The sequence below is a fragment of the Aethina tumida genome, chromosome 6 (genome assembly GCF_024364675.1).
Source record: "Aethina tumida isolate Nest 87 chromosome 6, icAetTumi1.1, whole genome shotgun sequence".
NCBI lineage: Eukaryota > Metazoa > Arthropoda > Insecta > Coleoptera > Nitidulidae > Aethina > Aethina tumida.
The window spans coordinates 9,516,225-9,660,403 of record NC_065440.1 but is presented as its reverse complement, the minus strand read 5'-3'; the positions used below and the strand labels follow the sequence as shown (position 1 = coordinate 9,660,403).

General features: G+C 29.9%; 2 protein-coding genes and 10 long non-coding RNA genes across 26 annotated transcripts in view; 6 read left to right on the top strand and 6 right to left on the bottom strand.

The window, feature by feature from the left end:
• The window catches only part of LOC109607565 (uncharacterized), a 7,759-nt gene extending 4,535 nt beyond the window's left edge, over positions 1 to 3,224 (top strand). For 3 of the 4 annotated variants that reach the window (XR_007548431.1, XR_007548429.1, XR_007548428.1), the window contains one exon: positions 44 to 2,123. This is a non-coding gene — a long non-coding RNA (uncharacterized LOC109607565). Of the gene's footprint in view, positions 1 to 43; positions 2,124 to 2,759 lie in introns of those variants that run through there. The other variant, XR_007548430.1, reaches the window with a different exon arrangement.
• A 4,967-nt stretch (positions 3,225 to 8,191) lies between these two features.
• LOC126265952 (uncharacterized) lies at positions 8,192 to 8,404 on the bottom strand. Its single transcript, XR_007548434.1, has 3 exons — positions 8,391 to 8,404; positions 8,270 to 8,334; positions 8,192 to 8,213 (listed from the first exon to the last, which is right to left on the bottom strand). It is a non-coding gene; the product is annotated as an uncharacterized LOC126265952 (long non-coding RNA).
• A 21,449-nt stretch (positions 8,405 to 29,853) lies between these two features.
• On the top strand, positions 29,854 to 32,459 carry LOC126265985 (uncharacterized). The gene has a single exon (XM_049969092.1). The coding sequence runs from the start codon at positions 29,854 to 29,856 to the stop codon at positions 31,534 to 31,536; it is 1,683 nt and encodes a 560-aa protein (XP_049825049.1). The 3' UTR covers positions 31,537 to 32,459.
• A 17,437-nt stretch (positions 32,460 to 49,896) lies between these two features.
• On the bottom strand, positions 49,897 to 54,457 carry LOC109607525 (uncharacterized). The gene is made up of 4 exons (XR_007548432.1): positions 53,817 to 54,457; positions 53,444 to 53,610; positions 52,414 to 52,518; positions 49,897 to 50,633 (listed from the first exon to the last, which is right to left on the bottom strand). It is a non-coding gene; the product is annotated as an uncharacterized LOC109607525 (long non-coding RNA).
• Positions 54,458 to 57,813: 3,356 nt separating this feature from the next.
• On the bottom strand, positions 57,814 to 64,129 carry LOC109607526 (uncharacterized). The gene is made up of 2 exons (XM_020024003.2): positions 63,650 to 64,129; positions 57,814 to 58,779 (listed from the first exon to the last, which is right to left on the bottom strand). The coding sequence occupies exons 1-2, from the start codon at positions 63,893 to 63,895 to the stop codon at positions 58,327 to 58,329; spliced, it is 699 nt and encodes a 232-aa protein (XP_019879562.2). The 5' UTR covers positions 63,896 to 64,129; the 3' UTR covers positions 57,814 to 58,326.
• Positions 64,130 to 64,396: 267 nt separating this feature from the next.
• Positions 64,397 to 78,960, top strand: LOC126265849 (uncharacterized). Of its 4 annotated transcripts, none has more exons than XR_007548303.1 (9): positions 64,397 to 64,650; positions 64,856 to 64,953; positions 65,155 to 65,560; positions 66,623 to 66,712; positions 68,122 to 68,206; positions 69,991 to 70,081; positions 71,439 to 73,524; positions 75,254 to 75,678; positions 77,801 to 77,984. It is a non-coding gene; the product is annotated as an uncharacterized LOC126265849 (long non-coding RNA). The 4 variants fall into 4 exon arrangements; XR_007548304.1 differs by lacking the exon at positions 75,254 to 75,678 and adding an exon at positions 73,981 to 74,404; XR_007548305.1 differs by having other exon boundaries at positions 68,092 to 68,206.
• LOC126265850 (uncharacterized) lies at positions 68,040 to 68,765 on the bottom strand. The gene is made up of 2 exons (XR_007548307.1): positions 68,625 to 68,765; positions 68,040 to 68,186 (listed from the first exon to the last, which is right to left on the bottom strand). It is a non-coding gene; the product is annotated as an uncharacterized LOC126265850 (long non-coding RNA).
• Positions 78,961 to 97,626: 18,666 nt separating the features above from the next.
• Positions 97,627 to 99,574, bottom strand: LOC126265948 (uncharacterized). Its single transcript, XR_007548424.1, has 3 exons — positions 99,431 to 99,574; positions 98,948 to 99,200; positions 97,627 to 98,742 (listed from the first exon to the last, which is right to left on the bottom strand). It is a non-coding gene; the product is annotated as an uncharacterized LOC126265948 (long non-coding RNA).
• Positions 99,575 to 99,862: 288 nt separating this feature from the next.
• LOC126265949 (uncharacterized) lies at positions 99,863 to 101,501 on the top strand. Of its 2 annotated transcripts, none has more exons than XR_007548426.1 (3): positions 99,863 to 100,010; positions 100,956 to 101,135; positions 101,191 to 101,501. It is a non-coding gene; the product is annotated as an uncharacterized LOC126265949 (long non-coding RNA). The 2 variants fall into 2 exon arrangements; XR_007548425.1 differs by having other exon boundaries at positions 99,863 to 100,521.
• A 3,426-nt stretch (positions 101,502 to 104,927) lies between these two features.
• On the bottom strand, positions 104,928 to 110,995 carry LOC109605997 (uncharacterized). The gene is made up of 3 exons (XR_002192030.2): positions 110,887 to 110,995; positions 110,603 to 110,820; positions 104,928 to 104,963 (listed from the first exon to the last, which is right to left on the bottom strand). It is a non-coding gene; the product is annotated as an uncharacterized LOC109605997 (long non-coding RNA).
• A 1,646-nt stretch (positions 110,996 to 112,641) lies between these two features.
• LOC109605995 (uncharacterized) lies at positions 112,642 to 118,119 on the top strand. The gene is made up of 5 exons (XR_002192028.2): positions 112,642 to 112,770; positions 112,822 to 112,949; positions 113,908 to 114,022; positions 116,447 to 116,643; positions 116,948 to 118,119. It is a non-coding gene; the product is annotated as an uncharacterized LOC109605995 (long non-coding RNA).
• An 8,664-nt stretch (positions 118,120 to 126,783) lies between these two features.
• LOC109605996 (uncharacterized) lies at positions 126,784 to 141,214 on the top strand. 8 transcript variants are annotated; one of them, XR_007548325.1, is made up of 6 exons: positions 126,784 to 126,936; positions 126,991 to 127,119; positions 127,164 to 127,286; positions 129,185 to 129,284; positions 139,619 to 139,718; positions 140,864 to 141,214. It is a non-coding gene; the product is annotated as an uncharacterized LOC109605996 (long non-coding RNA). The 8 variants fall into 8 exon arrangements; XR_007548324.1 differs by having other exon boundaries at positions 126,786 to 126,936; positions 127,180 to 127,286; XR_002192029.2 differs by having other exon boundaries at positions 126,789 to 126,936; positions 126,991 to 127,107; positions 127,180 to 127,286.
• Positions 141,215 to 144,179: the final 2,965 nt, after the last annotated feature.

The following is a 144,179-nucleotide window of genomic DNA, read 5'->3' as shown; positions in this document are numbered from 1 at the left end:
TGACTTGATTTTTCAATTTAATTATTATTTAATTTTGTTTCAGGTATTATGGCAAGTGGTCAGACATCCAACATGAAAAGTATATATTGATACCACAAAACGTTCCATATTGATTAGTATTCAAGTGGATATGACACAAAAATGCTTCGGTGGCTATTGAGATCCATAAACACAGAAATAATATCAATAGAAAAGGTGGAACCTAAAAACAAGATCAAATTTGGACACCAGTTCTTAAAAACATACAAATTTGCTAAGCAGATTAGAACTGCCACTGAGCAGATCAAAATTTATCGAACATCAGATGTGAGATGACAAAAAACACAAATTAAATCGGACTTCTGAACGTCAGTAAATAATTCTGTTGAAATTAGGAAAAGCGTTTGACCCGTCTGAATTTAGGGGGAGACATCATGCACGACAGACAGTAGAAGTCTGTTCCATAGTGGAGGACATACTCTCTTTATGTACATATCTCTTTCAGGATTTAGATGAATCAAACTCTTCTTGTATTGTATGTGTACATTACAGTTGTAATTTCTTGAGGCAGTCGGTAACTTAACAAAAGAACATTGGATGCTGGAATGCATATTCTGATGTTTAAAATTGTATAATAATTTCTGCCAGGATCGTTATGATTTCAATGTGTGTATATGTAAATTTTGTTTTTTAAACCATGAATCGTAAAATGTGCATCTGTTAATTTAAGGTTTATAACCTGCTGCTCCATAAACATTGGAGTATGTTATTACTGGGTGCATTAATATACGAACAATGGTTTTTGATTTCAGTTTATTCAGTCACCAAATGAATTGATCCTTTGTGTTGTTTGTTGAGCACCATCACTAATTGGATTAGAAGGTGGACTCTTCTTAATCGTTTTGTGCTTCATATTGGAAAGTGAGACTTGATATTTTTGATTTGTCACTTCTTCAGTATCACCACCACTGGTAACTGACAATATTCTTATGTTCATAATATATTTCCAAATTTAATTGTGGTTTTTAAATTATTTTTGAGTATTTAATGGTTGTTGTAGATGACATTATTGTTGAAGGAGGCCTCAACGTCATTGTTCTTGGCAATCTCATTATTCTTGCCGATTTTGATAAGATATATTATAAATCAAAATGACTATTCAGGTTTTATATTACCGAAGATTTGAATATCGTTATGTCTTCTTGTAAAATGTGTGCTGTGTCCAAATTATTGCCATGCATGTTTGTACATCTAACGATATAAATGTCGTTTAGGCCTTCTGGTAAATTATGTACTTGGGGTCTTGAAGTGAGTCCTAATTTATATGACTTGTCACAAACTCTACAGTGACAGACAGGATGTAGTTTGTGCTGAAGTAACACAAAAGGCTATAGAGGCTGTTGTTGAATGTTTATTTCGAAATAGTGTGGCATGTGTCTCCACACAGATGTAATAGCGTCTTCCCTTGAAGATCCAGGAGTGTCTTCCCTTTCGGGGCCAAGTACTGCATTCCTTTCATCTTCTGACAAACCTAAGTATCACAAAAAGCTATAGAGGCTGTTGTTGAATGTGTTTATTTCAAAATGGTGTGGCATGTCTTTCGTATAAACTAGTCACAATTATATAAGTATTGCATCAAAAAATGTTTGTAATTTTTTACTTTTTTTGTCTATCATGATTGATAGCTTTTCCATAGTTATCGTTTGTGGTCAATATCGATTGAACATGGGTGCCGTTAGAAGTCATGTGGTTTTAACAAAGTCATGGAGTACAGCAGTTCCAGTTAAACCTTTCATTTGGGTCAAAAGTTGGTCTCCCAACTCGATGTCAGACCACAGTTTTTTCGTCTTTTTTTTCTAGATACTCACTGAAAACAGATATTAGTTTTTCTTTTATGTTTTTGTACTACATATTTAGCGGTGGATTGATGATTTCATCAGTTAGTTACTGTAGGATATCAATGTCGATTGCTCTCAACATATGGTGATGTTTGGTCGAGTCAGTGGTAATTTCAGCTAGGGCAAATTGTGACTCAATTTTCAGTTCAGTTTTAGCTTCACAAACCATTCTTATGAGTATTCCATATTTTTTAATTGTAGGTGCATTATAAATTTTCAATGATATACAACCTCTCCATGGTGTAATGCTTTCATCCAATGATAACTTCCTCTCTGGCTTGTACCTGGAATTTAGGTAAGAAGTAACCTATGATCTGACTGATCTTTTTAAGGCGATCTCTGTCATCATTATTGGAGAAATGTCACGTATTCCATATTTGTTTAAATCTATCCCTGCTCATTATTTCAGCAAAAATTGGAGTTTGGATAGTTTTATCTGTAGACCAATATTCGTCTCTTGTGTTCTTACGAACTCGTCCCATTAAGAGAAGTAATCTGAGCATTTTTTTTAATTCCACCAAAGCCGCATCTTTCCACTTTACAAATTTTGCTATATCTCTAAATGAATCTGGGTTTTGTGCGGAATACCGATTGGATTTCGTCACCATATATTCAAATAAGTCATAAATCAATAAATTACTGTACCACATCTCTACTACACTCTCCGAATTATTCGGTATTGTAAAAATCTCACTTCGTTCTTAAAATTGTTCAATAATTCGCAGGTCATTAGTTTCTGACCAGTCAAGCTCTTCATCATCACTGTCCTCAGAATCGCTGTATTATAGGTAATATTCTATTTCTTCTTGGTCGAAATAATTGATACCACAAAACGTTCCATATTGATTAATATTCAAGTGGATATGACACAAAAATGCTTAGGTGGCAATTGAGATCCATAAACACAGAAATAATTTCAATAGAAAAGGTGGAACCTAAAAACAAGATAAAATTTGGACACCAGTTCTTAAAAACATACAAATTTGCTAAGCAGATTAGAACTAACTAACAAACTAAATCGGACTTCTGAACGTCAGTAAATAATTCTGTTGAACGTACATTAGGAAAAGCGTTTGACCCGTCTGAATTTAGGGGGAGACATCATGCACGACAGACAGTAGAAGTCTGTTCCCATATTGGGGGACATACCTTGAATCCTGAAAGAGATATGTACCTCTTTCAGGATTCAGATGAATTAAACTCTTTTTGTATTGCATGAATCGCTGTATTATAGGTAATATTCTATTTCTTCTTGGTCGAAATAATTCCTCGTCACTATCAGTGTCTAATTCAGTAAAATGTAAAATGTAAAATGTAAAATGTAAAATGTAAAATGTAAAATGTAAAATGTAAAATGTAAAATGTGAAATGTAAAATGTAAAATTTAACATTTAAAATATCAAAATAATTAAAATATAAAATATGAAATATGAAATATGAAATATAAAATATAAAATATAAAATATAAAATATAAAATATAAAATATAAAATATAAAATATACAATGTAAAATCTAAAAGTAAAATTTAAAATATAAAATATTAAAATATAAAAATATAAAATATAAAATATAAAATTTAAAATGTAAAATGTAAAATGTAAAATTTAAAATATAAAATACAAAATATACAATATACAATATAAAATGTAAAATATAAAATATTAGAGACGATAAATATACCGAATCAGCCCCAGAAAGAGATCGGGCTCCTAATTTCAGGGAATCTTAGTACTAATAAAATACTTTGATAGTGCGAGTTTCCGGTCATTATCTATAACCGTTTCTGAGTAAATCGAAAAATACTGAGAATAAGGAAAAATTAATTTTCTCAGCGCTGTGCGAATCGATTGATCTAGATGCCGGATATGTTTTGGGGGACGATGGTCGGGAAAAAAAAAATGAGAGCTATATCGGTTCAAAAAAATGAGTTTGTTTTCTTAATTTCAATTTTTAATCATCTTACGATTACGACACTATTTTTTTCGAATTCCTCGTTCAATTTCCCATAAATATATGAGCTTTTGGAATTTTTAAAAACGGTACGCCATATTGAAATAAAATAAAATCCATTTTTTTTGCTCAAAAATCGGGTTTATTAATAATTTTACTCTTCACTGTCTTCATCAATATAATCTTTATTGAATAAAGTATTGAGTATTGCCGCTGGTCTCGGGATTTTAGACAAATATCGTCCGTAAGTTAAATAGAAAATTATTGCAGTAACGTGCGAACAACAACCGATTGTCCTTAATCCATTAGCACATTCACAGCAATATCTGGATATTCCACTCCATCCAATTGTATATGGTTTATATTCAATGAAATATCTGTAAACTTTTTTAGCAGTATGACGAGATTGCACTTGAGCCTTTAAAATATTGGTTTTATCTCTGACAAACGAATGGTCATATTATCCAATTCGTCTCTGCGAGGTATGGTACTGCTTGTTTATATTGATAAGAACCCGTAAATAGAAGTTTCAAGTCTTTCTCTGTCATTTCTGGAAAATCGATCAAATCAGAGGACTGAATTGTTTCAAAAGGAAGTTTTTTTCCGCTGCCAGCCATTTTTATCGACTTCATTAGCCAATGTATTATCAGTATAATTTCGAGATTGAATCCTTTCAACAATTTCATCTGAATACTCTTCATCAGAAGTAAGGCGTTTGTTGTACTGATTGGGAAGAAATGATGCAATTCTATAAAAATTACCGACTCTGGGTAAAATTTTATTATCGAATTTTTGGTCTAGTAAATGATATTTTTGTTTCAGCATTCCGTTTAGTTTAGCCAACAACAAATCATATTGAACTTTGTCGTTGTAGAGGTCTTAAGCCTTTTTAAAGACTTCCTGTCATCTACTTCTGATGTTTTCTTCCCTTATTCTTTTAGTGACACCCTTCGTTCTGCTTCGGTCGGTCCTATTTGTGTTCCGGGATCGCCGATTCAGCTTCCAGATCCTCATGAAGCTGGCAAGGATTGATTCGCCCCATCTGACAATGCTTTTAACACAGCTAGCTTTAAATTAATGTGTAAGCTGGAGTGTGTCTTCAGGAGCCCCCGATGATAAGGACTCCATCCCAGGCCATATTAGCTTGACGGCTTCGATGAACTTGGGATTGTGGTAGACGGATCTGTTTCTTTCAAAAGACACCCTCATGCTGTCCCCTTTCTCCCATGACACCCGGGCATACGACACGACGGTTTTGCCGTTGGTCAGGTGGATCACGAGGTCGTGCTTGAAGACGGCCCCATCCCGGTGACGCACGTGTGGCTCCACTTCGGTCTGCCAGCTGCGCTGGCCTGGAATATGTGCGACAGCGACTCGATGCGGTTGCAGCCCCTTCGGCATCTCTGCTTGTCGGCGGAGTTTGATGGTATCCCTACGGTTGGCAGGCCGTTGGCCCTAAGGTGTATGGCCCTGACGTAGTCGCGTTCAGTCCTTACGTTCGGTTTATATGTGAAACAGTAACTGCTGAAGGTTTTGCACCCTGTTCAGAAGTTGCTGGAGGATTGCTGTCCGTAACTGCATGACACCCAGTCCCCCGTCCCTGATGTTCGCATGAAGAACTGCATCAGGCGTGTGGTTGATGGTCCTATCCGCATCTTTCAGCAGGGTGCCGGTGGTTCTGGTGTTCTGGAGACCATACATCACTTTGGGATTCATAATGTCCCTCATCAGCGTGATCTTCTGGTTTGGTTTCAGAGAGACTCTCTGTAATGCAGTGCACCAGAAGTGCAGGTTGCAGACGGAGAGTTTATTGATGCCCGTCGGACCAAAATGGTGCCCTTCTCGGCAGGAAGCGGTCTTTTATTTCCGTGGGCCGGGAGCGCCGATATGGACGTCGACCTCGCATATCTTATCTGGTTCCTCTCTGTCCTGGCTGTCCTCCAACAAAACATACGGACATACGGAACATCATCCATATATCTCATCTCTGATGTTCCGTATGTCGATTCCATACCATATTAATATTTTGTGAAAAAAGACATGATAAAGAGTTTACATGCCTATCCTCCTATTTAGACGTCTGTCGCGTGGCTTTGCGTTCTCTATGTTTAAGGGATGAGTGACAAATACCCAAATGTTAGGATGTTTCCTCCCAATCATCTTAACTGGAGAATTGTGAAATATTTCCACAGAATTATTCGTTCTCATCTCTTCGCCAAATACCGCTCTATTGGCGTCTTAGGTACGTAACAAATGCGGTAATCATTTGCTCTTGTCCTTGGACGCCATTCCTCATTCATGCCTCCATTTCCTCAGTGCCAGCCACAAAATTTTGTTGAGGGAGAAGGGGTAGTATCATTGGCTTACGTACCCTTTGTCCAATGTTGTTCTGTACAATGAGGTGCCGAACAAATCCCCTTTTGCCGACCTTTCAAGTATACTGCCTTGGCATAGTGGAACTATTTCTCCTTCTAATACCTCCTGCTTGAGGTATCTTGGTAAGATATTCTACAATAACTACCTTACGGTTGGAGGTCTTTTGAAGTTGTCCCTGTGCTAGAATTGTATAATGGAGGAGAACAAGGGCTAAAATTTATATTCAGATTAGATTTTCCAATAAACTTTTTAAATATATTAATTACCTTACGGTTCGAGGTCTTTTGAAAGTGTCTCAATGCCAGAATTCTATATTGGAGGAGAACAGGAGCTAAAATGTATATTCAGATTAGATTTTCCAACAAACTTTAAATATATTAATTACTTTACGGTTGGAGGTCTTTTGAAGTTGTCGCCGTGCCAGAATTCTATATTGGAGGAGAACAGGGGCTATAATGTATATTCAGATTAGATTTTCCAACAAACTTTTTAAATATATTAATTACTTTACGGTTGGATGTCTTGAAGTTATAGCAATGCCAGAATGGTATGTTGGAGGAGAACACGGGCTATATATACATTCAGATTAGATTTTCCAACAAACTTTTTAAATATATTGATTACTTTACGGTTCGAGGTCTTTTGAAATTGTCTCAATGCCAGAATTTTTTATTGGAGGAGAACAGAGGCTAAAATGTATATTCAGATTAGATTTTCCAACAAACTTTTTAAATATATTAATTACCATACGGTTGGAGGAATTTTCAAGTTGAAGTGCCAGAATTCTATGTTGGAGGAGAACGGGGGCTAAAATTTATATTCAGATTAGGTTTTCCAACAAATTTTTTAAATATATTAATTACCATAAGGTTGGAGGTTTTTTGAAGTTGTTGCAGTGTCAAAATTATATATTGGAGGAGAACAGGGACTAAAATGTATATTCAGATTAGATTTTCCAACAAACTTTTTAAATATATTAATTACCATACGGTTGGAGCTCTTTTGAAGTTGTCGCAGAGCCAGAATTCTATAATGGACGAGAACAGGGGCTAAAATATATATTCAGATTAGATTTTCCAACAAACTTTTTAAATATATTAATTACCTTACGGTTGGAGGTCTTTTGAAGTTGTCGCAGTGCCGAAATGGTATGTTGGAGGAGAACACGGGCTAAATATATATTCAGATTAGATTTTCCAACAAACTTTTTAAATATATTAATTACCTTACGGTTGGAGGTCTTTTGAAGTTGTCGCAGTGCCGAAATGGTATGTTGGAGGAGAACACGGGCTAAATATATATTCAGATTAGATTTTCCAACAAACTTTTTAAATATAATAATTACCTTACGGTTCGAGGTCTTTTGAAAGTGTCTCAATGCCAGAATTCTATATTGGAGGAGAACAGGAGCTAAAATGTATATTCAGATTAGATTTTCCAACAAACTTTTTAAATATATTAATTACTTTACGGTTGGAGGTCTTTTGAAGTTGTCGCCGTGCCAGAATTCTATATTGGAGGAGAACAGGGGCTATAATGTATATTCAGATTAGATTTTCCAACAAACTTTTTAAATATATTAATTACTTTACGGTTGGATGTCTTGAAGTTGTAGCAATGCCAGAATGGTATGTTGGAGGAGAACACGGGCTATATATATATTCAGATTAGATTTTCCAACAAACTTTTTAAATATATTAATTACTTTACGGTTCGAGGTCTTTTGAAATTGTCTCAATGCCAGAATTCTTTATTGGAGGAGAACAGGGGCTAAAATGTATATTCAGATTAGATTTTCCAACAAACTTTTTAAATATATTAATTACCATACGGTTGGAGGAATTTTGAAGTTTTAGTGCCAGAATTCTATGTTGGAGGAGAACGGGGGCTAAAATTTATATTCAGATTAGGTTTCCCAACAAATTTTTTAAATATATTAATTACCATACGGTTGGAGGTCTTTTGAAGTTGTCGCCGTGCCAGAATTATATATTGGAGGAGAATAGGGACTAAAATGTATATTCAGATTAGATTTTCCAACAAACTTTTTAAATATATTAATTACCATACGGTTGGAGCTCTTTTGAAGTTGTCTCAGAGCCAGAATTCTATAATGGACGAGAACAGGGGCTAAAATATATATTCAGATTAGATTTTCCAACAAACTTTTTAAATATATTAATTACCTTATGGTTGGAGGTCTTGAAGTTGTCGCAATGCCAGAATTGTATGTTGGAGGAGAACTGGGGCTGAAATATATATTCAGATTAGATTTAGGTTATGGTAAGGGCTGAAATACATTTTAGTTTAGGAACTTTCAGATTCCTTATGTATGTAACAAGATAAATTACCGTACGGTGGAGGAGATTCTCTGTACTGCAAAATAGTGACGAGGTGGTGGTTCCAGCTGTAAAACCATCGGTGCCACTTCAGGGGCACATGCAACAGCCAATGCGGGTGAAAAATTATCCAACGGTGGTGGTCTGACGGACGCAAAATAGTGAAGAAGTGTTGGTTCCAGTTGCAAAACCATCAGTGCCACCTCAGGGACACGTGCATAAGACACTGCGGCTGCCTCTCATTCACCTTTTTCTCTGGTCTTACGGCTGCCATTTGCGGTATTGCAGGAGGAACAGGCGCCTCAATATTGGGTACGATGTTTCCATCATCAAATACCGCAATAACCGGGTTTACAACTAACTCCAGGTCATCGATAAGATGGCTTAGACGATGAAGGAATAAACCTATGTCCGTTCTTCCTGTAGTAGTCTGTGCGTTTTCTGCAAAAAATATCATATTAATATTTTGTGATAAAAGAGATGAGAGTTTACATACATACCTATCCTCCTATTCAGAGGTGTGTAGCGCCCCCCAGGGTTATTTGGCTCTTGGAGGCCTCCCGTCATTCGCACCAAGTCGCTTGGCTTTGCGTTCTCTATGTTTAAGAGATGAGTAACAAATACCTAAATGTTAGGATGTTTTCTCCCAATCATCTTAACAAATTGTGAAATGTTTGCACAGAATTATTCGTTTTCATCTCTTCACCAAATACCGAAACATTTGTCCAGCTTCTCATTCATGCCTCCATTTCCTCAATGGCAGCCACAAAATTGTGTTGAGGGAGAAGGGGTAGTATCATTGGCATACGTACCCTTTGTCCAATGTTGTTCTGTACAATGAGGTGCTGAACAAGTCCCAATTGCCGACCTTTAAAGTATACTGCCTTGGCATAGTGGAACTATTTCTCCTTCTAATACCTCCTGCTTGAGCTATCTTAGTAAGATATTCTATAATCTATAATATCCTGTAGCGCCTCCCCATTATAACATACAATATCGGGAATATCGTCCGCCTGTACCTCAGGTGAATGGTAAATAGTTGGTGAGCCTCGCCAATACGTGGGACAACACTAAAAGTGCCGTCCATGTGCAGGTTGACTTCTTCCAAACGTCGAGTTTCGTCGACAACACTGGGAGGGCAAAATACCACCATGGACGTCCCTGACTGTCCCAGCAGCCCTCGAAATTCTGGCCTCCTTTGTGACGGTTATTATTTTGAATTACACTTCTGCTTAAATAAGTTATGAAATAAAAAAAATAAAATAGTTGGCAAAAAATTATTATTATATTAATATTAGGATACATATTTTATTAATATATATATTTACAATAAGATATGAATATATTGAATATGAAAAAAAAATATTCCATACAAAAAATTATTTAATGTGGATAACTTACCGTTCATTCGCAAAAACTCTGCAAGTTGTTCTAAGGACCTAGGAATTGGTGGAACTGTGGCATTCCGTGCCCGAATCATGATTAAATGGATCGCACTCGCATATCCCCCTAGACGGCTCACAATTTCAACATTCCTTGCGACGTGATTATGGCCATTATTAAGAATCAAATCATTTCTAATAACACCCCTAGCACCGCGCGACTCTCTTCAACAGTAAAAATACACTATATTGCCGGGAAGAACCTGATGGTAATATGTGTGGCCCGTTTCTCTATGAAAGTGGAGGGTAGAGTTTCTTCTACTCTCAATGACTTCCATAGTTCATTCTATTTCGGAATAGAAAATTTAAATAGGGAACACAACCATATACAACGATTTTTTTGCGAAGAAGTAACCAAATATTCTACGAATGCGGTAATTAAATCAAACCAAACTAATAAATTTTTTGTAAATACTATGTTAGTTTGATTATTTATATATGACACATTCGAGTTCAAGATAAAAGTGCGAGTGACTATTTCGATTCATTCGGCTTAAACTAAATAATGTAAATATATATTTTAAAGTGGACGATTTGCTTTTCGATTGCTTTAGAAAAAATCAAGCCGTGCTCTTTTCCTTTCATCCGAAATAAATTTTTACTTCAAATCATCACCGACGTATTAACGGAAGACAGTGAGGAGATGTTAGAAAATAGAATCTGGCATTTAGTCATTTCTAACGAAAAATGACTGTACAAACTTTCCATTGTGGTATTTGTTACGTCAAGTTTTAATACTGCCAACGGTTCTGTTCGAACATTCATCGTCTCTTCATCAACAAATCGTGTTTGAAATGTCGTCCATTTTTGTCGTTGAACCGGCTCCGTTAACTCATCAATATGTAAACCAAATTTGCAGTCACGCAATTTTTGAACACATATCTATTTATAAGGTCCATTGATCTTTTTGTAAAGATTGAATTTCTTCCGATAGATAAATTTCACTGTCTCGTAACCACAAGGCTCGTCCAACTTTAACGTAGACTTCTTTTTGGAAATAAAAGAGGACGTTGTTCCAGTATCGTCTTGTAAGATAGTTAGTCCAAAATATCCGTCGATTTGGTCGCCTGTTACGTCGGAGGAACCCTGCTTTTGAACATCTGCATTTATGATCGCTGTAGATGCAGTCGTGGATGCAGTGGCAGTGGTCTCTGTGCCACGCAATGATTTAAACATTTACCTGTTATCGGATTTGAAGACTGTTTCTAATGCGTTTAAAGCACTCTCCTCTAGTTGCAAAGTACAATATATAATTACGTGTATACATCTTCGTTTTATAGTTGGTTAAATTTAATGAACAGGAGCTAAAATATATATTCAGATTAGATTTTCCAACAAACTTTTTAAATTTATTAATTAACTTACGATTGGAGGTCTTTTGAAGTTGTAGCAATGGCAGAATGAAATGTTGAAGGAAACCACGGGCTAAATATATATTCAGATTAGATTTTCCAACAAACTTTTTAAATATATTAATTACCATTCGGTTGAATGTCTTTTGAAGTTGAAGCAATGGCAGTATGGAATGTTGAAGGAAAACAGGGGCTAAATATATATTCAGATTAGATTTTCGAACAAACTTTTTAAATATATTAATTACCATACGGTTGGAGGTGTTTTGAAGTTGAGGGGCTGGTCTCAGTGGCATACGTACTCTTTGTCCAATGTTCTGTACAATGAGGTGCCGAACAAGTCCCAATTGCCGACCTCTCAAGTATACTGGCTTGGCACAGTGGAACTATTTCTCCTTCTAATACCTCCTGCTTGAGGTATCTTAGTAAGATATTCTATAATCTATAATATCCTGTCGCGCCTCCCCATTATAACATACAGTTTTGGGAATGTCGCAGTGCCAGAATTCTAGATTGAAGGAGAACAGGGCTAAAATGTATATTCAGATTAGATTTTCCAACAAACTTTTTAAATATATTAATTACCATACGGTTGGAGGTGTTTTGAAGTTGAGGGGCTGGTCTCAGTGGCATACGTACTCTTTGTCCAATGTTCTGTACAATGAGGTGCCGAACAAGTCCCAATTGCCGACCTTTCAAGTATACTGCCTTGGCACAGTGAAACCATTTCTCCTTATAATACCTCATGCTTGAGGTATCTTAGTAAGATATTCTATAATCTACAATATTCTATCGCGCCTCTCCATTATAACATAAAGTTTCGTGAATGTCGCAGTGCCAGAATTCTATATTGGAGGAGTAAATGGCTAAAATGTATATTCAGATTAGATTTTCCAACAAACTTTTTAAATTTATTAATTAACTTACGATTGGAGGTCTTTTGAAGTTGTAGCAATGGCAGAATGGAATGTTGAAGGAAACCACGGGCTAAATATATATTCAGATTAGATTTTCCAACAAACTTTTTAAATATATTAATTACCATTCGGTTGAATGTCTTTTGAAGTTGAAGCAATGGCAGTATGGAATGTTGAAGGAAAACAGGGGCTAAATATATATTCAGATTAGATTTTCGAACAAACTTTTTAAATATATTAATTACCTTACGGTTGGAGGTCTTTTGAAGTTGAAGGGCTGGTCTCAGTGGCATACGTACTCTTTGTCCAATTTTCTGTACAATGAGGTGCCGAACAAGTCCCAATTGCCGACCTCTCAAGTATACTGGCTTGGCACAGTGGAACTATTTCTCCTTCTAATACCTCCTGCTTGAGGTATCTTAGTAAGATATTCTATAATCTATAATATCCTGTCGCGCCTCCCCATTATAACATACAGTTTTAGGAATGTCGCAGTGCCAGAATTCTAGATTGAAGGAGAACAGGGCTAAAATGTATATTCAGATTAGATTTTCCAACAAACTTTTTATATATATTAATTACCATACGGTTGGAGGTCTTTTGGAGTTGAAGGGCTGGTCTCAGTGGCATACGTAGTGTTTGACCAATGTTCTGTACAATGAGGTGCCGAACAAGTCCCAATTGCTGACCTTTCAAGTATACTGGCTTGTCACAGTGAATCTATTTCTCCTTTTAATACCTCCTGCATGAGGTATCTCTTAGTAAGATATTCTATAATCTATAATATCCTGTCGCACCTCCCCCATTATAACATACAGTTTCGGGAATGTCGCAGTGCCAGAATTCTATATTGGAGGAGAACAGGGCTAAAATGTATATTCAGATTAGATTTTCCAACAAACTTTTTATATATATTAATTACCATACGGTTGGAGGTCTTTTTGAGTTGAAGGGCTGGTCTCAGTGGCATACGTAGTGTTTGACCAATGTTCTGTACAATGAGGTGCCGAACAAGTCCCAATTGCTGACCTTTCAAGTATACTGGCTTGGCACAGTGAATCTATTTTTCCTTCTAATACCTCCTGCTTGAGGTATCTTAATAAGATATTCGATAATCTATAATATCCTGTCGCGCCTCCCCATTATAACATACAATTTCGGGAATGTCGCAGTGCCAGAATTCTATATTGGAAGAGAACAGGGCTAAAATGTATAATCAGATTAGATTTTCCAACAAACTTTTTAAATATATTAATTACTATACGGTTGGAGGTCTTTTGGAGTTGAAGGGCTGGTCTCAGTGGCATACGTAGTGTTTGACCAATGTTCTGTACAATGAGGTGCCGAACAAGTCCCAATTGCTGACCTTTCAAGTATACTGGCTTGGCACAGTGAATCTATTTCTCCTTTTAATACCTCCTGCATGAGGTATCTCTTAGTAAGATATTCTATAATCTATAATATCCTGTCGCACCTCCCCCATTATAACATACAGTTTCGGGAATGTCGCAGTGCCAGAATTCTATATATTCGGTTGAATGTCTTTTGAAGTTGAAGCAATGGCAGTATGGAATGTTGAAGGAAAACAGGGGCTAAATATATATACAGATTAGATTTTCGAACAAACTTTTTAAATATATTAATTACCTTACGGTTGGAGGTCTTTTGAAGTTGAAGGACTGGTCTAAGTGGCATACGTACTCTTTGTCAAATGTTCTGTACAATGTGGTGCCGAACAAGTCCCAATTGCCGACCTTCCAAGTATACTGCCTTGGCACAGTGGAACTATTTCTCTTTCTAATACCTTCTGCTTGAGGCATCTTAGTAAGATATTCTATAATCTATAATATCCTGTCGCGCCTCCCCATTATAACATACAGTTTTGGGAATGTCGCAGTACCAGAATTCTATATTGAAGGAGAACAGGGCTAAAATGTATATCCAGATTAGATTTTCCAACAAACTTTTTAAATATATTAATTACCATACGGTTGGAGGTCTTTTGGAGTTGAAGGGCTGGTCTCAGTGGCATACGTAGTGTTTGACCAATGTTCTGTACAATGAGGTGCCGAACAAGTCCCAATTGCTGACCTTTCAAGTATACTGGCTTGTCACAGTGAATCTATTTCTCCTTTTAATACCTCCTGCATGAGGTATCTCTTAGTAAGATATTCTATAATCTATAATATCCTGTCGCACCTCCCCCATTATAACATACAGTTTCGGGAATGTCGCAGTGCCAGAATTCTATATTGGAGGAGAACAGGGCTAAAATGTATATTCAGATTAGATTTTCCAACAAACTTTTTATATATATTAATTACCATACGGTTGGAGGTCTTTTTGAGTTGAAGGGCTGGTCTCAGTGGCATACGTAGTGTTTGACCAATGTTCTGTACAATGAGGTGCCGAACAAGTCCCAATTGCTGACCTTTCAAGTATACTGGCTTGGCACAGTGAATCTATTTTTCCTTCTAATACCTCCTGCTTGAGGTATCTTAGTAAGATATTCGATAATCTATAATATCCTGTCGCGCCTCCCCATTATAACATACAATTTCGGGAATGTCGCAGTGCCAGAATTCTATATTGGAAGAGAACAGGGCTAAAATGTATAATCAGATTAGATTTTCCAACAAACTTTTTAAATATATTAATTACTATACGGTTGGAGGTCTTTTGGAGTTGAAGGGCTGGTCTCAGTGGCATACGTAGTGTTTGACCAATGTTCTGTACAATGAGGTGCCGAACAAGTCCCAATTGCTGACCTTTCAAGTATACTGGCTTGGCACAGTGAATCTATTTCTCCTTTTAATACCTCCTGCATGAGGTATCTCTTAGTAAGATATTCTATAATCTATAATATCCTGTCGCACCTCCCCCATTATAACATACAGTTTCGGGAATGTCGCAGTGCCAGAATTCTATATATTCGGTTGAATGTCTTTTGAAGTTGAAGCAATGGCAGTATGGAATGTTGAAGGAAAACAGGGGCTAAATATATATACAGATTAGATTTTCGAACAAACTTTTTAAATATATTAATTACCTTACGGTTGGAGGTCTTTTGAAGTTGAAGGACTGGTCTAAGTGGCATACGTACTCTTTGTCAAATGTTCTGTACAATGTGGTGCCGAACAAGTCCCAATTGCCGACCTTCCAAGTATACTGCCTTGGCACAGTGGAACTATTTCTCTTTCTAATACCTTCTGCTTGAGGCATCTTAGTAAGATATTCTATAATCTATAATATCCTGTCGCGCCTCCCCATTATAACATACAGTTTTGGGAATGTCGCAGTACCAGAATTCTATATTGAAGGAGAACAGGGCTAAAATGTATATTCAGATTAGATTTTCCAACAAACTTTTTAAATATATTAATTACCATACCGTTGGAGGTCTTTTGAAGTTGAAGGGCTGGTCTCAGTGGCATACGTAGTTTTTGTCCAATGTTCTGTACAATGAGGTGCCGAACAAGTCCCAATTGCCGACCTTTCAAGTATACTGCCTTGGCACAGTGAAACTATTTTTCCTTCTAATACCTCCTGCTTGAGGTATCTTAGTAAGATATTCGATAATCTATAATATCCTGTCGCGCCTCCCCATTATAACATACAATTTCGGGAATGTCGCAGTGCCAGAAGTCTATATTGGAAGAGAACAGGGTTAAAATGTATAATCAGATTAGATTTTCCAACAAACTTTTTAAATATATTAATTATTATACGGTTGGAGGTCTTTTGGAGTTGAAGGGCTGGTCTCAGTGGCATACGTAGTGTTTGACCAATGTTCTGTACAATGAGGTGCCGAACAAGTCCCAATTGCTGACCTTTCAAGTATACTGGCTTGGCACAGTGAATATATTTCTCCTTTTAATACCTCCTGCATGAGGTATCTCTTAGTAAGATATTCTATAATATCCATTCGCACCTCCCCATTATAACATACAGTTTCGGGAATGTCGCAGAGCCAGAATTCTATATTGAAGGAGAACAGGGCTAAAGTGTATATTCAGATTAGATTTTCCAACAAACTTTTTAAATATAATAATTACCATACGGTTGGAGGTGTTTTGAAGTTGAAGGGCTGGTCTCAGTGGCATACGTACTGTTTGTCCAATGTTCTGTACAATGAGGTGCCGAACAAGTCCCAATTGCCGACCTTTCAAGTATACTTACTGCCTTGGCATGGTGAAACTATTTCTCCTTCTAATACCTCCTGCTTGAGGTATCTTAGTAAGATATTCTATAATCTATAATATCCTGTCGCGCCTCCTCATTATAACATACAGTTTCGGGAATGTCGCAGTGCCAGAATTCTATATTGAAGGAGAACAGGGCTAAAATGTATATTCAGATTAGATTTTCCAACAAACTTTTTAAATATATTAATTGCCTTACGTAAGGGCTGAAATAATTTTAAGTTTATGGACCATCATATTCCTTATGTATGTAAGAAAATAAATTACCTTACAGTGGAAGGTACTGTCTCTGTGCTGCAAAATAGTGACAAGGTGGTGGTTCCAGTTGCAAAACCATCGGAGCCACCTCAGGGGCACATGCAACAGCCACTGCATGTGAAAAATTATCCAACGGTGGTGGTCTGACAGGCGCAAAATAGTGAGAACAAGCATCGGGGCCACCTCAGGGACACGTGCATCAGCTACTGCGGCTGCCTCTCATTTACCTCTTCCTTCTGGTCTTACGGCTGCCATTTGCGGTATTGCAGGAGGAACAGGCGCCTCAATATTGGGTACGATGTTTCCATCATCAAATACCGCAATATCCGGGTTTACAACTAACTCCAGGTCATCGATAAGATGGCTTAGACGGTGAAGGAATAAACCTATGTCCGCTCTTCCTGTAGTAGTCTTTGTGCGTTTTCTGTAAAAAATATCATATTAATATTTTGTGATAAAAGAGTTGAGAGTTTACATACCTATCCTCCTTTTCAGACGTGTGTAGCACTCCCTGTGGATATTTGGCTTTTGGAGGGCCCGTGTCATCCAAGTCGCTTGGATTTTCGTTCTCTATGTTTAAGAGATGAGTAACAAATACCCAAATGTTAGGATGTTTCCTCCCAATCATCTTAAGTGGAGAATTGTGAAATATTTCCACAGAATTATTCGTTCTCATCTCTTCGCCAAATACCGAAACATTTATTCTTGTCGTTGGACGCCATTCCTCATTCATGCCTCCATTTCCTCAATGGCAGCCACAAAATTGTGTTGACGGAGAAGGGGTAGTATCATTGTCATACGTACCCCTTCTCCAATTAGATGCCGAACAAGTCCCAATTGCCGACCTATACTGCCTTGGCATAGTGGAATTATTTCTCCTTCTAATACCTCCTGCTTGAGCTATCTTAGTAAGATATTCTATAATCTATAATATCCTGTCGCGCCTCCCCAATATAACATACAATATCGGGAATATCGTCCGCCTGTACCTCAGGTGAATGTTAAATAGTTGGTGAGCCTCGCCAATACGTGGGACAACACTAAAAGTGCCGTCCATGTGCAGGTTGACTTCTCCCAATCGTCGAGTTTCGTCGACAACACTGGGAGGGCAAAATACAACCATGGACGTCTCTGACTGTTCCAGTAGTCCTCGAAATTCTGGTCTCCTTTATGATGGTTATTATTTTGAATTAGACTTCTGCTAAAATAAGTTATGAAATAAAAAAATGACGTAATAGTAAAAAATTATTATTTTATTAATATTAGGATATATATTTTATTAATATATATATTTACAATAAGATATGAATATATTGAATATGAAAAGAAAATGTTCCATACAAAAAATTATTTGATATAGATAACTTACTGTTCCATTCGCGAAAACTCCGCAAGTTGTTCTATGGAATTGATATAACTGTGGCATTCCGTGCCCGAATCATGATTAAATGATTGGCCCTCGCATATCTCCCTAGATGGCTCACAACTTTCCTTGCCTCCTCCTCCACATATAAAATTTGCTTAAATTTTCAATCACTTCCAAATTAACGACGTGATTATGGCCATTATTAAGAATCAAATCATTCCTAATAACACCCCTGGTACTGCACGTCTCCCGCCAACAGTAAAAATACACTAGACTGTCGGGAAGAACCTGACGGTAATATGCGTGGCCCGTTTCTCTATGAAAGTAGAACAATTTTCTCTGAAGAAGTAACCAAATATTCTAGGAATGCAGTATTTAAATCAAACCAAACTAATACATTTTTTGTAAATTCTACGTTAGTTCAAATTTTCCATCTCTTTGTACAGGAATGGCCAGTAAATTACTTCTTTTGTACTAAGAATTGTGTTTTCTATTCCCATGTGATGTAGCAATCTTCTTAGCATTTCAGATCTTCAAGTTATTGTTATTACTGTTCTATTCGCTTTATAGATTACTCCTTTGACTTGAACTATCCCTTCTCTGTAATTCCAATATTTTCTGACATTCTCTTGTACTTTATTGCTGTGGTTTGGTCATCCGTCTTGAATATACTTGTTTAAAAGCTGTAGCTCTTCATCTTTCTTAGTTTGTTCAACTATTTTTTTTTTTTTTTAATTTTTTCGGGATCACTGTGTTTTCTAAATGGATAAGATTAATGTGGGCTTCTATCTCTTCCGAAACTTCAAAATTGTTGTCATCATAGCTAGTTCTGTAGAAAGCGTCAGCTAAAGACAATTGATTGCCGAGTTTGTATCTAACCTCGAAATGATAGACTTCTAATATGACTCTCATTCTTTGAAGTCTTAACCGACATTTATTGACAAGTTTTGCGCTTGTGTCAGTATCTTCGAAGCATATGCAACTGGTCCCTGGTTTTGTAGAGTGACTGTGCTCCCATTCTATCTTTCGAACTATCCACAGAAAGTGGAATTGGCACTTTTACATCAAAATATTTTAAAATTGGAGCTTTTGTCATTAACTCTTTTACTTTGTCAAACTGCTTCTGTTGAAGACTAGATTCTACCTACATCCTACCGACTGCGCCATATTATGGTTTTATTTCGTATCCGTGTTAATTAATAATCAAGATGTTTGAAGTTAATGTTTATTGAGATTTACAGCTAGTAGAGTAGACTATTTTAATTAATTTAAAATTAATTTTTCTCTAAGATATTCCGAGATGAGCAGATAATATACATTATAAATAAATAAAATACTCCATTTCGTTAAAAATATATTGTTTTCTAAGACAAACTAAAACTGAAGTAAAAAATTCATATTTCGCCACATAAATTCGTGGAGGTGGGAAACAAACAAGGCTTCTGATGTTCCAAATTGACGCCGTAACTTTCTTTTTGCCCTTGTCCACATATTTTCGATGTTCTGAGTAAGGATGGTGGCATCATCGGGATTCACAAAATTCCTCTCGTAAATTATTATATCATGAGTGTAGATCCCATCCCTAATTGCATCTACCCCAATGTATGCCCTCCACCCATGGGATATGGGATCCAGGTAAAATATACCTATTAAATCATGACACTTTTAATTATAAAAAGGAAACTATAAATAAAAAGAACTCAAAAGTTATTCTGTAAAATAATAATAAAACATAATTGTTAAAATCTTAATACTATTAACGTGTTATCTGTCATCCTCCTGGCTTGGCATTTTGCATATATTTGTTTAAAACATGTCTTACCATACATTTTTTTGTTTTGTCTAAAAATAGTAACTACAGTGCAATTTTCCTTATAAATCGAGAAATCTCCATTCCATCTCAATCATCATTCATCAATTTTAAGCTATCAAATATTTTACAAAGCCCTAATCAGAAATACATTCAAACCTCTGAATCATTTCATGGAGGGTTGCAGATGTCCTATCTGGAACTTCAACAAGGAAGCATTTTCCTGTCCCTCTTTCGTTTCCTTCAAATACCCATTTTCCCTCAGTCCACCGACTTCTATTGTATTTGCGGTGGAAAAACTTAGATTCATCAATCTGCACCGTTTTGGCCTCATCAAAACCTGCAATAACATCAGGATTGTTCATGAGGGTCCTGCTCACAAATTTACCGACAAAAAGAAGACCAGTCCACTATCGTGTGGGTGGAATTTGATCCAACAATAAATGACAATCATCGATTGCAGCAAACTAAGTTTGCTGTTGGCAAAAAAAGACCCATACCTAAATAAAAATTAGTAATAATTTACATTTCAGTTTGTGTATGATCTTCAATTTTTATTTCCTCAATAGTGAGGACTTCGTCAACAATTTCTGTTGGCGCCATTATTATTCAAATCCTTAAAAAAAACAACAATTTCGTGCCAAAATTATTATTATTATTCATAGCTGCTGATATTATAATTAACATAAGAATATGAATACCTAAAAATACTAAACTAAAGCTGTAACACAATCTGAAATGGTTGAAATAAGATTAATAATATGATATACAAATAAATTAATGTTTTACTTACCAAATCAAACACAATAAAAATTGTTTGTAAATCAAAGTAACACAATAAAAATTGTTTATAAATCAAACTAACACAAATTAATACACAGGTTAGAAATGATATATTGAATGAAAATATAAAAATTCACAGCGGCAACGTTGAGTCCTTCTGATTCTAAATTAAATTGGCGTTCAGTTTGTAATATTAATCCTTCTATCAAAACATTTAATGTCTGCGAAATCACTTTAACAATTCCAATGGTTCAGTTAATCACTATTATAGTTAATTCACGTTGTGATCTTCCTTTCCAAAGTAGTTTTTAAATTCTTTTAATAATATCAATGAATTAAATTTTTATTTGTATTTATTTTGTTGTGTTTGTATTTATTTTTGTTGTATATAGTTTCGCGTGTTGATAAAACATTGTTTTTTAATGGGTAAAAACGCCGTAGAAGCCCGGCAATGGCTTGAAAAACATTACCCGGACTCCTCTCCACCCAAACCAACGATTTGTCGGTGGTTTGCTCAGTTTAAGAGCGGCGTCTCCCTGTGTTAAATTCCCTATACAAACGCCGCCGACGACTTGGAGCAAATCTCAAAAACTACGCAATCAATCTGTTTCAAATTTTGGGTGTGGATTAACAAATGTTTGATCTTTGACATGACATAGTTTTAAAGTCGCAATTTTATTTAATAACAAAGTTATTGATGGTCAAACTTAGGTCATTTTTTAACATTTTTGTACAGCTAATAACTCAAGAATAAAGAATATTTTGGTAAATGAAATATGTCATGTCAAAGCTTAGATATTTAACAAGACTGTACGGTGACAATTATCCGAGAAAAATATTGCGTTTTTTATATTTGCTCCAAATTAGCAAAATAATAAAATTTCATACGTAAACCGAATAATCATAGAAATCTGTAAGTATAAGTGATTGCGGAGCAGGAAGGGGTGTATGTCATGTGTTCCAGTCATTATTCATAGATGGCTTATTGACTGGACGTATTCAGGGAAATTTTTATACCAATTATTATAGCAATAAAATTTAAAAACTCTTTGATTCATAATACTATTAATTTCACAATTACAAAGTGGCCACATGTAAGAAAGTCATTGACATGTGAGTCTGTATCACACAAGAAATTCAAAAATAATATATATTTTTTTAAACAATATTGATAATCGATTATTAATCATTAATCAAATTTATGTGATGTAAATACATATTTTAAACTCATTATTTAAATAGTTATCAAATTATTAAAATAGTTAAAATTTTTAACCTGGAAATCTAAACAGAAAATTCGGCTTATTGTTCAATATAATATAATACAATACAATTTTCATTATCTGACAAATTAAAATCAAAACACTTTTTATATACAATATTTTTGATGTATAATTACAGTAAACTAATACGTAATTTGAATGGAATTTATAGGAATTTAACGTAGTGAAACAAATTATTTTAAAAATTAATATTTTATTAAATTGACATTTTTTTGTACTCTTTTCCTGCGCTTCTCTGATGTAGGGTGGATCAAAACATTTTAAATTTCACCCTCTTCTATTTAATAGTATCTTTTGTCCTAGACACTTAAAATAGAATCTTTGTAATTTCGAAAGTATTTTGTTATTCCAAAAATTCGTCTTTATGAATTACTTCAACGAGAAGTTTATTTTTTGGACCTGAATATGACTTCCACAATATCGTCTTCAAAAATAATTCCTGAAAATATAAAAATTTAATTATCAAAATACACAATACAATTTATAAATATCCATGAAGAACATCTACAAATAAACCAGCAGGCTTTACAATTTTATTGCATTCTTCTTCAAATTTTTTTATTGCTACCGAATCATTAATTTTCTTGTTATTCGTAGCTTCTGTAGAAAAATTATTATTTTTTTTAACTATATTGACACAGGATTCTTTTAATTTTAACATCTCCAAAATTAGAAGCAGTAAGCCAGTGCATTTATTAATAATAATATGGGTTGTTAAATTGCCAATTGCTTTTTCATTTATTTAAATTGTTCTTTTTTAGTAATCTTGAATTGATCTAATATCTCATTTAAAATAAATTGTGAACATTGGGTAGATTCGTTATACTTCTCATCTCGTTCTAAAAGATTATCCACAATATATGATCCTATTTTCTTCAGTTTCCTGTTTCTTAATTCAAGTAAATGTAAACTTTTGATTTTTTTCTTAGTCTAAGTTAATTTAACTACATAATACAAAATAGCTCAAAGACAAGTTATGTAACAACACGAAAAAATAATAGAAGTAACTCAATATTAATATTTTAGGTGAACCAATAATATGAACAAATATGTATTTATTAAAAAAAAAAAAATAAAAAAAACGAATAATCAATTTTTTTTTAAATACACTAAAGTCGATTTGAAATGAACATAATACCTTCTTCAAATAAATCAATCTTTATTCATGACTTCACGGGGAGAAAAACTAATAACAAACAATGAACACGGAATACAAATCCATCCTGACGCTTTCAATGGAAAACCATTCAATATTTCTTTATTAAAATTATTAAACAAATTTTTAGTCTGATGTAATTATTAAAATAACTTCATAAACTGTGTCATTCTTACTTTGTTGACATAAACAACACTTAATTCTTGTTATGTGCTTGAAGATGACCACAGAACACCCAACAAGTACCAACCTCTCACTATAAATGAGAAACAACACTGGACTATAAATTGATTTGTAGTGTTTAAATTATTCAATAGATGTCGCCTTTATAGTTTTCTGTATTTAGCATTTGACAAAATTGTCGGGATTAGTTTCAAATTCAAATTAATTAGTATAATATAGAGTGAATTGTGAGAAATAAAACAAGCTATGGAATTAAAACATTTTTATTACAAATTATTTATTGTACATTATAAAAATACATCAGTCTTCTGTATACTACATATTATATATGTTATATCTGATAGATAAGCACATTCTATTATTTATCTACGCATTAGAAATATACTTCTTTGTGCATTGTTGAATATTTCTTAGTTGCAGAATACACTCTAGAATTAGAACACCTTAGTTTGTAAGATATTGTTCTTTGTTAGTATAAGTTATATATAGGAGTACAATACTGTATCGCAATTATTATTATTCTTACTTTCATTCTGATTGTTATTCCAATTCCATCTTTAATAAGTATTTTGTATTTTAACTTTCTGTTCAACTAAATATAATAACAAATTGTATAATTAAAATAAAAGTTTTTAAAAAAATAAATAAGTGTAGTGATTCGCAACAAATTTGGCGACGAGGATGGGATATCTTCAACAATAGCCAGAAGAAGATCATACGTAATCTACTCAAGCAGCTTTTGGTGGAAGAATCCTTTGAAGATAACGAATCTCGCACAAGATGTCCAGAATACTGTAAGTCGATTCCTTTTCTTACCATTCCTTATTTTTACTCATAATTGATATAGTTTATTCGTATTTAATTCGTTCTATTATAATTCTATAACAATGCCTGATTCAACTAGTGAAGAAATGCCTACATATAAATTGACTGAATTGTTTTCTCTTATACCTGAATATGATGGTGATCAAATTTTATTAAGTGCTTTCATAAATTCTTGTAATACTGCTTTGGAATTATGTGAAGGTAAACAAGATATTTTATTAACTGTCCATATCAAAAATAAATTACGTGGTCGTGCTTCTCAACTGATAAACTCTAGAAATATTAATAATTGGCGAGAAATCAAAATTTTATTAAATACTCATTTTGGTGACAGTCGTGATTTAAACTCTTTAATTCATTATTTAAATAGGATTAGACAGGGACCAAATGAAAATCCATTAGGTTTTATTCACAGAATCAATGCACATAACGCAAAACTGCATAGTTGTATAAACACTCAAAATCTTTCGCGTGAGCAAAAGGAAAGTCAATGCACCATGATTGACAATATGTGCCTTGATACTCTCCTTACCGGTCTAGATAGTAAATTAGGGTCAATAATACGGGCAAGTAATCCGCAAGACCTTGTTGAAGCAGCAATTCGTATAAAACGCGAATGTCAACTAAACTACCTGGAAGCCTCTAAGTCACCTAACAAGAATCAAAATTATTTACAAAATAAAAATGCAAAATCTAAATTTTGTAATTATTGCAAAAAATCTGGTCATTCAATTAACGAATGTAGAAACAAAAATAATAATTCACAAACAAGCCAAATTAATAGAACGCATTCTAATTATAATTATAATAATAATAATAACAATTTTCAAAAGAATCCTTATAACTCAAATAATCCGAATAATCAAGCTCGTTACAAACCAAACTATAATTCAAATCATTTTAATCCTAGTTATAAAAAAACTCAATTTAATCAATCTAATTCCAATAATCAGAGCAATAACTACTCAAGAAGTACAAATGCTTTAAACAGACAACAGGAGTGCACGATGGGCGATGTAACTCCTTCAACATCAAAAGCCCAACCAAATCAAATCAGAACAGAAAGAACAACGTTTTAAATACACTTTTCCAATATAATAATTCAAATAAACATAATAATTATAATATTAAAAATAATTCCCATGAACGTAATAATAAATATTGTCATAAAAAAACTCAACAAATAAAAAATTATCATCATCATGAACAAATAAATAAATCTTATGACCAAAAGTGTCAAATAAATAATAATGATATGATAATGAATATAATAATAAAAATGTCGTAGTAGAAAATGAATATTTTGGTGAAAGATATTACAACGTTGAACCTGACTATTTTTATGAAAATTTTGAAGGTATCAATGAAAGCTGTAATAATGAGCCAAATAGCGACAACTTTTTAAATAACAATGATGATGCAACTTATGTTAATGCTTTGAATGAGAATGAAGTACCCAATATTACGGTTTCCTTAAAGAAGGATTCGTATAATAAAATCATTAATAAACCTTACATTTACTATATAACATTTAAATCTGGGAATAATATTAAATTAATTACGGGAATAGATTATAAAATAACAATTATGAAACCCAATTTTTATAAAAATGTTGAAATATATTCAACTAATGAAACTAAATACAATGAAGAATTAATCGAACTATTAAAGAAAAGTGAAGATAAATATATTTCAGAATTAAAAATCGAATATAATGATAAAATCATAAATGATAATATAAATAAAATATACGCTGTTTTAAATATAAAAGAAAATAAAATAATTTTACCAAAACTCATAAAAAAGGCTACTATGATGAATCATAATAATGATCAAAATAATTTGAAATTTGTAATAGGAAAATTTTTAAATGGAAATTTTAAATTTTTAATTGACACCGGTTCAACAATTACAATTGTGAAACCTTATGTCATAAGCAAAGATACAACAATTCAAAAAACGCACACAATAGTTACAAGTGTGAATGGTGCTTTTACAGTTGATAAAAAATGTGAATTTGATATATTTAATGACACCTACGATGTTTACATTCATGATTTAAATTTAGAATTTGATGGAATTTTTGGAATAGATATCTTAAACTATTTTGGAGCAACAATTGATCTTAATGAAAATGAAATCTACTTTAAGAAAGTTGATTATTCAATACCTTTATACAATAATGAATCGTACGAAAATTGTCAAAAATCAGTAAACGTAGTAATTTCTCCAAGAACGGAACAAATTATAAAATTAAAAACAAATTCAAAAGTTAAAGAAGGCCTATGTTTAAAACAAACCATAAATAAAAACCTATTATTAGCCGAAGCAATTGTTAAAGTAGAAAACGGACATTTTTTAACAACAATTTGTAATACAAGTGAAGATGAAATAGAAACAAAAATCAATCCGATAGAAATTATAGAATTACCAAATATTAATCACATTAATAACCTTATCAAAAAAATAAACAGTAACAATATTACAACACCTAAATCTAGAAACGATAAAATTCTTGATCAATTAAGACTAAAACATTTAAACGAAGAGGAACAAAATTTAATAGAAGACTTATGTTTAAAATATAACGACATATTCTATATAGATGGTGATAAATTATCATTTACTAATGAGATTAAACATTGCATTGACACAGGAAATGCAAAACCAATATACACAAAATCGTATCGATATCCACATATCCATAAAACCGAAGTAAAAACTCAAATTGACAAAATGTTAGACCAAAATATCATTCAACCCTCTATATCTCCCTGGTCCTCTCCAGTGTGGGTAGTTCCAAAAAAACCTGATGCTAGTGGAAAAATTAAATGGCGTGTAGTCATTGATTATAGAAAATTAAACGAAATTACCGTCTCAGATCGTTACCCTTTACCAAACATTTCTGATATTTTAGATCAACTAGGTAAATGTTCTTATTTTACAACTCTAGATCTTGCTAGTGGTTTTCATCAAATAGAATTAAATAAAGAAGATATTCCTAAAACAGCATTTACAGTTGAAAATGGTCACTATGAATATGTTCGTATGCCATTTGGATTAAAGAACGCTCCTTCTACTTTTCAAAGAGTGATGGATCATATAATGTCTGGTATTCAAAATGAAAAATGTTTAATTTATATGGATGATATTATTATTTATTCTCCTACTTTAGAAGAACATATACAAAGATTGAACGAAGTTTTTAAACGATTACAAAAGTATAATTTAAAATTGCAACCAGATAAATGTGAATTTCTTCGTAACGAAGTTTGTTATTTAGGTCACATTATTACTTCAGATGGATTAAAACCAAATCCTGAGAAAATTCACGCTGTTCAAAACTTCCCTCAACCTACTAATGTTAAAGAAATTCGAACATTCCTTGGTTTAACTGGTTATTACCGCAGATTTATTCCTAATTATGCTAAAATTATAAAACCTTTAACAAATCTCTTAAAAAAGGATATTAATTTTGATTTCGACAGAAAATGTATTGATTCATTTAATCAATGTAAGCAACTGCTTATCTCTTCTCCAATATTACGCTATCCAAACTTTGAAGAAGAATTTATACTCACAACTGATGCTTCTGCATATGCTATAGGCTCAGTACTTTCTCAAGGTCCTATATCAAAAGATTTACCAATCGCTTACGCATCAAGAACGTTAAGTCCCGCAGAAATTAAATATTCTGTAATTGAAAGAAAACTCCTTGCAATAATTTGGTCAGTAAAACATTTCCGTCCATATCTCTTTGGAAGAAAATTTTAACATGGCTTTTCTCAATAAAAGATCCGGGTTCAAGACTAGCTCGTTGGCGTTTAAAATTAGAAGAATATGATTATGAAATTATTTACAAACCAGGAAAAATAAACCGAAACACAGATGCTTTATCACGTATTAAAATTGAAAATATTAACGCTATGGACAATAATGATGAAAATGATAATCTCAGTGAAACAACTGAAATAGCTCCTGAATCAACAAAAGAAGAATACAAACGATTTATCGAAATAACAAAAACTGAATCTATAATAGACTTTTCAAAAATTTCATATACCAACAATCAGATATTAGACAAACAACATAAAAATGTTGTAGTATTTTTTCAAAAAGGAAATATAAATAAACTTCAAGAACAAATAATGGATGATTTCTTAAATTATAATGAAGATTTCTCAACAACGAAACTAAATACCGTCTGTAGTTCGTCAGTACCTAATAGACGATATTTCATAATTGCAATTACAAATGAAAAAGAAGACATACAAAGACAAATTTTTAAAATTCTTTACGAAAACAAAGATATATTTTCGGAAGATAAAACGTACTATTTTGAAAACCTCAATGAAATTAATATAGCAGAAATACTCTCCTTTATATTTGCCGATGACGAAATAAACTTTATAATCTGTAAAAATATAATTATAGAACCAAACGTCGATGAACGTAATACTATTTTAGACAACTTTCATAATGGAAAAAATAATCTTCATAGGGGAATTAATGAAACCTTGCGAAGAATCAAAGAAAAATATTATTGGAAAAACATCCAAAAAGACGTCGAGAATTACGTGAAATCTTGCGAAGTATGTAACAGAACTAAAAGTAACCGACAGAATACAGATCAACCTCTTGTGATAACTGAAACTCCTAAAACAGCTTTTGAAAGATTAAACATAGATATTTTGGAAATCCCAAAATCTAATTACATCTTAACTATCCGCGACGAATTAACAAAATTCACACAAGCATATCCTTTAATGAACAAGTCTGCAAAACAAGTTGCATTAACACTGTTACTATATTTTCAACACTATGGTATTCCTCTCCGAATTCATTGTGATGCTGGAAAAGAATTTAACAATAACACCATAAAAGATTTAGCCAAACTATACAATTTCAAATTAACTTTTAGCTCAGTGGCACATCCGCAAAGCAACGGATCACTAGAACGATTCCATTCAACTTTGATCGAAATTATAAGAATCTTTAAAATAGAAAATCCCGATGAACATATCTTAAATGCTCTACCTTATGCTGTAATCTCCTATAATAATACGAAAGTGAAAACAACTGGCTTTACACCATATGAATTAATTCTAGGACATACCAGTAGTCGAAACCCAGAAAATTATTACAATGTGTCACAACTAATAAGTAAATATGCGAATGAATTGAAAAATAAAGCTAGTTACCTTAATAAACAAGCCAGATTAAATATTGAGAGATCAAAGGAAAAAGCAAAAATTAGATTCGATAAACATGTAAACTATCCTAATACTTTCGAAGTAAATCAAAAAGTATGGTTAAAAGAGAGCCAGATAGGAAATAAACTAAAAGATAAATATCTAGGTCCATTTACAATAAAAAGAATTGTACTCCCAAACTCTGCTGTCATATCAAATGATCAATATGAAACCCAAGTCAATTTTGATAGATTAAAATTATATACTGAAAGAATTAAAGAAAATTAACAATGACCTTTGTTACAGGATTGCCCTAATACTCTTATCAAAATACCAAAATATAATAACGGAAAACTTCAAAATAATCCCATTAAATCATACTCTAGGAATATATTATCACTACGAACAAAATATTAAGATCTCGAATGATCAATGAAAATTAATTGTGTACAGAAATATTGACTTTATAAAAGATGCTTTTGAAAGAAACGAAATAATTTTACAAACTTTAAAAGACTCCTTAGATACTCAGTATGCACGAATGTTATACTTTGTTGCTGAAATTAGACCTCACACTCTTGTATTGGATAGAATTATTAAACAAATTAAAGACAAATTTAACGAAATTATATTAGACATAGAACATTATTCGAAAAGAAATAAAAGAGGATTAATTAATGGTATTGGTGCCGTTTGGAAAACCATCTCAGGAAACTTAGACGCATCAGATGGTGAATATTATGATAAATGCATTAACCAAATCGAAAAAGATGAAAAACATATCGAAAACTTAATGAAAAATCAAATACTAATTACTACTTCAACAATTAAAAATTTCAATTATACTATTCAAAAACTCCAAATTGACGAAGAAACGTTTAACAATGATATAAAAATTATTGATATTATGATCTCTAACATAACCGACAATATGAATCTACTTGAAGCGAAAATTAAAGTTTTCAATCTCTGCGAACAATTATTAGAATCTTTTATTTTTATCAATGGAGAACTTGACGATATTATAAATAGTATAACTTTCGCGAAAATAAATGTTGTGCATCCTTCTGTAATACAGCCTCTAAACCTTTTAGATGAACTCTCAAAGATAAATTCAGAATTAAGAAAAGATAGCTTACCTTTAGATAACACCAAAGAAAACATTCCAAAATTTTTAAACATTATTAAATTAGATACATATCAATCGAACTCTAAAATAATTTTTGTACTAAATATCCCAACAGTCCAATTAGATTCGTTTAAGCTGTATCACTTATTTTCCCTTCCATTAAAAGATGACCGAACTAAACTTTTCCATACTATCCTAAATTCCCATAAATACCTAATCACATCCGATTTTAATCGACAGTATGCAGTAACAAATGACATAGATAAATGTCAAAATATAGACACAAAGACGAAAATATGTAAAAACATTGTCCTATATCCTGTAGACAATAATGCCATTTGTGAAGCTCAAATTTTGATGAATCCAAGAAAAATCCCAGAAACATGTGTAGTTTCGACCTTTGACTACCAAGACTACAATGTTCAACCTCTAAATACTAATAAATGGTTAATAGTGACTAGCAATCCTATATCTATCACCATTACATGTGCCAATACACCAACTGAAATTGAATACACCAAAACTAATGTCATTATCCAATTAAAACCAATGTGTACCGGATACATAGGCGAAGTCAAAATTTCGTCCAACTATGAAAAAGCAGAATCCAATTATACAGATGTCATAATAACTCCACAAATACCTTTCGAATGTTGCCTACATCTGCCGAAACAAGAAAAACTTCCGAAATTAAAACCTTTGAAAATTAACAAATTCAACCTAGATGAACTTAAAATAGCAGAAACAAAATTGAACCAATATCAAGACCAGCTTGATGACCTTATTAATGAAACCATCATCACCAAACATTGGCCATGGTTCACTTACCTGTCAGTAACCATTAATGTTACTATCATAATTATCTACATATTCTGTAAAATAAGAAGAAGAAGGACCATCATAAATCGAATCACCTCTTCAAATCAACCTCCACCACCACCGTTTGGACCAACAACAAGGATTCAACCCCTTCTCTCAAGATCGCAACGAAGACGTCCCTCCATTTCACGAGTGCGCGATCCTAACATTGAACAAAACGAACTTTCCGAAGTGATATTTAACGACAATAATAGTGTTAAATTTGTGCCGGTTTAAATTATGAACTTTTATGAACTATTATAAAACTCTTTTATAACTTTATAATTTTATTTAGATTTTTATTCTTCGATAGAATAAAACTCTTTTAAAACGGGGAGTTGTTATATCTGATAGATAAGCATATTCTATTGTTTATCTACGCATTAGAAATATGATACTTCTTTGTACATTGTTGAATATTCCTTAGTTGCAGAATACACTCTAAAATTAGAATACCTTAGTTTGTAAGATATTGTTCTTTGTTAGTATAAGTTATATATAGGAGTACAATACTGTATCGCAATGATTATTATTCTTACTTCCATTCTGATTGTTAGTCCAATTCCATCTTTAATAAGTATTTTGTATTTTTAACTTTCTGTTCAACTAAATATAATAACAAATTGTATAATTAAAATAAGTTTTTTTAAAAAATTAAATAAGTGTCGTGATTCGCAACATGCATGTTAGAAATAATAAAATATTCACATTTTTTCCACAATTTCCAATTGAGTTCTTTTTTTTTTTGTTTATACGTATAAAAGTATAACTTTATTTAATGGAATAGGTACATCTCACCAGGAACTATAATTATGTCTGATGAATGGAGGGTATATGAAAACATCGATCAAATTGGGGGAGGAATTTATCACCACGAAGTGATTATTCATGAATATAATTTTGTGAACCCTGAAAATCAACTAATTCACACGCAGAACGTGGAAAATATGTGGATGAGGGCGAAAAGAAAACTCCGTCGTCAATTTGGTACCTCAGAAACTTTATTTCTATCATACCTCCACGAATTTATATGGAGAAACAAATTTAAAAATCATAACATGTTTATGAGCATACCAAAGTGTATTAGGGAGCAATATTCTTAGGAATAATTTTGTTTTTATTTTAATTGATTTTGTTTTTTATTGTAAAATATAAAATTATATTTTTTTTATATTAATGTATTATTTTTTATAAAAAATATTCCCTTTTTTCAAATTTACCTATAAACTATTAAATATTTTCTGAATTTATTTAATTAGATATTAAACTATCAAAGAAATAGAGAGTAAATAAAAATTAATATAGTAATTAATAAACTATGATTAGTCGAATTTTATCTTCTTTAGAATTCAACCACATAAATGACGTAAATCGTATATGAAAAACAAAATAAATTCATATAAATTTTTCTAATAACATTTTTCTCTGTATATTTTTTGTTAAAACTGAAATCTGGCAATTATGCATTCTACATCACAGGAAGTGTAAAAATGTTTATAGATATTAATATTAGTTAAAATTATACTTATGACTTGTTAAACTTTTCATTTTTTAAAAAAGAATTTGAAGTATTATGGAGTACGTGTAATGTCTGGTCAGCTCAAAGACCAGTTCTCAGTCCAATTGAAAATCTATGGGATGAAATTGACCGAAAAATTCATGCAAAAAGACTGTCAATTTTGAATGAACTCTTCGAGGAAGTTCATAATCAGTGGGAAAAAATATCGAACGATTGGAAAGATACTAAAATCAATGAAAAAAAAATGTTTAGAAGTTTGGTGCATGTGGGCGATAGTGTACATACTTAAGTCATAATTTTCACAAATAATTTAATTCCAGTTTTTCAATTTAATTAATAATAGAAAAGGATATATATCCACGAACCAAATTATTGAGGTGTTGGTTCCATTATGCGAAAGCCGTATATTTCAAAAGTAGAGAAATTGGTCTAACTGGTCGACTCAATGTCTGATATCAGCCCAAGGGATGAATTTGACTATGGTTTTGCCCCTTATTCAACAAGAAAACTTCGAGACCGGAATCGATGAAGTGAGGAATTGGATGACTGATAACGTACAAGAACTACCTTCAAACAATATCTTAGAAGACAGTGGAGCAGGGACTATGTATCTGTGTACAAAGAAGATATGTGGACTAACAATTATGTCGAATCTTTTCACAGTATATAGGTGAGGACGATTAGTCGCAAATATCCAAATATTTGGTTGTTTATTACTCAACTGTTAAAAATAGAGTCTGCAAAATCGTGCGATCTAACAAGGGTGAAGAGGGGTTTACAAGAACCTGCAAGGTCCAGAAATAAGTATGTACGTATGTTTGTATTTTATTATATTAGTTTTACAAAAATTTAATAATTTTTATTGTTATAGACAAAGCCCTCAGGTTACTGGAAATTGAAGGGGGCGTCGGTATGTGTCTGGGTCGTCTAAGTCATATGGTGAATTGCTTGGAAAATGTAATTAATCCTAACATTGACGATTTTGATAATGAGAACATTGTTCCCAACCCAATACCAGATGCACCTGCGCCAGTGGCAATCGCAGCACCAGTACCAGCACCTATACCAGTACATGTACAAGCACCAGAACCAGCATCAATTCTACTCCAAGTCCCAGCACCAGTACGAGCTCAAATTCCAGTGCCAATACTAGCTCCAGTTCCAGCACAAATGCCAGCGCCAATTTGCAGAAGCCCTCAGGTTACTGGAATTTATTATAGTGGTTGTGGCAATACGATAATTTGCTTACATATCCTAATATTAAAATTACAATAACCGCCTTAAGACATAAATATATTTACTTTCGACGACTTTATAAACTTTGAGAGAGTACAGTGGTTAAAGTTGTGAACTTATTAAATCTGATTTGTTCAAAAATATTTATCACGGTTCTTTAGAGACTAACTGTTCGCCGGAGGGTACAAGATTTTAACGAAGAAAACCGGATCAATGCATTTCCAAGAACTGGCCGAAAAAGAGTATTGGAAGATGCTCAAATCCAAGAGGTCATATAGAACTTCGAACTAAAGGGATTTGAGCGTACCTCGACTTTGGCTGGTCAGTTTGGGTGCCACACAAACAATTAGAAAGACATTACACAGAGAGGGTCTCCATAACAGGCGGCCAGCAAAAAAGGTGATCCTCACGGATAATCAAAAAAGTGTTCATCTGGCATTTGCTAGAGTATCTAAATTTCGATTTCAGTACAACAATATTTAATGATGAAAAATGTTTCAAGTCTTCTCAAACCGGAATAATTCAACTGTGGCGTCGAAATGGTACTCGTTATGCTGAAAATAATATTATTAGTAGTAACCAATCCGGCCGTATATCAGCCAATTTTTGTTTGTGCCACCACTCATGATTACATTGAGGTGTTCGAGGATGTCATGCTACGGTTGGTTGGAGTAGCGTATTTAAGAAAGTAGAAGCATGATTTGATAGGTAGGTAAAACATATTTTTGAACTGTGAGAAATTAGTAGAAATTGTGTACGTTAATGTGGAAAGTAAAAGCATATGCATGTTATATCTGATAGATAAGCATATTCTATTGTTTATCTACGCATTAGAAATATGATACTTCTTTGTACATTGTTGAATATTCCTTAGTTGCAGAATACACTCTAAAATTAGAATACCTTAGTTTGTAAGATATTGTTCTTTGTTAGTATAAGTTATTTATAGGAGTACAATACTGTATCGCAATGATTATTATTCTTACTTCCATTCTGATTGTTAGTCCAATTCCATCTTTAATAAGTATTTTGTATTTTTAACTTTCTGTTCAACTAAATATAATAACAAATTGTATAATTAAAATAAAAGTTTTTTTAAAAAATTAAATAAGTGTCGTGATTCGCAACATGCATGTTAGAAATAATAAAATATTCACATTTTTTCCACAATTTCCAATTGAGTTCTTTTTTTTTTTGTTTATACGTATAAAAGTATAACTTTATTTAATGGAATAGGTACATCTCACCAGGAACTATAATTATGTCTGATGAATGGAGGGCACATGAAAACATCGATCAAATTGGGGGAGGAATTTATCACCACGAAGTGATTATTCACGAATATAATTTTGTGAACCCTGAAAATCAACTAATTCACACGCAGAACGTGAAAAGTATGTGGATGAGGGCGAAAAGGAAACTCCGCCGCCAATTTGGTACCTACAATTAAAAATTTCAATTATACTATTCAAAAACTCCAAATTGACGAAGAAACATTTAACAATGATATAAAAATTATTGATATTATGATTTCTAACATAACCGACAATATGAATCTACTTGAAGCGAAAATTAAAGTTTTCAATCTCTGCGAACAATTATTAGAATCTTTTATTTTTATCAATGGAGAACTTGACGATATTATAAATAGTTTAACTTTCGCGAAAATAAATATTGTGCATCCTTCTGTAATACAGCCTCTAAACCTTTTAGATGAACTCTCAAAGATAAATTCAGAATTAAGAAAAGATAGCTTACCTTTAGATAACACTAAATAAAACATTCCAAAATTTTTAAACATTATTAAATTAGATACATATCAATCGAACTCTAAAGTAATTTTTGTACTAAATATCCCAACAGTCCAAATATTCACATTTTTTCCACAATTTCCAATTGAGTTCTTTTTTTTTTTTGTTTATACGTATAAAAGTATAACTTTATTTAATGGAATAGGTACATCTCACCAGGAACTATAATTATGTCTGATGAATGGAGGGCACATGAAAACATCGATCAAATTGGGGGAGGAATTTATCACCACGAAGTGATTATTCACGAATATAATTTTGTGAACCCTGAAAATCAACTAATTCACACGCAGAACGTGAAAAGTATGTGGATGAGGGCGAAAAGGAAACTCCGCCGCCAATTTGGTACCTACAATTAAAAATTTCAATTATACTATTCAAAAACTCCAAATTGACGAAGAAACATTTAACAATGATATAAAAATTATTGATATTATGATTTCTAACATAACCGACAATATGAATCTACTTGAAGCGAAAATTAAAGTTTTCAATCTCTGCGAACAATTATTAGAATCTTTTATTTTTATCAATGGAGAACTTGACGATATTATAAATAGTTTAACTTTCGCGAAAATAAATATTGTGCATCCTTCTGTAATACAGCCTCTAAACCTTTTAGATGAACTCTCAAAGATAAATTCAGAATTAAGAAAAGATAGCTTACCTTTAGATAACACTAAATAAAACATTCCAAAATTTTTAAACATTATTAAATTAGATACATATCAATCGAACTCTAAAGTAATTTTTGTACTAAATATCCCAACAGTCCAAATATTCACATTTTTTCCACAATTTCCAATTGAGTTCTTTTTTTTTTTGTTTATACGTATAAAAGTATAACTTTATTTAATGGAATAGGTACATCTCACCAGGAACTATAATTATGTCTGATGAATGGAGGGCACATGAAAACATCGATCAAATTGGGGGAGGAATTTATCACCACGAAGTGATTATTCACGAATATAATTTTGTGAACCCTGAAAATCAACTAATTCACACGCAGAACGTGAAAAGTATGTGGATGAGGGCGAAAAGGAAACTCCGCCGCCAATTTGGTACCTCAGAAGCCTTATTTCCATCATACCTCCACGAATTTATATGTTTATGAGTATACTAAAGTGTATTAGGGAACAATATCCTTTGGAATAATTTTGTTTTTATTTTAATTGATTTTGTTTTTTTTTGTAAAATATAAAAATATATTTTTTTGTTATATTGATGTATTATTTTTTATAAAAAATATTCCCTTTTGCAAAATTACCTATAAACTATTAAATATTTTCTGAATTTATTTAATTAGATATTAAACTATCAAAGAAACATGGAGTAAATAAAAAATTAATATAGTAATTAATAAACTATGATTAGTCGAATTTTATCTTTTTTAGAATTCAACCACATAAATGACATAAGTCGTATATGAAAAACAAAATAAATTACATATAGATTTTTCTAATAACATTTTTCTCTATATATATTTTTTAAAAACTGAAATCTGGCAACTATGCATTCTACATCATAAGAAGTGTAAAAATGTTTATAGATATTAATATTAGTTAAAATTATACTTATGAATTGTTAAACTTTTCATTTTTTAAAAAAGAATTTGAAGTGTTACGGAGTACGTGTAATGTCTGGTCAGCACAAAGACCAGTTCTCAGTCCAATTGAAAATCTATGGGATGAAATTGACCGAAAAATTCATTCAAAAAGGCTATCAAATTTGAATGAACTCTTCGAGAAAGTTCATAATCAGTGGGAAAAAATATCGAACGATTGGAAAGATACTAAAATCAATGAAAAAAAGATGTTTAGAAGTTTGGTGCATATGGGCGATAGTGTACATACTTAAGTCATAATTTTCACAAATAATTTAATTCCAGTTTTTCAATTTAATCAATAATAGAAAAGGATATATATCCACGAACCAAATTATTGAGGTGTTGGTTCCATTATGCGAAAGCCGTATATTTCAAAAGTAGAGAAATTGGTCTAACTGGTCGACTCAATGTCTGATATCAGCCCAAGGGATGAATTTGACTATGGTTTTGCCCCTTATTCAACAAGAAAACTTCGAGACCGGAATCGATGAAGTGAGGAATTGGATGACTGATAACGTACAAGAACTACCTTCAAACAATATCTTAGAAGACAGTGGAGCAGGGACTATGTATCTGTGTACAAAGAAGATGTGGACTAACAATTATGTCGAATCTTTTCACAGAATATAGGTGAGGACGATTAATCGCAAATATCCAAATATTTGGTTGTTTATTACTCAACTGTTAAAAATAGAGTCTGCAAAATCGTGCGATCTAACAAGGATGAAGAGGGGTTTACAAGAACCTGCAAGGTCCAGAAATAAGTATGTACGTATGTTTGTATTTTATTATATTAGTTTTACAAAAATTTAATAATTTTTATTGTTATAGACAAAGCCCTCAGGTTACTGGAAATTGAAGGGGGCGTCGGTATGTGTTTGGGTCGTCTAAGTCATATGGTGAATTGCTTGGAAAATGTAATTAATCCTAACATTGACGTTTTTGATAATGAGAACATTGTTCCCAACGCAATACCAGATGCACCTGCGCCAGTGGCAATCGCAGCACCAGTACCAGCACCTATACCAGTACATGTACAAGCACCAGAACCAGCATCAATTCTACTCCAAGTCCCAGCACCAGTACGAGCTCAAATTCCAGTGCCAATACTAGCCCCAGTTCCAGCACAAATGCCAGCGCCAATTTGCAGAAGCCCTCAGGTTACTGGAATTTATTATAGTGGTTGTGGCAATACGATAATTTGCTTACATATCCTAATATTAAAATTACAATAACCGCCTTAAGACATAAATATATTTACTTTCGACGACTTTATAAACTTTGAGAGAGTACAGTGGTTAAAGTTGTGAACTTATTAAATCTGATTTGTTCAAAAATATTTATCACGGTTCTTTAGAGACTAACTGTTCGCCGGAGGGTACAAGATTTTAACGAAGAAAACCGGATCAATGCATTTCCAAGAACTGGCCGAAAAAGAGTATTGGAAGATGCTCAAATCCAAGAGGTCATATAGAACTTCGAACTAAAGGGATTTGAGCGTACCTCGACTTTGGCTGGTCAGTTTGGGTGCCACACAAACAATTAGAAAGACATTACACAGAGAGGGTCTCCATAACAGGCGGCCAGCAAAAAAGGTGATCCTCACGGATAATCAAAAAAGTGTTCATCTGGCATTTGCTAGAGTATCTAAATTTCGATTTCAGTACAACAATAGTTAATGATGAAAAATGTTTCAAGTCTTCTCAAACCGGAATAATTCAACTGTGGCGTCGAAATGGTACTCGTTATGCTGAAAATAATATTATTAGTAATAACCAATCCGGCCGTATATCAGCCAATTTTTGTTTGTGCCACCACTCATGATTACATTGAGGTGTTCGAGGATGTCATGCTACGGTTGGTTGGAGTAGCGTATTTAAGAAAGTAGAAGCATGATTTGATAGGTAGGTAAAACATATTTTTGAACTGTGAGAAATTAGTAGAAATTGTGTACGTTAATGTGGAAAGTAAAAGCATATGCATGTTAGAAATAATAAAATATTCACATTTTTTCCACAATTTCCAATTGAGTTCTTTTTTTTTGTTTATACGTATAAAAGTATAACTTTATTTAATGGAATAGGTACATCTCACCAACTATAATTATGTCTGATGAATGGAGGGCACATGAAAACATCGATCAAATTGGGGGAGGAATTTATCACCACGAAGTGATTATTCATGAATATAATTTTGTGAACCCTGAAAATCACACGCAGAACGTGGAAAATATGTGGATGAGGGCGAAAAGAAAACTCCGTCGTCAATTTGGTACCTCAGAAACTTTATTTCTATCATACCTCCACGAATTTATATGGAGAAACAAATTTAAAAATCATAACCTGTTTATGAGCATACCAAAGTGTATTAGGGAGCAATATTCTTAGGAATAATTTTGTTTTTATTTTAATTGATTTTGTTTTTTATTGTAAAATATAAAATTATATTTTTTTTATATTAATGTATTATTTTTTATAAAAAATATTCCCTTTTTTCAAATTTATTTAATTAGATATTAAACTATCAAAGAAATAGAGAGTAAATAAAATTTAATATAGTAATTAATAAACTATGATTAGTCGAATTTTATCTTTTTTAGAATTCAACCACATAAATGACGTAAGTCGTATATGAAAAACAAAATAAATTCATATAAATTTTTCTAATAACATTTTTCTCTGTATATTTTTTGTTAAAACTGAAATCTGGCAATTATGCATTCTACATCACAGGAAGTGTAAAAATGTTTATAGATATTAATATTAGTAAAAATTATACTTATGACTTGTTAAACTTTTCATTTTTTAAAAAAGAATTTGAAGTATTATGGAGTACGTGTAATGTCTGGTCAGCACAAAGACCAGTTCTTAGTCCAATTGAAAATCTATGGGATGAAATTGACCGAAAAATTCATTCAAAAAGACTGTCAAATTTGAATGAACTCTTCGAGGAAGTTCATAATCAGTGGGAAAAAATATCGAACGATTGGAAAGATACTGCATATGGGCGATAGTGTACATACTTAAGTCATAATTTTCACAAATAATTTAATTCCAGTTTTTCAATTTAATCAATAATAGAAAAGGATATATATCCACGAACCAAATTATTGAGGTGTTGGTTCCATTATGCGAAAGCCGTATATTTCAAAAGTAGAGAAATTGGTCTAACTGGTCGACTCAATGTCCGATATCAGCCCAAGGGATGAATTTGACTATGGTTTTGCCCCTTATTCAACAAGAAAACTTCGAGACCGGAATCGATGAAGTGAGGAATTGGATGACTGATACGTACAAGAACTACCTTCAAACAATATCTTAGAAGACAGTGGAGCAGGGCTATGTATCTGTGTACAAAGAAGATATGAGGACTAACAATTATGTCGAATCTTTTCACAGTATATAGGTGAGGACGATTAGTCGCAAATATCCAAATATTTGGTTGTTTATTACTCAACTGTTAAAAATAGTCTGCAAAATCGTGCGATCTAACAAGGGTAAAGAGGGGTTTACAAGAACCTGCAAGGTCCAGAAATAAGTATATACAAGTGAATAAAAATTTAAAAATCATAACATGTTTATGAGCATACTAAAGTGTATTAGGGAGTAATTATCCTTTGGAATAATTTTGTTTTCATTTTAATTAATGTTGTTTTTTTATTTTAAAATGTAAAAATATATATTTTTGTTATATTAATGTATTATTTTTTATAACAAATATTCCCAAACTCAAATAAACATGTAAAATACCTGGGCATAACACTCGACAACCATCTCATGTTTGAAAAATATATAATAAAAGCAATTTATATAACAGCAAAGATTCTGTAGCCACTAATAAATAGAAAATAAGAACTTAGAAAATAGATTTCCAGAAATACAAACCAAATTACTAAGACAAATATTAAACAAAGCAAAAAGAACCTACTTAGGACAAATCCACAAACAGGCCATCACAAAAAGAAGAATTAAAATATTTTTAAAATACAACCAATTTTAATGAAAACTTAAAAGGAATGCATCCTTTCACTCAATTGGTGGCAAGAAATGAGGAAAATGAAATTCATCAAGCATTAGAAATTCCCCATAAATCTGATACATCAGTGTCTTCTACTTTGTCGACAACATCTACAGTCAAGGCAAACAGAAGACTCACTAAACAATTATGTTTGATGGGATCTTTGAAATCCAACAACAAAATTAGAAATTAAGGGCTTAAATCTTGCAGTTATAAAATTGGTTGTTTGGGACTATCAACCTCTTACAATCGTTGAAGATAGAGGATTTGGGGAGTTGGTAACAAAGTTGAATCCTTTGTGCTCTATCCCCTCACTAAAAAGTTTAACTTTTAAACTAATTGCAGACTTATATCGAAATGAGGTGGATAAATTACAACTCAAATTATTGTGTGTAAATTATGTTGGTGTTACAACAGACCTCTGAACATCTGAAAGTAGCAATGACTACATTACTGTAACAACTCATTATATTGTGAATGCTGAGTTACACAGTACTGCATTGCAAACATCTGAAGTACATAATAATCAAACAAGACCAAAAATAGCCTCTAAGCTAAGGGAGACTTTTACAAAGTGGACTATTGACAGAAAGATCGTCACAGTAGTGCGAACGTAAAATCAGCAATAAATTATAATTTACGTAACATCATCACTTGTCCGTGATACTTTTAATTTATCCGTAAAGGATGGGCTAACTCAAAATGAAGAATTATGTACGCATTATACCAGAAAAGTGCGGACGCACTGTGGGGCATTTTAAGCATAGTGCATAAACTAACACAGATACAACAACAAATGAGTCTTCATGTATTAAAAATAAAGCAAGACGTCGCAACTCGTTGGAACTCCATCTATATTATGATTAATAGATAGAAATTATGCCTCCACTAACGGCAGTTTTATCAAGTTTAACTAAGATCCTCAAATGCCATTTCCATAATCAAACTTGATGAGCCTAAAACAGCTGACACTGACATGTTGTAGAAGTACTTAACTTAAATAACAATTTATCACTCCTCTAACAGAGTTAACTCATCCCTCACAGCAAAGGACATTTCCATGGTTAAACTTCTTCATTTTTGGGTGATGCATAAAAATTTATTACTAGAAAGTCCTTTCCTTCGGAAAGAATATTTTCTAAAACAGGAATGCTAACAAATTGTAGAAGGAACCGGCTTAGCCCCAAAAATATAGAAGAAATATTTTTTTTTTAAATAATAATTTGTAGAATAGGGCAATTTGTCACAACATTAATTTTTATTTTTTTCATACTTTTGGTTATTGTTACTATATTTTATTTATTACTGTGTTTCATTGTTTTGAATTTAATATTATCATATGTTCTCAGGCCATATTTGTCTCTATATTCGGTCGTTCAAACGTTGTCAAAAAGTGTATTGTGCCAAAATTTATGATTGATAATGTGGTTTTAGAAATCACAGGGAAAGTCTCCTGTAATTTGTGGGCTTGGAGTAGCTGAGTCGTTTGAACAACCTCAGGAGGAGTTATGCTAAACAGCCTCAGAGAGTGAGTCTAAAATGCTATCAATTAGTCTTAACGTAATCCCATCTGCTTCAAAAGAATCTTATGGTAATTGGAATATTGTGGTAAAAAGGTTTATCATTTGCTTTTGTAAAATTAAATTACAATATACTTTTATTATAATAACAACCATTTTTTAGGTATTTTGCTGTCGAATTCAGCTTTACAAATGCTCTTGGAGGATATAAAACGTTGTTTTAACGTAGAGAATTTGTTAACAAGGCGGATAAATCAAGACGTTATAGAGAACTTTTTTCGAGTGATAAGAAGTTTAAATTAAGGTCTTTTATTTTAGGAAGAAACGAAGGATCTTGCATTAAGAAAAATCCAAATAACGAACATTTTTATTGTTGTTAAGTTCGTAACAAGTCAGTGGTGAATTTGTCTATTATTAAAAGACACATGAAGCCTAAATCACACCAAAATATTACTTGGGAATATTGCAAATAAAAAATTCGAAAGTTCAAAAGGCTCTTTATTCAAATGATTTTTAGGAGAAGATCGAAATGATAGTCAAACGTTTAGATATAAAATATATGAATTGTCCTTTTCTTGCCTTGGGGGTAGGGTAAATATTGAATTTTATCAACTTAATTATCATAACGAATTAAACAGTAACGATTTTGAAGACGTAAGTAATTTTGAGTTACCTGAGGGTTCTCCCGAAATGAGGAAAAGATGTGCGGAAGCAAAATTTGCCAAAAAGGTTTTTGAATCAGGTGTTTCACATAGAGCAGCCGAAAAAGTTTTAAACTTTCTTCAAATAGTTAGTAAAGATCGTACCACATTACAAGATATCCATATTTGTCGGACAAAATTAACAAATGTAATAACAAATGTTTTAGGACCTTATGAAAAAGACATGCATGTTATATCTGATAGATAAGCACATTCTATTATTTATCTACGCATTAGAAATATGATACTTCTTTATGCATTGTTGAATATTTCTTAGTTGCAGAATACACTCTAGAATTAGAACACCTTAGTTTGTAAGATATTGTTCTTTGTTAGTATAAGTTATATATAGGAGTACAATACTGTATCGCAATTATTATTATTCTTACTTTCGTTCTGATTGTTATTCCAATTCCATCTTTAATAAGTATTTTAACTTTCTGTTCAACTAAATATAATAACAAATTGTATAATTAAAATAAAAGTTTTTTTAAAAAAAATAAGTGTCGTGATTCGCAACATGCATGTTCAAAAATTGCGTAATTGTAAATTTGGTTTACATATTGATGAGTTATACGAGTCGGTTCAACGACAAAAATAGATGACATTTCAAACATGATTTGTTCATGAAGAGACGATGAATGTTCGAACAGATCTGTTGACAATATTAAAACTTGACGCAAAAAATACCACAGCGGAAAGTTTGTCATTTTTCGTCAGAAATGATAAAATGCCAGATTCCATTTTCCAATATCACCTCACGACTTAGATAGATGCAATCTAATTATAATAATATAATAATAATAGCAGAACAAAGGGCACAATGAAGAAAATCAGGGAAGAAAATATCAGAAGAAAATGGCAGGATATCTGTATTTTACTGTCGAATTCAGCTTTACAAATACTCTTGGAGGATCTAAAACGTCGTTTTAAAGTATAGTATTTGTTAACAAGGCGGATATATCAAGACGTTATAGAGAGTGATCAGAGCAAAAGGTGGTCTCCATGATCATCCAAGTCCTCTAGAATTTAAGTATAGATTAAGGTCTCTTATTTTAGGAAGAAACGATGTTGCATATTCTGAATTTTCTAAGGTATAATTTCATGATACCCCAAATATTCCACTTCAATTTTGAGACAATCAAACAGATGGTTCCCGAAAAAACCCGTCCAATTAGACTGACATCAACAAACTTTACCCAGACAAAAGTCCAAAGCGTGATAACAAAGCACGAGACCAAGAACTATGAACCAAATTCGACAAACAAAAAAGCGACAACACATCTCGACCATTTGGATACGAGGCTCCAAGGATGGCATGGAAACCACCAGGACAATAACGTGACCAACGGTCCACGACAGAAAACTGTTGTGTTTCTCCCGAATCGAGTGATCACTGTACTAGAGACACACAAACAAATATTTTTATAGTTGTTTGTGACAAGTGCTTTAAAGTGGTAAATTTGTCCACTATTAAAAGACACATGAAGTCTAAATCACACCAAAATATTGTTTGGGAATATTGCAAATAAAAAATTCGAAACAAAAAAAGTTTAAATTTCAGTGGACAGAGGGTCCTTTATTCAAATGATTTTTAGAAGATCCAAATGACATTCAAACGTTTACATATAAAATATATGAACTGTCCTTTTCTTATTTTGGGGGTATGATAAATATTGAATTTTATCGACTTAATTATCATAACGAATTAAACAGTAACGATTTTGAAGACGTAAGTAATTTTGAGTTACCTGAGGGTTCTCCGGAAATGAGGAAAAGATGTGCGGAAGCAAATTTTGCCAAATCGGTTTTTGAATCAGGTGTTTCACATAGAGCAGCTGAAAAATTTTTGAAATTTTTTCAAATAGTTGGTAAAGATCGTACCATATTACAAGATATCCATATTGGTCGGACAAAATTAACAAATGTAATAACAAATGTTTTAGGATCTTATGAAAAAGACATGCATGTTCAAAAATTGCGTAATTGTAAATTTGGTTTACATATTGATGAGTTAACCGAGCCGGTTCAACGACAAAAATGGATGACATTTCAAACACGATTTGTTCATGAAGAGACGAAAAATGTTCGAACAGATCTGTTGATAGTATTAAAATTTGACGCAAAAAATACCACAGCGGAAAGTTTGTCATATTTCGTCAGAAATGATAAAATGCCAGATTCCATTTTCCAATATCTCCTCAGGACTTAGATAGATGCAATCTAATTGTAATAATATAATAATAATAGAACAATAGAACAAAGGGCACAATAAAGAAAATCAGGGAAGAAAATATCAGGAGAAAACGACAGGAGAGCTGTATTTTACTGTCGAATTCAGCTTTACAAATACTGTTGGAGGATCTAAAATGTCGTTTTAATGTAGAGTATTTGTTAACAAGGCGGATAAATCAAGACGTTATAGGGAGTAAACAGAGCAAAAGGTGGTCTCCATGATCATACAAGTCCTCTAGAATTTAAGTATAGATTAAGGTCTCTTATTTTAGGAAGAAACGATGTTGCATATTCTGAATTTTCTAAGGTATAAATTTCATGATACCCCAAATATTCCACTTCAATTTTGAGACAATCAAACAGATGGTTCCCGAAAAAACCCGTCCAATTAGACTGACATCAACAAACTTTACCCAGACAAAAGTCCAAAGCGTGATAACAAAGCACGAGACCAAGAACTATGAACCAAATTCGACAAACAAAAAAGCGACAACACATCTCGACCATTTGGATACGAGGCTCCAAGGATGGCATGGAAACCACCAGGACAATAACGTGACCAACGGTCCACGACAGAAAACTGTTGTGTTTCTCCCGAATCGAGTGATCACTGTACTAGAGACACACAAACAAATATTTTTATAGTTGTTTGTGACAAGTGCTTTAAAGTGGTAAATTTGTCCACTATTAAAAGACACATGAAGTCTAAATCACACCAAAATATTGTTTGGGAATATTGCAAATAAAAAATTCGAAACAAAAAAAGTTTAAATTTCAGTGGACAGAGGGTCCTTTATTCAAATGATTTTTAGAAGATCCAAATGACATTCAAACGTTTACATATAAAATATATGAACTGTCCTTTTCTTATTTTGGGGGTATGATAAATATTGAATTTTATCGACTTAATTATCATAACGAATTAAACAGTAACGATTTTGAAGACGTAAGTAATTTTGAGTTACCTGAGGGTTCTCCGGAAATGAGGAAAAGATGTGCGGAAGCAAATTTTGCCAAATCGGTTTTTGAATCAGGTGTTTCACATAGAGCAGCTGAAAAATTTTTGAAATTTTTTCAAATAGTTGGTAAAGATCGTACCATATTACAAGATATCCATATTGGTCGGACAAAATTAACAAATGTAATAACAAATGTTTTAGGATCTTATGAAAAAGACATGCATGTTCAAAAATTGCGTAATTGTAAATTTGGTTTACATATTGATGAGTTAACCGAGCCGGTTCAACGACAAAAATGGATGACATTTCAAACACGATTTGTTCATGAAGAGACGAAAAATGTTCGAACAGATCTGTTGATAGTATTAAAATTTGACGCAAAAAATACCACAGCGGAAAGTTTGTCATATTTCGTCAGAAATGATAAAATGCCAGATTCCATTTTCCAATATCTCCTCAGGACTTAGATAGATGCAATCTAATTGTAATAATATAATAATAATAGAACAATAGAACAAAGGGCACAATAAAGAAAATCAGGGAAGAAAATATCAGGAGAAAACGACAGGAGAGCTGTATTTTACTGTCGAATTCAGCTTTACAAATACTGTTGGAGGATCTAAAATGTCGTTTTAATGTAGAGTATTTGTTAACAAGGCGGATAAATCAAGACGTTATAGGGAGTAAACAGAGCAAAAGGTGGTCTCCATGATCATACAAGTCCTCTAGAATTTAAGTATAGATTAAGGTCTCTTATTTTAGGAAGAAACGATGTTGCATATTCTGAATTTTCTAAGGTATAAATTTCATGATACCCCAAATATTCCACTTCAATTTTGAGACAATCAAACAGATGGTTCCTGAAAAAACCCATCCAATTAGACTGACATCAATAAACTTTACCCAGACAAAAGTCCAACGCGTGATAACAAAGCACGAGACCAAGAACTATGAACCAAATTCGACAAACAAAAAAGCGACAACACATCTCGACCATTTGGATACGAGGCTCCAAGGATGGCATGGAAACCACCAGGACAATAACGTGACCAACGGTCCACGACAGAAGACTGTTGTGTTTCTCCCGAACCGAGTGATCACTGTACTGGAGACCCACAAACAAATATTTTTATAGTTGTTTGTGACAAGTGCTTTAAAGTGGTAAATTTGTCCACTATTAAAAGACACATGAAGTCTAAATCACACCAAAATATTGTTTGGGAATATTGCAAATAAAAAATTCGAAACAAAAAAAGTTTAAATTTCAGTGGACAGAGGGTCCTTTATTCAAATGATTTTTAGAAGATCCAAATGACATTCAAACGTTTACATATAAAATATATGAACTGTCCTTTTCTTATTTTGGGGGTATGATAAATATTGAATTTTATCGACTTGATTATCATAACGAATTAAACAGTAACGATTTTGAAGACGTAAGTAATTTTGAGTTACCTGAGGGTTCTCCGGAAATGAGGAAAAGATGTGCGGAAGCAAATTTTGCCAAATCGTTTTTTGAATCAGGTGTTTCACATAGAGCAGCTGAAAAATTTTTGAAATTTTTTCAAATAGTTGGTAAAGATCATACCACATTACAAGATATCTATATTGGTCGGACAAAATTAACAAATGTAATAACAAATGTTTTAGGACCTTATGAAAAAGACATGCATGTTATATCCGATAGATAAGCACATTATATTATTTATCTGTGCATTAGAAATATAATACTTCTTTGTGCATTGTTAAATATTTCTCAGTTGCAAGGACATACTCTAGAATTAGAACATCTTAGTTTGTAAAATATATTTTCTTTGTTAAGATAGTTTATAAATAGGAGTACCCTACTGTATCATATTCATTCCTATTCCAATTAGCATTCTTCTTAGCATTCTGTTAATTGTATTCAATTGTTTTCATTCTATAAACTGTACTTCAAACTAAATTGTAATCATATTTGTATAAGTAAAATAAAAGTTTTTAAAAATATAAATAAGTGTCGTGATTCGCAACATGCATGTTCAAAAATTGCGTAATTGTAAATTTGGTTTACATATTGTCACATAGGGACGATAGGAAACATAAATAATCCTTAATCATCAATATACAAACATCGCCCCTAGTGCGATTATTGCTTTCGCATAATATCGTGATTGGCATTGTCAATGTTTTGTAATATCAGACTATAAATAAAAGCGCGACGAAGATCAAGTAACAGAACAGAAGTGTGTGAACTACAACAGAGGTCACGAGTCGCCCGGTGGATACCAGTGAACCCCAAGAGCAACCCTGAAGATGGTCCCTTACTTATTACTGTAAGTTAGACAATTTGTAATGTGTTTTTTCTATATGAGCTATGAATAAAATTGTATTTATTCTGTACTGGTGTTTATCTGAGCTACTTCCCAACCCCCAATAAGTCACGGGAGTGACGATGTTGATGAGTTAACCGAGTCGGTTCAACGACAAAAATGGATGACATTTCAAACACGATTTGTTCATGAAGAGACGATGAATGTTCGAACAGATCTGTTGACACTATTAAAACTTGACGCAAAAAATACCACAACGGAAAGCAAGGGGAGATGGACACAAGACATACTGAAGAAAGTTAACAAGAAAGGCATAAAACCGGATAAAAAGATAACACATTCTATTACAGGGCATGGCAACTTTGAAACCTATCTGAAAAGATTTGGTTTAAAGAACACAAACAAATTTTGGTCTTGGTAGCAGCAGATTCAACTCGATCTATAAGAAATCTAGCTAGGTCTGATGAATGTATCCAATTGGACTATACATAGAACTCTCCGTGACCAGTTATTGTATCCATTTCACATACAGGGTTCACGCCCTTTTACCTGTTAACTATTAAGTAAGAAAAATTTTTCCATGAAACAAACTGCCTAAATTATAAGACCAGAAAAAATTCAAAATTCAAAATATAATTGAATATCGAAAGATTACGACTGCGATATGAACGCCATTTATTAAGTAAACATCAACAGTTTAGGAAGATCAATTCATTTGGCAACTGTTTGAATAAACTAAAAGCAAAAACCATTGCACCCAATAATAACATACTCCAATGTTTGTGGAGCAGCAGGTTATAAACCTTATATTATCAGTTGCAAATTTCATGATTTATGATTTAAAAAATAAAACTTACATATACACATGTTGAAATCATAACAATCCTAGCGGAAATTATTATACAAATTTAAACATCAGAATAACGTTCTAAAATATACAATGTTCGTTTGTTGAATTACAGCCAGTCTCAAGAAGTTACAATAGTAACTTACATGTATACGAAACAAGTAATTATTAGAAATAGCAATATAAACCATATTTTTACTGAATGTTTATGTTTGTTGCTGACTGACAACTTATCAGCTTAGCAGATTTTTATGTATTTAAGAACTGGTGTACAAATTTTATAAAATTTTATAGTTTCTTTTCTGTTGAAATTATTTCTGTGGATCTCAATTGCTATCCTAATCATTCTGTTATGATATCCACTTGTCGAGGCAAGAAGTTGTGTTTCATGGAATTTTATGTTGTAGTTTCCACATAACAGGGCATGTTCAGCTTTAAAATCTTCAGATATATGCAAACTTTTTATGGTGTATTATTGTACAAAAATCCTTCAGTTAACTAAAGTTGGGACTATAGATGAAGAGAATTGAAATAATCCTTGGATGTCAGACCACATGTCACACCACACCTGAAACAAAATTAAATAATAATTAAACAATATATTGAAAAATCACGTTATTACAACAACAATAAAAATCTTCAGTCAATATTTCACATTTGCTTATTGTGGGAGATATTTTGGTCCTCATTGAATATTTTGTTCAGTAATTTTGTCTCTTTTTGGATTTGGTGGCATTAACTGATTCGAATATTCTTTTAGTTTCTAGTATAATCATTTAATTTGATTTACACGTGACTACTATTAGATTTTATTTTCTGTTAATGCAGGGTCACTCAGTAGGATTCAAATTTCAAAGTTCAAAGTTCTACGGGGTTTCCCACAATATGTGGGCAATCTTCTGGATTCAGATAGAACACATAAAAGTAATAGGACAAGTTCCCACATTTCTTTCCTACGACCTTCTTTTCGTTTGTTTTTAAATAAACTACTGTTTAAAGTGGGCAACTTAAATTACATTTGACTTATTTAATTTGCCAGGAACGAATTAATAAACATTAATGCTATTTTTTACACCCTGTGTGATAAATGTACGACAATAATATTTTTTAACTGCATAAACCTTAAGCTAAAAATAGGCACTCTTGAATAAAAACCGTTAACAAAAAATATTATTGATATTGTGAAGATAGTTATAGAATTTAAGCTATTAATTTTGAAAGATACATGAGTAAAGTAAAATATATTAGTTTATTTAAAATTTATATATTTTTTTAAATATGGTTAAAGAACTATTAAAATTTTTTTGAGACTTTCAAAATTCCATTAATGTGGAATCTTTGTTTAAAATTTTGAACATGATGTTCAAAAATTATTAAAAAATATCAAAACTACCTGGTATTTTATAAATTAATGTTTAAATTATAATTTGGTCGTGTTCTGATTTACTCTAAAGCATTTGGGTTAAAAAAAAAACAATGAAACTAAAATAAAACAAAATAATATTTCGTTCACTATGCTTTCTACTCTAACCTTTATCTTGAAGAGAACTGTAGGTGTTGCTTATGATAAATATTTAATTAAAAACACCTACTCATCACCTAATAATATTGATATAAGTTAATTGCGAAGAAATCAAAATCAAAAATTTACTTCTTAATGAAAATAACAAATATTCATGAAAGAATGATTAAAGTAACATAAAAAACCAACATATAGCTCTTCAATAAATAATTCAAAATTACTAATAATAAAGAAAAGAGAAAAATCCAATCACTAAATTGTCGTGAAAAGTATGGCACTACTTTTTAAATATGATTTTCATAATTTTACTTAAGAAGTTAGTGAACAAAAATCGTGCATCACAAATAATATTAGGCAATTTAATTATTAATTACACAAAATATACTGAAGAGAAAAAGAAAGAATTTATTTGTTGAAGTCACTATTACTATACATTATAAATTATCACATTAATATATTTAAGTCATAGTGTAATGTGATACCAAACAAATAAATGCATCATATATTATGTCAAAAATAAATATGAAATAATTCACAGCAATAAATTCTTATAAATTGTTATTTATGGTGGTTAGACATGGCATAAAACTAAAAGACAATAATCTCTCGTAGTACTCACAATAATTATTATGGATCTAATTTAATGTTGGCACTAAACACAAGTTTAATTCATTATACCTTAAGAGCAAATTAATGAGAATTACTGATTGAATTCCATATTTCACTTTTATTTCATATAGCCTATTTTGAATATTCTGTGATATGGTTGATGGAAGCTACATCTCAATAAATAACTACACAAGTTGTAAGATGAATTTATACTGACCTAATATTTTGATTTCAGACTCATTTGAATATGGATAAACACAACTGGAGAGGTTCTAAGGAATCCTAAATGTAAGCATCAGCTTATTTTGTCAATTATTTCCACCTAAAATATAAAAAAGAATAAAATACATCAAATCTATTTCAAAAATCAAAAATCAGAGATTTAAGTAAAACAAATCTATTTTTGTTACATTTCTAATATTTCACAAAACTTGTATTAAACAAAACGCAGTGTGAGAAATTAAACAATAAAACTATAAATCATTTTAAAGTAATTGTTTGGCCATATCCAATTTCTTATTTCTTGAATATAATTAGATTTTTTAAGAGCTTTTTATTAAACTGAGTTATTTTTTTTTATCCTAAAAGCCAAGAATATTCCATTTACATTAAAAAAACGTAGTAACAAACGTTTATTTGCTTAAAATTTCAATTATTTGCTTTAATAGTGTAAATTTTTATAAATATTTTTTGAAAATTTGCAATGAACACAATAACAATGTTATAATATATTCATTATACTAAATCTTAAACCAATAACGTTTTTGCAAGTCTGTACAAGATATAATATCTAATCATTTGAAACATTGCCATTTTTCAACTAGAAATGAAAAAGGAAGTGTACGCTTTATATTTTGTACAAACAAATAAAATTATTCATTTGTAATGTCATGTTTTAACTGACTGTAAGAACTAAATCAAAATATTTGTAAAAACTTTCTTATTTACAATTTATTACATTTTTATTGTATAAGAATAAACAAATATTTAAAAACTATTATCAATTTGGAATTTATCTAAACAATTACATTGGTGAAAAATATATTAATTTAAGATTTTATTGTAACTAGTTCAATCACAATAAATAGGAAATAAATTTTACCACTCAGTTTACACCAATACATTCTTATAGATTATTGAGACATATACATGTTATCGTAGAACACCATTATAACATATCGTAGAGTAAGAGTAAATTAGTGTGAAGTATTAAGTATTATACTTTGATATAGTTTCATATAACTTACTTCATTATCCTGTGATATATGTGTTTTCTAAGCCACACATTAACTGTTATGTCACATACATATCCCGATAAATGAAGTTACTCATCTAATATTTTGACTCCTGACTCACTTGAATATCAAAAAACACAACTGCATTGATTGGTCCTAAGTTTTTCAGGTATTGACATCTAAAACATAAAAAATAGGAATATAATAGGTATAAATCTAACAATTCAATTTTTTAGTTATATTTGTAATATTTTACACAGCATGCATTAAATAAAACACGATATGGAAAAGTAAACAATAGTTAACTAACCTAAAGATCATTTTACAACAAATATCTTGTTACAAATTTGCAAATCACAATAAACCAATTGCATATTTTACCAACCTGGATAATCGAGTAGATGTTCATCAATTATAAAATGACACGTTTTTGCATTTACAGTTGCTGGCCATTGGTCAAAAAATTTGTCTGTACATATATTACACATTTCACGAGTCTTCCAAAGGCTGCTGGTATCAAAATTAAACTATTTTTACCAAGCACTTCCTGTTTTTTGTTACACTGAACTGGTCTGTCGTCTATCCTTTATTGAATATTCAGTAGAATATTGCACACGTTGCATTATTTAGTTAACATTTTCTTGGTTGACTACACATTTTTAGTTTAAGATTTAACTAAGGTTTAACTAAGCATAATTTTATCAATAACCTTTCAGAATCTGCGACTTTAACGAATATTTTTTAGCACATGCGTCGTGAGGTACTGGTTTCGCGCTTCTTGAACAATTTACACTGTAAACTTTAGTGCAGTGTAGTTTGTCGCTTTGTAACGGATATTTGTAATTCGAATATTTTGAATTGTGTTTTGTAACAGTTTTGTGTTCTTTGTGACTGAATTATTGTTAAAATAGTCTACTTATATTTTTACTTTCAGTTTACTCTATATTCCCGTGGTGGTTTTAAAAACAATGTGTTATTCTTATTCTTCCGGTAATTATATTCTTAATTTATTGTCATTTTTTAAGTTTTTTTACTTTATAGATTATTTTGGTGCTGTATTTTTAAAACATTACATTTTTATTACTACTATTATTTTTTGGTAAGTACAATCTTAATTTATTTTACTATATAGATAATCGTATTGTATTTAATTAAAAATGTATTTTTAATCTTTTTTAACTTAATGCGCACGCGCGGTGCGCTGTGCGCCTTAAACATTTTTTGGATGGGTGAAATCTCGTGTGTTCGCGTCACCGACATGCTTATAGCAGTATATCTGTAGCTATACAACTGACGTATACTGCTGTGTATATATTATAAGTGAAATTGAATGGGTTTAGTGAAAAATTTATTTAAATATGCCCAATAATCGAAAACTCAGTACTACAAAACATAAAACGACAATCAATGCCGTTTTTACGGGAGACTTAGATAAATTTGAATCAAACATTTTCATATCTTACTTTAGTTACCATAAGCCTATTGTATCTTTTTTAGAACAAAATGAAATAATTGAAAGTACAAAAAGTCTAAGTATTGTGGAAATTAATGATGTCAATGATACAAAAAATAAAAATAATGTTAAAAATTAAATATATTGAAATTTAAGTAAATACAAATACTATCCATAAATACTTTCCTACATTGTTATATTATCAAATAAGTTAAGAAATCTTCTTCTACAATAAAGACGTTGAAGTTTTCAAATATTTATAATTTTATATTATCTCTAAGCAGTGATTTCTAAATTTTTATAAATTATTTGAATCACAGGAAAAATTGGGAGATATTAGTAGAATTTCTCATCAGATTTGATAATTTTAGGGTAATTTTGTCATATGATTATCTTGTTTCTTCAAAAATATTTTGAATGTTTTATATCAATACTAAATCAAATTGGTAATTTTGCGATGGCCCAAAGATTTGTTTGACTTTACCAGAATTAAAGGTTTCTTAGCAGAATTTTTTCTTTTTTTCTCAAATTAGTTAACATTAGCTGATGTTCAAAATTTTCAGTTGATTACCATATTTTTTTTTTTAATTTCTTAGAATTTTTATTTAAATTTGGAAAATATTAACTTGAGAATGTTATTTTTAGGTAAATTCTGAATATTTTGAGTCAAGTATTACAAAAAATATCTGAATTTTCAATTTCAATAATATTCATGAAACTGAGAGCTGTTTAATAATTGTTATTATAATAAAAAACATCTGAATTTTAAATTTTAGTAATATTCATGAAGAGGTGTGTGTATTCAATAACAGCTATTCTAGAAGCCCCATTATTTAAGAGAATGAATGGAATAATTTCAGAAGAAAAACTCCAATCTACCACCAAGTTGCCTTAAATTATGAAGTATTAACGAACTCGGTGAAAATATATTCGAGAAAGCATAAAATGACTAACAAAAAATGACCCTAAGAAGGATGGAATTTAGCTATCAATTGATTGTTAGTATAATACTTGAACCATATTTGAAATCTGAATGTACTTTTAATTTAAACTATAAACAGACCTCACCCACAAAATGAATTGGTCATGGCTCTCAAACTACACATCACTTTTTAGCCACAAAATAGTACTGAATACACAATAAAAATACCTTTCAAACAAAGTATTTCAAAAACTGAGTAGTTTGTCTCATGTAGTTAACATGGCAAAGTTTAATTAGATTGTCAACATTGTACAAGGTTTTAATTCAAGATAGACATCTTGTTCCATTCATAAGCTATGCGGAGAAGAGGATTTTTACTATCTCACTGTGTAAGCACAGAGAAATGCTAAAACATTTGTGAATTGTGTTATTATATTAAAAAGGCGTCTGAAATTTTATTCATGAAAAATCAACAGAAGAATTAAAAGTTTGCAGAAATCATTTACGTATTTCAAAAAATCAAAATTAAGTTAACTGTAAGAAACAAGATGTGTTATAAGGGAGATTCTATAATTAAATATCTTTAAATCAGATACATGTACAATGATATTGCACCTAAAATTTCTTACAAAAATAAATCCATAAATTTGGGAGTTAATGAAAAAGTCATCAGGAGAATAAATAAAATTAATTTAATACTATTTATTGTAGAAATTGTAATAATTATAAATAATATAATTTAAATTATTTATTATAAAATAATATTTTTGGTCATATAAATTTTTCTCTTTGAATTACAAATTAAAGATGCATTTAAGATATTTGATTCTTAAATTTGAGAAAATTTGCTACAAAAATAGAATATAAAAAAATTTAGTTTAAATTTTTTTCAGTCTGTATTGAAATTATATTTCAATATACAATGGAGATATTACGTCTGATTTGATTGAATAAAGAAAAACAAATTCAAATACATTTACGTTTTGTGTCATTATTTAAAAATACTCTTAATAGTAAGAATTTATTCTTAATAGGATTTATTTTATTAAATATTTTCATTCTGAGTGACAAAAAAGAAACTCAGGGAAGTTGGAAATAATAATTAACATAAAACATCAAGATCTAAATATTGCTGACATCACTAAAACCTTAAGATGTTTCCAAAAAATGGTTTACAATATATATTAACAAATATAAAACATACTCAGTTGAATATATAATAAGAAAATGTCTTAAGAGAGAGAGACAAATTGAAAGAATCAGTAAAGGAAATCCTTTTTTTCTTCTAGGCAGATAAAAAATGAATTCCGTCCTATAATAACAGTGTGGCTAGTAGAACAATCAACAGGCGACACAATGAACAATAGGTGCAAAAGTGTATTTCAGTAAAGAACCCGTTGGTATCAAGAAAGAATAGTCAGATAAGTCTAGAAGTTTGCACAAAAATATATTCTTCAGAGTTTTGGCAAATAGTAATGAATTCGTGCTCAAAAGAATAGTATCAACTGGTAAAAAATACATTCATCGTCCTCCTAATAAAAGTTTGGATCCCGGATACTCTAAAAAAACTTTGAAACACCGTGAAGGAATATTTGAGATTTATTTTTCTTGGTATGGTATAGGTCCATTTCAAAAAATTATTTATGAAATGGACCGTTTCATTTATATAGACATCATGAGACATATCATGGACCCATTTGCCAACGAAATTTACCAGTTAAATGGAGTTTTATATATGATAATAATGCGAAGTATGCAGCCTTTGTTGTTCAAAGTCATGTTGAGATTCTCGATTGGTCAGCGTCAGGTCCAGATCTAAATCCAACTGAAAACTTGTGTAGTGATGTGTAGTCTCAATTAAAATGACAATAATCATTAAATTTAGATGAATTGTGCTAATTAATTTCAAATATTTGATTGAATCAAACACATAAAATATTAACGATTTTTTTTTTATTATTACGTTTAAATTAATTAATAAACATATATTTTTTAATGTGTTCTTTCTGTGACCTGCCACACTTCTTTATTATTTTAGCTATAAATTAAATAATTTAAGAGAAAATATACTATAAATATTCTAAATAAAATATAAAATATTTTTGTAGAGAAGGTGCATTTTTTAATTAACAATAAATAGTAATGTGTACTATAACTTCTATACCCTAGTATCAAATATAGAACTTTCTTTTCCCTAACTAAGTTTCATATTTATTTAAAGCTTTTTTCAAGTCGCTAGGGACATATAATCACTTTATAAAATTTACGAATATTTTCTGATGTGATGGACCACAATTTTATTTTAAGAAAAATGGCAAATAAATAATCAAATATCTTACTTATTCCTCAGGCTAACCTAACCTAGCGTTTTCCATGGTTTTTCCTCAGTAATATTTTTTCTTAATTTATTTTATTAGTACCTTTTCAGATATTGCCAACACCATCGACAAGTTGATCACACGATACACTTTGTATTGAAGGTACAGCAATTTGATGGGTATGACAGACAATTTGAATGTATTATCTCGTAATATTATCTGCTGAATTCGTGTTCGCCATTTGGGAAAGGCGCTCCTGTGTCATAACCGTTTGTAATTTCTCTTGGCAAATAAGGGCTCGATTGACGGGCATATTTTTCAATTGTACAGCCAGACTTTTGCAAAACAAATCAAATTCGTTTTCATCCTGACAGTTTACCGAATACTTGTTGTCTTCTACAATTCTTTGAAGCTTATTAACTGCCCTCTCAAGACACGACATTTGGACGGAAATTTTGCGTCTATGTATTTCTGGCTTCATTTTTGTACGTCGTGTTACAGCAGGAGGAACATTATCGTTTTCTGTAATCTCGGATGGTGAGTTTTCGACAATATCCAGCTTAGTTTCTTGAAAGTCTTCTTCAATTTCTTCAACGTCGTCTCTTTCTTCGTCGACATCAGTCTCATTTTCAATTTTGACTATTTCGGGAGACATCTGAAAATAATATATTAATGATCAATGTTCCATATAAAGAATTATTTGTTTAGTCGATTTGTTTTGTGTCAAATACCCCCAATGATATCAACCAAATTATTTAACAGTGTAGTTTAAAATACTATACTATGAATTGTGATGTTAACAACATTTACAAGATTCAGTTAATGAATTGATTTGAACCTGATTGATTGTACCTTAATTTATGTATGTTAAATACTCTGAAAAGTTATTGAAATCAATAATAATTACAATAAAGTTTTTTCTACCATGTATAGGAATTTAGCTTAATAATAAGTAAAACTCTTAAACTTAAATAAGTTATCAACAATGTTGTAAAGGGAAGAAAAGATACAATTATCCAATTAATTTCATTGGTTGATGTAGTAATGTTCTCAACACACAACCTACTTCATCCCATTCTTAGAAACTGAGTTCAGCCAATTTAGGTTTTTATATTGTTTCGGGAGATTTTATCGAGTTTTTGTAGTGTTCAGATCAAATTTCATTTCTAACTTACTGATTAAAATTAAATAATATTGAGAGTGATACAAGATGTGTCTGTTGGTGTGATATATCACATTAGTTGGAGAAGAGTTGATCAACGAAAGTAAAGGTTAGTGACACTTCAATTAATATTGAAAGGAAATTGTATAGTACATTATCGATAACGTAACGAGTTTTTCGACTTAACATCTATAATAATAGAATTATCATTGGTAATTATAAATAGTAAGTGTCTAAACATTTCGAACCTCAATTTATATACGAATATCTTCATTTACGTAGTTTTTATACATTTTATTTCGAACAGGATTCATAAGTAAAGCAACCAAACCCTATATTCAATACAATTGATTTTATAATTTATTTCTGTGTCCGACATCGTTCCTTAAAGCTAAAAATGCCTAGAAATGTCTATTTAACGATTTAAATTAAACAACAAATTGTAGACAAGTTTCGAAATGGTGAAAAACATAGTAAAATTGCAGTAGATTAAAAAGTTAAACAAATCGATCATTTCTAGGACGATTTTCAATTTTAACAGAAGGAAATCACTGGAAGAAGTTCCCAAAAAAGGTAAAAAACGCAAGACTAACAGAGCTGTGGACAGGAAAACAAAAACTCTTGTTGTTCACGACACTTTTATCAGCGCATCCCACATAAATCAATAAATAAACGAACTCGGTATGTTGGTGAGTACCATAAAACGAAGACTAAAAAGAGCTGATCTCTATGATAGAAAACCAACGAAGAAGCCCTTCATTTCTACAAACTATAAAGCAGCGAAACTACTATTTGCAAGAGGACATGTGAACTGGACAAATGGGCAATGAAAAACTTTTGTTTTCCGATGAAAGTCGGCTCCAATTATTCAAATCTGATGGTATTTCATAGGTGAGAGGACCAATTAATGAAAAGTATAATCTCAAGTACACCAAACCCACTATGAAGCATGGTGGAGGAGACGTTATGGTTTGGTATGTTTTTCTGGGTTTGGCATGGGCCCACTGGTTAAGTTAGTCGGGATAATGGATAGTTTTGTTTAACATGACATTCTCTAGAATCATATTCTTCCATTTGGCGAAGGTAACAACAATGGATCGCTTCTCAAAGAGTACGTGTCATGTCTTGGCCAGCACAAAACCCAGACCTCAATCCAATGGAAAACCTGAGAAGAAATTGATTGAATTGAAAATCCTTGCAAAAAGACTGTCAAACAGGAAACTTAAAAGAAATTTCGAATGATTATATTGAAAAGTTACCAAAATCAATGAAGAAAAGGTGTTTAAAAGTTATTAAAAATAATGGATATGCTACTAGATACTGAATAAAAGAAGGCTAAATGCACGTAACGTTGTTTTATTTCAAATTTGCTCCACTTTTGACCCTTGAATGTTTTTCAAATATTAATAAATTCCTAACTAAACCCACTAATAAACAATTATATTGATGTATTGTTTTTATCAAACATACTGCATAACTGACAATAATATGGATATTTAAACGTACACTGTGATCACTTTCTAAAGTTGCTCTACAATGAGCAATAGTGTGTATTAGACTGTTTAAAAAAAATCGAGAAATTTTTTATTCTTATTTATATCGAAAATCTTATTGGAAATGATAAAAAAAATACTGTGAAAGTTACAGCTCTTAAAATCGACAAATTTTGGATTTTGAAATTTTTTTAACTCTCGTTAGAAATAATATTTCAAAATGATCAAAACAGATTTTTATAGAAAATTTAAGGCTCTACAAAAAATGTCTCTTACAGTTTTTTGATATATTCATTTTTTCAAAAGTTGGATTGATTTAACATTGACATTGTTCTCATTTTTTGACGCAACTATCAACTTTATGGGAAAATTTTATATGACATTATTTGTAGAGAATTCAATATCCTATAATTTATCTCCGAAAAAGTCTTTGATATTTTTTACAGATCATAAGTTACCTGCTGAAATCTAAACATTGTATTCAATAAATGTTATTTTACTGCTTAAAATTAAGCATTTTATTTAAATAAATAGATTTTTACTAAAAAAATTGATTGTTTTTTATAATCAAAGTAGAATAGATCGTTACACTAACAGACTTTTTACTACAATTTGACAATTTTTTTCTGTATTCACTTATAACTAGCAATAAGTATTGTAATTGCTCTTCATTTTTCGTGAAACACTTATTGCTAGTTATAAATAAAAAAAAATATATCAAAAACTTTTTCGGAGATAAATTATAGGAATTTGAATTCTCTATAATATTCTCATATAAAATTTTCCCATGAAGTTGATGGTTGCGTCAGACAATGAGAAAAATGTCAAAATTTTAAACAATCCAACTTTAATGTTAAATAACTTTTGAAAAAATGAATATATCAAAAAACTGTAAGAAACATTTTTTGTAGAGCCTTAAATTTTCTATAAACATTTGTTTTGATCATTTTGAAATATTATGAATGTGAACCAAAGAATAATAATATACTAGAACTGACAACATGGAAACATGCTTTGTAAAGTGTTTGAATTTATTTAATAATCCACTCATTGAAATATAAATACTGTAAAAAGTATAATAAACTAAGAAACTTCTTAAGGAAATTTCTGTTTGACAACAAAAAGAGTGTTTGATTTGTAATATTGAATACTCTTTTATCTGGCATTGTTGTGTAAAGTTTTTAACAGAGATTATGATATGAATTGTATTATTGCAACAGACCAGTTATATAATAATAAAATATTCAATTAATTTCAAGAAAGTTTTAACATTGCGTATTTAAGAAAACATTTTTACGACGATTCTAAATTTTAACTAATTAAATACAAACGAACACGAGTAAGATTTTTACCATCTGTATTCTCTGATTTCCTCTCAACGATTTTTAAGAAAATTAATATTATTATTAATTATTAGCAACGCATTGTTAAAATTATTAATGAGTAATAAATAAACTAAAAATCAGCCTTTAATTGTTTGTGAGAAAAGTATTTATTAATAATACTTTAGTTTAAGTTTTAACGTTAATAACTTTGTCCAAATGAGTTGATGAATTGATTTTAACTTGGTTAACAAATTATTTTCATTGATTTAAGTAATTTTGAGTTAAATTAAGTACTATCCTAAAATACCTTAAATAACCAGTGATAAAAACGGTTGTTCTCAATAATATTTTCAGATTTTTATCTGAGCTGTTCACAACGTAATTCTGTTAATTTTTTGTAGCGTAATTATATTTGATTGTTTTGTGTTTCTGATTAACTCTTACTATTTAATTCATCAAAGTCTTTCATTCATTAATGGTTTATAAGTGATATTGAAATATCATTGAATTGATATCAGCTGTCCGATTTCTTTCTATTAAATCAACCTTTTCGCCAGATTATTATTAAAAATAGTAAATTTCAAGTAATGGTAATTTAAGTTTCTGTTAAATTTTTGTTCATTTTGTCCGCATAGGCAATATTTATTTACTTTATTTGTCCATAATTGTCATAAATTTTATAAGGTTCAATTTTTGGATATTATAATAATTTTTTCTACCTAAAATACAGTTCAAAATGTAAAATAAATGGTAATTCGCATTTGATTTGATATACTTTAATATTATATTATATTTAGTTTTAACTGTCAAATGGTTAAGTTTGATTTATACATTAGTTTTTTTTCTCTTTAAATATTACATGTTACAATTGTATTTAATACATCATTTTGGTATCAAATTATTTTTATTTAATTTATAAAATTAACCACATTTTTGCAATTAAATCACTTTGGGACCCAATATATTTTTACCATATGTACATTTACCAATAATTTAAAATAATTTTAATTCGATTATACTTCAAAATCTAAATTCTATATATTTAATAAACATCAAGATTATTCAATATTTAATTACTTACTTATAAACTAATATCTAATTTAATTACAGACTATTGAGTAATAAATATCTTATGCTTATTTTGTAATTAATATAGTATCAGATACTCGAATATAAATTATCAGTATTTACTCAAAACTGGGGAAAGTAATCATTACACATCACTATATTATTTATTATTATTATTATTATTATTTGCGACGAAATTATTTCTAAAATATTCCCCAACACAAATTTTAACATTTATAATGCGTCTGCAGATTTCCTTCAGTGCCCCTGGAACCACAAAATTCAAAAAGTTCCAAACCAGAGGACATGAAAATAGTTATTGCATTCCTCATGTTTGAGGCGTCATCCCCAACAAAGAATTAACTTTCCGTCCTGTTTCTGGTATTGGTTTTTTATCATACTTTCGTGCTTATTTATATCACCAGCAAGCTCATATTCATCTCAATAAAAGGCACTAAGTAGAAAATGTATACTTACAGCATCAAAAGGCGATGTCGTGGGTTCCGAAGAAGTACCCGACAAGAGACTTTCCCGAAGATTTACAAATTTTGTATACACTGCACCGTGCTTTTGCTTGAGATGTTTTTTCAAGTTGGTGATCGTAGTTTTGTAGGAGAAGTCGTTGCGACAATAATTGCACTTGGCCATCTTAGCGGCACTGCCAGATTTTTCGAAAAAGTTCCATATCGCCACAGTTTTGTTGTTTCCAGACATTGTTTCCATTTATTTACACCGGCACAAGCAACGACGCAAGTATTCGAGAGATGTGATATAAATCACTAAAAATCGATCACGCAGCACACGAAATAACGGAAATGAGTGCACAAGCAGCGCTGCTGGTGTAGCACGTGACTCATCATGATGGTTTCGCGTGTGACAAGCGAGTGTGATATTAATAACGTGCGATTTCGTTCTAAGCATTTAGCATGCTTCTTTCAAAAGGTTTCCGTCACATTAGCTATCACTAGATGTTCCTACTGCCGTAGTTTTTATTTATTTTTCTTTCCACACGAGGAAAATATTTCGTTTTATTTCTAATGTTTAATGGGTTGCCTAACTTCAGTGGGTCCAGTTGGTTGCCTAACTTCAGTGAGCACTGATTTGATAATGTCAAAGCAAAACAACGCATTTTAAATGTAATAATTTGTATGTACTACATGTGACAAATAAGAAGTGAACCAGCTCAAAAAGTTCATTTATTTACTTTTCTTTTAGGTCTGTTAAAACATTTCCAATAAAATTATGACAGGTGAAAAACGACTGCAATTGCATCAAGAACCTGTGAGCTGTGACAGTCAGACTTACCATTCAAAGAAAATGCAACTCTTGCACATAAACTTAGGTGTTCGGTGGAGACGTTGTGATAAGACCGAAATCGTGACAACTGATTTGGGCTGATCAATCTAATGCAAATCTACTCAGACAATAAGTACGAGATAAATAAAAAGACACAAAATCAACATTTTAGTTGTATTCAGGTTGGTATGTTTAATTTTAACAAAGTAATTAATGTAAAAGGTTTTGCGTTGTTCAATATTTAAAGAATCAAATAATCATCATCATGTTGTACCATGTAATAAATGCTATTTAACATATTACAAATATAATAGCTTTAATTATATTATTGTTTTTGTAGTTTACTAATAGATTTGTTCCAGTTATGATTTTAATTTTATGTTTTAGGTGATGATGACTGAAAAACTAATTCATGGTTTACATTTATGTTATCTGCGAAACAATCCATTCCATCATGTTTGTTAATATTTAAATGGATGTGAAAGGTATGTGTATGTATGTATATAGTCACATTAGTAATTTAAGGATTAATATTGAAATTTAATATTCAAACAATAATTCTCATTAATCTTTACTTTTGCTTCTTTATGTTAATATGGTGTCGAAGGATATACTTGATTTTTTCTTTGCAATTTACTTATAATATTATTGCATAACAACAATAACAAACAATAACTGTATCTTAGAACAATCAGAGAAGTCTGCTGTAGCTGAATGTGCACTGTTAGATGGAAATCACAAGATAAAATTCCAAGATACACAATTGACAACCAGATATCACAAGAGAATGATTAGGGAAGCAATTGGAATCCATAATCATGGAAATAACTTCAATAGAAAAGAAGCTTTGAAGATGAATAAAATATGGAGACCAAAATCGCTAAGCAGACAAGAATGGCCAACAAAAAAAAAAAAACAAAATTTCTAGAACATCAGTTGTTCAAGTTGTCATTTAGTTGCCAATCAGATATCCAAGTGACATGATTCAAATCAGACCTCTGAAGATGCTAGCCACTCGTGCTAGTGGACCCCAACAACTATAGATATGGAAAGAATAGTCATGAAAGCCTCAACCTTTATAATATGTTTAAGGTTAGTGTACATTTATTTAACTTGCTACGTATGTGATTTAATGGAATATGTCCATATATAGTATATCTATTACACATAAAATTATTGAAATACAATTGTGAGTCAATGTTCTCATTACACTTATTCTATATTAATATTAAACTTGTCTTATAAGGCCTTCTTTTGTATCAGAACTGGCAGATATTAATCAGAATTGTTCAAAATTACAGTGAATGCAGAATATTTTTTACCATTACTGTGATTGATAAAATAGGTGTCTTTGGATATTTATGTGTGTTGAAATATTTTTATTTGATAGTATTGTATAACTAAGGTGAAGGAATCTATAAAATATAAAAATGAATATTATAAATTAAAATATATTAAATGAGTATGAGTAAGCATGTTTCATTTTCTTTTTAATTTAACAACATCTACAGTTTTATTTGAATTAAAGCTTAATGTATATGTATGTGTATATTTGATTGAGTGGATAATAAATTAAAAATACATATTTTTTCTAAAATATAACAGTTAACAGAATATTATGTTAAGTAATTCTTATTTTGACAATTAACCAGTTTTTATTTTAATTCAGTTCAGTATAAATATATACATTCTTTTCTTATCACATTACTTACAGATTAGTGTCATGTTGTGATAAGTAGATTTTATAGAATACTGTGTATAAATGTAAATATAATATTGAAATCTTGTACTCATGCAGTCGTTCTCATTAATCTTCACTTTTGCTACTTTATATCAATATTATGTCAAATGGTAATCTGTATCCATGTCTACTCGATTTTTTTTTTGTAATTTACTTCATATTCATGTATTTAATTAGAACTTGATAGTTATTATAGAAATGTTTCAATATAACACCAAATGTAAAATGGCCATGAATAATTATTCTTTTTTAGTTTGAATGTTTATTGTTTAATATACTTAATTTACATTGTTCTATTTTATATATGTTAACTATATATCAAATAATGTTAAAAATGGAATACTTTAATAATATTTTTGTTTTTGCACTCTTCAAATAGATTGTATATGTTTTGACATTTTCTTCTGTTTTAGATATAAATATCTGAAGAACTAAACTGAGGTTCACATTTATGTGGCTGTGTTTATCAGTATTCAAATAAATCTGAAACCAAAATGTCTGTGGTAAGTGTGCATTCATTTAGCTTGCTCTATGGCCCTCTTTTTTGTATCAGAATTAGTAGATATAAATCAGACTTGTGCCTGTTCTACTTAATGAATGCAAAGTGATTTTGTCCACTACTGAGCAGTTATTCTCACTTAGTTTTATAGTGTGTTGAATCTTCATCAATAACATTTTATAAGAGTGCATTGCTGAGTACAGCTAGTAAAATTATTTCCTATTCATAATACATTTGTGAATTTGACACTATACTATGACTATAATATGTTGATATACATGCATCAAGAGATTACAATTAGTTTATTTTCATTTCTCTTTGCTTACATTCATTAGCTCTAGTCTTTTATTTGTTCTAATTTCTCTGTTGGATAATGAACTAGCTTTCATTCAATATTCTCATTAATGTATTAATCTACACATATGCTATATTAATATTAAACTTGTCTCATAGGGTCTTCTTTTGTATCAGATTTGGCAGATATTAATCAGAATTGTCCAAAGTTACACTGAATGCAGAATGTTTTTGACCACTACTGTGAACAGATGTTCATTATCAGTAACAATTTATAAGATTTCATTGCTATATTTGTTGTTCCAGATTCTCCATTGGTTGATAAACTTGTTTTTCCTTGGATATTTATGTGTTATACACTGTTTCATTTAATTTAAAACCACTTATTGTTACGTTTCTAAAATTAACGAAATATTTTTATTTGATACTAATATTGTCTAAGGTGAAGGAATCTATAAAATATAAAAATGAATATTATAAATGAAATTATATTTGATGAGTATGAGTAAGCATGTTTCTTTTTTTTTAATTTTTTAAATAATGATTGTGAATAATGAAAGTGAACAAGATATTGAATATAATAGATTGAAACAACATCTATAGTTTTATTTGAATTAAAGCTTAATGTGTATTTATATTTGATTGAGTGGATATTCAATTAAAAAAAGACATATTTATTCTAAAATATACCAAACAGTTAACTAAATAAATAAAACTTTTTTCATTATGAAATTTCTATATGTTCCTTTATTGTTTTTATTGACAATTGATCAGTCTTCATTTTGAGTTGCTTTAGAGTAATATTGAAATCTAATACTCATGCAATCATTCACTTTAATTTTTACTTGTGTCAAAAAGTAAGATGTATCCATGTCTACTTGATTTTTTATTTGTAATTTACTTCATTTTAATTAGAAGGCAAATGCCCCAATATAATTTTTTTATATAATATAATTTTTTAGTTTCAATGCTTACTGTTTAACTTACTTAATTTACACTCTTTTATATTTAATACATGTTACGTGAAATATATCAAATAATGTTAAAAATGGAATGCTTTAATTACATTTTTATTTTTGCTGTTTTCAGATAGATTGTATCTGTTTTCTTTTATTTTAGATATCAATGCCTGAAGAACTAAACAGATGTTCATCTATATATGGCTTATCAGTATTCAAATAAATCTGAAACCAAAATGTTTATGGTAAGTATACATTCATTTTATTCATAGAATTTACACAAAACGATATTGAAATATAATTCCCAATCAATATTCTCATTAATATACTTATACAGTTATGCTACCTTAATATTAAACTTGTGTCATAAGGTCCTCTACTTTTTTGTATCAGAATTAGTAGATATAAATCAGAATTGTACCAGTTACACTGAATGAATGCAAAGTGATTTTGACCATTACTATCAGCAGTTGTTTTTATTTACTCTCATTCTCTGTTTAATTTAACAATTTATAAGAATGTTGAGTTCAGGCTAGTAAAATTATTTCATATTTGCAACTCATTTATTTATTAATTTGGTACCATACTATGACTAAAATATGTTGATTAATCTACTAATGTAGCAGCAGTTTACAATTAGTTTTTTCAATTCTCTTTGCTTACATTCTTTAGTCCTAATTGAAGTGAAAACTTCTTTAGCTGCGTTGGGCACTTTTTGGTGGGAGAAAATCTTATGAGATCGCGTCACCGACATACTCGTTCATCAATTGTTCAAAGTTTGGTTAGCAACCAGGGAATCGTATTGATAGTGACGCTTTTTGTTTCTGTTGTTCGTCCTTCTTTTGTCTGAATATACTTAGTTTCTAAATTCAGACAAAAGAAAAAAGTTGTTGATTTGGCTGGTAACCTCAGTTACTAGACCAACAAACTCTGTGTCTGCCGGCGTTTTCAAGAGGTACCCGAAAACTAGACATAAGAATAAAATCTCGGGATCAGGGGGTGAGTTACAGTTATAGTACTATAAGATATATAACGACAAACGATGCCATTTTTACGCGTTACTTAGATAAATTTGAATCAAACATTTTCATTTCTTACTTTAGTTACCATAAGCCTATTGTATCTTTTTTAGAACAAAATGAACTAAGTTTTTACTTTTATTGGCAGAATCTATAACCGTCATTTTTTTATTTACAAATGAATAGTTCTATTGTTGAAATAAATCGTATATCTTAAATAAACTTCATCAGTCATATCAGAATGTAGTATGTAAACTGTAGTTTTACTATTTCACTAATTTCATGTTTTGTATGTATTTACAAACAGTGACATCATGTATGGACAATTAATGTTATTTTACAAAAAAAATTGAATATTTTGTGGTTTCCATAATTGGTGACAATTCAGTGAAAAGTGAATTTTAAATAAGTATTTAATACAAAACAAATAAAAGGGAAACGTTTAAAACCAAAATAATATAACCACAGATTTTACAACCAAGTGTGAATTCTAAAATATTGAATATAAATAATTAGTAAAAACAAAATAGTGACCAAAATAAAAATTAAAAACAAAATTTGTGAAATATTAGTTCCATCAGTAATTTTAAGTTCCTCTGATTGATGAAGATGCTGAAAGCTGTCATAAAGTTTTAGTTTTCTTAAGATAAATGATCAAATTGATGTTTAAGTAAACTTCAAACTGAAGTGTAAAGACGGTTGAATACTTTTAATTTAAATGCATTAAAATGCAAATGTTGAGTATGTCATAATGAAACTTTAATTTTATTAAATACATTTTATATCTGACTAATTAATATTGTAATTTTTGGAAATGAAATAAATATACACATTTAAATACAGAACATTAAAGCAATAAATTAAAATATTTCTATTCAGATTAGTATATTGTTTTGCATTTTTTAATATTTAGTAACCATAGTCTGTACCATTTAATAAATGTTATGTAAAATATTACTAATGTATAAATTGATAGATTTGTTCCAGTTATGATTTTAACTTTGTTTTAGGTGATGATGATTGAAAAATTGATGATGGTTGATGGTTTACATTTAGTGTGAAACAATCCATTGTTTATCAATCTTCAAATAAATCTAAAAGGTCTGTATTCATCTTGTCACATGAGTAACTAAAGTATTTATGTCTTGAACATTAAATGTAAAATGATCATGAATAGTAATTCTTTTTCATTGAATCTACTTAATTTTCACTGTGGTTTTAAATATATGCTTTGTGAAATATGAGAATTAATATTAAAAATTTAATTACATTTTCGTTTTTGCAGCCTCCAAATAGATTTGTACCAGTTTTATCTTTTCTCTTATGTTTTAGATAAGAATATTTAAAGTGAGTTACACAAAACAATATTGAACTATAATTCTCAATCAACTCATTGTGACTAAAATATATTAATGTAGTAATAATCTATACATGTAGCAATAGATTACTCCAATTAGTATTTTTTAATTTCCCTTTGCTGATGTTGTGTATGTTTAACATACCCAATAAAATAAAATAATTGATAATTGTCATTAAATTCTATCTATATTTCTATTCTAATTAATTGTCATTGTTTCACTGATGGATGAATATAGTGAAGGCTGTCACAAGGTTCTAATTTTTCAGGACAAATTAATTATCAAATTGATATATAAAAAGACGTTTGAGTGTGAACTTCACGACAATGTATAAAGTCACTTGAATATTTCCTTTTAATTTGAGTACTTTAAAATATAAAAACACTTTGCTGAGTATCTCACAAAAATTTTCGAGTTGGTGTCTTTATTGAATAAATTTTAACAGTATGATTAATAATTATAATTAAATGAGCAAGAATATATATTGAAATATAATAAAATAACTAAAATAGTTCTTGACAAAAATTTGAATTCAAATAACACTGTTGTATAAAATACTATGTTTTTTTCTCCATTATATAAATGAAGTGATTGAATGTTGTTAATGTGTTATTTAATTTTATTTGTGTTATTTTTTTCATTTTTCGAGTGTCAGTAATTCAAGTGAACTGAACAGCCAATCACCAAGATAATGGCAAATATTCTATTTTCGGTTGATTTTAGTGGTAAATTCAACATAACCACAAGAGCAAGGGATGAAAGTCAATAGTAACATATGCATGTAAATCAATAGAACCTAACTTGGATAATCTGAAGAATTTTACGATTATTTTGAAAAATATAAATCTGCTTTAAATGTATTTCGGTACGTTTAGTATTGGTAGATATTAATCAGAATTGTGCATTGAATGTAAAATGATCCAATTATTATTTTCGATTTCTCTTTACTTATTTTTATTATCCCCAATGATCAGAACATTTCAGAAGTTAAGAAATAAATTTGTAGTTCCGGTTTCTCTATTGGATGATAAACTAGCTTTTATTCTTAGTATAATAACTTTTTTAATATATTGTTAAACTATTATTTAATTTTGTTTCAGGTATTATGACAAGTGATAGGACGTACATGGATTCTTCCAGTTGTCTTCATCTATAGTTTTAATTTCAATAAATGAATAATTTTTGTACATGTATAAAATCGTAATATACAATTTAGTCAATTTAAGGTTTATAACCTGCTGCTCCATAAACATTGTAGTATGTTAAGTTGACTATTATTACTGGTTGTGTAGTAGTGACGGTTGTTAATTTGTCATAACATTTCCTTCAGGTTTGAAATTGCTCAATTAAATTGATTTATTTGAGCTGTCTATGACTACTGAAGGTATTCGTTCATGGTGTCGTTATTTATTTATTATTTCGTGCTTCAAATAATGCCAAAACTTCTATCTATTTTCACTAGATACACGATGCACTTGAACAAGTTTGTGAATCGTTTGTTGTAGATATTACAGGTGATGTTCTCGTTGAATATGTAGATGTTAGTTTCAAATTTTCGAGTATTTTCCAAATTTTTCAGGTCGGACGAATCGAAGTGATGGTGTTTATCATCTTTGATACATATTTTTCGTTTCATTAATAATTCTTGAATAATTAATCCAGAGATAATTCACGATTTAGTTCGCTCTCGGAATATTTAGTAAGTTTCTTCTTTTGAAGTATATCTGTTACGGTAAATGTACACCCTTGGGAGTGAAAAATGTGTACATTTTTCGGCAAATGTGTACTTTTGCCTTCACGTTTTGGTAAATGTATATTCTTACCTTCATGTTTTAAGAAAAGTTGGAATACAAATAAATTAAAAATGTTGTTGCAGTAAAAAAATATTTATTTAAATAAACATAATACAAAAGGCTTTAATAACGAAAATTATTTTAATTAAAAAATGGAAATGACAAACGAAACATACTTTTCTTTGCATATTATATAATATTCCTAAATACAATTTTCGTCCTACTTTTTCAGGACCAATACGATGGGAATCAAACAAATAATAACATACTTTATTATAACAGTTAAATTTTATAAAACTGTAAAGGAACATATAGAAATTTCATAATGAAAAAAGTTTTATTTGTTTGAACAAGAATTGCTATTGTGACACATGGAATTACATAATATTCCAGCATTTTTACAACTGCATTTTTGTAGGAACATGTTCCTTTACAGATGCATCTTTTAAAACCGTTTAAAACAGAATTTAGCTCAAAACTTCCATCTTTATCTTGAATTTGGTTGCATAATAAACCATCATCCAAAATTATGTCCAACGTTTTAATGGAAAATTCATCGTTTCCTGCGACTTTTGCTGTGTGGTGAATTGGCTGTGTGTTCTCCTTCTAGTAATTGCTCTAACTCTTCTTCTGTTTCCAGCTGTTCAACAGATTTCATAGGTAAATTTGATGTTTTCAAACCCAATTTCATTTTTGTTCCGAATAAAGCTTCATAGGGAGTTTGCTTTATACCCTCATGAAAAGCTCTATTTTTCAACAGTTGAACATATTTTATTTTGTTCTGGGTCCCACAACTTTGTCCATACCGCTTCATTTCCGTCACTGGTAATGTTCTCTGAATTGGGCAGTCTTCTGCCGTTTTATTTCCTTTTATTTTTTTTGTAGTACATTTAAGTTGTCTGCGGCTCCACCTCGGCCTGCCATCCAATATGTCTGGTGTGGTCGGCCACCTTCGTCACTACCGCGATGTGCCTCCGGATCCTCTCGAAGTGGACGATGTGTCGATTAGTGACCCAGGACCTACTGGATCGGTCGTCGGAACAATTCTCGACCCCTTTTGACATGGGGCCTTCGACAATGGCCTCGTGCCATTTGGAGGCCGACGGGACGTCGCCAGCCAGCTGTAAGTGGAGGATCTTCACCGCGGCATTGATGGTCCTATCCGCGTCTTTAAGAAGGGTGCCTGTCGTCTTGGTGTTATGCCGGCCGTAAAGAACTTTGGGTATCAGGAACTCCCTCAGCAGTGCAATCTTCTGGTCCGGCTTACGTGGGGCCCGCTGTAGCGCAGCGCACCAATACTGCAAGTTGCAGACGGACGGCTTGTTGATTCCGGTTGGACCAAAACGGTGGGCCAAGTATTTGAAGGTGGACAATACTTAGACCACAGCAATAGGTTCGGATAAATCCCACAAATTTTTAAATATTTGTTGTGCAGAAGGTTCCTTGACACGAACTTTCTGTAAACCACTGGATATTCTTTGTGGGTTTAATTAATTCAGAGATAATTGACAATTTAATTTTCTCTCGGAATATTTAGTAAGTTTCATCTCTTGGTTCAGCATTTGATCGTATATTCAATATGGAATTTTAAACTTTCTATTTCTCTATATTCTTGATAAGAATGACTAAGTTTCGATTTCTTTATATTTTTGATAAAAATGTACCAAGTTGTCTTGATAAACGTTTATAAGTTTGACAATATTTGTTTGTTAATGCCAAATGATTTTCAGTTTGATTGTTAAGTGTTTTATTTGTTGTTTCAAAATTTTCGTTTTTTATTTACACATGATTTATGAAATTAAAATCTATTTTTAATTCGAGATGTACTCTTTCCATTCTCCGGTAACAGGTTCGGATAAATCCCACAAATTTTTAAATAATTGTTGTGCAGAAGGTTCCTTGACACGAACTTTCTGTAAACCACTGGATATTCTTCGTGGGTTTAGTTAATCCAGAAATAAATCACAATTTACTCTTCTCTAGAAATATTTAGTAAGTTTCATCCCTTGGTTCAGCATTTGATTCTTTATTCATTATGGAGATATAAGTGTCTCTCTGTTTTTCTTATTTTTAATAAAAATGTACTAATTTGTCTTGACAAACGTTTAGACGTTTGTCGGTGGTTGTTTGTCAATGGCAAATGGTGATTTTCAATTTGATTGTTAATTGTTTTATTTGTTGTTTCAAAATTTTTATTTTTTATTTACACATGATTTATGAAATTAAAATATATTTTAAATTCGAGATGTACTCCACCAGTTCTCCGGTAACAGGTTCGGATAAATCCCACAAATTTTTAAATAATTGTTGTGCAGAGGTTCCTTGACACGAAGTTTCTGTAAACCACTGAATATTCTTCGTGGGTTTAGTTAATCCAGAAATAAATCACAATTTACTCTTCTCTAGAAATATTTAGTAAGTTTCATCCCTTGGTTCAGCATTTGATTCTTTATTCATTATGGAGATATAAGTTTCTCTCTGTTTTTTTTTATTTTTAATTAAAATGTACTAATTTGTCTTGACAAACGTTTAGACGTTTGTCGGTAGTTGTTTGTCAATGGCAAATGGTGATTTTCAATTTGATTGTTAATTGTTTTATTTGTTGTTTCAAAATTTTTATTTTTTATTTACACATGATTTATGAAATTAAAATCTATTTTTAATTCGAGATGTACTCTTTCCATTCTCCGGTAACAGGTTCGAATAAATCCCACAAATTTTTAAATAATTGTTGTGCAGAAGGTTCCTTGACACGAACTTTCTGTAAACCACTGGATATTCTTCGTGGGTTTAGTTAATCCAGAAATAAATAACAATTTACTCTTCTCTAGAAATATTTAGTAAGTTTCATCCCTTGGTTCAGCATTTGATTCTTTATTCATTATGGAGATATAAAGTTTCTGTCTGTTTTTTTTATTTTTAATAAAAATGTACTAATTTGTCTTGACAAACGTTTAGACGTTTGTCGGTGGTTGTTTGTCAATGGCAAATGGTGATTTTCAATTTGATTGTTAATTGTTTTATTTGTTGTTTCAAAATTTTCATTTTTTATTTACACATGATTTATGAAATTAAAATATATTTTAAATTCGAGATGTACTCCACCAGTTCTCCGGTAACAGGTTCGGATAAATCCCACAAATTTTTAAATAATTGTTGTGCAGAAGGTTCCTTGACACGAACTTTCTGTAAACCACTGGATATTCTTCGTGGGTTTAGTTAATCCAGAAATAAATAACAATTTACTCTTCTCTAGAAATATTTAGTAAGTTTCATCCCTTGGTTCAGCATTTGATTCTTTATTCATTATGGAGATATAAAGTTTCTGTCTGTTTTTTTTATTTTTAATAAAAATGTACTAATTTGTCTTGACAAACGTTTAGACGTTTGTCGGTGGTTGTTTGTCAATGGCAAATGGTGATTTTCAATTTGATTGTTAATTGTTTTATTTGTTGTTTCAAAATTTTCATTTTTTATTTACACATGATTTATGAAATTAAAATATATTTTAAATTCGAGATGTACTCCACCAGTTCTCCGGTAACAGGTTCGGATAAATCCCACAAATTTTTAAATAATTGTTGTGCAGAGGTTCCTTGACACGAAGTTTCTGTAAACCACTGAATATTCTTCGTGGGTTTAGTTAATCCAGAAATAAATCACAATTTACTCTTCTCTAGAAATATTTAGTAAGTTTCATCCCTTGGTTCAGCATTTGATTCTTTATTCATTATGGAGATATAAGTTTCTCTCTGTTTTTTTTTATTTTTAATTAAAATGTACTAATTTGTCTTGACAAACGTTTAGACGTTTGTCGGTAGTTGTTTGTCAATGGCAAATGGTGATTTTCAATTTGATTGTTAATTGTTTTATTTGTTGTTTCAAAATTTTTATTTTTTATTTACACATGATTTATGAAATTAAAATCTATTTTTAATTCGAGATGTACTCTTTCCATTCTCCGGTAACAGGTTCGAATAAATCCCACAAATTTTTAAATAATTGTTGTGCAGAAGGTTCCTTGACACGAACTTTCTGTAAACCACTGGATATTCTTCGTGGGTTTAGTTAATCCAGAAATAAATAACAATTTACTCTTCTCTAGAAATATTTAGTAAGTTTCATCCCTTGGTTCAGCATTTGATTCTTTATTCATTATGGAGATATAAAGTTTCTGTCTGTTTTTTTTATTTTTAATAAAAATGTACTAATTTGTCTTGACAAACGTTTAGACGTTTGTCGGTGGTTGTTTGTCAATGGCAAATGGTGATTTTCAATTTGATTGTTAATTGTTTTATTTGTTGTTTCAAAATTTTCATTTTTTATTTACACATGATTTATGAAATTAAAATATATTTTAAATTCGAGATGTACTCCACCAGTTCTCCGGTAACAGGTTCGGATAAATCCCACAAATTTTTAAATAATTGTTGTGCAGAGGTTCCTTGACACGAAGTTTCTGTAAACCACTGAATATTCTTCGTGGGTTTAGTTAATCCAGAAATAAATCACAATTTACTCTTCTCTAGAAATATTTAGTAAGTTTCATCCCTTGGTTCAGCATTTGATTCTTTATTCATTATGGAGATATAAGTTTCTCTCTGTTTTTTTTTATTTTTAATTAAAATGTACTAATTTGTCTTGACAAACGTTTAGACGTTTGTCGGTAGTTGTTTGTCAATGGCAAATGGTGATTTTCAATTTGATTGTTAATTGTTTTATTTGTTGTTTCAAAATTTTTATTTTTTATTTACACATGATTTATGAAATTAAAATCTATTTTTAATTCGAGATGTACTCTTTCCATTCTCCGGTAACAGGTTCGAATAAATCCCACAAATTTTTAAATAATTGTTGTGCAGAAGGTTCCTTGACACGAACTTTCTGTAAACCACTGGATATTCTTCGTGGGTTTAGTTAATCCAGAAATAAATAACAATTTACTCTTCTCTAGAAATATTTAGTAAGTTTCATCCCTTGGTTCAGCATTTGATTCTTTATTCATTATGGAGATATAAAGTTTCTGTCTGTTTTTTTTATTTTTAATAAAAATGTACTAATTTGTTTTGACAAACGTTTAGACGTTTGTCGGTGGTTGTTTGTCAATGGCAAATGGTGATTTTCAATTTGATTGTTAATTGTTTTATTTGTTGTTTCAAAATTTTCATTTTTTATTTACACATGATTTATGAAATTAAAATATATTTTAAATTCGAGATGTACTCCACCAGTTCTCCGGTAACAGGTTCGGATAAATCCCACAAATTTTTAAATAATTGTTGTGCAGAGGTTCCTTGACACGAAGTTTCTGTAAACCACTGAATATTCTTCGTGGGTTTAGTTAATCCAGAAATAAATCACAATTTACTCTTCTCTAGAAATATTTAGTAAGTTTCATCCCTTGGTTCAGCATTTGATTCTTTATTCATTATGGAGATATAAGTTTCTCTCTGTTTTTTTTTATTTTTAATTAAAATGTACTAATTTGTCTTGACAAACGTTTAGACGTTTGTCGGTAGTTGTTTGTCAATGGCAAATGGTGATTTTCAATTTGATTGTTAATTGTTTTATTTGTTGTTTCAAAATTTTTATTTTTTATTTACACATGATTTATGAAATTAAAATCTATTTTTAATTCGAGATGTACTCTTTCCATTCTCCGGTAACAGGTTCGGATAAATCCCACAAATTTTTAAATAATTGTTGTGCAGAAGGTTCCTTGACACGAACTTTCTGTAAACCACTGGATATTCTTCGTGGGTTTAGTTAATCCAGAAATAAATCACAATTTACTCTTCTCTAGAAATATTTAGTAAGTTTCATCCCTTGGTTCAGCATTTGATTCTTTATTCATTATGGAGATATAAAGTTTCTCTCTGTTTTTTTTATTTTTAATAAAAATGTACTAATTTGTCTTGACAAACGTTTAGACGTTTGTCGGTGGTTGTTTGTCAATGGCAAATGGTGATTTTCAATTTGATTGTTAATTGTTTTATTTGTTGTTTCAAAATTTTCATTTTTTATTTACACATGATTTATGAAATTAAAATATATTTTAAATTCGAGATGTACTCCACCAGTTCTCCGGTAACAGGTTCGGATAAATCCCACAAATTTTTAAATAATTGTTGTGCAGAAGGTTCCTTGACACGAACTTTCTGTAAACCACTGGATATTCTTCGTGGGTTTAGTTAATCCAGAAATAAATCACAATTTACTCTTCTCTAGAAATATTTAGTAAGTTTCATCCCTTGGTTCAGCATTTGATTCTTTATTCATTATGGAGATATAAAGTTTCTGTCTGTTTTTTTTATTTTTAATAAAAATGTACTAATTTGTCTTGACAAACGTTTAGACGTTTGTCGGTAGTTGTTTGTCAATGGCAAATGGTGATTTTCAATTTGATTGTTAATTGTTTTATTTGTTGTTTCAAAATTTTTATTTTTTATTTACACATGATTTATGAAATTAAAATATATTTTAAATTCGAGATGTACTCCACCAGTTCTCCGGTAACAGGTTCGGATAAATCCCACAAATTTTTAAATAATTGTTGTGCAGAGGTTCCTTGACACGAAGTTTCTGTAAACCACTGAATATTCTTCGTGGGTTTAGTTAATCCAGAAATAAATCACAATTTACTCTTCTCTAGAAATATTTAGTAAGTTTCATCCCTTGGTTCAGCATTTGATTCTTTATTCATTATGGAGATATAAAGTTTCTGTCTGTTTTTTTTATTTTTAATAAAAATGTACTAATTTGTCTTGACAAACGTTTAGACGTTTGTCGGTAGTTGTTTGTCAATGGCAAATGGTGATTTTCAATTTGATTGTTAATTGTTTTATTTGTTGTTTCAAAATTTTTATTTTTTATTTACACATGATTTATGAAATTAAAATATATTTTAAATTCGAGATGTACTCCGCCACTTCTCCGGTAACAGGTTCGGATAAATCCCACAAATTTTTAAATATTTGTTGTGCAGAAGGTTCCTTGACACGAACTTTCCGTAAACCACTGGATATTCTTCGTGGGTTTAGTTAATCCAGAAATAAATCTCAATTTACTCTTCTCTAGAAATATTTAGTAAGTTTCATCCCTTGGTTCAGCATTTGATTCTTTATTCATTATGGAGATATAAAGTTTCTCTCTGCTTTTTCTATTTTTAATAAAAATGTACTAATTTGTTTTGACAAACGTTTAGACGTTTGTCGGTGGTTGTTTGTCAATGGCAAATGATGATTTTCAATTTGATTGTTAATTGTTTTATTTGTTGCTTCAAAATTTTTATTTTTTATTTACACAGATTTATGAAATTAAAATCTATTTTTAATTCGGGATGTACTCCATCAGTTCTCCGGTAATAGGTTCGGATAAATCCCACAAATTTTTAAATAATTGCTGTGCAGAAGATTCCTTGACACGAACTTTCTGTAAACTACTGGATATTCTTTGTGGGTTTAATTAATCCAGAGATAATTGACAAATTAGTTTTCTCTCGGAATATTTAGTAAGTTTCATCTCTTGGTTCAGCATTTGATCGTATATTTATTAGGGAGTTTTAAACTTTCTATTTCTCTATATTCTTGACAAGAATGACTAAGTTTCGATTTCTTTATATTTTTGATAAAAATGTACCAAGTTGTCTTGATAAACGTTTATAAGTTTGACAATATTTGTTTGTTAATGCCAAATGATTTTCAGTTTGATTGTTAAGTGTTTTATTTGTTGTTTCAAAATTTTCGTTTTTTATTTACACATGATTTATGAAATTAAAATCTATTTTTAATTCGAGATGTACTCTACCAGTTCTCCAGCAACATTTATAATTGCATATTGCCGAAGTCTGAGGTAATGGGATTTTTATGGGAGTTTAATTAAAATGGTCTGAAAAAGATTAGTCGGGGAATCCTCTAAAGGTAAGGAAAATAAACGATATAGTTTAAACGAGTCAATTTGAACTCTAGGAATATTTAGAACAAATATTACTTTAGATTTTGATTGATATGGGTCTAATTTTATTATATTTAAAAATTTTGAAATATTTTCTTGAGTATTATCTGAAGGTAAGATATCCTTTTTAAGTTCTGATTTTATATTTGAAAGTTCTCCTAAAAGATCCATAGGGTGTGTCACAGAAGGGTGCACAATATTCATTTTCGCAAAAGTTAAACTATTTAGGATATTATCAAGTTCTTCGTTAATAAAATTTGGTCATTGAAGTAATTGTTCACAAAGATTAAACATTTTAATTTTTACTTCGAATAAATTCATATTATCAGTTATATTTGAAATCATGATATCAATAATTTTATATCTTTGTGTAAAATGTTTCTTCATCAATTTGGAGTTTTTGAATTTTTAAAATTTCGGATTGTTGAAGTAGTAATTAATATCTGATTTTTCATTAAATTTTCAATATGTTTTTCATCTCGTTATATTTGATTAATATATTTGTAATAATATTCACCATCTGATGGATCTAGGTTTCCTGAAAGGGCTTTCCAAACGATGCCAATTCAGTTAATTAACCTTCTTTTATTTCTATCTGAATAATATTCAGAATCTAGTCTAATTTTATTAAATTTATCTAATTTATTTAATTACTGACTATCATTTTGTCCCTGTTTGATTCTATTTAAATCATGTATTAATGAATTTAAATGACGAATATCTTCAAGATGAGTATTTAACAATATCTTAATTTCTTGCCAAGTATTAATATTTCTAGAATTTATTAACTGAGATGCACAACCTCGCAATTTATTCTTAATATGAACTGTTAATAATACATCTTGGTTTCCTTCACATAAATCTAAAGCAGAATCACATGAATTTATAAAAGCTCTTAATAGAATTTGATCACCATCATATTCTGCCATAAGTGAAAATAATTCTGTTAATTTGTATGTAGGTATTTCTTCACCATTTGTATTAGTCATTGTTATAAAATAATAATAAAATAAATCGAATACAAATAAACTATATCACTTACGAACAAAAATAAGGGATAATAAAGGAATCGACTTACTGTATTCTGGAATTTTAAGGTTGAGATTTTTTTTCTTAAAGGATTCTTCCACCAAAAGTTGCTTGAGTAGATTGCCTATGATCTTCTTCGGGCTATTGTTGAAGATATCTCATCCTCGTCGCCAATTTTTTTGGGAATCACAACGCTTGTTCTTATTTTTAAAAAATTTATATTTAACTTTAAACAAATACAATTAATACAATTAAAATATTAAATGATTTTAACGGTTTTAATAGAATGAATTGCGTTGCTAGAATAGAATAGAATGCAGTTACAAATACTAATCGAATGTCGTTACAAAAAGCAATTTATAAACTAACTTAACAAAGAGCTTAAGATAAAACTTTAACATTTTTTGTCTCATTTTCTGTTGGATTTTTATTAGTTTTTTTAAGAAATCCACTTATTATTTAGAAGTGCATATCTGGTTAAAAAATTTCGGATAAGTTATGAAACATCCTGTATGTACATATAAATAAGTTAGTTATTAAAAGTTATAACTCAGAAAACAGCTATATCTGCTATATTTTGATCGAAAATGTTTTGAGAGTATTGTGACTTGTACCGACTGAAATTCAGTGGATTAGGTTATAATTAAGTTTTACTGTATACTTTAGAGCTGATTAAGGGAAATTCCCATAATGTTTGGATTCAAATTTATTTAAATTACATAAATTAAATTTAATTTATTTTAATTAAATTATACTTTTCGGATTTCCGTAATATTAATATAAATAAATATAAATATGAATGTACTTTTAGTGATGATTCAGAAAATAAAATACATATTATTAATTTTTATTTTTATTTCATTAATTTACTATTTTTTATATAGCCTACATTTTGCCTCCTCCAACCTCAACCTTGCCTCCTCCATCCTGAACGTTGTCTCCTCGACTAACAATTTAACTAAACTGTGTGTGGCCTCCTCCACCTTTATTTTTGCGTCCTCCAACCTGTACCAGGCCTCTTCCTCTTTTAATTTCGCCTCACTTAAGCGTATTTTAATTATTTCTTGAAGTTCTTTATTCTCCTGTTCAATGAACTTCAGTTGTTCATTTGTTAAAAGTTTATAAGTTCATTTTTGTTGATAGTCCTCGGCGTTTCAGGAACTGAAAAAACAATTTATTTAAAATTTACCTAAAGACAATGAATTTATTAATAAATTACCTGTATGTTTCCTATTGGATGATCCAACACCACTTCCTGTTGGTGTTTCCACAGTCTTTGTAAATTTCCCTACTCGAACTACAAGTTGGCCCATCTTCTAAAATTATTTTGATATAATTTAATGATTAAATATAAATTATTTACATACCATTCGAAATTTGACTTAAAATTAAGCCGTCGGAATCATATGGATTTGAAATTTCGTAATCCATATGAGTGAGGAGATTATCAATTTCTGGCTGAGGTTTTGAAGACAATGATACTCCTTCACCGCCTTCAGCCATTAATTCCCGCCTTTCCTCCGCCAATACATATTTTTTTTTTCCTCTTAACCTTATCCCACAACCTCTCCAATTGAATTGTTGTTCTCTGTAAATATTTTAATTTAGTAAGTTACCAGCGATTTATAATAATAATAATATATATTACTTACCTTTTCATTGGCTGAGAAAGGGATGACGACAGTTTTTTGGGATAGTCATGGAGTTATCTTAATTTATTATCTTCAAAAAGGAAAGACCATTACAGGAGCATACTACGCATCATTACTTGACAAGCTGGAGGTAGAAATTTTGGAAAAACGGCCACATTTGCATAAAAAGAAAATCCTGTTTCACCACCTTAATTTGGCATTAGCAAGTCGTCTTCGGATTGTATGTTCTTAAAGCGGAGACATTAATGTTATGGTTGCGACGTAAAAAATGGTTATATACCAAGAGAGGCTGAACCTACACATTTTATATACCCGAACTTTGGGAATTTACAGATTTACCTGTTGTATTCTTAATAACACTAGATTATAGAGATAGATACGTTGAAACATGCGTCGCCATCGCCGTCGCTCAATATTTATTAAAATATTCAAAAAATTTAACGTATTTTCACGTACTCCAGGTTTCCCAGATACTTTTCAAATTCCGACCGAACTTCCCCGAACACCCTTAAAACCTAAACATGTCCCGGTAAATCCAGAAACCCTAATTATTATATTGTTGAGATATCAGTGTGCAATTGCTATCTCAATATTCCTCCTCAATTGACATTGATTTATGATAAATATAGTTATAGTTAACACATAAATTTTTAAAGCTTGCTTAATTTCGTAAACCCCCAATCTTTCACGAAGCTTAATAAATACATCTTGGGGCAGAGGCTTTGTAAGAACATCCTCCTTATCTGTTGATATACTGTGTATACAACTAGTGTCAATCGTCATCGAATCAATCACGAGGATAGTTGGGGAACTTGGTTAATTTTCCAGGTTTTACTTCGTCATCCTCTGGGATACTGTGTTCCTGTTTGTGTATTTTTTGTTTATATATTAATTTATGCATTGCAGTTTGAAACTAAGAAAAACCAAGGATCACGTGTTGGTGCATAAAACTTTAGTGACTAAGAGTCGTGTTTTCATCGAACCCACCCCATCTGAAACTCCCCCAGGCGCCCTAAATTAGGAATACGGAGGAATTGGCGAAGATATATCTATCAAGTTGGAGGTTTTGAAAAAGAATTTCTGCAAAATGAATTATTGAAGGTTAGAACCCATTTTTTATTTGATTGTGATGACGAAGTGCTTCGTATGATTTTTAAAGTACATTTCAAATATTTCATTTTAAACAAAGAAAACAATTAACAATTTTTTGTTTAATTAATGGTATTTAATTTAACAACTAGTAATAATTATATTTAAATATATAACAAACATAATTATAAACACATCCATTTATTTAGTTTAACAAAACACATTTATCTTTGGGGATGAAGGTAACTGTACAAATTTTATATTTATTTTGATACCCGTAAATTAATATTCATGCAATTGATTACATTTAGTTTGACATTGGTTTGTAATCAGTACATATGTTAATTTCATTGTCATGAAGTTTCTGTGAATGTTCTCTCATTTCAACATTTTAAACATTAAATTACTTAACATTTAATTAATAATACAACACTAATTTAAAAATTGGTCTGTTCAATATTTTTATTAAACTAATTACAAATTTACAAAATAGTTTTCAACAAATGCATTATTTCAATTTATAAATTATATTTAACCTGTCTGTGATATGTAATTAGTATAAATGTGAACTTACGCGTATATAGTAATAAAATTATATTACTTTTATGTTATATTATTAAAAATACTCTTTACTACATTGAAGGGAATCCGATAGTAGACAGATAAAGTATGTATTGATTTATATTTATTTTAGTTAAATAATATATTTTTAAATTCATTAAGTATTCCAAAAGTAATTAATTTTAAATGCGTATCGACAACAAAATTAAATCAGATTTTAACAATATTTCAAATTCCATTGAAAACAGTGATTCTTACTAGGTGTAACAGTATTTTTTAAAAAATACAAAAAATTAACGTTAATATGTTTTTTTACTAAGAGTAGTGTAGGTTCTCAATAAATTGAAATGGTTATTTAATTGATTTTAATAGTGGACAATGAAGCATTGGAAGCTGTAAGAATGTTAGTTTGGTTTTCTCAGGACTACTCTACTTATTTATAGAATTAAAATTAAACTAATTTTATCAAAATTTTCGAATTTTAATGATGTGAAACGCATATTTGAATTTAATTATGGTAATTTAAAAAATATATAATCATAAATATTTTTTTAATCAAAGACATGGTTCCATAAATGGAAAATTAATAAGACCTGCTGAAAATTTATTTATCCATTTATTTCTTCATTATTACTTAAAAGTAAGTATTGTGACTAAAAATACAATAAATACAATATTACATATATACAGTGCTGTGAAAAATAATAAGGACACTTGTCGGTGTACAGAAAAAATGCAAATTAAACCAATGTTTTCATTCCTTTAAGAAGAAAAAAAATAAAAATAATTGATTTACAAAGTTATTTAAATTTTCATGTGAAAAAAACAAATAAGGATAATTTTAGAATTGCCAGAAACGTATTTGTTTGAATGTATTTCTTTAATGTATTTAGTACTTAGTTGTTTTACTTAGTCTCTCTATTTTTAATAACTGCCAAACATCGACGAGCCTTTGATTCTATCAAAGGCACGTTTCCTGGGGAATTGAATTTCATGCTTCCTCCACCAGGAACAAGAGGGCTTCTTTATTAGTGACGCTTTTACTCCTCAGAGTTATCTTCACGACGTGCCACAAGTTTTCGATAGGATTTGGATCAGGTGATTGGACCTATGATAAATTATATCCAACAACGTTTTTTATTTTGAGTAAATATTAATATTACAACAATTTTATTAATAAAATAAAGAGAAAAGCATTTTTTTTTTTAAATAAAAAAGACCAACTATATTTTCCTTTATTAATTTCAATATATTCAATATTATTTTTTATTTCAGTCGTGGACGATGGACCAAAGGAGATTCCCATGAATGTTACAGTTTTCTCATGATAAACGAATGATCAAAATGACATACATACAAAGTGAATCTGATACGAAAGAAGTGAAACTTAAGGTCAGTAGATCAGTACTTTGAGTTTATTTAATCCAACGTACATTTTAAGTATAGAAACGAAAGTACACATGTTTAAAGAAATTATTGAAAACAACTAAATTAATGGAACAACTAAACATTAAACTATTACACATATTTATATGAAATTTGAATAGACAAGATTCAAATACAATCCGGAAATCTTGAAAACATATTTACAGACCCATAACGTAATAAAATTTATCTGGAAATGTAAAAACATTGTAATTATAGTTGTTTGAACAAAATTTTCTGACTGAGGTAGATTAAATGAATTTTCAATAATTTGTTGGACATTAAATTCTATATAAACATATTTATATTTATACATTAAAAAGCAAAAATTAAAATAATTTTAATAAAGTATTTTTGAAGAAACAAGTGATAGACATTTCTTAGATGAAATTTGAAAAATTATTATATTGATTAAGGTTTGCAATAATCTCAACTATGTACTATTATACAAATATTTGCTCGTAAGTTATTTTATTTATAACTCTAGTTAAAATAGACATTTTAACTATTAAGAACATAAGAACTTTGTGTTGTACAAGTGTTATTATAATTTAAAATATTTTCAGTTAATCTACATCTTAAAGAAAGATCATTCAACTAATATGTATTTCTGACAATTTCATTATGCACTTTTTATATTTTAGGTATTATAACAAGCTCCTCCGAAATTTAATGGGCCATTGTCACAAGAAGATTGAGGTGTGAAATCTTTTTATACATTGCACTAATTGAAGAAACATTAAGAACAATCAGTGTCCAGAAGAATATATCAGTATCTATGTACCAGATATTGAAAATTTCGCACCATAACTGATATTTAAAATAATATGACATCATGTATGTTAATTAAAATATTGCCTATAAATTATTATTTCTGATAAATTTATATTTTATTGGGTATATTATAAGTATATAATTTGTAGTTGTCAAAAATAAGGTTTATAACTTGCTACCCCACAAACATTAGGGTTGTTAATTGGACAATTATATCATGTATCCACCAAAAACGAGGTGATTTGTTCGCTGAGATGTGTCTATTATTACCAATCCTCCATCTTTCCCTAAACTGAAAATAATTCACTCATAATTCAAACATTTTTACCACCAATTACACAAATTTTCTTCTTCGACTTCTTTTCCTGCTTCATTTTGTGTTTGTCCCGGACAATATTAATTTTAACTAGCATTAACTGAAGTTCAAGGTATCCTTCATAATGTGGGACTTCCTTTATTCTCTTCATAGTCACCTTATATATTTAACGTCCTATCTTTTGATGTGGTTAAATAGACATGTTGCCGTAGTTTTTACGATTCTATAGACATTCAAGTTACTGATCGTGGTAAGCTTCAAATTTATAAATTATAGAAACTTTACTAGGGATTCCCATGATTATTTCTGTGCTCCCATTAGTTGTAGTAGTCTGAAATTGTTTGGAGACTCAAAGATCCTAACATTTAACCCTTCAACCCCAAAAGATTTTTATTATGCATATGTTGCAACGCATTAGTCGTTCTTTGGTTTAGTCTTCTACAACCAAGAAGGATCGTGACACTTCAAACAGTAACAAATTCCACTTTTCTTTACTTTCACTACACCGATATGGACGTCGACTTCTCAAAGTTCAGCTGCATCCCACGTCGGCACTCTGTTCTGGCTGTCCTCCATCAGGACGATGTCGTCTGCGAAAGCCACGGCGGCGATACTGTGGCCATTGGTTATGATTCCCCCAGCGTAGTTATGGTAAAGCTTCTCCATCAGTTCATCCACAACACAATATGGGACCCGGAAGAAGGCTGCGGCGTCATGCAGCATTAGAGGCACTCTGTCCTGGCTGTCCTCCATCAGCTATATACATATATCAGACACCGGGGAAAATCCATTGAGGACCCTGGTCAAGGGCATCTTGATTCATAAACTATCTTAACCTAATAGTACGTTTTCTAGTTGTATATCTCCTTAAGGATATATCTCCTTAAGGAGGATGATTTTCTAGTATGTTTTTTAGCATTGGGTGGTTTCTTATAGTGGTTTTAAATTTCTTATTTTTTAGTTTTATCTGGTTGAGGATTGTGTTTATGTTTGCTTCTTTGTGGACTCTTCCCAGGTAAGTACGTTTTGGCTTATTTAAGTTCTGTCGTAGCAGATTGTTTTGCATGCTTTGTATGCGATTAATTTGGGTTTCCGATACATTGCAATTGGGTTTATAGCTGCTTTACATAATGTTATTTTGCTATTTTTGTTCAGCTTCTCTTTTCTGCTTATCAGTGGGTATAGATTTTGACTTACAAATTTCAGATGGTTGTTTAGGGTGACGCCAAGATACTTAACTTGAGTTTTTTCTTGGATATATCCTCCTCGTAGTCTTGGCGTCTCAGTGTGGTTTTTCTTTTTTCCTTGTTTTATGAACTAGGTGATAGTTGTCTTTTCAGGATTTAGCTTGAACTTCCATTTATGGAAGTAGTTGGATATTAGTGTTATTTTGTTGGTAATTTTTGTGTTTTGTCCGGAAGTTATTATGGCCGTATCGTCAGCGAATTGGGCTATAGTCGTTTCTGTATGGTTCGGAAGGTCCGAGGTGTAGATGTTGAAAAGTGTCGGGCTTAGGACGCTCCCTTGGGGGAGTCCCGCATCTATTTTAATTGGATCTGAGGTTTTGTTTTGTATTTTTGCAATTATGTGAGGTATGATTTTATAGTGTGGATGAAAAATGGTGAATATTTTAGGATTGTCATTTTGTGTAATAAACCTTTATGCCAGATTGTAAAAGGATCTGAAATATTCTTTCAGACGATGGGGTTGAATTAAGTTTTTTTACACAGGTTGCTGTGCTATTTTTCTTTGAATTTTGAAACGACTATTTGAACTTGATGTTTAACGTTTTCATTTCAATGATAACTATATCAATATCGTAAATTGTTAAACTATAAAAATTCGATTTGGAAATACAGGCAAACCATTGGGTTCTTTATATTTCCGAATGTTTTCCATGGTTTTACCGAAAACATCAATTTAAAAAAAAATCAAATTTAGTTTTACTAACTTTTCGTAAATTTGTATTTTTAAAAATCTATGTAGGTTTTCAACCAGGGGATTGGTTAAATTTCAAAATGTGAATTTTTATCAGTTGGATACCCAAACTACTGTTTTAAATTATATAATAAATATAATAAATGACACATTGTTTCTTATCATATAAAGTTGTTACTAATTTAGGGTTTTTTGAAGATGTTATGGGTGGTATCAAAAGTTCTGGACATAAAGGTAAGTCTTTATGTAAATGGTAAAGTTTTTCAGGATATACTAAATTCACTTCTAATATATAATCAACATCTGAATCATATGGGGTGTTATTAATATTTTTATTTCTAAATTCACCATAAAAATGATTCGTTTCAGGTAATTTTGATTCATTAAGTTTATTCTAAGAGTCAACATAATCATATGGAAATATACTTTTTCGTCATAGTAAATTGAATTGTTCATTAGTAGTATAAAAACTTTTTATATTTTTCTCATAATGTATCCAAACTAAGCATAAATCTAAACTGAATATTGGAATTATTAATGTGTTTTGTAAGTGAAATATACTTTTCTTCACATTTTTCTAATATACTTTCGATATCAGCATAAATTACAAACGGCACCTTTTCCTTATGTTTATAATTTGAAAAATTAATGAATTTGTCATGTCATCATTTTATGGAAGTGAAATTTTTGTTGCGAATAAAAATGGTTTAAACATCTGTCACATTAAAATTTTGAATATGCTAAATCAGAGCTCCCTCCACACAAAAAAGGCGTGACATATTTTTAATTAATGTTAAACATTAACAAATTAATTGTTGTTAAAAATTCAAATTTAGTTAAACAAACTGGCACAACTTCCTCTTTCTCACATGTAAAAACATTAACCGAAATGATGTTTAATTGTTGAAATTTTGGAATATCTTTCAATTTAATTGGCAAATCATAGTTTAGTACTAAATATTATATAAAAAAAAATTAAATATTTTTATTTAAAAATTTATACCACTTAATATATTCACTTTTTCTTTTAATTAACTTACCAATTTTTGATATTTTTTGTATATACTTTTTTTTATTAATAAAACTTAAATTTAATTTAATTAACAACTTTTATTTCTTAAGAGAGGGTTCTACTAATATGAATAAATTAATAAAATTTACTTAACAATTTCTCACATATTTCCTGATGATTACCCAATTATGTAACTTGTTTTGTTGCAATCAATTTAATTAATAACATAAATAAAATAGTAAAAATAAAACCTAGTTGTATATGTATAATAAAGTTTATATCAATTATATAATTGTTTTATTTTTCTATACCTAACCTAATCTATAATAATAAAATTTGAATATTATAAGATTTCCCACTCATTTAGAATGATTTAAAAAAAGATATCTGTAATAAAATTAAATGGCAACATGTTGTTCATCAAGGGTGGTCAAGCGAATAGGGACGGAGGGGCAACAGCCGATCATGGACGTTCGGAATCGCCGGAAAGGCACGACCTTTTTGTCTCGGGATACGTTAGGAATTTATAATATTTGATTTTATAAATTGGTAGTAAAAATTCCCCAAAATTGTCGGGATGACCAGGGAATATCTAGTGACTTTAGTTAGAGAAAATAATTTACTAGATTTCAGAATAGTGAGTCATGGACGCTATAACTTGATAGATTTTAGGTTATAGAAGACGGTCAGATGATGTTTTTGCTTTAAGAAAATATATTTCTGGTAAGAAACTTTTTATATAACCGACTTACGTAATTTAATTGTTTGTGTTTGTTATTTTATAAACCGTAAAGTCAATATGTTCGTTTATTTTCATTAATTGAATGTGAAGTACAGATTCATTGGTATTAATTCATTTCATGCTTCCTGCTTAGTTATTGCAAAATAGAGAAAGTTACTTCTACAGCAGTTACATTAGTTATATTTATTATATTACAGTTTTAGTTTGGATGAGTGTCGAAGTGATATGATGATTATATTATATTATTATAAAATTTATATTATATTATATTTATATATAATATATATATATATATATATATTTTTAATTTGTATGTTTTTATCATGAATATATAATAAAATTATACAAAATATATAATTGTTTTATTTTTATATATATCAGAAAAACCTAACCTATACTCATTTAATATATATTTTAAATAGAAAGTGACAGATGGACAAAAAGATATCTGTAGTCTGTAAGAAATGGCAACACCGCCTTCAAAATGGCAACATCGCTGCATCCCGAGATCGTGCCCAGTAATGTTTCTTGTTTATAACATTGGGTTGGTACTTCTTAGGTTTTCTATGTTGTTCATAATGTTGGTATGACGGTTGGCAATGCTTATTTAACTAGATCTGTTTTGGTATCTTTTTTTGACCAATCACAGCACAGTATTTTAAATATTGCACGTTTGTCTTCTCTCCGAAGATTCCAGAAGGATGGGAAAGAGTCAACGAATTAAAATGGTTTGAATTTTTAGTCTTAGGTAAGTTATTTTCTATAATCCTTTACTAATTATAATCGTAATTTTATTGTATGCTTTGTAATTAAATAATTCGTTTCATAATATGTTTATTTTAAATTACAATCATATTAGAAATAAAATAACCTCAAATTTGAATAAGATTGTTTATATATTAATATACTTTATCTTAACTGTTTAGTAAATTAAAGTTATTTTGTGGGTTAAACAGGCTACCGGATCATTTATTTAACCAGAATACACTCGGTGCTTTTTAGGTATGTTAATCTTAATCTAAGTAAACATTTTAAATTTCAACTAGATACAACATAAAACGTTTGATCAATAAAAGTAAGGTGGTTGTATTAGAATAAACAATTTTTTTCTGTAATTTTTCTTTGATTTTATTTTATTATTTCATAAAATTCAACCTTGAGATCTCAGCCTCAGCCTCTCTCAGATTATTTATGTCAAAATTTGTAGCTATCCTTCATGTTTCAATACATATTATAATGATGTTCATAATTCTAATTTTAAAATTTATTTTTTAAGTCACCTTCTGATTCTAAATTAAATTTAGTACGGCGTTTAGTTTGTAATATTAATCCTTCTCTAAACCATTTTTCTCCATTAGATTTCTCTATAACAAGAATGTTTTCATAATGTTAAACCAAAACAGTTATATATCTCTAAATCTGTTTCTAATCAGAATATTATAATTCCCTCAAATATTTTGTTGAATCACTCTAACAATTCCAGTGGTTCAGTTAATCACATTCAGTTCATTTACGTTATGATCTTCCTTTCCAAAGTAGTTTAAATTCTTCTAATAATATCAATGGATTAAATTTTTATTTGTATATATTTTGTTGTGTTTGTATTCATTTTCAGTTGTATGTAGTTTTTAAGAAAAATTATGTATTTTGTCATAATGTACAACAAATAATTTATAACAAAAATGTTTCAATTTCATTGTTTGTTTTATTTATGATAATTCACAGAAAACCTAGTAATTATATACAAATCAATTTGAATTTGAAATTATTCCCGCTGTGTTTGACGAATGTCAAATACAGGAAACTGTAAAGCTGACATCTATTGAATAATTTAAACACTACAAATCAATTTTTCGTTCAGTGTTGTTTCCCCTTTTTTAGTAGGAGGTTGGTACTTCTTGGATGTTGTGTGTGTTATAAATATATATACAGTAGAAAAAGTGTTTGACTTGTCTGAATTTAGAGAGAGACATCATGCATGACAGAGACAGAGACAGAGAAAATAGTGTCGAAAAATTGTATAACCGTTATAATCGTTGTATCGCCCTTGAAGGCAACTATATTGAATAATATAATCAAATTCTATCAAAAAAAGATTTTATTCTATCTTTGAATCGAGTGCTTCTTTTTCTAATCAGAAAATTAAAAATCATTAAAATATTTTGTTGAAAAGTTTGAATTCCCTTCTAATAAGTAATCACTCTAACAATTCCAATGGTTCATTTAACCACTAGGACAGTCATTCAATTAATTTACATTCTTTCCAAATCAGCCCAAAGTATATAATGCTTACGCTGATTTTTACGATGTTTAAATTATTCCTGAAAATATTTTAACGACCCCAAATTTGTTTCTAATTTTGAAATATTGTTTAAATACGTTTATTTACACAATTACTTTTTATATATTTTATTAACAATAAAATATTTTTATTTAAAAATTTATACCACTTAATATATTCACCTTTTCTTTTAATTAACTTACCAATTTTTGATATTTTTTGTACCATTTATATACTTATTTTTTATTAATATATATATATATATATATATATATATATATATATAATAAAATTAACAACTTTTATTTTTTAGGGGAGGGTTCTACTAATATGAACATTTTTAAGAAAGATGCAGAAAACTTCAAATGCAAAGTGCTGACAGAATTCTTTAATTACAAATACGATAAGTCCTCAACACTGATAAATAATGTAAGTGCCATACAAAATCTTCCTTTCCAATTGATAAACCTCAAGGTAACTGTATCTGATTCTATGATTATGACCAGTTAATTTTAAGGTGGCTGAAGCTGGACACTATATTACTTCTGAATTAAAGGGTAAGTTGGAAACTGATAACATTGCGTTTGAGAATGTGTGAAAATTGGAGCAGGAACCTCTAAATCAGTAAATGCAATTACTGAAAGAAATGGCGAAGTGACATTCACCAAGAATCAAGTGAAGATCATTTGTGAAAAGTGGTAATGATAGGTAATAAAAATGTATATGTTGTTGACATGAAGAACTACACAGAAGTTTTGGTTTCAACAACTGAAATTATACCTCAAGATCAAACTGAATGGTACAGACAGCTTGGCCATATAAGCTTCAGAAATCTCAAGGTGCCTGATTTATGTGAAGTGCAACGTTTAAACCAACCAACTGTTATAATGTCTATCAAATGAATGCACGATTTGATAAACAAATTCAAGTGTGTCGTATGTTTCGACTACATGAAACCGCCAATGCATCTGCATTGGCAGTTTCATGTACATCTGTACATTAACGGCCACAGCTGCTGCAAGTCCTGCTTTCGACGTATGAACCAATGTCCTGAATGTAGTGACCAGAAGAGCGAGGGGCAAAAGGGGTGGACATGATAACACACAAGGGCAAATGCGTTTATGCATATATGCCATGTCCATTTGCTAAATATGGGTGCCCATGGTCAGAAGTATACAATACAATGGAGGACCATTTTAGGAAGTATCATTATTTCAAATATGATATTCCAAACTTTTGTTATCTGAGGGGTTTCAATTGAGGTGCCAATACTTGGCACCAGCCGCTGAACTTCGACGGATACCTGTTCATCCTTTGTGTAATAAAGGAGGGGAATAGTTTCCGGTTTGGCGTTTACTCATCATCAATACTGATGTTATGTACAATTATGAGTTGAAATTCGTGGATTGTAAGAACAGGATGGCCCGTTTTAGAGAAATTTCTTCAAAAAGATGGACCACCGTGGATGACATGAACAATATACAAAGTGCACCTGGGATGCTGGTTGAGAGTTTCAGACGGGATAACATTGTTGAATACAAGGTTGAAATATTTCCATGTCCTCCTTTGGAATCATAAATAAATGAAATGAAAAAATGTAGTTATATTATTTCTTATACAACTAATAAATATTAATAGTTCCTTGACGAACTACGTTCCAATTAAGAAATGAAGAGGAGAACTAGATGTTGACAAGAAATATATATTACCATCAAAGCTTGAGGATAAATCTCCATGGGCAACATTCCACCTGCAGTTTGAAGCGTCATGTTAATGGAATGACGCAAAATGAATGAAGGACATTACGAACAAGAAATAAATTCGGTGTTGGAGTTGCGGGAAGTTGGGTCATATTCATACTCAATGTACAAAGGAATTGAAGGACTCCGAATCTCGACCAGTGTATTCAAAAATATTTCGGATCAGATAATTTCAATAATTCTTAAAGTTTCTATGCTCATCAAATAAAGTTATACATAATCTCAAGTTCTGTCCATTCCTGCTACAAATGATATAATTATTTCATCGACAAAATGTTACTGTAATGACAAATGGATTAAGAATTGCTACCAAGGGACCAAAGGGTTTATTTGCACCGAAGATATACTTTTCAAATGTTCACTTGTCAAACCATAAGACTGTCCAGCAATATACGTCAAACATCCAATAAAGTATTAGCCACATATCTTAAATAAGTCTGCACCGGAGATAAAATCATCTCCGTGTGTAATTTTGAATAAATCAATTATATTTAGTGTGCGCTTTTTTTGGATGCAGTATACACAAGATACACAAAATTAAATGTTAATAACGAACGCTGGAAGGACTAATGACTCCCTATAAAAAGACCCTTTCAAAAAAAGTCTACACTGGAAATAAAATCATCTCAGGTTATGGAATATTTCACTAAACTACTATTGCTAATAATTGTCTTTAAAAATTCTATAACTTTTCTAGATTTATTAATGCAATGTTTAATCATTCATAAATTATTTTCACTAATAGAAAGTATGAGAATTATAGTAATGACTTTATGGACGGTGTAATAAATAGTTACTATACTATTTCCTACTAATACTACACAAATATTATAGGAAAAAGTAATAATGATTTATTTCAAACAGAAAAAAAACTTTTACCTCCTCTACTGCCTCTTGAGGCTTCCTCATCATTTTCAACCCACGCTTCATCATTATTAAATCTATTGCCACCACCTCGACTATAACTACTTCTTCTTGGTCTATAAAAACAACTTAATTAATAGAATTTGTTTTTAAAAATGTAATAATTTTATTTACTTCCTCTGCCTTTGCCACCACTTCCCCATTCAATGTTTTCCCTGTTTCCATTATTGTTGTCGCCACTTTCTCATTTCTTTTCTGGAAATTACAAAAACCAAACATGAAATATATTTCATAACCATCTTGGGTATATATTCGATATATATTACATATACAAAAAATGAATTAGTCCATAAAACTAACAATATTGATAACTAATAACTAAACAATAGGTAATTATAAAAAATGTTAGTAATGATTATTAATTTGATTTTATACTTGATGTTGCACAATACATATTATTTAAATAGTTAATTAACAACAGTAAAATTGCCAATTAAAGCATTGTTATTGTTTAAAGTTTATTTTAAGTATTCTTAAGAATGTTTGAAGACATGAGGATAATTATATTTATTTTTATATTTGTAAAAATTGTTCAAAAGGTATTAAATAATTTCAATTTAATTTTCATTAGGTCTTAAATATGTATGTATATTCTTTCTCAGTGGTTTTATTGTGCTTAATTAGTAATAAATAACAGTAACAACTTTGAAAACAAATTAATTATTAGAATTTGTTTTAAAGAATGTCAGATATATTTTAATAACAATCATTTTGTTTACCTCTTCTGTCTTTGACACTGGTACCCCATTCAACATTTCCTCTGTATCCATTATTATTATAATTATTGTCGTCACTTTCCCATTTGTCATCTATAAATTACAATTTGCTTAAAGTTTACTTTATAAATTAACAATTAATGTTGTATAATGTTACTATAGGTTACTTTACTTTAATTGAAGGTTTTTAATTTTAATAATGTAATAATTTTGTTTACCTCTACTGTCTCTACCATTGTTACTCCTTTCAACATTTCCTCTATTTCCATTATTAATATTGTCTCCACTTTTCCACGTCATCTACAAATTACAATTTAATCGAAGTATTTTATTTCATAAATTAATAATCTTTTATAATGCTACTATAGACTACTTGACTACGAAGTGTTTTGGGTACATTTACCATAGACGTTCGCCTAAGTTACTGGTTCCTGTTTGTTAATATAATTCTATATTTGATGTTTCATATTAAATATCATTTAAATTGTTATCAAAAGTAAATTTGAGACTTTGTTTTTGTTTATAGTTTATTTAATTTACGGAATCCCGTAAAATTATAAATATATTTTGCAGAAATGAAATAAATAAATAGGTATCATGAAGGGCAATATTTGTGACAAACAATTTACATCCGTAAAATCAAGTATGTTGATGGAGATCTTGACCCACTGTGGGTCAAATGTACAAAACAAATGGAACAAAATTTTATTTTTTCAGCCTTTAATTTTGTGTTCATCAGCTTAAGCAAGTTTTAATGTAAATCTTTAATAAATGTTTTTAGCTTATTTATTTAAATTCCATTTGTTCATTACTTACTCTAACAACAGAAGTATTTCATTTTACATTTTATTTTGTTAACATCTATCTATTTAAACGACTTTTACCATTTATTTTTAAATTCTGAAATAGAAACCAGCAGATTTCGATACACATTTCTTGTTTTCTAATGTATGTTACGTTTTTAATTTGGTTTATATTGTTGTTTAAAGAACTTTTTATTTAATATATTAGGAAATTTAATATATTTCATTTTGTAAAAGTCTATTTGAACGACGTTTATCGTTATTTTCAGGATTTTACGATAGAAACCATCAATTTTTGACACATATTTGTTGTTTTATATTTTAAATTCGGTTTATTTTGCTGTTTAGAGAACTTTTTAAACGCCATATTAGGAAATTTAAAACATTTTATTTTGTTAACATCTATTTAAGCGACTTGAATCGTTTTTCCAAAATTCTACAATAGAAGCCTAGTGTTTTTTACGTTTTTAATTTATTTATTTATTTGTTCAGTGCATCAAACAGTAAACCTCCAATTTTTCGTCACAACTTAATTTTTTTTCGAATATGTGTTCCAACAAAAGTGCGTCAGTCGAGTCCAGACAAAAGGAAATGGACGAAGATTTCCTAAATATATCTGTTAACAATATCCTTATGTTGTACATAAAGAATAACTATATAATGGAAATATTTTTAGTAACAGTTCACAGTTGAAGCAAATCAGCTGCTTAGCCAAGCAAAGTGCATCACACAGTAAACCTCCAATTTTTCGTCACAACTTAATTTTTTTTCGAATATGTGTTTCAACAAAAGTGCTTCAGTCGAGTCCAGACAAAGGGAAATGGACGAAGATTTCATAAATATATCTATTAACAATATTCTTATTTTGTACATAAAGAATAACTATATAATGGAAATATTTTAGTAACAGTTCACAGTTGAAGCAAATCAGCTAAGCAAAGTGCATCACACAGTAAACCTCCAATTTTTCGTCACAACTTAATTTTTTTTCGAATATGAGTTCCAACAAAAGTGCGTCAGTCGAGTCCAGACAAAGGGAAATGGACGAAGATTTCATAAATATATCTATTAACAATATTCTTATTTTGTACATAAAGAATAACTATATAATGGAAATATTTTAGTAACAGTTCACAGTTGAAGCAAATCAGCTAAGCAAAGTGCATCACACAGTAAACCTCCAATTTTTCGTCACAACTTAATTTTTTTTCTAATATGTGTTCCAACAAAAGTGCGTCAGTCGAGTCCAGACAAAAGGAAATGGACGAAGATTTCATAAATATATCTGTTCACAATATTCTTATTTTGTACATAAAGAATAACTATATAATGGAAATATTTTTAGTAACAGTTCACAGTTGAAGCAAATCAGCTGCTTAACCAAGCAAAGTGCATCACACAGTAAACCTCCAATTTTTCGTCACAACTTAATTTTTTTTCGAATATGAGTTCCAACAAAAGTGCGTCAGTCGAGTCCAGACAAAGGGAAATGGACGAAGATTTCATAAATATATCTATTAACAATATTCTTATTTTGTACATAAAGAATAACTATATAATGGAAATATTTTTAGAAACAGTTCACAGTTGAAGCAAATCAGCTGCTTAACCAAGCAAAGTGCATCACACAGTAAACCTCCTATTTTTCGTCACAACTTAATTTTTTTTCGAATATGTGTTCCAACAACAGTGCGTCAGTCGAGTCCAGACAAAGGGAAATGGACGAAGATTTCATAAATATATCTGTTAACAATATTCTTATTTTGTACATAAAGAAATATTTTTAGTAACAGTTCACAGTTGAAGCAAATCAGCTAAGCAAAGTGCATCACACAGTAAACCTCCAATTTTTCGTCACAACTTAATTTTTTTTCGAATATGTGTTCCAACAAAAGTGCGTCAGTCGAGTCCAGACAAAAGGAAATGGACGAAGATTTCATAAATATATCTATTAACAATATTCTTAGTTTGTACATAAAGAATAACTATATAATGGAAATATTTTTACTAACAGTTCACAGTTGAAGCAAATCAGCTGCTTAACCAAGCAAAGTGCATCACACAGTAAACCTCCAATTTTTCGTCACAACTTAACTTTGTTTCGAATATGTCTTCCAACACAAGTGCGTCAGTCAAGTCCAGACAAAAGGAAATGGACGAAGATTTCATAAATATATCTGTTAACAATATTCTTATTTTGTACATAAAGAATAACTATATAATGGAAATATTTTTAGTAACAGTTCACAGTTGAAGCAAATCAGCTGCTTAGCCAAACAAAGTGCATCACACAGTAAACCTCCAATTTTTCGTCACAACTTAACTTTTTTTCGAATATGTGTTCCAACAAAAGTGCGTCAGTCGAGTCCAGACAAAAGGAAATGGACGAAGATTTCATAAGTTTATCTATTAACAATATTCTTATCTTGTACATAAAGAATTTCGTCGAAGTGACGGAGAATAGGAAACATAAAGGGGTGGCATTTGTCACATTTTCCACCAAGGAGGCAGCCAACAAAACGGAAGTCATGCACCACACATGCAGTACCAGCTCCCTCCGCATATTCAGTACCAGATGCCGCCTTATATGCAGTATCAGATGCCAACACACATACAACCACACATGGCACCCTAAATGTCATCTGTGATGATGCCATCTCACAACAATAACGAATAATTTTAAATCATAAATAACTAACATACTTAGCCTATACATAAAGAATTTCGATGAAGTAATAGACGAACGGTGGTTCAAATCTAACTTTGCAAAATTCGGGACCATAATATGCATTTGTCACATTTTCCACTAAGGATCTTGGATATATATTAGATATATTTACATATACCAAAAATGAATTGGTCCATATAACTTTACAATGATGATAACTAATAATTAAAGAATAGGTAATTATAAAAAATGTTAGTAACGATTATTAATTTGATTTTATACTTGATGCTGCATAATACATATTATTTAAATAGTTAATTTGACATTTGTCACTTTTTTCACTAAAGAGGCAGCCAACAAAGTGGAAGTCATTCACCACACATGCAGTACCAGCTCCCTCCGCATATTCAGTACCAGATGCCGCCTTATATGCAGTATCAGATGCCAACACACATACAACCACACATGGCACCCTAAATGTCATCTGTGATGATGCCATCTCACAACAATAACGAATAATTTTAAATCATAAATAACTAACATACTTAGCCTATACATAAAGAACTTCGATGAAGTAATAGACGAACGGTGGTTCAAATCTAACTTTGCAAAATTCGGGACCATAATATGCATTTGTCACATTTTCCACAAAGGATCTTGGATATATATTAGATATATATTACATATACCAAAAATGAATTGGTCCATATAACTTTACAATGATGATAACTAATAATTAAAGAATAGGTAATTATAAAATTTGTTAGTAACGATTATTAATTTGATTTTATACTTGATGCTGCATAATACATATTATTTAAATAGTTAATTTGACATTTGTCACTTTTTTCACTAAAGAGGCAGCCAACAAAGTGGAAGTCATTCACCACACATGCTGTATCAGCTCCCTCCGCATATGCAGTACCAACACCCTCCACATATACAGTACCAGATGCCGCCTTATATGCAGCATCAGATGCCAACACACATACAACCACACATGGCACCTTAAATGTCATCTGTGATGATGCCATCTCACAACAATAACGAAAAATTTTAAATCATAAATAACTAACATACTTAGCCTATACATAAAGAATTTCGACGAACTGATAGACGAACAGTGGTTCAAATCTAACTTTCCAAAATTCGGGACCATAATTATCACTTTTTCCACTAAGGACGCAGGCAACAGGGTGAAAGAAATCATGTATAGTTATCGGATTAGAAACAGGTTGTTTTAAATCTTTCTCTGAAAAGAAAGAGTACATAGTATAAAGACAGGACGCACAAGCGAAGCAACAAAATATTGTAGTGCCACTTGCACAAAGAGGATTTTCATTACCAACATTATGCCCATGGTATGTCATTCTTCTACAGAAGGCAGAAGATATAATGTGGCAGGATATGTTCCAGGCAACACCTGTGACGATGCCCCATCAGATGCAATTCCAGAAACCTGAGGTAATGCAGCATCCATATCCAGTACCAGATGTCACCTCAGATGGTGCCCCACATGCTGTACCAGTTTCCACCACACATGCTGTACCAGCTCCCTCCGCATATGCAGCATAAGACACTAACACACGTACAACCGCACATGGCACTCCAGATGTTTGTGGTGATGCCATCTCATAACAATAACGAAAAATTTGATTTAATTTTAAAGGTTTGAAAACCTTGTATAATTAATATATTAGATTATATATGTATAAATATTTTATGTTTTTAACATCTATTTAAGAGATATTTTAAGGTTTTATATTGTAGAATAGAAATCAATAAACATTGTGTTTAAAAAACTAATATATATATATATATATATATATATATATATATATATATATATTATATATTATATTTTTCCGGGTGAACACACTTGGACGATTTTTAATCCTTTCATCTGCTTCAGCTCGTTCCTGAGATATATGCAACTGACATCATTTTCATTTTAACCGGTCCTTTTAAATTTCCCTTTCTTTATGAAATCATGTCTGATGGCGCCTCGCATCCAATGTGGACGTTGATGATTAGTTAGTTGCGAGACGTGTGACCAAATATTTGACAGTTAGTAACGAGAAGAAGCTCGGTACGTCGGGTATACTACTCCAAAGTGCCCACAGGAAACTCGAGATCAATAATATGTATTTTATCTGAAGACCAATAAAGTTTATTTTAGTTCAGTTTACGATAGACGCTGTGTCCACAACGCTGCTGAAACTATTGTTAATTCTATCGGAGGACACATATTGGCTGAACCGAGTAGGTGAAGGTACTCTGGTGGTTTTGACATCAGCGCAAGCTGATATTTTTCCTAAATGAATTCTTACGCTTGTTGAGGTAAGAAAGCCGATTCACATAAATGGATAAATTGCGGTATCTGTGACAAGTCGTTTTTTATTGAGTGTTAAAATAAGCAGTACATTAGCTAAACAGATTTGGGCTGATTCTGGCTTATTGTGGAATCGTTCAACATGTAAGAAAATGAACAACGACCTTAACAGTCTTAAGGCTGCCATTTTCAAACTCCAGGAGGAGGTTAGCGGTCTAAAATTACAACTGTGTGGTAAATCGACTGAGAAAACAAAAGAATCAACTCTGATTCAAACTGGGAAAGTTATTCAGGAGATTGTCGAAGAGAAAAGCCAAAGAACAATGTTATTACGAGTATATATATGAAGTTATTGAATCAAATAATACTAAGGCGAAAGCCAAACAGTCAGCACTTGACACACAATTGGCAAATAATATACTTGGTTTTGTTGAAGTACACGAAGACAATATTGTTTCTTCCCGTTTAGGTAAATTCGATTCATCGAAACAAAATCTCAAACGACCAATTAAGGTTGTTCTTTCTAATACTGAGAATGTTCACACAGCTTTACGTAACAGCTCCAAATTAAAAGACTCCAAGACGTCTAATGTTTCCCTGTCGTATGATTATACACCCATTCAAAGTGAACTCTATAGAATTGTTAAGGCTCAATTACAAACTCTTGATGATGGACAAACAATTATACGAATTAAATACAAACACGGTATTCCTACTATAATTAATTCAGAACAGGAAAGCTAAAGGTGTCCAACAGTCCTAATCAAACATATAGTCTTTACTATCAAAACGTTAAGGGTTTAAGAACTAAGACACAACAATTTTATTTAAGTATTTGTAGTTGTCAGTATAATTTTGTTGCCCTATTCAAGACTTGATTATGTGACTCAATTTGGAATGGTGAATTGATTTCGTCTGATTATGTGGTTTACCGAACTGTCAGAGAGTGTGTATTGACGTTATTTTTAACATCTGGGGCATAAGTTTTATTTGTTCAATGTCCAATTTGTAGTTATGCATAGTTATTATTAGAGGCACTATTATTTATTGACAAAATTATAGATATGTGGGATAAAGCTATAAATTTTATATGTAATTGCCAAATATCCTGACAGTTTTCATTATTCTTTTGAATGGAATAATTGGGATATTGAAAATATTCTTAGAATAATCCATCAAGCTGGATTGGAAGGTTAAGTTATTAAGGTATTATTTATTAGTTTATTAATTATATCATTTATTAGGTATATTATGTGCAAAATGAATAAAATAAATAAAATGAATAAAGTCCTAGAACATGAACCTGCTGTGAATTCTCCAAATTATTGCTTGTAACCGGAATATTACGTACTCTGGTTGCCTACCCTAGCTGAAAAGGTTAAACCGCCACATCACGCAAAGGAGACTGAAGAAGATCAACAGTCAGCGTGTGTTCAACTTTCTGTACCAAAAGATAAAAATAAAGAAATAAAGAATTAGACGATGGTGTATATCTTATAATACAACTTTTGATGAATTTTAAACAATTTATTTGTAGGCAACTGAAAGTGCAGTAAAGTAGTAGTTGTTAATGGAAAACAAAACGAAATCTTCATTGTTCTACCACACTACAAGCTCTGAAGCCACCTTAGAGTCAAATTAGTGTAGAATTGACAGAATTTGATGCAGATGCTGATGTCGATGCTGATATGTACGTTATGAACAAATCTATGAACGGTGTTTCCCTGATAATATAAAGTAACCTTAAGAGGGACAAAAATCTTCTTGGTTGTATAAGGCTAAACCAAAGAACGACTAACGCCTTACAACATATGCAGTCAGCCAAATGATGTCGATGTGGTTAAATCTAACCAACGAAGAGATTGCAGTGCAGTTCTGGCTCACATTACGTCGTTCGAACTTAGAATTTGTCGTCTTGCACTTACTTCCGACGTTAACACAAAAGGTAAAGTGCAACAAGAACAGGAAGTCTTTTCCTACATGAAAAGGAAATCGATGACGAACGATTTCGATAACAGTCCTAATAAGACGCCTAACTAATAACGGTTTTAATAAAGTGTGGAAAATTGGACCACAAATCGGCCAAGTGTCGGGACTCAAAGAATGATGAAAACGAGATGTCGGGACCCACTACTTCGAGAGGATAATCAACGTTCAAGGGACCAAATTCAACGAAGCCTTCGATTGTCTGTTTTAAATGTGGACGACAGGGACACTTTGTCTCACGCTGTACCGTACTCAACTTCAACCATTCAGTAGTATTGATCGGGACAAACACAAAATGAAGCAGAAAAAGGAGTTGAAGAAGTAAATTTGTGTAATTGGTAGTGACAATGTTTTTAATACAGTCCATAAACAAAAATGTAAGAAATAACTAATTTTAAAGTCCTTGCATTTAAATCAAATTATTTTCAGTTTAGGCAAAAATGAAGGACGGGTTATTATAGACACATCCCAGCAAACAAATCATCTCGTTTTTGGTGGATACACGAAATAATTGTCAAATTAACAACCCTAATGTTTGTCGAGTAGCAGGTTAGAAACCTTATTTTTGACAACCACAAATTATATATCTATAATATGGCCAATAATATATAAATTTTAATAGAAATTTAACAGAAAGAATAATTTTTGGTTGTTACTTAAAATATTACCTATTTTAAGTAACATATGGTACATGATTTCTTATTATTTCAAATATCAGTTATGGTGCGAAATGGTACAGATACTGATATATTCTTCTGGTCACTGGTTCTTCTTAGTAATTCTTCAATTAAAACAAAGTATAAAAAGACTTCGCCTCTTAATCTTCTTGTGACAATGGCCCATTAAATTTCGGAGCAGCCTGTTATAATACCTAAAATATAAAAATTATTAACATGTGCATAATGAAATTGTCAGAAATATATATTATTATAGTTGAGTCATCTTTCTTTTAACTTTAACTCTCAATAACTGAAAATATTTTAAATTATAATAACACTTGCACAACACAAAGTACTTATAAATGTTCTTGATAGTTGAAAATCTATTTTTGTTACAAAATTAAAATAACTTACGAGAAAATATTTGTATAATAGTACACAGCTGAGATTATTGCAAACCTTAATCTATAAGAAATTAAGAATGATATAAAAAGAATAAGTTCCATATATTCCATACTACTATGTATATAATTTCTCAAATTTCATCTAAGAAATGTCTTTCAATTGTTTCGTCAAACATGCTTGAAAAGTATTTTTAAAAGTAATTTTTTCTTTTTAATGTATAAATATAAATATTTTTTCTTTTATTTTACGAATTGTATGTAAAAAGTAATTATTTAACAGAAATAAGTTCTTCCATATCAGACTGTCAGTTCCTTTCGAAACAGAAAAGTCATTACTCATATTCATATGCCATAATTAGTTCACAATTGGAAATCTATATAAATGAATAATTAAATAAATTTTCAAAAAATTCGACAAATTTGTAATATGTGTAACGATATATACTACATTGGTTAGGTTGTGGTTGTGTTAAATTTTAAGTAGTAAAATAACATTTATTTAATAAAATTTTTAGTTTTCTGCAGATAACTTATGATCTGTAAAAAATACCAAAAACTTTTTCGGAGAACCTTAATCTATAAGATATTAAGAATGATATAAAAAGAATAAGTTCCATATATTCAATACTACTATGTATATAATTTCTCAAATTTCATCTAAGAAATGTCTTTTAATTGTTTCATCAAACATGCTTGAAAAGTATTTTTAAACGTAATTTTTTCTTTTTAATATATAAATATAAATATTTTTTACTTTTATTTTACGAATTGTATGTAAAAAGTAATTATTTAACAGAAATAAGTTCTTCCATATCAGACTGTCAGTTCCTTTCGAAACAGAAAAGTCATTACTCATATTCATATGCCATAATTAGTTCACAATTGGAAATCTATATAAATGAATAATTAAATAAATTTTCAAAAAATTCGACAAATTTGTAATATGTGTAACGATATATACTACTTTGGTTAGGTTGTGGTTGTGTTAAATTTTAAGTAGTAAAATAACATTTATTTAATAAAATTTTTAGTTTTCTGCAGATAACTTATGATCTGTAAAAAATACCAAAAACTTTTTCGGAGAACCTTAATCTATGAGATATTAAGAATGATATAAAAAGAATAAGTTCCATATATTCAATACTACTATGTATATAATTTCTCAAATTTCATCTAAGAAATGTCTTTTAATTGTTTCGTCAAACATGATTGAAAAGTATTTTTAAACGTAATTTTTTCTTTTTAATGTATAAATATAAATATTTTTTACTTTTATTTTACGAATTGTATGTAAAAAGTAATTATTTAACAGAAATAAGTTCTTCCATATCAGACTGTCAGTTCCTTTCGAAACAGAAAAGTCATTACTCATATTCATATGCCATAATTAGTTCACAATTGGAAATCTATATAAATGAATAATTAAATAAATTTTCAAAAAATTCGACAAATTTGTAATATGTGTAACGATATATACTACTTTGGTTAGGTTGTGGTTGTGTTAAATTTTAAGTAGTAAAATAACATTTATTTAATAAAATTTTTAGTTTTCTGCAGATAACTTATGATCTGTAAAAAATACCAAAAACTTTTTCGGAGAACCTTAATCTATGAGATATTAAGAATGATATAAAAAGAATAAGTTCCATATATTCAATACTACTATGTATATAATTTCTCAAATTTCATCTAAGAAATGTCTTTTAATTGTTTCGTCAAACATGATTGAAAAGTATTTTTAAACGTAATTTTTTCTTTTTAATGTATAAATATAAATATTTTTTACTTTTATTTTACGAATTGTATGTAAAAAGTAATTATTTAACAGAAATAAGTTCTTCCATATCAGACTGTCAGTTCCTTTCGAAACAGAAAAGTCATTACTCATATTCATATGCCATAATTAGTTCACAATTGGAAATCTATATAAATGAATAATTAAATAAATTTTCAAAAAATTCGACAAATTTGTAATATGTGTAACGATATATACTACTTTGGTTAGGTTGTGGTTGTGTTAAATTTTAAGTAGTAAAATAACATTTATTTAATAAAATTTTTAGTTTTCTTCAGATAACTTATGATCTGTAAAAAATACCAAAAACTTTTTCGGAGAACCTTAATCTATAAGATATTAAGAATGATATAAAAAGAATAAGTTCCATATATTCAATACTACTATGTATATAATTTCTCAAATTTCATCTAAGAAATGTCTTTTAATTGTTTCGTCAAATATGCTTGAAAAGTATTTTTAAACGTATTTTTTTCTTTTTAATGTATAAATATAAATATTTTTTACTTTTATTTTACGAATTGTATGTAAAAAGTAATTATTTAACAGAAATAAGTTCTTCCATATCAGACTGTCAGTTCCTTTCGAAACAGAAAAGTCGTTACTCATATTCATATGTCATAATTAGTTAACAATTGGAAATCTATATAAATGAATAATTAAATGAATTTTCAAAAAAATCGACAAATTTGTAATATGTGTAACGATATATACTACTTTGGTTAGGTTGTGGTTGTGTTTAATTTTAAGTAGTAAAATAACATTTATTTAATAAAATTTTTAGTTTTCTTCAGATAACTTATGATCTGTAAAAAATACCAAAAGCTTTTTCGGAGAACCTTAATTTATAAGAAATTAAGAATGATATAAAAAGAATAAGTTCCATATATTCAATACTACTGTGTATATAATTTCTCAAATTTCATCTAAGAAATGTGTTTTAATTGTTTCGTCAAACAGGCCTGAAAAGTATTTTTAAAATTAATTTTTTCTTTTTAATGTCAATGTCCAACAAATTATTGAAAATTCATTCATTCTATCTCATTTAAGTTAGAAAATTTTGATCAAACAATTATAATTAAATGCAAATGTTTTTACATTCCAGGATAAATTTTATTACGTTATCAAAATTTCATTCATTTGTCATGAAAAAACTATAACATTCTCCTTTGCTTCATCGTCCACGACTGAAATAAAAAATAATGTTGCATATTTTGAAATTAATAAAGGAAAATACAGTTGGTCTTTTTAATTTCAAAAATATGTATTTTTCTTTAATAAATATTTTTTTCAAATAACCGTAACTGGTTGGATCAGTAAAAAATTTGATTGTATTTTGATAAACATTTAAATAATTCCCAATTGGAACCCACATTTTAGTTCATCATAAATAGAAAACGTTATACAAATAAGCTTTAACATATTGAATAATAATTTTAAATTCTATTAATAGTTAAAAATATTAAAATTATGATAATATTAATATTAAGGTGAAACACTTATTTAGTAAAAATAAAAAAAAATGTTTTACAAAAAACTCGTTACCATTTGAACAAATATATGTTTTCAATATTTTCAAAACTTTGTTGGAGATAATTTATAAAAGTTTTTTAAAAACATTAGTGATATATAGTTCTTCAAGTTTTCTTCTAAAAATAATTAATATTAAAAACATATTTAACATTTCCATCTTAATTAATTCGTTTCCAGTAAATTATATTGGTGGTATCGTTTTATGGTATTTTATAGGGTTTACATATACGTATGTAATATTTTGTGTATTATAATTGTTAGTCACAATACTTACTTTCAACTAATCTTTGAAATAAATAGATAATTAAATGAATTTTCAGCAGGTCTCATTTTTTCAAATCACCATAATAATAAATTTATGTTTTACATCATTAAAATTCAATAATATGGATCAAATTAATTTAAGTTTAATTTTAATTTTGTTACTAAATTAAACTGTTTATTAATTGAAATATGATAAAATATATATCCTAAATATTGTTCCAATATACATTTATGTGAATAGCAAAGTATCTGTTAAATTGAGCTTTGGTTTAATTGCTCGTTCATTCATATTCGGTTCCCCTTTATCTAAATAGAAATAGAAAAGTTCATAAATACTCATATTCATATGTCATAATTAGTTAAATATTTAATTTCTGTAATATAACGTCATACAATTAAAAATTGTTTTCAATATAATAATTGGAAATCTATATAAATAATTAATTAAATGAATTTTTACTAAATATTTATTAATTTTATGTATATATTTTATGAAACTTCCATAGCTACATTATCTACTCTAAAATCAACTAAATATAATGTTTACACAAATTTAACACACCATTGTAAAATATCAATATATTACAACCTAACCTATCCTACTTTTAGTAAAAAAATATTTCAATATTAATATTCTATATTTTTAAAAATTAAATTTGAAAAATTGTTAAAATTTGATTAAATTTTGTTGGTGTTAAATGAAATATTTTGGGATAAATTTAAAAATATATTATTTAACTAAAATGAATATAAATCTATACATGTCAAACTACTACCGAGTTCCTATTAATGTAAAAAAAACAATTTTTAATAATATATAATATAAAAATTAAATCCACCCATATTATATTAAAATATGTATATTAAAATATATATTTGTGTTGTTGGTTTATCAGACAATAAAATAAAGGTTTGTACAGACTGAACAATGACTAAATCTAATTTACGGCAGCTTACTGTACCTAAAATGAGATAAAAAATAAGTATAATAATATATATAAACAAGTTATACTAAATTAAAATAATGAATTTGTTTAAAACTATTTTGTTCCAATACTAAAATCAACTAAATAATGTTTACACAAATTTAACACACCATTGTAATATATTGATAACTTTTAGTAAAGCAACACTTCAATATTAATATTCTATATTTTTAAAAATTAAATTTGAAAAATTGTTAAAATTTGATTAAATTTTGTCGGTGTTAAATGAGATACTTTTGGGATACATTTAATGATATATTATTTGACAAAAATAAATATAAATCTTTTCATGTCGGACCACTACCGAGTTCCTTTCAATGTAGAAAAGACAATTTTTAATACAATACAATACAAAAATTAAATCCACCCATATTATATTAAAATATGTATATTAAAGTATACATTTGTGTTGTTGCTTCTCAGATAATAAAATTAAAGTTTATACAGACTGAATAGTGATTAAATCTAATCTATTGCAGCTTACAGTACATAAAATGAGATAAAAAAATAAGTATAATAAAATATATAAACAAGTTATACTAAATTAAACTAATGAATTTGTTTAAAACTAATTTGTAACTTAATTAGTAACTCATGACAATGAAATTAACAATTAACATACCATCAGCACACCAAAATGAACATAAAATTAGTACAGATACCTAAATGTATTTGTTTATAAAGTTACGTTTGTTAAATATTTAAATATTATTATTAGTAACTTTTAAATTAAGTGCCATTAATTAAACAAAATATTATTTATTATTTTCTAATTTTGTTTCTTTGTTTAAAATTAAATGTTTGAAATGTATAATAAAGATCATACGAAGCACTTTTTCATCATAATCAAATAAAAAATGAGTACTAACCTTCAATAATTCACTTTGTATTTTGCATAAATTGCAGGAACAGCATTAAGACATCGCTTCTAGATATTCTTTTTTAAAACCTCCAACTTCACGGATATATTTTTACTAATCCCTCTATATTCTTAATTAAGGGCACCAGGAGATTTTCAGATGGGGATGGTTCGATGAAATCACAAGCCTCAGTCATTACAGTTTTATGCACGTGGTCCTTGATTGTCCTTAGTTTCAAGTTGTAATGCATAAATTAAAATAAAAACAAAAAAATACACAATAGGAACACTCACCGTCACCAGGACGAATATAGAACACAGTATACAATAATTATCCAAGGGGATGATGAAGTAAATCCTGGAAAATTAACTAGTTCCCACGACTATCCTTGTGGTTGTTCCGTTATCGATTGACTCAACTAATATATACCGTGGGGTACACCTGTTACAGTATAATATACAGGAAGGTACTACGACAAATAAACATTGTTTCAATACACTTACAATCTTTGACATTTTGTTTCCTAATTTTAATCGTTTCTTCTTTGCTAAAACATATATAATTCTCTGTTATGTAGTGATTACAGTCCTATAACTACTGAATATATTTGAAATTTTTTTAGGAACAATAGTATAGATACAGGTAATCAAATATATTAGTTATTATAAAAGTATATTAGCAGTTTTCCTGGATTTCAGGACAGCTTTTGAAACGTTTGACACAACATTGTTACTGAAGTTGAATAATATGGATCTTAATAAAACTCTACTTAAATGATTTGAAAATTATTTGTCAAATTAATATCAAAAAGTTGAATTTAAAAATTGGATTTTATCTGAATTATAAATGAAATTTCTGTTTCACAATGAACTGTGATGAGATCTGTTTTGTTGAACTTAGATATTAATTTAAATTTTAAACGACATAATTATGTTTTAAAAACAATTTTCAAAATGATTTATTTATTTAGGCAATTTAGGTTAAAATATGACAATATTAATTTGTAAGACAACTTTTAATCCTTAATTGCATTATTGCATTTGCACAATTTTGTATCAATTTTTGATTATTCAGAATTGAATTTGCTTATTGTATTAGATTATTATTATTATTAACAAAGGGTACATAACAAAATATTAACGGTTTATTTAAAATATGTATAAATTATTTAATAAATATATATTTTTTAAATGTGTGTTGATTTTGTGAGCGATTACATAGCGAATTTATATTGTTTAAGATTTAATTTAAGTAGACATTATTTTGAGTTGGGAACAAAATGAATAAATGTAGAAACAATATAGTGTATTATATTAGATAAAAATTAATTTGTAGCAAAAATTTAGATAGTTTTTTGTAAACTTTTATGGAATTTATATGCACTAAAATTAGTTATAATTTTACCACATATCATTTAAAATAGTTACTTATTATTTATAAAATTGAATCAAGTTACATCGTTAATTACTTTAAATCACAATTGCTGAACAACAATATTTTTATTTTCTATATACTTTTTACATACTTTTTTACATAAAAATTATCACATCATTTTTAGTCATCAGTCGTTTTTAAATCAAAATTTAGTTGTAAATTTATCTTATATTTCATTTTAATATATTTTAAAATGGTTTTCTTTTTTTATAATCGATTTGTCTATATTTAATCAAAATTATTAGATTATCTGGTTATCTTATAAATTTTAATTGCTTAAAATTGTTATGTATGTCTTTGGTATAAAGTTACTTAATACAAATGAGAAATTAAACTGCCATGAAAATTTACGAAGAAAGAAAATGAAAATAATCGGAAACACAATTATAAAAGGTCAGTTCCACATTTACTGTTAACTTATTTTGTCTATTAAAATCAGTATTTCAAATTTTAGCTGTTCAAAGTTATACGTATAAATATGTATATGAGCAATTATTTTTATTCATTTAAATAATATCATTTATCACGAGGTATATACAAGACACTTTTTTTGTATTAAATGTCGTCATAATTTGCAAATATACAATAATTTCCATTCAGTTTGCAACCCACAACTCTTCGATGTCACAGTGGTGGTGTGTTCATCATCAGAGATATAAAATGGCGTTTTGAGTTCTTCGGTTATTCTTCGCTCAGTTATTCATTATAAACCGTGCATATAAACTATAATAGTGCTTTGAATGGTATAACAATATTAATATATTAAATAAACTATACTGATTTTTTGCTTTTAGCATTGTCGCAAGAAACCAACGAGCTTCTTCACCAAGTTGTAAGTTTCTTAGAACAAATAAAAAATTAAACTGACATGGCATTTTACGAAGGAAGGAAATGAAACGAATCAGAAATGTAACTAATAAAGGTTTGTTTCACATTTACTATAAACTAATTTTGCATATTATCATATTGATTGTGTGTTTTTAAAAGTGAAATTACAACCTATATTTGTTCAAGTTTCTGGTCAACGTTTGTTGGAATCATTTCCTGATGTTTCGTTAGCACGAGTGGCTAATATATTCAGAGGTCTAATTTGGTTTGTGTCTCTTTGATGTCTAATTGATACATTGTTATTAACATCCAATTCCAACATACACAATTGCTTGCTTCAACAATTGGATATTATAACAGAATAACTAAGGAAACAATTGAAATTCATAAACACAGAAACAACTCCAATAGAAAAGAAGAAACGTTGAAACTTAAATAGAATATGGACACAAGTGTTCAAAAAGACTAAAATTGTTAAGTAGACAAAAATGTCCAACAAACAGAATGAAATTTCTTGAACAACAAAATTGTCTAAGTTGTCATCAGACCTCTGAAGATGCTAGCCACTCATCCTAGCAAAACGTCGGGAAATAAATCCAACAAACGTGAACCTATAAACCAGGACAAATATAGATATATAAATAACCACAAAACTCTTAACATTTGCAATTACAACTGTTCACAACAACTGTTCACAACTGTTTGTATTGTAAACATTTTATTATTATTCATTAATATGTGGATAATAAATGGATAGTGAATGTTGTACACATACTCTGATAAATTTTAAATTTTGTCTTGTCAAACTAAAGGTCTTACAAAGATTAACTGTTGAAAATTGTTGTGCATGTATTTAGTATAAACATTTATGTTTTATAACAAGTTACTTCCAAGGTGTTTTTTCTGTTTTAAATATTGTCATAATGGGTATCAATCTAAAATATTCTTCACTCACAATGAGTATATAAATTATATAATACTATATTTTTAACTTAACTATTATATAAATTTATTTTAATAAATTGGATAACTAAGATGGATTTTGTTTTTAGCATTTAATGAAGAAACTAAAATTCTTTCCACCAAGTTGTAAGTTCCTTAGGACAGATGAAATTAAACTGGCATGAAATTTTATGAAGAAAGAAATTAAAAACGTAAATATTAAAGGTTAGTTTCACATTTACTATAAATTAATTTTGCATATTTTCATACTGATTGTGTGTATGGTTATAATTGACTGTTCACTTTTTAATTGAAAAAATAAAAAAAATTCATTAATATATAAATAAATAAATGTTGGACATATAGTCTTATACATTTTAATTTTTAAATTATACTAAGGTTATCCTACAAATTGTAACTGTTGTAAATTATTGTGCATCAGTTTAGTTTAAATATTATATGGGGTAATTATTTTTGGTTATTCAAGACATCTTTTTAGTATTAGATCTTGTCACAATTGACATCAATAATTAATATTAATTTTTGCGTTTAACATTGAACTAAGAAATTAAAAGTTCTTCACCAAGTTGTAAGTTTTTCAGAACAAATGAATAATTAAACTCTAAAAGGTCAGATTTATATGTACCATGAACTTATTTTACTCATTATTATGCTAATTGTGTGTTTCTAAAAATACCATTTTACTGATTTTTTTTAATTAAGTTTGATATTTTAAATTTTACATATTTAAAATAACAATGCTTTGTTTTTCAATTTTATAATATTATGTTTTAATTTTATAATTTTAATCGAAAAAAAAAAAGAAAAATGTATTGGAAATATGTAGAGCAACTTTTTTAGTGAAATTTATTACAAGAAATTGTGTGTCCCTTTTAAGTATACTGGTATTTTTATTGTCATAAGTATTCCAGATTAAATAGAGGAGAATTTACTTCGGAGGTCAATTTTTTTAAAACGTTAATTGCCACGAACCACATTTTGATAACCATTTATACGGACTCCTCTCATATGCAAGATTTTTATTTCAAACCCAATATTTACATTTAAAATTTCTCTAAAAAGTTATTTCAGTTTATAGCTTAAAATTGTCCTATTAACCAATATAATTTTCAAATTCGTCTAGTTTCAAACCTTATTTGAAGATATAATATATTATATAACCAATTAAATTAGTTTTACTTTTCATTTTTATTCTCGGACTCTGTTGAAAAATGTCACTAATTTAAAATTTTCATGTGATTAATAAGTTTTAAAGTATTTTAACAAATTTAAAGATATTTTTTCAAGTAATTTGATTTTTTGCAATGTTGTTTTAGTGATTTCAACATTATTTGCCAAAATTTGAAATTTTTGTTTATATAAATAATAGATTTTGTTTCATTTTCCCACTATATTAAAAATTTGACTAATTTAAAATTTTCTTACTGAATTTCAAATTTTTATGTTTATTTTTTAACAAATTTTAATATTTTTCAAATTATTTAAATTTCATTTTTTTTATTGATTTTTGGCTTAATTTTGTAAAATTACGAAATAAAATTTGTCTCATTTTAAACATTATTCAGTGAAATTTAATGATTTTTGTTAAAATAATTAATTGGATTTAATATTTTTCAAATTATTTAAATTTCAATTTTTTTTATTGATTTTTGGCTTAATTTTTAAAAATTACGAAATAAAATTTGTCTCATTTTTAACATTATTCAGTGAAATTTAATGATTTTTGTTAAAATAATTAATTGGATTTATTTAATTTTTTTAAATTAATTTCAAATTTTATTGCATGTTTTTAATGTTTTTAAACATTTTCAAGTATGTAGTATTAAATTATCTTTAGCTAAGATTAAACATAAACATGTATTCATCTTCTTCCTATTCCTTCTTATTAATTAAAAAATAATGGGATATGACTAAATTGATACTTTTGTCTTTAAAACATTTTCTATCAACTGTACATTTATTTAAAAGGTTATATTAATCATTTTCTATGGATTGTTAAGTTGAATCAGTTACAAAAATATTAAATAATACTTCTAAATTAATATTTTCTTTATTTATCATTAAATGTTTCTTTAATCTCCTTTTTAATATCACTATTAATTATAATAAAATTAGGAATACACTAATTTAGATTATGAAAATACATCCTGCGACGAAAATATTTCATTGCGACATTACACCTTCCAGTAGAATTCCCCATGACTTTCAAATAGGTTGTGTAGATTTGTAATACACCATTTAGAAGGTCTTTTTATTTTCTCTTGTCAAAATTAGTAATGAAAATATAATTAAAATTAATCATCTTAAAATATAATAAATTATACTCGGTTACCAAGAACTAAACGGTAAAGTTTTTAACGTGTTGTATTATAATTTTATTATTATTGTTGAAACCATTTATGTACTAAGAATTAAGATATTCAAGATATACAGTCCCTACTTATTATTATAACTTGAAGAGGGTTTGTTATAGTGATGACGTTTCAGGTTGTAATTGAGCCGTATTACTTGAGTATCTATCCCAAAACGTTTGTTAAATACTTTTTAAAGATAATTAGCAAATTGAAATATTGCAATAAGTATATAGTTTTAATATTTTCAAACTTTTGTGGTATTTTTATGTTTTAGGTATTAGGATCACTTATTCGGAAACCATTCGTCAAGTTTTATTTTCTTCAGCCACACCAACCAATTGACTGAATCAATCTACTAGCACACCAAAATAATTGGAAACTTCCGGGTTAAACACTCAGAACATTTTTAAAGTTTATACTCATTTGGAGATTGACATAAGCACGAGTTGCTTAGAATCGTTTTCCCCAGTTGTATGTTTTCGACTAATTTTTATTATTTTATTTTTAATATTAATTTTTGATAAACCATTTATGTATTGAAAATTAAGATATTCTCTACAATCCCCACTTCCTCTTTAAACATTTAAGAGTCATAATTATAATTGAAGAGGGTTTGTCATGGTGTTGACGTTTTAGGTTGTAATTGACCCCTGTTACTTGACTATCTATCCTAAAAGGTTTGTTAACTACTTTTTGAAGATAATTAGTAAATTGAAATATTGTATTAAGTATATAGTTATAATATTTTCTAACGTTTGTGGTCTTTTTGTTTTAGGTATCAGGATCAATTATCCGGAAACCACTCGTCGTGTCTTATTTTCTTCATCCAGTAGAATCAATTGATTGAATCAATCACTAGCACACCAAAATCATTGAAAACTTCCGAGTTAGAACTCTCAGAACATTATTAAAGTCTATACTCATTTGGAGAATGACATAAGCACGAGTTGCATAGAATTGATTTGCCCCAGTTGTGGACTTTCATAAGTATTTAGTATGCAATTTGTAACAATGTAATTTATTCCTTCAATAGTATATACTCACTTGTGTACATGTTTAATTGTCCCAACTAAGGTTTATAACCTGCTGCTCCTGAAACATTGGAGTTGATGAATTGACAATTCTAACACGTATCTAAAGGCTTAATTATTGAAGATTACCCATTACGGTTTTTATGTAGTTCATGAGGCTTATTTATCTCTTATGGGTCAATTGAATTTAAGACATTTTCTTTTTACCTTATCAAGGGTTCAATAGGTCATTTTAATGTTTTTAGTTTAACATATGACACTGGACAGTCATTTCATTTAGTTGTGTTGACTAATTTTACCTAATTTTTATCCTCGATGGATTATAAATCCTATTTAATATCTGTCCATGAGGATTTTCGTTAATTTTTCATTATTTCATTCTAAGGTTATGATTGTAAATAAGTAACTGATGTTTATAATAATTTCATTCTGTCTCCTTGGTTCTTTGCTTCAAAGAACTTCAAAGAATCTCTCAAAATATTTTTCACTAATAATGATATCATTTTTTTTATTTGCTTTCTGATTATTTATTTTATGGTGTTGTATGTATGCTAGCAGGGTTTCTGTGTTATTTATATTATGACAATATCATTCAAATTTACTGTGAGTAATCCTCTAAATTTCTGTGAGTGATAACAGTAATTATTCTTATTCATTATCTGTTAAAATTTTGTTTTCAGATTTATCAGTTTACCAAGCATTGTGGTTATTGTTGATTCTTTTTTTAAGCAAATAGTCATATAAATGTCGCACCAACAAGGCCAACATTTGTTGGACCTTATAGAATTCCCGTATATGGCCAGGTTTGTAACTGCTCATGCGCTGCTACTGTAGTTCTACCTAGGCTGCCAATCCTTTGAGTGTGTACCTCTTTTTAGGTAAACAATGTGTTACTTCAAAGGGTCCGTGATACTTTGCTTTCAACTTGCATCCATTCTAAAGCTGAATATTTTCAACAACTGTTTCACTAACAGCGTATGGTATTGCCGGCACTCTTATTAATGTCTGTAATTGTTTTACTAGTCACTTTGCAGACGGGACAATGAGCTTGTTGCCTTCTTCAGCGTCAACATCACTAGTTTGTATATCGGCTATTCAAAAGTTCGTTAGTTGCTCTCAGACGTCTATTTTCACCAAACATTAACATACACGGCACCAATTCTGTTGTTTTATTCACAGTTTTTCACAAAACGTGTAAAATATTCAACCAGTCCTAAAAATTGACCTTTTGTATCTGTAGGAGCTGAAGTTTGAGAGAGCTATCACAAAAGCTAAATATTCCACAGATGTTTGGAAAAAGTTATATTTTTGTATATTTAAAATAAATTCGGCCCTCGAAAGGGCGCCAATAACTTATCTTAAGTCGGTGCGCTGCGCATACACCTTCTGCGCAGCACCATCAAGATATGCATGCTTAATGATTTTAAAACAGATATTGCACTCAAATTTCTTGATTAATTCGTTATTCAACTAAGTTCACGTTATTTATTTTGGATTTATGGGTGAGGGTGTCACAAATGAATTCTGTAGTCTGCTTGATTCGATATTTACGTATTTATTTTTTTAAAAAGAATGTTTACAAAAAAAAAACAAAAATTAGGACATCGGGACCCTAAGTTCAAAAACAGTCCATTCGCCACTATAAATGGCGTCCCATTTCTTTCTTTATGATGCTAATTCAGCATCGGTATCACAAGGTGCTGCCAATTCCGGTTCTGTTTCCCCAAAATAATCATTAAGGCATTGGTCGAGATCTTCCTTCGCCAAAAATCGCTTGAGAAAGTGTTTTAATCCCTCTATTTTAATGGTAGGCAACTTACGTAGATGGCTCAGATAACGATTGGCTATAATTTTGGAATTCGAACATCCTTTCCTTTTGTGGGAACACTATGCTTCTTTTTAATAACTTTGCGGATAATCGTTAGGTTGCCTTTGAATCTTGTGTTCGCGTCGTATGGTGTAAGATTCACTCGTTTGAGGAAATTTTGCTTAGACTCTTCTACTTCAAATCCTGATTCATTATCTTCGCAATAATGGATTTCATTATATCAAGAGTGTCTGCCATTTTGTCATTCAAACTTTTTTCCTTGGGAATACGATGTTTCTTTTTGAGGGCCTACTGGAATTACTTCTTTGGATGCTTATTCATTATCTTCCCAATAATAGTATGCATGTAGAGGTACACATTCATTCACAATCAGGTGTTTAATGAAAAGAATACAACACGTGTATATCTAAACAGCGTTGATCACACAGTGCCAGTGGAACCAACTTCTTTTTGTATACCTCCGTATTGCGTTCGCGACCATGTCTCGGGTCGGGGTAGGCAACCAAGAATACGCAATATTCCGGTTACAATTTTATTTTCTGTCACAGGAACATTTTCTGGCTTAGGAACGTTTTCGGTCATAGGAATATATTTTGTCATAGAAACATTTGTTTATTTGCATTACCTTGATCAAAAATTCTGACTAACATTTAACCGATATCCTGAAAACTAGAGATTTTAAATTTAATGCTGGAACAGTACATCTTTAGAAAAATAGTATGCTATAACTTCTTTCCAATTATCAGACAACCTTCGAATTATAAAAACTAGAGCATTGTCTGCTCTTCTAGAAGTTTTACCGATATGACAAAACACTAATAATTTATTGATTTTTAATATTAAAATGTAAATCTTAACTTAAAGATATTTCATCAAAAAAAACTACATGTTACTGACTTTAACCGATCTATATTAATTCCACAATTAAATTTCATTTTTTCTATAAGTATTAAGTGTAGAAATTGACAATAAAGAAAAATGAGAGAATGAGAAGATATGAATGTTTTGATGGGATTATTTAAGTGATTACAAAGATTTTCTAAATTTCCTGTTTTAAATATACTGCGAAGATACCAATATCAAACTTTTACTGTTTATTACAACGATATTTTAATTGAAAAATTTTAGATATTGTCGATCGATGTAACTTATACAGTCTACATGTGTTTTCAGCCAGTCGAATTTTGTTTAGTGTTACGTTCTCTAGTGCGACAGTAGGGCGGAACAGGGTCATTTGATCCGCATTTTGTTCAAATCAGTGTAAGGAATAATAAAAAAAGAGTTAATTTTGAATGCGAACTTTCTTTTCTTTCGTGGGAACTCTATGCTTCTTTTTGATGACTTTGCGGATGATCGTTAGGTTGCCTTTGAATCTTGTGTTCGAGTCATATAGTGAAAGGTTCACTCGTTTGAGGAAATCTTACTTAGACTCTTCTACTTTGGATCCTGGTTCATTATCTTCGCAATAGTGGATTTCATTTTCTGCCCAGAATATTTTCTGTCTTAGAAACATCTTCGGCTATAGGAACATTTTCTTTTCTCATAATTTCTTGATTAATTCGTTATTCAACTGGAATGCTTTGAGTTTGTGGCTGATGGTGTCACAAACGAAGTCTAACAATTCTGTGTTCTGTTTGATTCGATATTTATGTATATATTTTTTTAACTGTTTATCACTTTTTAACATATATATATCATATATATATATCATATTTTTTTAACTGTGTAAATATCACAAAGATTCTTGATTAAGTGATTCAAACAACAGCCTTTATCATTTAACATTCAATTTATACTAAAATAATCAAACCACTAATGATTTGATCGTAATTAGTTCGGGTTTCCAGAGTAACCGAGTTATGGTCGAAGAAAAGGGCGACATGGTTGACGATGTCAACCGTGAAAGGAATGTTTTTATGGAGAAAAACCGTTAGGATATCGGAACCCTCAGTTCAAACACTGGCCCTTCATTACTCGAAGACTCGTCACTGTAAATGGCGTCTAATTTCTTTCTTTCTGTTGCTAATTCAGGATCGGTATCAGAGGGTGCTGCCAATTCCGTTTCGGCTCCCCCAAAATAAACATTAAGGCATTGGTCGAGGTCTTCCTTCCCCAAAAATTGCTTGAGAAAGTGTTTTAATTCCTCTATTTTAGTGGTAGCAACTTATGTAGATGGCTCAGATGACGATTGGTTAGAATTTTGGAATGCGAACTTTTTTTGCCTTTCGTGGAAACACTATGCTTTTTTTTAAGGCTTTGCGGATGGTCGTTAAGTTTCCTTTGAATCTTGTGTTCGCGTCATATGGTGTAAAATTCACTCGTTTGAGGAAATCTTGCTTAGACTCTTCTACTACGAAGGACCCTGTGGTGGATTCTGGGCCTTGGACACAGGAGAAAATAAAAATGAAGCGGAAAAGCGGGCCTTCCGTGCAATCTCCAGGTACCTCCTGTAAATGGGCTTCTCCCTCCGCGATCTCACCTGGTGGGCTGTGAGACCAGTGACGCTAGACATTTCCTTAATGGAGACGCCTCCCAGGCTCCGCGCCTCTATCCCAGCCAGCTGTTGTAGGACTATGCTCTCAGCCGGAGATCGCGAAGCTTGTTCTGTTGAAGTGTAGAGCTCGGGATGTGCTCTGCGCCCATGCTGCCTCACCAGAGCGTAGGTGGTGAACGCCCTGTGACAAAACTGGCACTTACCTCTGTCGCCGCACTCACGAGATGACGTGTGTGAGTGTAGGCGACTTTTTGTTGGAAAGCTCTGCCCGCAGCTGCTGCACGTCCATGGAGGAGCAGAGGTCCCAGGAATTGGAGACTTGGTCCCTCTTATGCCAGGTCTTGCGGTGCTCCTCCGTGTTGTGTTCTTGCCCTGGCTGTTCTGGGCAGGGGGTGCCGATGACACCTGTTCGACGTTCGGGACGGACGGGCTTTCGTTATCGGCTGGTGCTATTTATGTTCAGGGTCTGAGGTGGTGTTGACATCCTGAGGGTGCTACCAATTTCGTTTCGACTGTTCCAAAATAAACATAAAGGCAATGGTCGAGGTTTTTCTTCCCCAAAAATCGCTTGAAAAAGTGTTTTAATCCCTCTATTTTAATGGTAGGCAACTTACGTAGATGTCTCAGGTAACGACTGGCTATCATTTTGGAATGCGAACTGTTTTTTCCTTTCTTGGGAATACTTGCTCTTTTTTGATGGCTTTGCGGATGATTGTCTTTGAATCTTGTATTCGCGTCATATAGTGTAAGGTTCACTCGTTTGAGGAAATACTGCTTAGACCTTCTACTTTGGATCCTGATTCATTATCTTCGCAATAGCGGATTTCATTTTCTGCTATAGAAACATTTTCTGCTACAGGAACATTTTCATTTCTCATAATTTCTTGATTAATTAGTTATTCAACTGGCATGCTTTGGGTTTATGGCTGATGGTGTCACAAATGAACTTTAACAATTCTGTATTCTGTTTGATTCGATATTTATGTATATATTTTTTTAACTGTTTATCACCTTAAAACGTGTAAACATCACAATGATTCTTGATTAAGAGATTTAATCGATAGCCTCTATCATTTATCATTCAATTTATACTAAAATAATCAAACCACTAATGGTTTGATCGTAATTAGTTCGGGTTTCCAGAGTGACCGAGTTATGGTCGGAGAAAAGAGCGACATGGTTGTCGCTGTCAACCGAGAAAGGAATGTTTTTACAGAGAAAAACCGTAAGGATATCGGAACCCTCAGTTCAAATACTGGCCCTTCATTACTCGAAGACTCGCCACTGTAAATGGCGTCTAATTTATTCCTCCTTGATGCTAATTCAGGATCGATATCAGAGGGTGCTGCCAATTCTTCCAAATTAAACATTAAGGCATTGGTCGTTTTTGTTTTTCTTTTTAAACTTCTTTCAGTTTCCGGAAACGGAAGTAGATCGTTAGGGTCAATATGTAAAACATGACTGTCAGGTAACGTGGAGATTTCATCTTAACTTTTTTCGGAATATACGCATGCCCTTGTACTACTTAGTGAACTTTTAAAATACCGTTGACTGTAAGCCAATTTAGTTGTTCTTTGATTAATTAATTAAATTAATTTTGGATATATTGAAAAGAGCGTAATCTTTGGGTACCGATTCTGAATAGCACCGAAAAACTGTGCCGAGTCTGAAACACCACAGGTAGCCCCCACACCATCTGGTGCACTCTTACCATAGCCAGGTCCATGTGCACGTCTGCGTCTTTCTCGTTTTTGAAGTTCCTTTAACCATTTGATGAACTGATACTATTACACAATATTTTTTTAATGGTTGATTTTCTTTTGTTTAATGATTGTACGGCCTTTCTTGGTTTTGAGGTGTGTTATTACTCCATATTTTGTTACCCATTCTTGATATTTAACATTTATTGTTTCATCAAATTCTTCACACAAGGGAATAATACATTTTGGGCAGCAACTCTTACAAGTTCGCTCTAGACAGCGTTCATTGTAACAATCGCAGTAAGGTGTAGCCAATATGTATCTCTGTCATTAACTTTTGGAGCTGTCACCCAAAATGGTACGAGCCTTGAAAAAGTCGATAATAGTTCTGGAGCCCATCTTCCAAAAATATTTTGTTCCCTTACATTTTTTCTTAATTCTTTTTACCCAGCTCTTATTCGACTGTACTTATCATGCTCCATAAATTCTTCAATTGACTTATGTAGCTATATGGAGTGCTCGATATCAAGCACATTTTTTCTTGTAATATTTACTTCATCCATCTCATAATAATAAGAATGTTTATTTCCAATAGATATAAACCATTTACAGGAAATGGCATATGTGCTATAAAAACTTATATTTCTTCAAGAGACAGCTCGGAGAACATGGAAGCATAGCTTATCCAGCAACTGTGGGCAAACTTAAAAATAACGGTGTGGCGACGCATGTATAGAGAGTTAGTTTCGCAGACGTTGAGCAGTACCTCATTGTCAAAGCCCCTAGATAGATAACTAGAGTATTACAAAAAATAAATGTATTTTAAAAACTTTGGTTGAACAGATTCATTTTCCCTTATGTGATTTAAATAAATGAGGTTCCAAATTGGATAGAACAACAAGAGAGTTAAACAAGACCTTCAAAGTGCTCAAGCTGGCGAAATCCTTACGTTCTGTAGGCTTTTAAAACAATAGAATGAATGAATGAACAATCGTCCCTGGACCGAATCTGATAATATAGTTTTACATCATCTGCGAATAATAGATGTTCACATTTTAAAGTTTCCATAATATCATTGATAAAAATAAGAGAAAGTAATGGTCCCAAATTGGAGCCCTGAGACACGCCAGATGTGGGATTAACAGACTCGAAGATGTTTTTGGCAATTCATCTATTAGAAGTATGTCTAAAGTCATCCGTACTTTATTGATGAATTTAATCATTTCAGTGGGCAATTTTGTTTCAACCGGTTTTAACTTAAGTGGTGAGTGGAAAATGTCGTCTAGCAATGACATAAACTGCAATGATATATTAATATAATATAATAATATATTAATAGAAGCCTCTTCAGCTAATTCTGTCTTTGTTTCAGGTGTCAAACTATCTATCTTCCGTTTAAAGCATTTCAGTCTCTTGTATGTTTTAAATTTATGTTCCAACTTCACATTGCTTACTCCTAAATTGTCGGAATTCGGCGTATTTTGTAATTCATCTATTAGGGGCACTTCTAAAGTTACCCGTGCTTTATTATAGAATTTAAACGCTTCAGTGGGCAAACGCTTGAATCATGTTAAAATCTGGTACTACCCCCTCTAGCTCTAACGACATCATCATTCTGTGTAGGACGTTTCTTATAAAACACTTGACATGATTCCGAATACATTTTCCACTACTCTTCGAGCTCGACATGTTCGATAATTAAAAATTCTTTGGAAATTTTCTTTGGGAAAATATCCAGAAAAAGGTTTTATTAGGTTTTCACTTAGAGCAAATCATCGTCACCAATAAAAAAATATGGGATACATTTTTCTCTCGATTCTAAAGGATCCGGTTGTGGAGAATGTAAATCATTTGTTATCATTTTTTTTTGTATAATTGAGTAACTTTAAAAATGCGTCCATCCCAAGTTCGTCCTTGGCAACCCACAGAACACCCAAGAAGTACCAACCTCTTACTAAAAATAAGAAACAACACTGGACGATAAATTGATTTGTAGTGTTTAAATTATTCAATAGATGTCGCCTTTATAATTTTCTGTATTTGACATTTGACAAAATTGGCGGGAATAGTTTCGAATTCAAATTAATTGATATATTATAGGTGAGTTGTGAGAAATAAAACAAGCTATGGAATTTAAACATTTTTATTAGTAATCATTTATTGTACATTGTATATTGATATACAATATATTGTATAAAAAATACATTTGTCTCCTGTATACTATATACATATTATGTATAATAAAAATAAATAAATAAATACAAATCGAACACAACAATAACAAACAAATAAAAATAAATAATTCGAATTAGAATTCAAATTAGACAATAAACTTTCAAAAACATTAAAATTAAGATCTCTGGAAGTGGAAGGAATACATTGACTAGAATTCAAATTAGACAATGCATTTTTAAAAACATTAAAATTAAGATCCCTGGAAGTGGAAGGAATATGAGAACGAAAAAGTAATGGTAACAAAAGAACTGTTTTAGGTTTAAGGCGACGAATTTTTCTTGTTATAGAAAAATCTGATGGAGAGAAATGATCTTAACAGACATGAAATGTTTTGATAGAAGGATTAATATTATAAATTGACAAATTGAACGCCATACTAAATTTAATTTAGAATCGGAAGGCGGCTTAAAAAACGATTTATTTTTAAAATTAGGATTATGAACATCTCTATAATATGTATTGAAACATAATATAATATATATTGAAACACATTTTAACACAGTAACCAGACAGAGATTGAGGCTGAGAACTCATGGCTGAATTTTATAAAATTATAAAATAAAATCACAGAAAAAAAATCTATATTTTAATAAAACTACCTAATTCCCATTGATCGAACCTTTCCAATCTAGTTGGAACCTAGAATACCCACTTTTAATAATATATATATATAATAACATACCTAAAAAGTGCCGAGTCTACTCTGGTTAAATCAATGGTCCGGCAGACAATTTAACCTACAAAATAATATTAATGTATTCAACAGATAAGAAAAAAGTATATTAATATATAAGCATCTTATTCAAATTTGAAGTTATTTTATTTCTAATATGATTGTAATGTAAAATAAACATTTTAACTATTAAATTATTGAATTACAAAGCATAGAATCCAAGTATGATTTTTAACTTACCTAAAACAAAAATTTTAAACCATTTTATTCATTAGCATTATATTTTTTTACGACCTTTATAATTTCTTCAGGAGTAGTTTCGAACAAAAGCATATTTCATATACTATCAAAATTTGCTTTTGTTGAGAACATTTGTGATTTTTGTACGTCCGTTCCCGTAGCCAAGCTGTTTTCTATTTTAATAAAATAGGTATTAAATTCATCTCTTTATAAAATTAAATTACCACTGGTAAGCCATTACAGCTTAATTCATTTCTGAAATTCAACTTCCATTGGACGCAGAATTGGATTTGTATGGTTTTCATTCTAATGCAACTGAGAGGTCTCTTCTGTTTAAGGAGCTGGGGTGAGGGGGGCAGATGTAGTGAAACGGAATTTATTTATCGTTACATATTTACAATGTAATTATCTGTTGGTATACCGCACTGTATACATAGTTTGTATCAGTTGCTATTGGAACAACCACGAGGTTACTCGGAGACCTTGGTTAATTTTCCAAGTTTTTCTTCGTCATCCCCTGGAATACTGATTGTATAACGTGTGCTATATTTGTCCTGGTGACGGTGAGTGTTCCTGTTTGTGAATTTTTTGTTTGTATTTTAATTTATGTATTGTAGATTAAAACTGAAGAAAACCAAGGGCCACGTGTTGGTGCATAAAACTATGGTGACTAAGAAACCACCCCGTCTGAATATCTCCTGGCGCCCTAAATTAACAATACGGAGGGATTCAACGTAATATAAATTGTTTTAGTTCATCCTAATTTACCAATTTGAATATGTAAAGTTAGTAAGTAATAATTTTAGGCGACGGTGGCAAATATATATCTGTTAAACTGGAGGATTTAAGAAAGAATTTCTAGAAGCGATGCCCTAATGGTATTTTTGCAATTTATGTAAGCAACAAATTGAAGGTTAGTAACCTTTTCTTTATTTGGTTAGGATAAGAAAATGCATCATATGTTCTTTAATATACATTTTAAACAAAGAAACAATGTTAAAAAATAATTTTCTTTTTAATTAGTCATACTTAATTTAAAAACTAGTCAAATATTTAAGAAACATCATAATAAATATATTTATTTAGTTTAACAAAACACATCTTTGAGGATAAGGTAATTTCTGTTCTATAATTTTATATTTATTCATGTAAACTTGTATTTATGCAATCGAATATATTTAACTTGTCTATGATATATAATTGGTACAAATGTTAACTTACTTATATATAGGAATTAAATTACACTAATTTCTTTATCTCATTTTAAATCCTGTAAGCTACAATCAATTAGATCTAGTCCCCCAATGAATGTTCAGTCTGTACAAACTTTAATTTTATTATCAGATAAACCAATAATATAAATGTATATTTTAATACATAATAAATTTTTTATTATAATATGAATTGATTTAGTTATTATACTTATTAAAAACTTTACTAATATTACTAATATTACTGTAAATAATAAACATTTAACTAATTGTGACATATTAGTATGTGTAATGACTTTTCTACTTTGAAAGTACCCGGACAGTAGTTAGACATAGCTTATATAGATTTATATTTATTTTAGTTAAATAATTCATTTTACATACAATTAATAATGTTTAAGAATAGGTCCTACTGCAATTTTTTAATAACACAAAAAAATAATATTGAAATGAGGTTCTCAATGCATTAAAATGGTGTTTTAAGTTTGTGTAAATATTCCATTTATTGAATTTTAGTAATGGACAATGAAACAATGGAAACTACCAGAATGTTGGTTTAATTTTCTCAGGACAAATGAGTGAACAATTTAACATTTAGATTTAGATTCTTTTTAAAATAAACTTGTTATATTTTAATTAATAAACAAATCAACTTCTTCATAGAATTACAATTTAACGGTAACAAATTTGATCAATATTTTCTAATTTTAATAATGAAAAGTGTGGATTTTAGTTACATTATAATAATTTGAAAAATAAACAAATAAAAAATCAAAAATATTTTATTAATCAAAGACAAAATTGCATAAATATAGATTTACTAAAGATCTACTGAAAATTCATTATCCATTTATCTAGATTTCCAATGCTATACAAATTTTTTAATATTATTTGTACTTTGTGGCTCAAATTGGCATTTACATAAAGGGAACCGATTTGGACCATAAAACTGAACAATTTATTTAAATTAAATTGGTAATGTCAAAAATATTTTAAAGTTGATAAAAAACGTACAAAAGATTCAAAGATTTTGTGACTAAAAACTACATAAATACATATATGTAATTACAATTAAACGATATCATCAATATAATTTACTGGAAACAATTTAATTAAGATTTGTATCATGTTACATATGTTCTTAATACTAATTACTTTCAGAAGAATAGTTGAAAAACAATATTTTACAATCAGTACCTTTTGCCAAATATTTATAAGTTGTTTCAAATTAAATCATTCACTAATGTTTTGGACAACCTTTAATAAATTATCTTCAATAACTTTTTGAAAACATTGGAAACATTTTTTATTCACATACGTGAATATTTTTTAATTTTCAGTAAATATGTGTTTCACTTTAAAATTTATTTTAATAATAAACATTTTGAACTATTTAAAGAATTCAAAATGTTTATTAAATATGTTGAAGATTATTTGGTCATCGTTTGCTCTTTATAATGAAGTAAAATGTAGGTTCCAAAGTGAGAATTTCTATTTAAATATATGTGAAAATACAATTAAACTATTAATGTACAAAAGAAATAATTAATAGTACTGTCTACTGTCCTTTGTATATATTCTACCTTATTTTTTATTTTAGTCATGGACGATGGAACAAAGGAGGTTCCCAGGATTTTTTAGTTTTCTCATGACATACGAGTGATCAAAGAGAATCTGATGTGAAAGAAGTGAAACCAAAGGTCAGTAGAATAGATACTTTAAGTTTGATTAGTCAAAAGTATATTTAATGTAAACACAGTTTGTCTCAAAAATTAGGTGACTGATGCCAGATAAATGAAACGACTAAACAAATAAAATTATTTATTTAATATTATTGGAAGTACACTCTTTCATCATTTATACAAGATCGGAATTATCTGTAAAACGATTCAAAAAAAAGTTGAAGTCATTCCTTGGGGCCTTTTCTAGGACCCGTGTCACCGTACTTTGAATTTCTTCTATAGACAGAAGTATGCTGGTGGTAAATCTAGCGAATATGGCAGATATTGTAAAACAACAAGGCCGTTTTTGGACAAAAACTCCTTCACAAATCTGGACTTGAGATGAATCATTTTTATGCAATAGGTGCTCTTGACATTTTGGGTCCAACACAGATAATTCTTCAGCAATCGGTTCAGGAGAATTAATTTCTATTTTACAATTCATGATTTTCGATAATGAAGTGGGAAAAATGGAATAAGTAATAACACTTATAAGTTGTAAACTTCGTGAATGAAATTGAGGAAATTTGTAGCAGCAGTCAGCTAAGTTTCGAGACAGTCCGTGTAGAAACAAAAATACACAAGATTAAAAAAATCATTGAAAACAAGTTAATTGATGGATTAACGAATATAATTTTCGTTAGACAGCGTTGAAACAAAATTATAATACGTAATAAAATATACTTTGAAATAAAAAAATTTGCAATAATAAACATTTTCGATTATAGTAATTTGATCAAAATTGTTTAACTTGAATGAAGTAGAATACAGATATTTGTTGGACAATTCCATATAAAAATAAATATATTCAAAGAAGAAAAAAATTAAAATATTTTTAGAAATTATAAACATATTAGTAGAACATATGCAACAATTTCTTTTTAAATCATTCTTAATTTCTTGTCAATTAAGGTTTGCAATAATTTCAGCTATGCATTTTAGACAAATAAGTTTTTTATTTATTCAACATACAATTAACTAAAATATGTTTTTATTTATCAAACTTACTTGTAATTACTTTCTGTTGTTTATTGTTATTCCCATTTTAAATATTTCGGTTAAAAAAAGATGATTCAATGTGACAATTTCATTATGCACGTTTTTATAACATTTATATTTTAGGTATTATGAGAAGGTGCTCTAAAATATAAAAGGTTTAATTTGGATTTTATACAACCACTGTTACAAGAAGATTAAGGATGAAGTCCATTCTATACATTGCTTCAAGGAAATATCAAGTACAGCCACATGTCAGGAAGAATATATTAAACTTCATTTACATAAAATTGGTGCAGTGGCAGTGTATTTGTACTGCAGTGGTAGCGGTAATTTCTAAATAAACCCAACTTTCTGCACTACACACACAAATACACTTCAACTGTACCAATGTTTATGTGAATGAGCTATTAGTATCTGTGTCCCAGATATTAAAAATTACTCATTTAAATTTAAAAATTAAAATAATAAGTAATCATGTATGTTACTTAAAATAGGTAATATTTTAAGCAACAAGTGTAAATTACGATTTATGTTATGTAAATTATATAAAAATTTACATATTATTGAGTATATTATAGGTATTTATTATTGTCAAAAATAAGGTTTATAACCTGCTTCTCCATAAAAATTGGGTTAGTTAATTTGACAATTATTTCAAGCATTCATTAAAAACGACGTGGTTTGTTTACTGTGTTGTTTCTTAAATCATCATTTCAAATTGACCATTGATATTAGTAATACTGTGACTATAGGGTATTACCAATCCTTCATATTTTCCTCAACGGAAAATGATTCAATTTAGATGAACTGCTAGTGATGAAGTATATTAAAATTAAGTCTCCTAATTTTTTGTTTGAGAATGGTAATTATAAACATTTCTTTCAACTTTTCCTTCGGGCTCATTTTGTATTTGTCCCGCACAATATTCTTTATTTTTGCCCCTCACCTCATATATTTTACTATATTCTAAAGGGGTTAAATGTTTACTGTCTACTGTTAAGTGCCATTATAGTAAATGATCCAGAATTAGAGACGTGTCGGTAATTTAAACAGGGGTAGGCCGTAGCCTCTCCCACTTCGCCTTCGTGACGGTCTCGATTTCCACCAGTTTTCGTCCGACTGACCTCCTTCACCCGGATGTTGGCTATCCTGTATGTTCTCGGAACCTTGGACTAGTGTTGTTTTCTGTCGCTACCTCATTAAAGCAATCCCAAAGGGAATCATAAGCTTCGCGATATATAGTCGACTTTTTCCTTCTAAATTTTTTGACTGGCGATGAGCAGAACTGCTGCTGAAGGCTTTTACACAGGACATTTTCATAAATTCCAAGAGAATATTCTGGCGGGCTCTCTCCGCTTCAATAACACCCAAAAAGTTTGTTTTAAAACTGTTGTCCAAGTAAGTTGCAACCAAGTAGTAGGAGTCTTGATTTAAGAAGTAGAAACGACTTTCTTGTTTGGTACATCAGGTGTTCTTTGCTTTGTTTCATCTTTGTCTAAATACTTTTTTAGGGTTGCAACGTGTGGTATGACTTGAAATGACCAAAAGACTCAGTGACAGCCAATTTTAAACTATTATATTTATCTATTATGCTATTGAAAAGAATTTAGATCTGAATTTAACTCTCATAACATTTAATAAATCGAACAGAGTATTCATCGTACGTACAAATTCAGCAACATAAGTAGCATCAGCCGGCAATTTATTATTCGAAACCATGGAAAAAATACAAGAAGAAACAGTTGATGAACTGCACAAGGGACTTTCACTTTAGTGCATGAATTCTTAAAATAGAAATGCTGATCAGTTAATTTGAGACACATTCGAAAATTACCAAAAAGGTTTATCTAGAACATAAGATTGGATAATATATTCAAATTTAACAAATTTATGTTTTTGAATTCGATGTCGCCACGCAAAAGTGGATTTCTAGAGTTCTTATATAAATGACAAATATCAAAAATTTTATATATACGACGACCATTTACTTCAAAATAAAATGAACTGATAAAGATATGCACTACTGTGGGCATGTTGCAGACATACACTATTTTGGGTCTGTTTTAGTGATCCTGTTGTGAATATTCATCAAGATTTCCTGATTTCTTGTACTTTACCATACAGTTTTTGAACCACACTTTTATTTGATTGGGGGTCAAACCAAATTGTATTTATTTTATTGTATGGAACATTCATTTGTAATATAAATTTTTAAAATTAAAATACTTGATAACAAATGTTATATTATAATGAAAAACCTAAAACATTAAATTATATATAGAGATTCTCTTCCTTCGCTACATATAAAATTCACTAAACTCGAGATCTTTTTAAAAATATCATGCAGTTTATCCCTGAACTATATGTAGAGGCTCTCTTCCTCCGCTACATATACAGTTCCTTAAAAAATAAATAATAAAAATAAAATTGTTGTACCAAACCGAAAAACAAAAAAAAAACGCACCCAAACTTTGATATCAACATAGATATACAACACTGGGGACATAAACATATTCTCCCAATTTTAGTTCTTACCGAAATATTTAGCTCTCTAGCTATTTCAGAAATATTTTTTCCTTGTTCATTTAAAAAGACTATTTTAAGGCGTTTTTCCTCGTTTAAATTCATTATGTTCGCTGTACAAAGGTTCGCATTGAATTGACAACACATTTAGGAATCGCATCTTACGATGTGGTGGGGAGTTGGCACTGCCTCGAAAATACAAACATCCGGGTTCGAAACAGACTTAACGGAATTTGAAATACATTTAGGGAATACCCCTAAAGAATCACCACCATCATTTTTTGAATTATTATTAACTGTTAAAAGAAGACTTAATTTATTTAGAACTACTGTTTTTAAAGCTGCAATAAAATGGTGGCATGTTTGTTTTGTATTAAAAAGACGTGTTGACGTACTTGGTAAAATATATTTTCAATTGGATCTTGATTTAATAATCTAGTGTTCAAAGATTCATTGTCTTCCTTTTGTAAATCGCCCCAAAAAATGATAGCCCTTTTCGTGACCACCCACCCTTTAATAAAATTATACTAGTTAGTAATATTTTTTCCACTAGTGTTGGAACCCATTTTGACAAGATAGGGATCTTGGCTAGAAGCCGACCATTTTATATCATTTAAAATCTTTATATTTGGTACTGTTATAATATACACAGTGTGTCATCATTATAGCAACTTTTTAAAATGTTAATAATATAGCCACAACTATTTTTCTTGTATGAACTGTTAAAATTATATTATTTACTAATGTTATTTTTACTATATTCTAAAAGAATAATAATTAATAATTTGTAATTTTTCTTACAGTGCATGTTACAGGCAGACTAAAATTATTAAATTAGTATAACAATCAATGGAAAAACATAATTAATACAGGTACCAAATTCAAGTAGTGCACGGCTGTATACTTGTTGAGATACACTTCTGTATCCTTGTTGTTTGGATACACTAACTTGCTCCTGTTGCAGACATGCACTACTGTGGGCCTGTTGTGGATGTACACTACTTTGGCCTGTTGCAGACATACATTACTGTGAGCCTTTTGCGGACATACGCTACTTTGGGCCTGTTGTGAATGTTCATGAAGATTTCCTGTACTTTACCATACAGTTTTTGAACCAAATTTTTATTTGGTTGTGAGTTAAATTTTATAAATACGACGACCATTTACTTCAAAATAAAATGAACTTAAATTTTGAAAATTTTCATTAGATAAATAGTTTAACGCACCCCTATTTGTACTACCTTGATTGCAAATTGTAACTCTAACATTTAAACCAAGAACTTGAAAGATACGTGTTTTTAAATTAGAAAAATAGTATGCCACAACTTGTTTCCAATTATCAGACAACCCTCGAATCATGAAAACTAAAGGATGGTCAGCTTTACTAGAAGTTTCACCAATATGAACAAAATCTTCAAAAGTACAAATTTCTTGATCTTTAATATTAAAATGTAAACCTGAACTTTATTATTACATTACAACGATTCACACCACAAATTTCTACAATATTGAACAATGTATTGTTGAAGAAAAAGTCACAACACAAACATAATTAGTACAGGTACCCAATTCAAGTAGTACAGGGCCGTATCCTTGTTGTTTGGATAGAATAGCGTGCTCCTGTTGAAGACTTGCACTACTGTGACCCTTTTGCTGACATGCACCATTTTGGGCCTGTTGTGAATGTTCATCAAGATTTCCTGTACTTTACCATACAGTTTTTGAACCAAATTTTTATTTGGTTGTGAGTTAAATTTTATAAATACGACGACCATTTACTTCAAAATAAAATGAACTTAAATTTTGAAAATTTTCGTTAGATAAATAGTTTAACGCACCCCTATTTGTACTACCTTGATTGCAAATTGTAACTCTAACATTTAAACAAGAACTTGAAAGATACGTGATTTTAAATTAGAAAAATAGTATGTCACAACTTCTTTCCAATTATCAGATAACCCTCGAATTATGAGAACTAAAGCATGGTCAGCTTTACTAGAAGTTTCACCAATTTGAACAAAATCTTCAAAAGTACAAATTTCTTAATCTTTAATATTAAAATGTAAACCTGAACTTTATTATTACATTACAACGATTCACACCACAAATTTCTACAGAATTGAACAATGTATTGTTGAAGAAAAAGTCACAACACAAACATAATTAGTACAGGTACCCAATTCAAGTAGTACACGGCTGTATCCTTGTTGTTTGGATATTTATTTTATTGTATGGAACATTCGTTTGCAATATAAATTTTTAAAATTAAAATACTTGATAACAAATGTTATATTATAATGAAAAACCTAAAACATTAAATTATATATAGAGATTCTCTTCCTTCGCTACATATAAAATTCACTAAACTCGAGATCTTTTTAAAAATATCATGCAGTTTATCCCTGAACTATATGTAGAGGCTCTCTTCCTCCGCTACATATACAGTTCCTTAAAAAATAAATAATAAAAATAAAATTGTTGTACCAAACCGAAAAACAAAAAAAAAACGCACCCAAACTTTGATATCAACATAGATATACAACACTGGGGACATAAACATATTCTCCCAATTTTAGTTCTTACCGAAATATTTAGCTCTCTAGCTATTTCAGAAATATTTTTTCCTTGTTCATTTAAAAAGACTATTTTAAGGCGTTTTTCCTCGTTTAAATTCATTATGTTCGCTGTACAAAGGTTCGCATTGAATTGACAACACATTTAGGAATCGCATCTTACGATGTGGTGGGGAGTCGGCACTGCCGAGACGGTACTACCGTCACGGTAGTGCACGGTAATACAGAATGTGACCGTTTACGGCCTGACGTCGTTGAAGTGGCAGACCACTTATGAACGCGATAGTACATTGTATATTGTATATACAATATATTGTATAAAAAATACATCTGTCTCCTGTATACTACATATTATGTATAATAAAAATAAATAAATAAATACAAATCCAACACAATAAATTTCTTCAACAACAATAACAAACAACATAAAAATAAATAATTCGAATTAGAATTCAAATTAGACAATAAACTTTGAAAAACATTAAAATTAAGATCTCTGGAAGTGAAAGGAATAGATTGACTAGAATTCAAATTAGACAATGCATTTTTAAAAACATTAACTTAAGATCCCTGGAAGTGGAACGAAAAAGAAGTGGAGAACGAAAAAGTAATGGTAACAAAAGAACTGTTTTAGATTTAAGGCGACGAATTTTTCTTGTTATAGAAAAATCTGATGGAGAGAAATGATCTTAACAGACATGAAATGTTTTGATAGAAGGATTAATATTATAAATTGACAAATTGAACGCCATACTAAATTTAATTTAGAATCGGAAGGTGGCTTAAAAAAGATTTATTTTTAAAATTAGGATTATGAACATCACTATAATATGTATTGAAACATAATATAATATATATTGAAAAACATTTTGACACAATAACCAGACAGAGATTGAGGCTGAGAACTCATGGCTGAATTTTATAAAATTATAAAATAAAATCGCAAAAAAAATTCTATATTTTAATAAAACTACCTAATTCCCATTGATCGAACCTTTCCAATCTAGTTGGAACCTAGAATACTCACTTTTAATAATATATTTAATAAGATTAACATACCTATAAAGAGCCGAGTCTACTCTGGTTAAATCAATGGTCCGGCAGACAATTTAACCTACAAAATAATATTAATGTATTCAACAGATTTTTTTTTTTTTGAGACAGAGAGGGGAAAGTGTAAACCCCTAACGGGTGAATTAAACCAGAAGACGGGACTGACAAAGATGCCAGCCCCCTGTCAACTGAATCCGGAAGAACAAGCCCAGTCTGAGGAAGGTTCAAAGACCTTCCTGGGTAAGGATTGGGCTTGCAGTTAGTAATATATAAAGCATCTTATTCAAATTTGAGGTTATTTTATTTCTAATATGATTGTAATGTAAAATAAACATTTTAACTATAAAATTATTGAATTACAAAGCATAGTATACAAGTATGATTTTAAATTTACCTAAAACAAAAATTTTAAACCATTTTATTCATTAGCATTATATTTTTTACGACCTTTAGAATTTCTTCAGGAGTAGTTTCGAACAAAAACATTTCATTTACTATCAAAATTTGCTTTTGTTGAGAACATTTGTGATTTTTGTACGTCCGTTCCCGTTGCCATACTTTTTCTATTTTAATCAAATAGTTATTAAATTCATATCTACTTGCTTCTCTATTTTTTTAGTTTTTTGTACTTGCGTTTATAAAATTAAATTACCACTGGTAAGCCATTACAGCTTTATTCATTGCTGAAATCCAACTTCCATTGGACGCAGCATTGGATTTGTATGGTTTTCATTCTAATGCAGCTGAGAGGTCTCTTCTGTTTAAGGAGCTGGGGTGAGTATCTGTTGGTATACCGCACTGTATACATAGCTTGTGTCAGCTGCTACTGGAACAACTACGATGTTAGACGGAGACCTTGATTAATTTTCCAGGTTTTTCTTCGTCATCCCCTGGAATTCTGATTGTATAACGTGTGCTATATTTGTCCTGGTGACGGTGAGTGTTCCTGTTTGTGTATTTTTTGTTTGTATTTTAATTTATGTATTGTAGATTAAAACTGAAGAAAACCAAGGGCCACGTGTTGGTGCATAAAACTATGGTGACTAAGAAACCACTCCATCTGAATATCTCCTGGCGCCCTAAATTAACAATACGGGGGGATTCAACGTAATATAAATTGTTTCAGTTCATCCTAATTTACCAATTTGATTATGTAAAGTTAGTAATAATTTTAGGCGACGGTAGCAAATATATATCTGTTAAACTGGAGGATTTAAAAAAGAATTTCTAGAAGCGATGCCTTAATGGTGTTTTTGCAATTTATGCAAGCAACAAATTGAAGGTTAGTAACCTTTTCTTTATTTGGTTATGATAAGAAAATGCATCATATGTTCTTTAATATACATTTTAAACAAAGAAACAATGTAAAAAAATAATTTTCTTTTTAATTAGTCATACTTAATTCAAAAACTAGTCAAATATTTAAGAAACATTATAATAAATATATTTATTTAGTTTAACAAAACACATCTTTGAGTATAAGGTAATTTCTGTTCAATAATTTTATATTTATTCATGTAAACTTGTATTTATGCAATCGAATATATTTAACTTGTCTATGATATATAATTGGTACAAATGTTAACTTATTTATATATAGGAATTAAATTACACTAATTTCTTTATCTCATTTTAAATCCTGTAAGTTACAATCAATTAGATCTTGTCCACCAATGAATATTCAGTCTGTACAAACTTTAATTTTATTATCAGATAAACCAATAATATAAATGTATATTTTAATACATAATAAATTTTTTAATATAATATGAATTGATTTAGTTATTATACTTATTAAAAACAATTTTTAATAGTATGACATAATATTACTATAAATAATAAATATTTAACTAATTGTGACATATTAGTATGTGTAATGACTTTTCTACTTCGAAAGTACCCGGACAGTAGTTAGACATAACAGTCAAATAGTTCATTTTACATACAATTAATAATGTTTAAGAATAGGACCTACTGCATTTTTTTAATAACACAAAAAATTAATATTGAAATGAGGTTCTCAATGCTTTAAAATGGTGTTTTAAGTTTGTGTAAACATTCAATTTATTGAATTTTAGTAGTGAATAATGAAACTATGGAAGCTGCCAGAATGTTGGTTTAGTTTTCTCAGGACAAATGAGTGAGCAATTTAATATTTAGATTTAGTTTCTTTTTAAAATGAGCTTGTCATATATTAATAAATAATCAACTTATTCATAGAATTACAATTAAACGGTAACTAATTTGATTAATATTTTCTAATTCTAATAATGTGAAACGCGGATTTTAGTTACCTTATAGTAATTGACAAATAAATAAATAAAAAATCAAAAATATTTTATTAATCAAAGACAAAATTTCATAAATATAAAATTACTAAAGACCTACTGAAAATTCATTTATTTATCCTTTTATCTAGATTTCCAATGCTATACAAATTTTTGAACATTATTTGTACTTTGTTGCTCAAATTGCCATTTACGTACAGGGAAACCGATTTGGACCATAAAACTGAACAATTTCTTTAAATTAAATTGGTAATGTCAAAAATATTTTAAAGCTGATAAAAAACGTACAAAATATTCAAAGATTTTGTGACTAAAAACTACATAAATACATATATGTAATTACAATTAAACGATATCATCAATATAATTTACTGGAAACAATTTAATTAAGATTTCTATCATATGTTACATATGTTCTTAATACTAATTACTTTCAGAAGAATAGTTGAAAAACAATATTTTACAATCAGTACCTTTTGCCAAATATTTATAAGTTGTTTGAAATTAAATCATTCACTAATGTTTTGGACAACCTTTAATAAACTATCTTCAATAACTTTTTGAAAACATTGGAAACATTTTTTATTCACATACGTGAATATTTTTTAATTTTCAGTAAATATGTGTTTCACTTTAAAATTTATTTTATTAATAAACATTTTGAACTATTTAAAGAATTCAAAATGTTTATTAAATATGTTGAAGATTATTTGGTCATCGTTTGCTCTTTATAATGAAGTAAAATGTAGGTTCCGAAGTGAGAATTTCTATTTAATTATATGTGAAAATACAATTAAACTATTAATGTACAAAAGAAATAATTAATAGTACTGTCTACTGTCCTTTGTATATATTCTACCTTATTTTTTTATTTTAGTCATGGACGATGGAACAAAGGAGGTTCCCAGGATTTTTTAGTTTTCTCATGACATACGAGTGATCAAAGAGAATCTGATGTGAAAGAAGTGAAACCAAAGGTCAGTAGAATAGATACTTTAAGTTTGATTAGTCAAAAGTATATTTAATGTAAACATAGTTTGTCTCAAAAATTGGGTGACTGATGCCAGATAAATAAAACGGCTAAACAAATAATATTATTTATTTAATATTATTGGAAGCACACTCTCATCATTTATACAAGATTGGAATTGTCTGTAAAACGATTCAAAAACAAGTTGAAGTCATTCCTTGGGGCCTTTTCTAGGACCCGTGTCACGGTACTTTGAATTTCTTCTATAGCCAGAAGTCTGCTGGTGGTAAATCTAGCGAATATGGCAGATATTGTAAAACAACAAGGCCGTTTTTGAACAAAAACTCCTTCACAATTCTGGACTTGAGATGACTCATTTTTATGCAATAGGTGCTCTTGACATTTTGGGTCCAACACAGATAATTCTTCAGCAATCGGTTCAGGAGAATTAATTACTATTTTACAATTCATGATTTTCGATAATGAAGTGGGAAAAATGGAATAAGTAATAACACTTATAAGTTGTAAACTTCGTGAATGAAATTGAGGAAATTTGTAGCAGCAGTCAGCTAAGTTTCGAGACAGTCCGTGTAGAAACAAAAATACACAAGATTAAAAAAATCATTGAAAACAAGTTAATTGATGGATTAACGAATATAATTTTCGTTAGACAGCGTTGAAACAAAATTATAATACGTAATAAAATATACTTTGAAATAAAAAAATTTGCAATAATAAACATTTTCGATTATAGTAATTTGATCAAAATTGTTTAACTTGAATGAAGTAGAATACAGATATTTGTTGGACAATTCCATATAAAAATAAATATATTCAAAGAAGAAAAAAATTAAAATATTTTTAGAAATTATAAACATATTAGTGGAACATATGCAACAATTTCTTTTTAAATCATTCTTAATTTCTTGTCAATTAAGGTTTGCAATAATTTCAGCTATGCATTATTAGACAAATAAGTTTTTTATTTATTCAACATACAATTAACTAAAATATGTTTTTATTTATCAAAGTTACTTGTAATTACTTTGTGTTGTTTATTGTTATTCCCATTTTAAATATTTCGGTTAAAGAAAGATGATTCAATGTGATTCCAATTTCATTATGCACGTTTTTATAACATTTATATTTTAGGTATTATGAGAAGGTGCTCTAAAATATAAAAGGTTTAATTTGGATTTTATACAACCACTGTTACAAGAAGATTAAGGATGAAGTCCATTCTATACATTGCTTCAAGGAAATATCAAGTACAGCCAATGTCAGGAAGAATATATTAAACTTCATTTACATAAGATTGGTGCAGTGGCAGTGTATTTGTACTGCAGTGGTAGCGGTAATTTCTAAATGAACCCAACTTTCTGCACTACACACACAAATACACTTCAACTGTACCAATGTTTATGTGAATGAGCTATTAGTATCTGTGTCCCAGATATTAAAAATTACTCATTTAAATTTAAAAATTAAAATAATAAGTAATCATGTATGTTACTTAAAATAGGTAATATTTTAAGCAACAAGTATAAATTACGATTTATGTTATGTAAATTATATAAAAATTTACATATTATTGAGTATATTATAGGTATTTATTATTGTCAAAAATAAGGTTTATAACCTGCTTCTCCATAAACATTGGGTTAGTTAATTTGACAATTATTTCAAGCATTCATTAAAAACGACGTGGTTTGTTTACTGTGTTGTTTCTTAAATCATCATTTCAAATTGACCATTGATATTAGTAATACTGTGACTATAGGGTATTACCAATCCTTCATATTTTCCTCAACGGAAAATGATTCAATTTAGATGAACTGCTAGTGATGAAGTATATTAAAATTAAGTCTCCTAATTTTTTGTTTGAGAATGGTAATTATAAACATTTCTTTCAACTTTTCCTTCGGGCTCATTTTGTATTTGTCCCGCACAATATTCTTTATTTTTGCCCCTCACCTCATATATTTTACTATATTCTAAAGGGGTTAAATGTTTACTGTCTACTGTTAAGTGCCATTATAGTAAATGATCCAGAATTAGAGACGTGTCGGTAATTTAAACAGGGGTAGGCCGTAGCCTCTCCCACTTCGCCTTCGTGACGGTCTCGATTTCCACCAGTTTTCGTCCGACTGACCTCCTTCACCCGGATGTTGGCTATCCTGTATGTTCTCGGAACCTTGGACTAGTGTTGTTTTCTGTCGCTACCTCATTAAAGCAATCCCAAAGGGAATCATAAGCTTCGCGATATATAGTCGACTTTTTCCTTCTAAATTTTTTGACTGGCGATGAGCAGAACTGCTGCTGAAGGCTTTTACACAGGACATTTTCATAAATTCCAAGAGAATATTCTGGCGGGCTCTCTCCGCTTCAATAACACCCAAAAAGTTTGTTTTAAAACTGTTGTCCAAGTAAGTTGCAACCAAGTAGTAGGAGTCTTGATTTAAGAAGTAGAAACGACTTTCTTGTTTGGTACATCAGGTGTTCTTTGCTTTGTTTCATCTTTGTCTAAATACTTTTTTAGGGTTGCAACGTGTGGTATGACTTGAAATGACCAAAAGACTCAGTGACAGCCAATTTTAAACTATTATATTTATCTATTATGCTATTGAAAAGAATTTAGATCTGAATTTAACTCTCATAACATTTAATAAATCGAACAGAGTATTCATCGTACGTACAAATTCAGCAACATAAGTAGCATCAGCCGGCAATTTATTATTCGAAACCATGGAAAAAATACAAGAAGAAACAGTTGATGAACTGCACAAGGGACTTTCACTTTAGTGCATGAATTCTTAAAATAGAAATGCTGATCAGTTAATTTGAGACACATTCGAAAATTACCAAAAAGGTTTATCTAGAACATAAGATTGGATAATATATTCAAATTTAACAAATTTATGTTTTTGAATTCGATGTCGCCACGCAAAAGTGGATTTCTAGAGTTCTTATATAAATGACAAATATCAAAAATTTTATATATACGACGACCATTTACTTCAAAATAAAATGAACTGATAAAGATATGCACTACTGTGGGCATGTTGCAGACATACACTATTTTGGGTCTGTTTTAGTGATCCTGTTGTGAATATTCATCAAGATTTCCTGATTTCTTGTACTTTACCATACAGTTTTTGAACCACACTTTTATTTGATTGGGGGTCAAACCAAATTGTATTTATTTTATTGTATGGAACATTCATTTGTAATATAAATTTTTAAAATTAAAATACTTGATAACAAATGTTATATTATAATGAAAAACTAAAACATTAAATTATATATAGAGATTCTCTTCCTTCGCTACATATAAAATTCACTAAACTCGAGATCTTTTTAAAAATATCATGCAGTTTATCCCTGAACTATATGTAGAGGCTCTCTTCCTCCGCTACATATACAGTTCCTTAAAAAATAAATAATAAAAATAAAATTGTTGTACCAAACCGAAAAACAAAAAAAACGCACCCAAACTTTGATATCAACATAGATGTACAACACTGGGGACATAAACATATTCTCCCAATTTTAGTTCTTACCGAAATATTTAGCTCTCTAGCTATTTCAGAAATATTTTTTCCTTGTTCATTTAAAAAGACTATTTTAAGGCGTTTTTCCTCGTTTAAATTCATTATGTTCGCTGTACAAAGGTTCGCATTGAATTGACAACACATTTAGGAATCGCATCTTACGATGTGGTGGGGAGTTGGCACTGCCTCGAAAATACAAACATCCGGGTTCGAAACAGACTTAACGGAATTTGAAATACATTTAGGGAATACCCCTAAAGAATCACCACCATCATTTTTTGAATTATTATTAACTGTTAAAAGAAGACTTAATTTATTTAGAACTACTGTTTTTAAAGCTGCAATAAAATGGTGGCATGTTTGTTTTGTATTAAAAAGACGTGTTGACGTACTTGGTAAAATATATTTTCAATTGGATCTTGATTTAATAATCTAGTGTTCAAAGATTCATTGCCTTCCTTTTGTAAATCGCCCCAAAAAATGATAGCCCTTTTCGTGACCACCCACCCTTTAATAAAATTATACTAATTAGTAATATTTTTTCCACTAGTGTTGGAACCCATTTTGACAAGATAGGGATCTTGGCTAGAAGCCGACCATTTTATATCATTTAAAATCTTTATATTTGGTACTGTTATAATATACACAGTGTGTCATCATTATAGCAACTTTTTAAAATGTTAATAATATAGCCACAACTATTTTTCTTGTATGAACTGTTAAAATTATATTATTTACTAATGTTATTTTTACTATATTCTAAAAGAATAATAATTAATAATTTGTAATTTTTCTTACAGTGCATGTTACAGACAGACTAAAATTATTAAATTAGTATAACAATCAATGGAAAAACATAATTAATACAGGTACCAAATTCAAGTAGTGCACGGCTGTATACTTGTTGAGATACACTT

Bases quoted from the DNA above. Each gene is read 5' to 3' on its own strand.
- LOC109607526 (XM_020024003.2), bottom strand. From the start codon at position 63,895: ATGGAAACAATGTCTGGAAACAACAAAACTGTGGCGATATGGAACTTT. The intron at 58,780-63,649 runs GTAAGTATACAT...TATTATTTTCAG, and splicing joins CGACATCGCCTTTTGATGCT to ATGTCTCCCGAAATAGTCAA.
- LOC126265985 (XM_049969092.1), top strand. From the start codon at position 29,854: ATGTTATACTTTGTTGCTGAAATTAGACCTCACACTCTTGTATTGGAT.